Here is a 144,179-nt window from a genome sequence, read left to right on the forward strand (position 1 = left end):
GACTCATGCGCTGAGGATACTTCTCTTGAGCAAGATTACGTTGATGAACCTATGTCTAGTAGTGGCTCCATTACATCTTCCACTTCTTCCAACACTCATTCATCTCCCAACACTTCAAATCTTTCCAACATGCCTCCATCAAATAAAGAACCTAATGCTTTCCACATAGACTACGTGTATCCTCATGGGCTACCTCTAAAAGAAACTCAAGCTAACCTTCACTTGGCTGCAAACCTTTTCCATGCTACTAATCCTAAACATCCTCAACCTTCATGCACTACTATGCCTAATCCAAGCACTACTCCATTCACTCTTCATTCTTCCTTGTCCTTAGAAGTGGCTCCATGTCAAGAGGAATCTCAAAAAGAAAAAGCTATAAATGTCAAGAAAGATCAAGATCAAGAACCCTTTCATCTCCTTCAAAATGTCACTCCTCCATATCCTATGTCTTATCCACCTCCTAAGTATGATGAAGATACCACTTTCATTATCTCCCTTGAGCTTACTGAAAATTATGAGAAAAGTTCTCTTCATATTCTATCCAAAGCTACTTGTCAAGATCAAAGCATCCCCTCATGTTCTACTTCTCCACATCCAATTCAAAATTGTGCTCAAGCTTCAAGTGCTTCTATTGAAAATGTTGTTCCTATCAAAGGTACTCATGATTATATTAATGGCTTTGACCATGTTGCTCACTCTAAAGATGTTGATATCCCTTCCCACTATCCCTTTGCATCTTCTAAATCTATCCTTGGTCCTTATCCATCAAAGCTAAAGCCTTGAAACCTTCCATCCATATTGGGGCCTTATGTTCCTCCATCTCTTACATTCACTCCTAGCTCATTCCCTAGCTCTCCTATACTACCTCAATATCAACAAAGACACTCATCCTTGATGACTTTTCACCCATCTATACATCTAAACCAGTCATATCATCCTTATTCATCCACAAATCCCAAGCCCTTTGGAAGTGAGAATAAACATAAGAATCCATTGAAAAAGAAAGATCACTATGTCCCATCTAATCGATATGTGAATGTTAAGAAGGAGAAAGCACAAAAGAGAATTCAAAGGTCCACTATTAAAAAAGCTAAATCAAATAAAATATGCGTACCTAAACCCATTATTGAGGAAATGTGTTTTGAACTATCCAAAGGAAAATCTAAATCCATATGGATTTCCAAGTCTCTTTTGAAAGACTTGAATATTGAAAATACTTCAAAGTTGACATTCGAGCTTCCAAAGGCTTCCATTCCATCTTCTTCCAAAAATCTTACTAAAAGTATTCCAAAGCCTTCCACTCCACTTTTTCCCAAATCTTTTCTACCAGCTCATACATCTAAATCTCAAGCTATTTCATCCACAATTCCTCCATCATTCCAATACCCTTCAAGGTGTGTGTCAATGTTGATCTTGTCCAATATTTCAGCTGCCCTCATGAAATCCTGTAAAGCTTACACTTACTTTCTATACATGAACTATTATCCTCCATATACTCTTCCTACTACCATTTCTCTTTCATCACCCTATCAATATCTTTGAGCATACCTTTCTATGGTCTTGGCTTATCATGACTTATATTTTCTATAGGAGCATTATCTACATTCAAATAGCTTTAGCTCTTTCTAAAAATTCAAAAAAAAAAGAAAGAAGAAAAAATAGAAAAAATGAAAAAAACGAAAATGTGCCTTAGTGAAAACCACATTTTGTGGGACCTTGGTAGCAAAAGTAAAGAGAAATAAATTTATCCTATGGTGAAAACTACTTCTTGTGGCACCTTAGATAAGTACCATGATGAAAACCTGGCAAATAGGCATCATGCGTAATTCTTCCATCATCCATCTATCCCCTCTTCTCTCTTTGATCTTGACAATGTTGAGCTATCTTTGCATATTGGCTATCTTATCCACTAGATTTTCTATTGTGCTCTCACATTCACTCATAGCCTCTATCTTGAGCTTTATTCTTATTGCTCTATCCCATTGCTATACTATCTAGTTGACCCCTTGATCTTGATCATAATAAATGAAACATGGTTCTCATAGGTCTCTTGACATGTCTACTCTTTTGGACTACATGCTTCATGCTATCTCACTTGTTGGCTTCACTGCTTATCCTACATGCTATCTTGCTCATTTCTTCCATTGCTTATCCAAAACATGCTTCATATGACTATTTCACCTCTTTCCCTAGCTTGGGTACTCTTGAGGAGTCAGTCCTTGAGGATCACTTTTACTTGCTTCACATTCCTTTCTTATGCATCTTTGCTTATCTATCGGCTTGTTTCTCCATCGTGTCCTATACCTTGCTAGACATTGGGAGAAAATGATGTGATCTTGCTTGAGAACTAGCGATCTCTAAATTATTCTAAAAAATCCAAAAAATCATATATGATGCTAAAAAAATCCTAAAAACTAGAAAATGTCCTGAAAAGAAGATCTTCTTAGTGAAAACCTAGCTATAGGAACTTTGATGTATCACCAAAAAAATCAAAAAATCAAAAAATACAAAAAAAATGAAAAAAGTCCTGAAAAAATCTGTCAAGTGGTGAAAACTTGGAAACAAGCACTACTTGAAACCCTCGCACCTATGTCTATCTGTCTCAATCATCCACCTCGCTACACATTTCCTAGCTTGGAATTGTTTCTTGTCCCCATCTCAGAGGAATAACTACTTAGCCTTTTTGAGGTATTCTTGTGCATTTGGGTTTCTTTGACAACTCACAAAATAGTGTTTCTCAACACTACCCCCACCCACTTTGACATCAAGTGTTTCTCAACACTTTTTAGATAGTTTACCTACAGTCTCCGATGTCGTGATATTTCTCACTATCAAAATCAAGTCTTGAAGAAATGGCCAAGTGACTTACACACATGCAATTTAAACACTTAAACGACTGAGCTATGCTGATCTTTATCTACTTTGTGTGTTGTCTATATTGATTTCTTTGCTATGTGTTCCCTCCCTAATAGTCTTTCAAGGATGTCATTGACTAGAAGACTGGGGGCATGGGGCATGTTTTCTTGATTTTTACCTATGGGTATACTTTGTTTGTCTATAGTGTTGTAAGCATTTATGCTTGTCCTATTCAACATTTTAACTTACAAATGTATCATCCTTGACTATTTTGCAAGATTGCACTTAGGGTTTATCCTGGCGCTTATGCCTTGATACAGGTTTAATCTTCCTAAATTAAACATAGGGAATCTAATCATGTAGTTATCTTGACTTACATGTCTCTGATGCTTAGATTGGATTTCCACATACCTATCTGATATCGATCATATTCATATCCTCATAGTTATACTAGTGATGGTTGTATGATCTCAGGATGTCCCTAATAAATGCTCAATGATGAAATTAAGAGTCTAAATGTTATGCGCTTCTTTCTGGTAAACCACTTTGCATATTAGCTTGCATTTTAGGTTCATTTTCTAGCTTAGTCTTGCATTCTTGCATATGGGGAGAGCTCTCTCTTCATCTTTTCATAGACATATCGGCTAACTCCTTTCATATATTTCTTTACTTTCTTCTTGTTCATGTCCTTTACCTTCTTAATATTTCACTTCATCTCTTTTCTATCTTATCATCACATTATATAAAGTTTTGACCTCTTAAATAATTTCAACATCCTAGATTCATTTTCAAGATCGAAACTTAAATTCGAGTTCATCTTGATGGTCAAAATTATCTTTTAAAATCCTACTTTCTTCTGAGCAGTTAGCTTACCTTTTGAGGTCCAATCTCTGAATCATCACTGGGGCATCTTCATTTCTTCATGTCTTCATCATTTTCATACTTCATATCTACTTCAATTCACTGTTTCATGTCTAAAATCACCTTTCTACTCATTTTGACCTAATTTTTATGCTATATCCTTCAAGGTCAACTCTAGTCAAACTGGGGCATTTTATCAATTTTTTTATAGTCATTCGTGGGTTCTAATCATCTATCTATCATCTTGGAAATTGCCATATTCTAATTTTCTCATGTCTAGCCAATTTTTGCATCCCCTTACCTCATTTCAATTTCGATCACGGGTAAGTGCACCAAGTTGTGGTGCCAAAAGGGGGGTATAAGTGGACACCTTTTTCCTAAAATCACCAATTTCTGGAATTCAACAAGAATTTGAAGATACTTACGCTCAAAATTTTAAGATATGAAAAAAAAAAAAGTCATAGTCCTCTGATTCTAGTTTCTAAACTACTAATTTTTTTTCAAAATCATTTAGTTTTAGGTCCTCAAAAAAGGGGGCCAAAAAAAGTGGTGGTGTTTATTCCAGAAAAACATAACATAGTACAAAGGCTGGCCCCCCCTAAAATTTTAACTTTTTTTTTGAAAATCTTTAATCACTCTAGTCAAAAGTTACCTAACACTATGTAGTTTATCCCAGATTTTTTGGGTAATTTTATAATGTGTATTTTTTTTTTACTAATTTTTTAATCAGACACATCCCAAAAACATGAAATATATGTGTGCTCCCCCTAGAAATGATTGAAAACTAATCTAAAATCAAAACTTCTTTTTTTCAAAGTGTGTAGAATGGAGTCTAGTTTCTAAAAAACTATTTTTTTGCAAAATTCGATGAATGAGCGAAAATCTATAGCCCAATTAGTACATGTTGGTTTTTAACAAAAAATGGACATACATTCAAAAGAAATTATAGATGAAAGGCTTGAAATAGTTCAAATAAAAAACAAATTATATGGTTGTGTAGCTAACACAGAGACCTACAATGTCATGTAACCTGATTTTATCGATGTTCAACCATGAGGAATCTGGAAGGAGAGCACACAAGAAAAATCAATCACTTTTTGTATGTTTGCAGCAAAACATGTATCAGACTAGTTTATAGACTCCAAAGCTTTGGGTTGGATCCCCAAGGCAAAGCCAAACATTAGGCTTGGTAGAATGTAAAGCTTTAAATAGCGTGTGTGCCCTCTGGTGCGTGTGCACTATAGCGTGCATGCGCTATTTAAAGCCTTTTAAATTTACTTTTAAATAGCGCGTAAGCATGTTGTAAATTTTTTTTTTGGAAAAGTGTGCACGCGCTTTAATGCATACGCACTATAGCACATACGCACTATGGCTTGGCACACCCAAGTTGTAGTGCGTGCGCACTATAGTGCGTACGCACTATAGCACGTGCGTGCTTTGCAAAACTAGAATGAGAAAAAAAGGTGTCATCTTTTTGGCACCACAACTTGGTGCACTTACCCTCCCGAGGGGCAAGAAATACTCTATCACTGATTGCTACAACTATCTATTTCTTAGGAGCATTTGTTTGATCTTCTCACTTGTTCTCGATCTATCTACTTGGCTAAGTGTTAGCATTTTTCTTGAATTATGACATCATCTTTTCCTAGTGTTCAGTACTACCACTATTAGGCTGTACATTTAGGACTTTCTATCTTTTTCTACATTTCGTTCTTCAAAATCAAATATCTATATCTATCACTACCTACTTGGTTTTTTATTTTCTTTGACATAATGTGTTCCCAGATTGATCATGCATTAGTCAAAGAGGGGCAAATGTAATCACCTAAAAATGGTCATCTAGACTATTAGCCACCTTTTCAACAGTTTGGCTAAATTAATTTAATTATTTACCTAGACCAAATTGCTAATAATCAATTTATTTGATTATAACCTATAGTTTGACTATGCTATCCTAAGTTCATTATTTGATTAAAAGAACATGTCCCCTTTTAATTAAATAAAAGACCCCATTCTTCTAACCCACTTAAAGTGCACACATAAAGTCCTTTTTCTATTTTGCAATTAAAAGAAAAGGCTTTCTGACTTTTCTCTTATATGACAAGTCAACTTATATTCTATTGGTTGACTTGGGTGTGCACATGGATCACTCCTCTTTTCAAATTCCACCATTGATCATCCACTATCTTCATCTTGATCTCTACCGTCCATACAAATTTAAAAGGGAGAGAGCTTTCCCCCTCAAAGGATCAATCCATCGTTTGAATATTGTTATGTTGCAGGTTTTCTAATAGGTTTCTTTGGAGCTTTGTGGAGAACTTCTATTTCTTGTCTACATTCTCTCATACCATACCATTTTAGCTTAGATTCATGGTGCATGTTAGTTTAGCTTCTATTTTGCAATAATCTATCTCACATAGCTTAATAATGGTTTTGTAATACTCTCATTCATGCTTAGAATAGTTGCATTTTGCATTATCATCTTAGCTTGGTTTCCATACTTGCATTGCATTCTTGAGGGATTCCTTGAAGATATTTGCACTCTTGCTCTTGTCTCAAAGAACCTCCCGTTGCATGGTTTACTGGCAAGAAGAGTATTTCTAAGGATCATTTGAGAGCCTTCTTATTCTTGAAATATACTCTTTTGCACTCCATGGATAGGGAGCTCTAAGCTGGCATTCAAACATTACAAACTCATGGAATTGTTTAGATAGAATGGTTTAGAGTGTGACACTTTAGAGTGTATAGGTTCTACTATATGTTGAGATATAATTTACATGGTGACATTAGATGAGTCAACAGGTTTAGCAACTGAAGGTTTTGATGCTGCAGGAGAATCTGGTATTTCAGTTATAAGAGGTGGTTTAGGTGTTGATAAAGTTGTACAAGATCTCAAATGTATATCAACAATATTTAGGGTGTAAGTAGGATATTATTGACCATCAACACTATACATGGGTTGCTGTGGTTGTTCGCTATTTGGATTTGGCTGAGGTTGTGCTAGTAATTGTGTTTTCTTTTGAGGTCCAGGATTTGAAAGTGGTGGCATTAAGTAGGTTGTTGAACTGGAGGGGGTAATTGTGGAGTACTAGTATTTTGGTTAGGCCATTGTTGATGTCCCTTCCATTGGTTTGTAGACTGCCAATTCCCTTGGGGTGGTTGCTATTGGTTTTGTTTGTTTTGCCAGTAGTTCTGTTGGTGCTATGGCCATTGGTTACTCTATTAATTAGGCTAGGATGGTTGGGAATTTTGAGGCCATTGGGATTGTTGTGGGTTATTTTGCCCAGCATTGTTCCATTTAGTTTGATTTTGTGGAGGACCTTGGAAATTACAATTTTTCCATTGATTACCATATGAATTTGAACTATGCAAGGGGTCCTAAGGCATACCTTGATGTTGGGCCCATGGTCAACATTGAGTAACAAAGAATACTTTCTCATCATCTCCATCTATCTTGATGTACTTGGTTGGAAGATGTTGGTTCTCCATGCTTGTGACCAGTTTACATTGGCAATCCTTCTTTTGCTTTCGGCAATGAGGACAATACTTAGCTAATTGTAATTTAGCTTCTACTTGTTTCTTCTTTGTAGTCATTGTATCCAAATGTGTAGTAATATCGTTGAAGATATCTTGTTTGAAATCTGCCACTAGGTTAGATATCTCAAGCTTTCAAATTCCTTGAATGATTCCTTTAGTGACTGTGGAATGAGGTCCTCAGCCTTTCTTCATGGTTGACCTTGAATGGTTTTGACAAATCTTCTTGAGATCATCCTAGGAAGCTTGATATACATCACCACTAGCCATTAGGTCCAATTCTTCTAGACAGTTATCATTTACACCTCTTAGAAAGACTAGCTTTTGTCAATCTTCAGACAATGTATGCTGAGGGTTCTTTTGCAATGTGTATAAGAAACATGAAACATAGTCTTCCAATGTTTCTTCCTCTTTCTGTGATATCCTGAAGATATCATCCCTTCTTGAACCAGATGCTTTGCAATATTCTTTATATTTATCTAGAAATAGAGCTTGCATTTCATCCCAATTTCCTACTGCATTAGCTCCTAAGCCCATGAACCATCATAAAGATGATTATTTCAATGTTGCTAGAGACAACTTAAGCTTATGGGAATCATTGTTGTAGTAAATACTACGACAAAGGATATTGAACTCAAATAAGAAAGTATTAGGGTCTTTAGTTGCAAGGCCATAGAACTTTGGAAGAGTAGTGGGAGGTATGTTCTGAAGATTAGCATTGGTTACAAGACTTGGAAGAGGAAATGGAAAAGTAGGTTGTGCCATGACTAGAGGTATCAGATTATGAGGTTGCTGTTGAAAAGGGACATTGGGTACTGGATCATTAACAACTAGTGGATTTAGAGTAGTGTTATCAAGAAAACTAGCCAATACTTTAGTGAAGGGTTGAAGACTAGATATATCTATTGACTCAGTTCTTGATACTGTAGGAAAAATAGGGCTTGCATCTTCAAAAGGTAACTCAACTTCTTCTTCTTCAACTTCTTTGTTCAAATTAACAGATCCTCATGGAAGAAATCTGCCATATTCATCTCATTGTCTTCCTCTTCGATGCATGCAATTAAATTTTTCACACTCGTGAAAGGAAATTCAAACTTAGAGATTTCTAAAAAGACTTTATCTAGGAACTATGACTCAAAAATGATCCTAGCTTGACACTATCCTTGACAATGGTGCCAAAAATAACCCGCCTCACAATAGGTGTATCATAGTCATGCACTAGGCCTTGCTTAGGAATAATATATTCAAACTAAGGACTATTTCTCCCACTATGAGGTGCATTTAATCTTATCAACCTAGGGAAGTATACTTGAAATGGTTGACATAGTATGTGCACTAGGTCTCTTAATGAGTCACTAAGCTTATGCTGCAAGAAAGTAAAAATGCAAGGAAAAGAACTTATGCTATTGCTGTAGGAAACTAACACAATTACCTCGATGAATATTGGAACTACAATAAAAAGATAAAAAATATTCCAACTTGGCTCATCCACTAAAAATGTTCTCACATATGTTGTAGGAACATTCACAAAGTGTGATGCTATATGAAGGAACTCACAACTTCTAACTAAGATGCTACGAATGCTTGGAAATTAATCTGTTCTATCTTAATCTAATCCACCTTCCAAGTGGGCCCCCTTGGTCGGCTTCTCTAAACTACTAACACAATATGAAAGCCAAAAACTATTTCATTCAATTTAGAAATTCATTACATAACATAGAACTATTATTTATAACATAAAACATGTTTGCAAATAAACATTTATCAAATTAAACTCAAATATAAGAAAACACATTTTGATAACTATATGAAATACTGCATATATATAATATTAGCAAAAGATGGCATAGTTTCTACCCCATAGGTTTATCATAGGTCCACAAATGTTTTAATATAGTATCAAAAAAGTACTTTAAACATCATAAAATAAAGGCAAATTTTGGTCTCATCAAACTTGACAATTCATAATATTCTTGATGACTTTATTTAGCAGAGTAATATTAAGAAAATGGGTTTCTCTCACATTAAGACCTCCCTCTGGCTACTTATTGAAAGAAAAACTCTCATTCTTTCCCCCACCTTCACTACTTAGTCACTTACATATAGAAGTTTATGGTCAATTCCATTCTTCTTGAGAGATCTTTGGGGGAGAAGAGTATTTCCCAATTAATAAGAAATAGATCATTTTTATTTATCTATTGTCAAAAGATATTTCGTGTAATAATTATTTTATTGTAAGGCATATGATAACTATTAAAAATAAAGGTTTCTCTTGGTTGCATTCTTGCTCCCTTCATCCCTTGCTCCTCACCTTGACCTATCCTATCCCCTTAATGCTACCCCTAGTTGTGTGCTATGTCTCTCCTGCTGGGTCATGGGGTTTCCCTAATTCCCCTCTTATCTGTTTGGGACTGGTTGACTCATTTAAGGGTTCTACCAAGCCTTCAACCTTTGTCCCAGCTATGGCTAGAAGCACCCCTTAAACAAATCTTCCTGGATGAAGCTCTTTCATAGACAATGCTTTGTAGTAGGCCAATTCTTTCTTTGTAGATCAATCATTTATCAACTCAGAAAAATAGGCAGCAATTTCTTGGAAAAAAAAACACATTCTTAAGATTATCGCCCTCCTAATTGGATTATTTATCTTCTCCTTTGCAGTTCAGGAGGATTTTATTTTTGTTCTCATAAATGGGTCTTGGTATATAGGATATACAAAAGGAACATCTACAATCTTTGCAAGTAGAAACCTAAACTCGACCCAACTATTTGCTTTGGGAGTTTATGCCCTCATGTGGGCTAGGATCCCACAACTCCAGCTAGAGTTCTAGAATATTAAGGTTTTTAGAAGTATTGCTAAAACTTTTGGTTCATTATTGTCAGTTGATAAAGTCACAAAGAAAAAACATTTCTTTTTGTTTTCTAGAATCTGTGTCAGTGATTTTGTGAACAATATTCTTCCTACATCTATAACATTAGACTCAAAATTGGGCTCTTACGTTCAACCATTTTTTTTTGAAAAAGTATATTTGCTCTATCTAAATTCTAGATGTTTTGGCCACATTGACCTTTTTTTTCCTTTTTCTCCCTCTAGGTCTATGGGGAGACAAGAAGGAATATTTGACAATACAGATTGATCCTAAGAATCCCCCTTTTCCTTCGAACATTCTCACCCAGAGTGTAGCCCTAGTCACTCCTTTGGTGAAGGAAGTTTCTAATGTTATTTTGCCTCCTCTTTCAGTTAAGTAGCAACACCCCTTTTCAAAAAAAATTATGGATGACTTAGTGAGTTCTCTCCTCCCTTCCTCCTTGCCTTCTTCTAGGTTAGGGGACACCTTACCCCCCTTGGATAACAATTTGTGTATCTTTGTAGTGTTACTATGTCCTAAGTTTCTTTATTTTGAAGGATTTAAGACACTACATCTTATCCACTTGAGAGGTATTCTACCTAATTCAATTATGGATGCAATTTTTTATAGAGATGATGACATTATTAAGGATTTTCTATTAACAAAAGTTAACAAGAGGAACAAAAAGAAGTATCTAACAAATATTGGAAAGGGCCAAAAGGCATGTATGACAACAAGTAATGAAAGTGGCTCCTTGACCAAGGGATATCATGTGGGGAGCCATGAGATCCTCTTTTAATAAGGGATTTCAACAAGTGGTGATTAAATCTTAAGATGTTTGTGTTGTTTTCGTCTCTAATGGTTTGTTGAATTTAGAGCTTTTACTATTTACTTATTGTGGGTATAAAACTATCTTTGAATCTTTTGGCTTTGAACACCTTAGATGAAGAAACACATGTTGAAGTGCACTCTTTAGGATCTCAAGGTGGATATTTTTCTTATACAAGAAACTAAAATGAATAGAGAAAGTATGGACAAGTATGTGAAGTTTATCAAGCCTAGTGCTTCCTAGATTTCTTGGGATTCTCAAGGCACACTGGGTTCCCTAGCTATCATCTAGAATGTGAATAAGTTGTCAAGTACTCTTCTAAACTCCTCCTATAACACTAATATTACTACTTTCTGTGATCTATGCTCTGGGTGGTTGTGGAATATTTCCAATATATGCCTTGATTAATAGACATCAAAGGAAACTTCTTTGGGTCTCCCTTTCAAATCTTATAAATAGTGGTGGTTCTAAATGGATGGTTTTTGGTGACTAAAACTTCCCCCTCCATCCTTCTAAGAAGGTTGGGACTGTTGAAGACTTCTCTGAGAACATGGTGGAGCTAGGGGAGTTTTTCCTTGATTCTCATCTTATTCACCTTGATCTAAAGAGGGACTAGTTCACATAATCTAATAGGATAAAATCTTCTAGCCTTATCTAGGTTAGGCTTAAAAAGGATTCTCTCTCTTCTAACTATACTAATATGGATGGTTTTTTTTTGGAAGGTAAACCCCATACTAGATCAAACCATAACACTCTCCTCTTAGAGTGAAAAGTATGTAAAAAGGTTGAAAGCACCTTTATATTTGAAAATATGTGGTTCTCTAATAAAAATATTAGGGAACTGATTTATTCTTGGTGGGATAAGCCTTCTAAGTCCTCCCTGATGATTAACATTGAGATGAAGCTAAGGGAGGTGAGGGATAAAGCAAGAAAGTGGAACTAGGTTTCCTTTGGAAACATCTTTTATAAAACAATGGGTCATAGAGGAAAAGATGGCAGAGGTTTGTCTGTTACAAGAAAAAAACCATGTTGACAGAGCCATACACATACATAAACACTCCCTTATAGACAACCAATGGATCATTCTCTCTATTCAGGAGGAGACCTTTTCCAAACATACATATTGCATTCAATGGCTAAAGGAAGGAGTAAAAAATACTAGGTTCTTTTCAGAAAATTAATTTGAAGCATAGAAGCACAAATTGTATAAGTTCTCTTGTTTGTTCTAATGGGGGGGTGACCATGAAAGAGGAAGATACCAACATTGATACTAGCAATTTCTTCATTTAGATCGAAGCTCATGACTATGGAATGGAAGAACCTAACAACCTCCTTGAGTGTATCCCCTATCTCTAATGGATGAAGACAAAGAAAGCATGACTTCCTAGGTCAAAAGAGAAGAAGTTAAAGATTATAATTTATCCTTCTAAACATTCAAATCTTTGGGTACTGATGGGTTTCGTAATTCCTTTTGAAGATTACTAGGAGATTATAGGGGAATACATTTTTTTAAGGTTGTATGCTAGTTCTTTAGAGAATGCATTATGGTGGATATAACTAACTAGACTTACATAACCCTTATCTGTAAAATGAAAAACCATACCTTTACAAATGATTATAGACTCATGAGCCTATATATCACCATCTATAAAATAATTGGTAAAGTCATCATGAATAGAGGAAAACTTATCTTGACTAAACTAGTTTCCAAGAACTAGAAAAGTTTTGGTAGAGGGAGAAATATTATGGATTTTGTTATTACTAACCATGAACTTATTCACTCTATAAATGCTAATTATAATGCTACCATAGCACTTAAACTTGAAATATCCAAAGCTTATGATTGATTTAAATGGTCCATCCTTGATAAGGTTATCGTTAGATTTGGGGTTAATGGAAAATTTCATAAAATGAGTATAACCTATGTGACATCTATAGAATATTTTGTCCTTGTTAATGGTAAGCCCATTAGAGTTTTTTCTATTGGAAAGGGTCTAAGAATTTGAGATTCTTAATAGATGAACTTGTGTATGGGGAGTACACATGTAGGTTGTGAGCCATTTGATCAGGTGCCTCTTGTAATATACCCAAACATGGCAGTGTGATTACATTTGCAGCAATAAAGAGAAAATAACTATGAATATTTGTAAAGAACATCCACAATGAAATGGATTCACATCTATCAATTATTAGTTGACCATAAAATATGGTGTTATGAATTCCATTAGATTACCCACACCAAAGGAGATGATGATATGTAGAATAATAGCAACGATGGATCATTTCGAGAAATAGAACCTCAAATACATTCCTCAAGATATGAATTGCATAGAACAAAATTACTACTCATGAGAACTAAGTATCACTAAATAGATGCTATCACACCACAATCTTATTGTAATGAGTGAGAATTTTACATTGTGGGTAGGAATAGTAACCAATGTTTCATTCCCATTATTTGATAAATGTTTATATGTTGATAAATGTTTCTAATTGAGGCATGTGGACCTTAATTAGAATAACTTGTATCAAGAACATTAGAATGCAAATAAGTATTTATTATCTTTGAATATTATATTTACTTGCTTATTGCAAAATCTCTCTTATTTAAACATACTATAAGAGTTAATTTCCTTGATCTTTTCTTTTATGTCTGAGGATGTTCTTGCAGGAAAAGAACAATGGTACATTAGGAATATTGTGTAGACTAATTCTTATGAAGAAGCTCGAAAGAAATTGTGATCTAGAATTCATTAGTCTTATGATGATCAAGTTGAATAACACAACGTTTGAGCTCAGATTATTTAAAATTAGAGGAAGATGAGAATGGGTGTGACTTCGTGGTTTTGATGGGCCTACCTCCATGTACATAACGAGGAAGTATTGACTTATCACCTAAAGGTTGAAAAGATTAAGATATTCAAAGGAAGTTCAAAATTTTTTATGAGTAACAAAATGATTTTAATGGGCCACACATTTTGAACATCACAAGAAAATGAAAAGATCCTTAAATAACTTGCATAATCATACACTAGACCTACAGAGTATGTAAAATTGCTCGATGATATAAAAGTTGGAATTTCACATTGTGGGGGGTAAAATTAGTAAATAATGTTCAAATTCCTACTTGAAACCATCTTTAGAGAGGAGATTTAATAATTTGACATTTATGGATTGTCATAGAAAGATAAGTAATTCTTACTCTTGAGTATTGCAATTATCTACTTACTATAGTCTCTCTCTTTCTCGGTTATACACTTATATGTACTATAAGAGTTAAATTGCATTGATATTTTCCTTTATATCTACAGATGTTCTTGTAGAAAAGGAAAGTTGGTACGTTTTCTACCAGGATTATTGTGTAGGCTCTCGAAGTGAACATCCTTTATGATTAAGACTATGAAGAGGAAATCTAACATTGCTTTAGATTAAAAGGGAGCAACTAAGAACATGATTCGATCAAATTTTTATTCAGAGGGAGTAGATCATATCACTTCTCAAGTCAAACTATTCCAAAAAAAAGTATTATTTAACATTAATCTAGTATTTGAGAAAAAAAGAAGCTATAAATGATGTTTTAATGGTCACATTTAAAATTCCTTGTAAGTAAACACAAAATTTTAAACCATGCCATTTTATAATATCGCTACATTTTGACTCTATCTTTATATTTAAGTGTTATTAGTTCTTCAATTAGATATCATATGGCCATAAACAAAAGATAGATTCTTGTACTAATTATTCCTATACAAGGATTGCTGTAGAATTTTGACAATTAGATTAGCATAAGTTTTTGTCATCCTTGCATCTTCTAGCCACGTGATATCAATTAGAAACAAGGAATAAATAAAATTACTTTTGTTAAAATTTTAGGTCTTGCATTTTCTTCAAAATTCTCAAGAACAAAATAAGAAAATTATGATTCACATCACATTCTATATGATTTTAATATTGGAAACAAAACACAATTATGGATAGAAAAGATGAAAGAGAAAAAGAAAACCATAAACATTCTAAGTTTGATAGATAAAAACATATGTACAATTCATTTGATATATTTGGGTGATGATAAATTGATTGTGATTGGCTACATAATGTCACTATTTTTCTTTAAAAACTAGCAAACCCTCTTTACAGGAATGTAACTTTCCATAAGTTAAACATTTAATTTGTTTTATTAATCTAAAACTAACCTAAAACTAGCTAGATTTATTTAATATTCCAATATTCTCCCCTTAGTACATTATTCTGAACAAAAGTGGAAGTTGCAAGGGTTCCAGCCCAATCCTTTGGAGACATTAAGGAGTCTTCTTTTCCCTCTCAAGAAATATTGAATTAGTGGCATTAGTAGCTCTTTTGACCTCAAAACCTAAAGCTCTCCTCATAAAAATATTGATCCAACTTCCCATGCATAATGAGAAACATTCTATCTAAAATTATATAGATTCTTTGAGTGTGTCTATAGCCTCCTCTAGTGTTTCACATGAGACACCTTTGCTTTGAATGTCCACATCTCCTTTGAGTGTATCTAATGCCTCTTGAAGTACTATAGAAATAATAATGATTGATATGTCTTCACATGAGACATATTTCTTGTAAAATTTGACATCTCCTCTAAGTGTGTCTAATGCCTAGTGGTTTTGATCCAATTGGGTCTAAAAATTTGGGCCATGTGAAATTTTCTAATGAAAATTCATGCCTAGGGTTTCAATTTCTATTCTCTAAAGTCTCTAAATTTTTTCTAAGTTCATTCTTTGTAATAATTAAAGGACGAACCCTTTATGTGCTATATCCCAATGCTATATCCCAATGTTACCTTTTTTAATCAATGGGGCCATGAGCATTGATTTTTAGTAAATTGTGCCCCCTCCCACCTCCCTACAACAAATATTTTATTTACCTAAGTTAATTTTTCATTTTTTATGGCCATTTTTAAATCTTTTTAAGTCCATCGATTGGTTGGTGGGTTCCCATTCTATTGTACACACGTTAGATTTTTCATGTTTCCATGAAAACTCCAAGTGACATCACTTTTTCTTTTGAAAATGTGAAATGTTGCCACCTAGTGTTGGTTGGGCCCATTGTGTAAAGGCATCAAATATGCTTGGCCCTTACTATATAATGTTATTGTTTCCATGCTAGTTTATAGCTAAATGCAAGGTAAGAGATTGTATGTAAGCTTTAGGGCCCATTGGCTTGCTGGAATACAACTAGAATAGTCATTGAAAATTAGAATATTTGGTTGTATTCTTCCTTTGGTGTGTGGAATGGAAATGAGGAATAGGAATACATATTCCCATTTTAGCCCGAAAATGAGCATAAGACGATTCCCAAAAATACCTATTATTAGAATGGAGAATATGAATGAGGAGGGTTTCCACCTACAAATCACTCTCTTTTGTATTACTTCACCCAAAGTTATATAAAAAAATATTAACTGGGGAGCAATGAAATTATCATTGAGCTATCAGATTAGCCACTCTTGGATGCCCAGTGGGTCTTTGTGGCGATACTCTATTCAATTTTGCAAATTGATGAATTCCATGTGAGTCTTGGAGAGAAATTTGACGAGCTACTAGATGAAAATGCAGAGAGGGTAGCCTTGAATGACATGATGGAAAACATGTATTACATAGTCAACTTTGATGTAAACAAGTGTCATGCATCTACAAAGTTTGTGATACACTGAGCAACTTTGTAATTTCATTGAAGGGCAAATGAACAAGGGGAGTCCCATGCCACCAATGGTGGAGTCATGAGTTCCTGATCACATTATCTGCCTCACCTTTGCCTTGCTCAGATTCAAAATCAACATCCATTTCTTGTAATTACTAGCATGGAAGTCCGAGTCAGGGAATTCAATGTCCAATTTTTGTTGCAACTCTTTCAACTTTCTAAATTAAAATTTAGGTGAACCAAACATGACTTCTCATTTTTCATTCCCATTCCCCAATCCCATTTTCCATTCTAATTTTCTATTCCTATGCTTATCAAAAATATACCTTTATATCTAATGCAAATTAATATGTCACATCATTCTTATTGTGGGTGTGCATGGGAGAAGTTAATTCAAGAATGGTCTTATGAAGAAAATTTAAACCTTTTAAGATGACATGCATAACAAATAATTTTACTCTTCTCTAATAAATAATTTAGGAATGTCTTCAAAAAAGTATATGGCACAACATACTAATAGACCTATGAGTATTAAAAACATTTTGTAAGGATTAGCTAGAATTTTAATGTAGAATTATATTAATATTTTTATCAAGAAAAAAGATAGAAAACAAAATGATATGCATAATATTTATCTTTTCTTGAGGATATTAGAATTTGAACTACATGAAAAAAATATGATTTAAGGACCTCATCGATTGATGTAGTGGTGTCAACTAATGTGGCATTCACTAGAATGCTATTAACTTCTTCTCCACTATTTCTTCTTGGTATCACATATTAAGAATTTTGTCACTTTCTTCTCTTCTTTTACTAGATTTTAATATTGACAAGAAGACTAGTTATTGTCTTTAATGATAAAAATAAGCAATAAATTGAAGCCTTTAGAAAAAGGTTAGCTTTTCTTCAATGCACTATTTGATTTTTTAAACTAAGTTAAGCTTATCCTTTGTTTCAATGTGTTTTGTCAAATAACTTAGAACAATGGTTATGACTTCACATATCTTTGAAAATAATCTCTTTAATTATCTTTATTAAAAGTTAATGTTTTTAATACCAGTTGATACAAAAAATTGTCTACCTAATTTTGACATTGTAGTGACTCCGCTTTGTATTGTTATAATGTGGTGGTACTATTGTATTAGATACTCCAATTTTGTATCAGTAGTAAGGATGAAAGATACTCCAAGTTTGTATTAGATCAATGAATTCATTATAGAAATGGGTGAAAATTTTGATAGTATTATGGATAATTACTTTGAAGTTTTCAAGGAGAAGATGAGCAATAGGTTTAGGATTCCTCCCAAGCTAGTCGAAGATTATAAAGATGACGTATGTTTTATGGTTGATTGTGATAGAGTATATATCCAAGCAGGCAGGCCTAGAATTGCATGGTTAAAACCTCTTCCATATGAGGTTAACATTGATGAAACAAAAGATATTATTGAAGCCCTAGTGAATGAGCTAGTAGATCCAAAGCTACCTTTCTTTGGAACATATGATGAGGCAAAGGCTAGAATTGAGCTTGAAATCAAGCTACCCCAGGCTATAAGCAAAGGCAAGAGGAAGGTAGCCACGTTGAAAAATACAAGTTCCCCTCTCATGCTCACCAACGGTAAAGGTGAAGATATTGAGGAATTTGAAGAAGAAGAAGAGTAGGAATCTGAGAAGGAGGCAAAGCCTATTAAAAAGAAGGGCAAGGTAATTATTACCAAGCCACACAAAGACTCCACAACTATATTTACAAGGAGATCAAAGAAGAAAGATGGCAGTGAAGTTGTGTTTAGTAAGGCCCCACTCACCTTTCAAGAAATGTTAAAAAAAATGGAAGAAGGTGCAGGCATCACAAACTTCAAGGCATTAAAGTTTGAAACTAGAACAAATGCTGAGAAGATGCAAATTGAGGAGCTAGTACTCAATAAGATGGGAAAATGGAAATATTCCCCTGATTAGATTGCCCATCAAATTTCAAATGAATTATTGGCAAGATTGTAACCAAGGTGGGAATTAGCTATATAGACAAAAAAAGATGTTTATGAGAAATCGTTGAGAAAGTTACTATCTAATCTTACAGATGTAGAAGTTAAGGCAATAATGAAAAATAATGAAGGTAAAATGATGATTAGATTTCATACATGTTTGATTTTAATCAAAGACATTGAGCATTTGGTTAGAGATGCTTCAAACATATGGAAAAACATATATCATTTGCACAAGCCCGGTGAAGATCCAGTAGAAATCGAGGATGATGATGGTGACAATGACAATGATGAAGAAGATAACACTCCATGTGTCACTTTTGATGTTAAGGACTATCAGGCATTAAAGAATGATGATGAAGAGAAAGAGGAAGAAATTGATGATGAAGAGAATGTTTTAATGAGAATAGAAGCACAAGTTATAGCCCCCCTTCCTCATTCTCCAACAAAGACTGCTACATTATCTGGGTTGGAGATGGCTTTAGAAAATGTGACTGCAACTACAATAGACACATCATTTGTTCAGTCACTATTTGCTACCTCTTAGCTCCAAGTATCAATAATGGAAGTGTCTACCACTTCATCTATAGAGTTGCAACCCTCCTCTTCATCAACTCATGAGTCAACTACATTAGCAGTATGTGAAGCATTCAGTTCTACAGTTGTTTCAACTTCATCTGCAACATGTATCATAAGTTCATCATCATGTTCTATAGTTTTGACTACTTTAGGTTTGTTAGCACAAATTTTTGTTCTAGTAAGTTCTTCTATTGTAAGTACTCCAGTTTGTGCTCCACCTATTATTACTTCAATTTTGGATAGCACATCAGTTTTGGACTCTTTTAGCATACCTACAAGCATCTCTTCAATTGGTCCTATTCAAGTTTTCACTGCAAGCACAACTATCTCTACAATTGTCTCTATTTCTAAGTCCAAGGTAGTAATGTCAAAAGTAGAACTAAGAGCACCTCTAAAACTTTTTCTTACTAGTAAAGAAATTAATGATGATATTGATCTGGGCAAAGAAATTGTGATTCCCAAGTTGGATTTGCATTTTGCTACACTTGAAGAAATGAGACTGGTCAATCAACTTTTGGAATAGAAGGCAAAGCAAAAAAATTTAAGAGCAGAAAGAGATAGAGAGTTTCGAATAATTGAAAATGCAAAGAATAGAATAACAGAGGCTATAGGTGTTGATGTGGACTCATCTCAATACTTTTTGTTACAATTAGAAGAAGCAGTCAATAAGTTCAATGAGCATACATCTAATCAAGAGAAGTTAATATAAAATGTAGAGAAAAAGTTTGATAATAAAGTGCTTGAGCACATTGCCATAAACCAGGTTGAACTATCCTTAATTTTGAGTAATCTTGAACATTCTTTCACTAATGTAACATCTCTTTTTGGAAAACTTTGTGATGTTACCAAGTATACCAAGGAGATAAAGTAGAAATTGAATAAGATTGATATAGATATGAAGGCCAATGCTCAAAGGTTGTAGCTTGACTCCAGTTCAAGCTCAACACATCACATTAAGGTCAGATTTTTGTTAGATATGCATGCATAATTGCTAAGAGAGGAAGCTAGGATCAGGTCCACATTGATAGATATATAAAACTTGATCCTTCCAATCATGGACACAATGCAGAAATATATTGCATATTCAAAAACATTGGTCCAGGATAACAAATTTTTCTATTGCAGACCATATGATTGAACTTTTAGCAAAAGTTCAAGTGGCACTCTCCACCTGCAAAATTTTGCAAGACAACTAGGATAATAAATTAGCTCTTATTCTCAAGGTATATTCCAAGTTTCTCTCACATTTTGATGTCTCTATTTGAATATATTGTACAAGTCTTTGGCATTATTGTCAAAATGGGGGAGTAGGAGATATGTAGAGACAAAGAGGGAGAGAATATATTGATATATGTATAGAAAGGATGAAAGTCTATGTATATATTATGACTTATGTATGGGTAAGATATATATAAATGTATATATAATAGCTTTACAAAGATAAATTTTGAAAAATCAAAAATCAGTAAGTTAGTGTAGATAAGTCTTGGCTGATAAGTGCTTTTGTCACTAATGCCAAAGGGGGAGATTGTTGGCATAATGTTATATTTGTCATTAGTGACAACACTTATTCAACTCTATATGGTTACTAAGCCCATCACTCTATCTATAGTTTATATTGAGCATTCAATGGTTGCCAAGTAAGTTTATCAGTTAAGCAATTCATACTGAGCATTCCAGAAGCTACCAAGTGAATATAGATAGTGAGTAGTTCAACAGTTATCACTAAGTAGATAGTGGTCAGCAAGCTTCACAGTGTCTACCAACTCATTAGTTTGTGTGATGAGAAGTGAGTGTCTACCGAGTGATGGATGCGTAGTGTTTACCAAGTTAAAGCAAGGTAAACAAAGGATTTAGTATCTACTAAGTAATACTATATCTACTGAGTTCAAAGCTACGTTGTGTGATTAGTATGGATTGTGCCTCTACTTCTACTGAGTGCATGATGATGCCAAGTAATGCAGTGGACGTTGAGTATTAGAATTCCACCAAGTCAGCTTTTAGAACCCGAGTTTCTAATATTTGGTCGGCTCAATAATATTTTGTTTACTTGTGTTTTAGCCGACCTTGTATTTGTAAATATTGGAATGGTATATATATGTAATGTATTGTATCAATAGCAGAGCAGAGTATTTAGCAAGGTCTACAAGGCGCAGTAAAGTTATATCAATTAGAAGAGGTGATCTATACTTCAAGGATCTAATCAGAAATCAAGTTGTAAGCTAGATCTACTGTTTCATCCTAACATACTTAACAATCTTTCTCTAAATCTCTTAATAGAGTGCATACTTCATTGTATGTTTGTAAAACCTCTACCAAGGTGGATCCAGTAGTCCAAATTTCTCTTGATAGGGTAGATCATCAAAAGTGGTCAATGTAAGCCTTAACGGGCTAACTTTATACTATAGTAGTGAAGTTTTGTGGGTATCATCCCCACTCCACTTTTACTTTCTATTTGGAAGGTTTCTGGGTTACCAAAATTCTGTGTTCATGTGTCATGAATGTTTATCCTCCAGTTTCTCATGCATGCAATAGATTAGATGAATTAATGGTGAATGGATTATGCTGATTAAGTGTTGAATTAATTTAAAGCTTGTAAAGTTACTAATTTACCCCTCCCCTCTCAGTAACTTAGCTAGTCTTGATTACTTCCAACAGATATGAGGTTGTTGATCTAACATGTGAAGGTCAATATATGTAGTATGTGTGCATGTCTGCAATGTGTAAACCTAAAATTTAAATTTAAATATGACATTTTTAATAAACTTGAAATTTATCAAGTACAATGACATTTAAGAAACTAGAATTTTGTATACATGAAATTAAACTATATAATATGTGTAAACATGAAATGAACATAACATATACAATACACTACATATGTGTTCTATACATCCTAAATTGAATTATGAAATTTAATAAACTTGAAGTTTATTGTAGTTGATGACATCTAAGAAACTAGAATTTCATAAACACATGAAACTAAATAATGTGTTTAAACATGAAACAAACATAACATGTACATGTCTACATTGCACTGTGTGACAACTACATAAAATTGTATCAGTTAAGTCTAGATAGAGTCTAGATCACATAGGTGGACTACTTAACACATAACTAGGTTAAATATAGAAATAGATTCAATATATAATTTAATAGGTATATTGTCATGATCATGGCTAAGGTTACTAGGGAAATAAGTAGGATTGTGGTAAAGATTTAGAGTTAGTGTTAGGTTTAGAGTTAATTCTAGGGTTCTAGGCTTAAAGTTAAAACATTAAAGGGTTAGGTTGAGACTTATTATTAGGGTTATAGTTAGGTTTAGAGTTATAAAATTATTAGTAAATATTTTTCTTGTTGCACCTGTGTCATTGTGCATAAATTAATTTGATTAGTATTGGCATTCAAGTTTAATGTTATATCATGATTATAGTTTACATTATGGTTCTAGGGTTAATTTTAAGGCTGCCTAGTTTAACTTATTAAGATTGAGTTTAGCACCATTATTAGGGTTTAATCATGGTAAATTTTATTAAGTTAGGGTTAGTAAAATATTTAGGGCTAGGGTTAAAGGAGTGTGTGTTCAGAATAGTGTTCTATGTTGAGTAAGCAATTATAGTTAGAGTTAGGGTTAGTGTTATAATTGTGCTTACATCTAGTTAAATCATTAGTGTTTAATACCAATGTGACTTACATTAGTGTTATGAACTTAGAAATATGATTAGGTTTAGGATTTTGTAATAAATGTTGAGTAAGTTAATATAATTAGCCCAATAGGGTTTAGTATTACCTACAGTTAAGGTTTATGTTATGGTTATGGTTACATGGTTAGGCTTAGAGTTAGGATTGTGGTAAGGATTTAGAGCTATATTGTTAGAATCAGGATCAAAACATTAGGGACTAATATAATGTTTAGGGTTAGTGTAAATCTAGATTAAAGTATTTAGTTAAAATTTATATTAGGGTTTTTAAGGGTTAAGAAGTGAGGATAGTGTTGTAAAAGTTTGAAGTTAGTCTTCATTTCATGGTTAGGTTTACAGATAACTTTTGGGTTAAAATTCAATACAACTTTATGTTTAAAGGTTTATGTTTAGGGTTTAGATTTTATGGTTATGGTTAGAATCAAGGTCAATTCTAGGGTAAATAAATAATATTTAGAGTTAAGACAAGGATTAAATTTACATGAGGGTTAGCATTGTGTTACATGACATTTAGGGTTAGGATTGCATGATTTTTTTCATTTTTAGATTAAGTTTTAGTCAAGGTTTAATTAGACTAAAGATTAGGGTGAGGAGGTCAAGGTGAAGTTTATATTAGGGTTCATATCATGACCTAACCCATTGGAACTAATGTTAGGGTTAAAGTTAAATGAAATTAAATTATTAGGGGTAAAGTGAAGATTTAAACATGCAAACACACACACACACACACACACACACACACACACACACACACACACACACACGTATATTTGAACTTAAATTTTAATATATTACAAGTTCATGTGTGTACATTAAAAATTTAAATGTATGTGTATATATCCACAATATGTATGTGTATGTGTGTGTGTATATATATATATATGTACATGCATGCATGTATCTATATACATACATATACATATAAATGTATATATATGTATATATACATATGCATATATATGTATATATATACATACATATGCATATATATATGTACATAATATGTATATATATATATATATATGTATATTTATGTATATGTATATACATGTATATATGTGTGCATATACATATTCATATATGAATGTATACACATGATACATATATATGCATATATAGATGATATATACACATATACAAGATATATATGTATAAATACATACAAAAAACATATATAAAATGAAACTTAAAACATATAAAATGAAACTAAAAATGTATAAAATAAAACTAAAAGCATGTAAATAGGTTAGAAAGGGAAAATTGTTTGAAGGTTGCTAAATTCAAATGCCTCTTTGTTCTATGTTCTTCCAACTAAAACTTTCGGCCCACTATTGAAAATGACATCTAGGGTTCCACAATGATTGTTTGCATAGTTCCTTTGTTTCTTAGATTTGATTGAATAGATTATAAATAATTTCAATTGAAACTAGGAAGCCCAATGAGGTTAACAAACCTTGGTCGGGTTTCATAGTTTTAATCAAAACTGAAAAGTTTGATGGTGGCATTAACAAACCCCAGTCAAGTTTCATAGTCTTGATCAAAACAACATAGATAGTTTTGATCGAAAAAATCTATGTAGCTTTGATAGATACTTGCATTTTAATTAGTTTCAGTAGAAACTAATTTGTTTCTATTGAAACTAAGAAATGTAAAATTTTTACTTGTGTGATTTTGGAGGAATTTCTTCCTCCAAAAATGTGTAACACACTATTGTGGATTGACCCCCTCCTCTTCTTCCTTCATTTTCTTGGCTTCTCTTTTCCTCCTATCTTCTTCTACTTATTCTTCTCTTCCTCTTTCTTTCTTTCTTCCTCTATTTTCTTTTTCTCTTCTTTCTTTTTTGCTTCTTTTCTTTTCTATGCCTCATCTTTCTCTTCCTTTTCCCTTTCTACATTCTCTTCCTCATCAGAGCTAGAATATTTCGTGATATTGCCAACAATGTTTCTGACAAGATCCTTAAAAGGATTATCCTTATCAACCAATATTATCATTTTATTGTCAACTTAGATGGAATCATTATAAATCACTATTTGCGGAGGTGAGTTTGGAATTCTTGTGTCCTTAACCTCTATTACCACTGGTGAAGATGGTGTACTAGACTAAACTAACATTGGGATTGTTGGCCATGACCTTCTGTTATGCTTTGCATAACTTCATAACTACTTACATCAGAAAAATTCTTTATCAAATTTTCTCTAATTCTTTTATCTTCATCTGCACCACTTCTCCTTCTAATTACCACTCTATTATACAAGTCATGTGAGATACTCTTTTGTATATCCTCAAGTATCTTATTCCTCAAAATCATAATCCTTACTACAATCTTTTCTAATTGAAGTCTATCCATGTTACTTTAGATGCTATAATACTTATTTAACTAAATGAAATTGTCTTTGTCAGTGTTTTGCATATCCAAATTCTCTACCTTGGGTTTCCAAGCTTTCTTACCAGCTAATTTTCTTTCTTCTTCTACAACCTTCTCTATAGATTTTTCCAATGTATCATCTTCATCCTTTGACTATTTTGATTCTAATACAGCTTGCAGAGATTTTCATATCTTTCACAGTCCAATTTCTTGTTGCTTGACACTTTTCTTGCTGAGGGACTCTATGGGTTCATCTTTCACCATTCTTCTATACTTTCTTGTGCTTTGAGGAGTGAAAAATTTTACCTCAACTATCTATACTTCTTCATCCTTCTGCCTTTTCACTGGGATAGGTTGCATTTCAGCAACTATGACATAAGGAACAATATGTATTTGTGAAGATGACTTTGCTACCATTACTCCTTTAGATGGTCTTTCCATAGCTATAGGTGTAGCTACAAATACCTTTGATTGCCCAATGGCCTTCATTTGCAAGGTTATTCCCATGCCCTCCTTGAGGATGGTCTCAATTTTCTTCTACACATTCTTCTGAATTTCTTTAATGTGGAGTCCAAGGTGGATTTCCTTCATCTTCTCCTCATATCTCCCTCGTCTAGGACATTTAGTGTCTTTGTATAATTCAAGTAATATTTTTACATATCCTTCAATGAGTTCTTCACTCATCTCATAACCCATTGGGTCTACAAAATTTACTCTTGGCTCTACAACCTCTATACATGGAACACCTATTTCCACCATAAAGCATATGTCATTTTTATACTTCTCCACCGTTGATGGAAGGATTCAAAATCTTTATTTCATCCCTTCTCAAAATATCTTCATCTTCCTAGAGATATCTTCAATCATCCTTTCATCTAGTCTGACTCTATAATGTTGAGTAATCATCCTCATAGTGCATTGATTACTATCCCATTCTCCTTTAAGCATATTGGGAAACTATCTTGTGGCTTGGAAGAGAAATGGTATTAGCAGTGACTCAAATCTAAATATTGTATTTTTTTTACTTTTTTAGTTTCACTGTGGTATCTAGAAATTGGTGCTTGACCATTTCACACATGTTAACCTTCTTCCTTTCAACTATCATAAAATAAGTGCCATGTAGGAATCCTATTGGCAATGAATTTAGTCTAGAATTGTGGTTCAACTTATATCCAATTATCTTACTTCTAATTTTGACATCAATAGCTACAATAAGGTCAACTTTCATGTTTCTTCCATCTGATTTTGTCTTAAGGTTTGTCTCAACCTATTTCTTGACATTCTTTTCATTGACACGATTAGAGCCTTCATTGTTAAGATTAGTAGCCTTGTGAGTTAGGTCATTGTCTATCAGTACTGGAATGTCTCCAACCTAAAACATACCCACATGAACTTGACTTAAGGTAATTTGGCTCCACTCATGGTTGTCATATTCTATATGAAACATGTACTTAACTAGATTTAATCAATCCAAGTGTGCATACTCTTTCTTTAGGGATAAATCTCCATTGCATACAATGCTGAAGTCCTTACGAATGTCACTATCTCTTATGCTCTCAAATTTGCAATGAACATATTATCTTATGTCTTCAATATGTAACACATTCAGTAGAATTTGGGAAAATACTCCTAAGGGGTCATCAGGTAAGGATACAAATGGATGCTTCTTAAATTTATACCTTGGCCTCTCATTGACATCACATACTAAGGGATTCTCCATTATACTAACTTGAATGCTCAAAAATTTGACTTAGAATTCATAAAATACTCGGTTACCTATATTGAGTACTTTCTAAACTTTGCATTTTCAAATACCTTTAACTTGCCTTAACTAGCTGGAAATTTGCTCTTGAAAGCTTCTTAGCTCTTCACACAATAGAATGATACTCACAATCATGATTGCACAACCTATATCTTCCCATAATGATCACCACATTAATTGTGCAACTACTCAATCTATAAAATGATTACTCTAATAACTAGTAGAATCGCTCTTATTTGTACCACTTCATACAATTTATAAATGACTTGCACTCTTAAACAGAGCTTCCTTTCATACTACTCAACCTTGTATTAGCATCACAACATCTAGCTTCACCTCTAACTCCCGTTCCATCTTTTTGATGCTCTATGTTGGATATAAAAGTGTTTAATTCAAGTAAGATGAATTACACACTATGACTGATTTCAATCTCTCACCAAGTACATTAAAATATTCATCAAAAACTATATGTGAACTTTTTGAATCATTTTCCTTCACAAACACTTCCTTAGATTCCTCAACATGCTCTTTAAGTGCCTCCTTCTGACTATTGTTGCTACTATTATCATTTCATTTGTTATTTCTATTATTGTTCCTTCTTGAGATTGGATTCCTGATGAACTACCCTCTATCCATTTTAAAATATCTTGCTATGTGTCCAAAGTTATTGCATAACTAGCATGCTAATGTATTCTTTCTTTAATTAGATCCATTTTGATTGTCTGGTGCTCTGCAATTCCTTGCAAGGTAAAAGCACAAAGCTTTGTCACCCTTTTGTAATGGAAAAGACTAACAAAAGTATAACCGTTCACCTTCTTTGACATATAATTTATCTTATTATTTTGAATTTGGAAATGAAGTAAACTAATGAAAAGTGTAGAAATGGATGAATTATAGCATTTTAATTTTTAATAATTATTTTGAAGAAGAAGTGATATATTTTCCTAATTTTAATAGATAATTTTTAAGGTGTTGAAAAACATTGAAAATTAGAGGTCTAGTTTCCACCACAAAACTATATGTAAATAAACTTATTTCCCTTTGATCTCAGACTATGTTATAGATAGCATATATATCTAGAGCAATAAAAAATGAAAGTCAACTTTAGAACTATATTTTTTCTTTTATAAGGATTGAAATTTAAACTCACGTAAAATTGCTAGTTTTCATCTCCCACCACATTTTTAAAAACAAATTTATTCTAACTAGGAGAAAACCTACACATTGTAGAAGAGGACTCTCTCCTCTAGAATTTCATATAATTTTTAGATTTTTTTGATATGATTTTAAAAAAAAAAAATCTTTCTCAAAACCAACATCTTTTTGAGTGTTAAAATACATGGTTGTGGATTTTTTTAATTTCAATATACTATATCTAATTAAAACACCATAAACTCTACATGAGAATATTCTTGACTTTGAGCTCTATAAGATGGTGTTTATATGTTATTAAAACTATATAATAAAAAATAGTAAGAGTTGTTGAAATGACACTTTTTTGAAATAATATTTTTTTTTAATAATTGGATACAAACTAGTATAAAATATGCATTTAATAGACATTTCCAACTAGAAAAGAGTGAGAGCATATATAATTTAGCTTGAATAAATTTATCTAGATTATATGTTTAAAAAAAACTGAATTTTAGATAGAAATAATCAAATCCAATCATTCTAATAAGTCATCCTAAAAGGTAACATAGCTTTGTACTTCTACTATGCAACATGTCCAAATTTGTTACACTTATAACACACTATGTTTTTTTTTGTTCCATTAGTTCTTTCTCCATCATTGGATCTGGTTGAGGAACTCCTTCTCATTACCTATAGGGTTAGTTTCCCTAAACAGTCTACTATTTCCAGTATTACTATCAAACTTAGATTTTGTTACAATCAACTACTTTATGTCCAAAACCATGTTAATTATAATAATTGAAATTAGTAATAGGTTTCAAAGACTTACCTGTGCAATCTTTCTTCATATGACCAATTCTGTTGCATATAAAACATATACGTATGAATTTATGTATAACTTCCTTAGGTGGTTCAACTTGCTCTATTTGTTTTGGTTCATCACATTTCTCATGTTGATTTAATTTCTTAATTTCTTTAGACACTTCTATAGACTTGATTGGTTCAATCTTATTATGATCATTCTTCTTAGGTTTAGGGGTTTCAACAACTTGATCTGGTTCCTTCCTAACTTCAATTTTCTTTGCTGATTTTTCTCCACTAAGATATCCAAGACCTTTCTTATTATAAGAAGATCTCTAATATAATAGTTGTTCATCAATTTTCTCACTACTAGAATATAACTTTTCTAACTATTGCTTAGCCTAGGTCAACTCTCATTTCACAATGAATATATTATACCTTTTTTATTTTGCATGCTCTATTTTGATAGAATCTAATTCAGATGCTACTTGAGTTAGATGGGACCTTAGATCTACATTATCAGATTTTAGATCTAAATCAAACTTGCCATCATCTTTCTTTAGAATCAACTTCAGTTCAACAATCTTCAATTCATGTATCAGAACCTAATTTTCCTTCATAAGAGTTGCTACATCATTACTATCACTACTCTTCTCTCTAGGTTCTTTTATGGATTTAAGATAATCAAAATTATCTTTTAGTTTACCAATGTAATCTTTTGCATCTTCATACCTTTCTTTCAAGTTGTCTCTTTCTTCTGCAAGAAGATCAATTTTCTCAATAGATTCTTCAAGATTCCTCTTCAACTATTCCATATTCATAGGGCTCTTACTCAATTTGTTAAGCCTCTTTTAAGCAATTGAGTTGAGATACCAATTGTTAGAAATAGATAATACTGAGGGGGCAAGGAATCAACATTCTAAAGACTTTTGCCCACAATTGGATATTATTAATTACTTTATAATATGCATTTGAAAGTAAACCAATAATGTGGAACAATAAATAAATCCATACACAAAGAGAACTCATAAAATCATATTTTGTTAACTAGGGAAACCCTAGCCAAGGGAAAACCCTAGTGGGGATGGTACCCACAAAGTGATCCATTAAACAAAAGAATCCTATTAAAGATATTGACCTTGTTAAGAGTCTATGAATTGCATATAGTGTCTTAGTCCTTGTTAGAGAACTAGGCCTTATTAGAAGCCTCAACCTCGTTAGGAATTGGTAGTATAATTACAACTGTATGCAAGAAGAGCCCACTACCATAACATGAAATAATACAATGTAGTTCATTTACACAAAATAGAGATAGATATAAAAATTTCTTATTATTGTACTTCACATTCCTTCTGATCTTATGTTAGACTTCACATCATATAAGGCTCACATATTCATACATATAACCCTTTCATAAGCTCTCATATCACTTACATGTCATTACAATATCCACATAACTTCGCAAGTTATGATTCCTTACTTATACCATTGTTAAGAATATTAACCAAGATAACTTGTTGGTCTGATAGTACAGATCATACTGCCTCTTAATGGTAATATATATCTAATGTTGGCATTAAATAATATATATCTCTTCTATAGGTGTTGGCAATTTCTAATGATGCAACTATTTCATGCTTGACTAATCTAACACATAGTTAGTCATTATTAATTTGTGTCTTCCAGATACTCGACTTAGGAAGAGATTAGTTAGTGCCAATTTAGGAAGGATTATGTCCCTTGAGGGACATACCCTTTAGGAAAGATATACATGTAGGTTGTAAATACAAATTAAAGGACACATAGTTACAAAACTCTTCTCCTCTAAGTATTTATATCCTGCGATTTATATCTGAGATACTTCCTCACAAAAAAGGTTAAATATTAAGTATTAGATTTGTATCAAAATAAGCTCTAACTTCATCAATATTTGGAGATCTTAGAAGACCATTCTCAACATTTAGGATTGGATTAAAAGTCTGGTTTAGATACAAGAAATTGGCAGAAACTTTACATGGTATCAGAGCCAAGTTTTCAAACCTAAGGCTTTGCAAAATTCAGTTATCAGACTTCATATATATTTAATAGCTTTCTCCTATCTTGAATTGCATACACAATCAGACCCAAGGATAGGTTTTATGGGAAGGAACAATTTGAAGCCTAAAAATTTAGAATCGTGATGATTCTTGAAGAGAACAATGTAAAACAATTTGTTGATGGAGCATCCAAACAACCCCTAGTTGAACCTCAAAAATCTATATGGAGTAGAGGAAATAGAAAAGCAATTCAAATCATTTTGGATGGAGTTAAAAATGATATCATACATATCCTTTAAAAATATCAAACTGCCTTTGATATGATGAATGCATTACGGAATGCATATGAAGTAAACAATGCAACTAGGGTTCCTACACTAAAAAGGAAATTGAATTACATTTAGATAAAGAAAGGAGAATTGATAAATTTTTATTTCCTTAGAGTTTTTGTCATTAGAGATGAACGATCAAGCATAGGAACCATCATTAGTGACATATAATTAACACTTATGCCTATAGATGGATTGCCAAATTCATGGGAGACATTTGCACAAGGAATAAGTGCCAGAGATCAATTTCTAGACTTTAACAAACTCAATAATGATTGTCTTCAAGAGGAATCCAAAAAACTAAAGAAAGGAGGGTAACCAAAAGTAGAAGATGAAAAAATTCACATTCTTAATACAAACTCCTATAAGGGCAAGAAGAAGCATTTCAAAAAGAAAAAGGAAAATCAAAAGAATGGAGAGCCTAAGAAAGATCTGTCTAAAATAAAGTGATTCAAATGTGAAAAATTTGGACACTATAAATCTAATTGTCCTGAAAATTCCAACCATAGGAAAATTGTACAAATGTCATTATACTTATGATCTTGAGAACCATGTTTTGAATTCCTCTCTATCAAATGAAATTTTAAATCAAGCTTGGGTAATTGATAGTGGATCTTCTAGACATATAACATGATACAAAGAAACTTTATATTCTTTATCAAAGAAGGTTAATGGTGAAGTTATCATTGGTGATAACTCAACACAGTCAGTTAGAGGAATTGGAAATTGCACTTTGAAACTAAAATTAGAAAATACTTTTCTTCTTAAAGGTGTACTCTATGTACCAAGAACTAAAAGAAACCTAATCTCAATTACAACACTTGAAGATGATGAGCACAATGTTGCATTCATGGATGACAAAGTATTAACTTGGGCTAAGAACTCCTCTATCAGGAAAGAAAAATTAACTAGTCAAAGGAAGGGATATTTGTATGAATTAAATATAGAATATAGTAATTCTATTCAAGCCCTAGTTCATCAAGCTACAAATACAAATGAGATATGACACAAAATATTAGGATATCTAAATTTCAAAACTTTATCAACTATGGAGAAGATGGTTACTAGATTATCTAAACTAAATAAAGACCACCCAAGTATTTGCAAAGGATGTGCTCTAGGTAAAAACACCATAAGTCCTTTTCATGGCAGTACTAGGAAAAAAAATAATGTACTAGAATTAATTCATTCAAATTTATGTGTGCCTATGTATGTTCCTTCTCTTGGAGGATTCTTATATTATATCTTGTTTATAGATGACTTTTCTAGGAAAACATGGATTTACCTTTTAAAATGCAAGGAATTAGAAGAAATCCTACAAGATTTAAAGAATTCAAAGCATTAACTAAAATTTTTTCAGGACATAAAATTAAAACCCTTAGACTGATAGTGGAGGAGAATATACCTCAAACTTGTTTAAAAAGTTTTGTAAAGAATTAGGGATTAAGAGGGAGTACACTATTCCTTATAATCTAGAACAAAATATGGTAGTGAAAACAAAGAACGGGACAATTATAGGAGCTACTAGAGCTATGATTTTTGACCAAAATCTAGATTATTATCTTTGGGTTGAAGCCTCTTATATTGTTGTATATATTCAAAATAGAAGCCCTCACTCCCATCTTAAAGATAAAACCCCTGAAGAAGTATTTACTAAAGTAAAACCCAATATAAGTCATCTTAGAATTTTTGGATGTCATATATATATATATATGTATATATATATCCATGTTCCAAAAGAAAAGAGAACCATGTTAGAACCCTCTAGGAGGAAAGGTATTTTTGTAGGGTATAGTCAAACTTCTAAGGCATATAGGATTTTCATACCTTGACAAAAAATTATTGAAATTAGTAGAGATGTAATCATTGAAGAAGATATTTCATTCAAAAGAGCCATGAGTTTTGATGAACCTTCTCCTTTATCTAGTTTTGAAAGAAATAGTGAATCTGGATCCCAAAAGAGATCAAAGGTGAAATTCAAAATATGAACCTTGAAGAAAATTCAAAGAAACGACCACTTTGGGCCATAAAAAATAGTTGAAGTAGCTCAAGACTTTTCTGCACCTTCCAGAACAGTCAGAGAAAGCAAAAGACCTAAAAGATTCTTTGGTTATACAACAAACATGAGTGATTTATCCAAAATAGAGCCAACAATTCCTTCTGATGCTATTAAACATTTAGCCTAGAAAGAAGCTATGATAAAAGAATACCAATCTATTATGAAAAATGATGTTTGATAAATTGTTCCAAGATCTAAAGGAAAATCTATCATTTCTTCCAAATGGATATTTAAAATAAAGCATGTTGCTAACGGTAGTATTGAGAAGTATAAAGCCAGATTTGTAGCCAGAGGATTTTCTTGAAAGGAAGGGATTGATTATGAAGAAAGCTTTGCTCCTGTTGCTAGATATACCTCTATAAGAGTAGTCTTAGCAATTGCCACATCAAAGGGATGGAAGGTGCATTAGATGGATGTAAAAACAACATTCCTAAATAGAAATATTTTAGAAGAAGTATATCTAGAGAAACTGGAAGAATTTGAAACTCATGATCCTAACACATTTTTTTGCAAGCTCAATAAAGCTCTCTATGGGCTTAAATAGGCTCCCAAGGCCTCGTATGAAAGAATTGATAAGTATCTCGCCAGCTTAGGATTCTCCAAGAATGAAGCTGATCCAAATTTATATTATAAAAGAGATAACGATAATATGGTAATTTTGATATTGTATGTCAATGATTTACTAATAATAGGTGATGATCATCTCATAGACCAATGCAAGAAAGTTATAACTAGAGAATTTGAAAGGAAAGATTTGGGACTCCTTCATTATTTCCTAGGACTAGAAATACAACAAAATTCTGATAGTATCATACTTAATCAAGGAAAGTATACATCAGACATTTTGAAGAGATTTGGAATGTGGAATTGCAAATCTATATCTTCTCCAATAGAAATCTTTTTATATAAACTTAAAGAAGCAATAGCAAAATCACCTTCCATAGATTCTACTCTCTATAGATAGATGATTGGGTTTCTTATGTACTTAGTAAATACAAGGTCGAATATTTGCTATGTAGTTAATGCCTTAAGTCAATTTATGTGTGAGCCAAAGGAGATTCACCTAGTTGCAGTTAAACACATTATGAGATACCTACAAAGAACTCTTAATTTTGGACTCAAATATAAGAAAGTTGCTTTAGACTTGCATGGATTCACCGACTCAAATTGGGGTGGAAGTGTTAAAGACAAAAAAAAGAAAGTACTTCAAGATGTTGTTTCAGTTTAGGATCAACTTTGATATGTGGGATATGCAGAAAGTAGTCTTTAGTAGCTCAAAGCTCCACTAAAGCTGAATACATTGTAGTAGCAATGGCCTCTCGAGAAGCAGTTTGGCTGAGGAAGTTCCTTGTAGGATTATTTGGACAAGCCATGAATCCTATGATTATTCATTGTGATAATTAGAGTTCCATCAAGCTCTCAGTGAATCTATTTTTCTAGGATAGGTCCAAGCATATTGAAATTCCTTACCATTATGTAATAGATATGGTAGATAAGAATTCTATGAATTTGGAATAAATTTGCATTACAGATCAGATAGTAGAGATACTCACCAAACCACTATCTAGAGTGAAGATAGAACATTTCAGGAGACTTGGTATGGTTAAGTTGTAATTCATTTGTATTCTTTTGATTATTAATAAAATAATTTTATTTGTTTTCAAGCTATTGACAGTTATGGGCTCCACCATGTGTAATCATTATTTAAAGAGGTGATGATCTCTAAAATAATGAACACTTGTATAAAAGGCATTATGAGAGATGATGATCTCTTAGATAATGTACTAAACAATAGATTTTACCATAAGATCTAGATGAGTTTTAGATCATAATGTGATATTGACATTGCTATGTTGATGGGTCACACATTGGATAAAGGAAGAATCTTAGTATTCTCTGAGTTTATCCTATATTCTGGTAGATCTTAAAACTCAAGATCGTGTTGTGATATGGAAATACCAATTTCTACAAAATCATAACTTGGATAAATAAAGAGATTACTCTTTAAATTTATCCTATATAATATCACTAGTGGCAGGGTAAAAACACAAACTTGTGTCACCTTTTATATAGAAACGTGATATAAGAATGTGACAGTTCAACATTAATGACAAAAAATATGGTATTTGTGTTTAAAATATGAAGATGATGTAAACTAATGAAATGTGTAGAATTGGATGAATTTTATGCCTATAATTTTTATTATTTTTTTAAGTAAGAATTTATTCATTTTATTTTTATTTTAATCCCTTTTTTAAATATAAAAAATATATGGTGTAGTTCCCGTCAAACAAGTATATGAAAATCATCTTTTTTTGTTATGATTTGAAAATATCGTATAGATGACATGTATAGCTAGTGAACAAAAAAAGAAATAATTATTTTTGATGTATATTTTGTTTGTTATAAGTACTCAAGTTTGACCTTATCTGAATCCAATAGTTTTTTTCCTCCCGTCAAAACTTCCCTATCAAATCAATACCTTCTTGAAAAAAAATTACATATTTGTGAAGAGGATTCTCTCCTCTAGAGATAAATATAAGTTTTAAATTTTTTTGATATGATTTACTATTTTTTTCCTTTTTTGAGAGAGCATCTTCTGAATTGTTGAAATATTGACTTATAATATTTTGAGATTATATCATATTATAACTAATCAAAACACTCAAAAATTTATATAATGATGATATTGAATCTGAGATCTATAAAAGGGTATTTTTAATTTTTGAAAAAAATTGAGTTTTGATAGAGAAATAAGATTTGACCAAAACATGTTTTGGTATCATAAATGGTGACACAGATATGTGCTTTTACCCGGCAGTGATTTTTCATATCACAGGTTTAGTAATATGACTTTGTATCATGTGTTCTATGATACCACATACCAAGAAGAGACATACAGATATAGAGTATTAATTATTGATTATTCATCTGTATTGGTGTTGCTAGATATATAATCTCTCTGTGGGATTATCAGGTTAAGAGGGAGTGTTAAGAATATTAACCAAGATAACATACAGGTTTGACAGTACAGACTATACTTCCTCGTAATAGCAATATATCTCTAATGTTGGCATTAAATAATATATATCTCTTCTATAGGTGTTGGTGATTTCAAATGATGCAACTGTTCGATGCTTGAATAATCTAACACATAGTTAGTTAGTCATTATTAATTTGTGTCTTCCAGATCACCAACTTAGGAAGAGATTAGTTAGTGCCAATTTAGGAAGGGTTATGTCCCTTGAGGGACATACCCTTTAGGAAGAATACATAGGTAGGTTGTAAATGTAGATTAAAGGACACACAGTTACAAAAGTCTGCTCCTCTAAGTATTTATATCTTGTGATTTTTTTCTAATATACTCCCTCACAATAAAAGGTCAAATATTAAGTATTGGATCTACATCAAAATAAGCTCTAACTTCATCAATATTTAGAGATCTTAGAAGACCATTCTCAACATTTAAGACCAGATTAAAAGTTTGATTCATATATAAAGAATTAGCAAAAACTTTACAACCTTTACTTAAAAAATAATATTGTTTGGTTAGCATTGATGCTTCCATAGACTTGAAAAAATATGAAATTAACACTTTCCCTCTTAGGGTTAACATATAGGATGTCATCCCTAATTAGTTAAGTAATTATTTTGTAAATAAAATAATTCCTTAACCGTTTATTTCTCTATTTTTGTTGTGATGTGTTCACAACCCTTATTGGTGTTTTCCTATAACTTGAGCCCCACTATCCATACTAATTTGTGCACTTAGGTACATCATCAGGACACTTTGTTCTACGAATCCTTAACTTCGCACGTGCCAATTGTCACTATAGACTTTGCAATATCAAAATTATGATTTGGAAACACATAAGGTTTAGATTGGGTACTGGGCACATGATAGTAGTGGTTCAAATTATTATTTTTGTTATTAATAATAAGATAGAGGTTCTTTCTAGCCTTTTGGCTATAAAAGCATTTGTGAAGTTGCAATGAAAACACATTATTTGTAAGATGAATTATATATGTACCCAATTTCTCTTTTTAAAGGGATTTTTGTAATAATTATTCCTAGTATTTGAATTCTCTTCTAGCATTAATATTTTAAACATTCTTGAAAGATTTTCCATTTTTGTGTTCTATATTGAAAGAGTGTAGTTGTAAACTGTATTTCTATGAAAACTTCTTAGGCTAATCATTGATTGAACTCTCAAAATGTTATTTGTTGTTTCTTTCTTGATTCAAGACCCTATCTTAGCCATCTTAATTAAAAGCATTTAAACTATTTATTCTGTAAATTACTTATAAAAATTAAACTACAAAACTATCTAATAGAAAACATTTAAGATGTGCTAGAATAAAACCTTGTAAGTGGTACTGTAGCTAATATAGTAGTAGACTTTTCCATTCACTAATATTACCAATATCATATCTTTTTAAAAAAATCATAAAGAAAGTAGGTGCATAATAAAAAACTATAAAACATTGAAACTTTGAATGATTTGTCTTCAATTACAATGGATGTATGTTAATCCATTAGAGAAGAACAGAACGCTAGAGATGCCATTCCTTATTCATTTCAAGAATAAGTTAAAATGTCATGACTCGTCATATGACTACTTTGTTTACACCTGCATTGCGATTAGGTGGCAATCTTGTTATTTTGACTAGGTCAACTATTTTAAACTTGATAGAATAATTCTTGGATTAGATTAATCTTGTCATTTGATATGTTAACTAATTGGGGAATTAATGCTATTAAATTTTTTTAAAAGTTATGTTAAATGAACGGTTAAGTTGTTTTATGATTATGTTGATGATACTTTGTAGATGTGATTTTTATTCATATTTTAATGTATGTGTATGCATTATAATCATGATGTTCACATATGATGTTCATTATTAACTAACGAATATTGACTCCTTTATGTTTGCGAGTGTTTGAGTGTCTGCAGGTGTCGAAGACGAGGGTGTGGTTGAGGTAGAGAGAGTTAGCCTTTCAGAAGGGGATCTACGAATAATCCCTGCAGCATATCACACACCAGTTAGTCTAGCATGAATTAATGTTGTTGCATTTGATTGTATTTAATTTCCAAATATTTAAATGGTGATGAGGTATTGAAATGAAGTTCAATGACATGATTTAGGTTTCTAATTTTATAAAAAGAAAATAAATGTGCCATTTAGTTCTTTGTTTTAGGAGTTTTTAAATAAATAAATAAATTGGGAGTGATATTTTATTATTTTTATAGCAACCTTAACCTATTCCTCAAAAAGAGTCGTGCTTTTATTTAAAATATGCGATTGGTTCTAGCATTTGGGGGAAATGCATTATTTCATGGTAACTATTCAAAGGTAGTGGAAAGGCCTACTTTCCACCTAGTGCGGCAGTTTCTACTCCACCATTGGGAGGTAATGGAGAGAGGAAAGGATAAATGAAGGGAGGGGGAAACAATTTAAAACAACAACAATAGAGGTGGACTGTAGGTGAAAAAGCGGAAAAACATTTGCATTTAGAGAGTTGGAGGGAGCAGACCAGACCTTTTCAAAGGACACATGCAATAGGAGAAAGGAAGAAAGCTTGGTCATGAAAGGATACAGGTTCCATTATCTTCTCTACCTATTCCACACAGAGGTTAAGATCTTGTAGTATTTTAGGGTGCAAATTAAAATAAAATGGGTATGTTTTCAATGTTTTCTTTTACAACTCAACGGTGGAAAAACATAAGTTGTTTAACACCCATACCAGCTATAAATTTGGAGTATTTTCTTTGGGTAAACTCTTTCATCAACCATTGCTTGACATTTCAGTTAAAGCTGTGAGTGTCCCAAAGTGTAAACATTGAGATTTGAAAAAAAAAAAAAAAAAAAAACCAATGGCCAAAGCCCTCTTAAAAATGAATGCAACTGTGGAAGAATGCCCTAATTTTTTAAAAGAATAAAAATCTTAAATCTGCTGAATTTCTCTTTGCATGATTTGGATATATGTGGAAAGCCGGCTTCTCTTCATCTCATTTTGTTTTGAAAAGAAAAACAATAAAACACCACTTCAACCAACAACTTGCATTATATATTTTTTACTAGTTCCAACATTTTCAGCCTTGTAAGGGTTTGTCAAGATGTGTTGGTAGCTACTCTATTCAATGTGGAAGATACCTAAATTTATTTCATTTTACCAAATTCCCTTCCTTATACAGTTTCTTTTTGCACACCAAGTTTTAGATCCCTAAAATAGCACACAAATAATAACTTCAACTTGAATATTGAAGGCCAACATGTGATCAGCAGCAAGGTCTGTATTGTTAACTTTTAAATTTGAAACATAAGAATTCAACAATCAGTAGGTAGTTGCAAAAATAAATAAATAAATAAAAATAAATAAAATAAAACTAATCCTTTTTCTGAAGCATAAGTTGATAATTCTCTTTATCTTACCATCTTTGTTAGACTTTCACCCAGTCACAAAGAGTATTGGTCTTTATTACTCTAGCATATATGGTGTTAGTTATTGCTATAGATTGTTTTATAATGAGAAAATGGTTTGATACTCCAGCATATATGGCGTTAGTATTGCTGTAGATTGTTTTATAACATTTTTTTTTCCATGTCCAATATTTCTTTATTAAATATATTGTTGAAGGTTTCAGTCCTGCTTTAAATTGTAATATCAAGCTAGAGATCTTGTGTACATATTGTTCCTGGGAATTAATTAATGTTGTTGAGTACTTTCAGCTGTAATGTAAGCCACTAGTGTAGTCATTTTACACTAGTTAATGCTGATTGAGAATATTAAAAAGGTAAATGCTATATCCATTTCTATGAAACTAGTTAAGCTGTTTATGAGGGCCACTTGTCCTTAAATCTTGTTACGGATTAGGTTGATTTGGTGTACTATGTTATGACTAATTTTAAACTATACTTAGACTTTTAGTAAAACCTTTTGAAGTTCATCCCGTGAAAATTGTTATGTCCTTGACATTGTTTGATTTTTTTGAGGGTTATCTCTTTCATGGATGGGTATATATGGCATTGGGAGGGTGGGGATGGATGCATAATGTTTTTGCTTCTCTCAACTTGTCGAGTGTTGTGTGGTAGGATTCATTACATTTTGACTCTCAATGCAACATGTTGGCAAATTAGTGCTTGGCCAAGCCATCTTTTAACATTTCAGTTGAAATGTCGTTAATTCTGACATTGCGTATGGGCAGATATGTTGAATTGTACGTATGGGTAAATATGTTCTCTTTTTTTTCTGCATATGTGTTGATGGGTAGAATGTTATTTTATTTCCCTACCATATATCTGTGATTAGGCTACTTAGCACATGGATGTTGTAATAAGTTTCACAGCTGCACTGAATCCATCTGACCCGTCTTGTTCCGAGAAGCTAACTTTCTCGTGCCAGGGTCGGGGAGTTCTTCATGTCAGGAAGAACCCCGTGGGAGTATTACTCCATGGTTGGCGAGGTAAAAATGCTTGGGCCACACCCCCGTTTCAGATAGTAGATAGACGTCATTTGCCGACTAAGGATCAGAACACTCAGAAGTAGGGTAGCGAACACTTGGAAGTTGTAAATGCCTATTTGGTTGATCACTCATCCTGTCCATATGATGTATATGTATCTTTAAAATGTACCTATGTACCATATTCATTTATGTCGACATTTCATTGAATGGATGTGATGAAGTCTTATCTTATGTGCATAAATACATCCAAACAACATTGATATTGGAGTTGTATTGAATTATGGAATCTTTTTCCGTTGACTAAATAAAATGTCTTGACTTTTCAACTCCATTGCTGATGTGTATCTTTCTTTTTCCGTATTTCTCATTTTATGAATGTTTTGGCATAATGTTGTAAGAGTCGGTCATTACATAAAATCAATCATTTTGGTTATGCAAACAGGCCTCCTTGCACTCATAAACATATACAGTTTATCTTCAGAAAATTTGATGTCCTAAAACACTCTTCATCCAGACAAAATTTTTACATATGTCAATCCTTCCAATGTCCAACTCAACGGACAGACCAAAAGAGATGACTTCCTTCTTCCTCCACGCTTTCACCATACTCCATCCACATCTGCAACAACAATTGTTGTTCAGCCCGTTCAACTTCAATCCATTCGAAGAAGCCACTAGATGAATTGTATTCATAATCATTCACTGAAGGGCTACAATGAAAAATCGATTCATTGCAGTCGCACCAAACAAATAATCAAGCTCAACATTAAGACTGCAATCTTTATATTCTCCTATAGACTCCACTTCATCAGACCCATTATAACTATCGTTTCCTGTGTCATCATTACGGAATGGACTTGGAGATGTTTGATCTTCTTCTAATATCTTCATAATATGCCACACCATCTCTTCAACATCCCAACTCAGTTCCTCATTATCCATCTTACTCATGATTTGACACACATTTATATCCTTGCAAAGCCTCTTTGTTGCACTAGATTCTGCTTCTTCATATAACCTCCCACTTTCATCACTCTCCTCCACCCTCTCATGTTTTAATGCAGCATGCTTCTCCATTGAATTCAAAGAAAATTAATACAATGTAGCAAACCAGTGGAGTTTATGTATAAAATTAAGTTGAGAAATGACAAAATGATGAAAAAACTTTGTGGTGAAAATACAAAAAAGGGATTTAGGCTTCTTGGTCTAATGAGTCAAAACAGTTTCAAAGTATGACATGAGATACCAATGGACTTTGGCAAAGGAGATCAGATTGTGTGTCGGCATATGGTGGAAGATAGATGCGCCTAAACATCAGAGAATGTTGATGATAGATGTCTACAATGTAATTCCACTGTCTAACTTGCAAATGGGTTTTGATAAGTCAGTCGGCATGGGTGAACGCCAATTTTTGTGTGTCCTTCAGTGTAGACATTAATGTAACATCAAACACTAAGGGAAGAATTAAGTTTGGGAAAAAAAAGTCAACTTTGACTATTTAACACTTTTGGTTTAGGAATTAAGCTTAATATATAATGTTTAAACCGTTTCTAATGTGAGAAGGGCCGCAATAAATCAATCATTTTTTGGAGTGTTAGCTGGTAATGCTCTTTTTTAAACAATACGCTACACCAAATTTCATGTCCTTAGCGTGCAGCCCTAATTGCTCCACCAGATATATAATATGTGTTTGGTTTCCACCAACATCGTTGTCCGTTAGCCTAAATTTGAGTGCTTTTTCTGAGATTATTCGTAAATATCTGATGTTTCCAACGTTTTATCCATAGTGGAAACAAATTCTAGTAGCGCTCTTTTGGCTTCTTTTTGGTTTAAAATATTACATGGACATTTCGAAAACAAGTTGGCTGTATTTTTCACAGCATTAGATTACATAGTCTATGACGCTTTTTATTAATACATTTTCTTTTGTGTAACCTATTTCTCACTGTCCAAAGGAGACCGAAACTATAAGAATATCAACTAGCCTATAAAACAAACTAGAATAACTTCATTGGATTGTTTTCTATGGATAAAATAATAAAGGGAAGATTTTCTTATGCTTGGATAGACTCCACTTTTGTATATTGGTATTGTTTGAGAATGGATTTTCTATTAGTTTTACATATATATAAATTTTATTCAGTTGACTTTTTCCAGCAAAGATGATGTTAAATGATAATTAAAGAATTTAAATATATAATAAAAAATTGTTTAATTATATTTGATAATTACATAGATATTTCTTTTGTTTGTGTTATTTTGTATTTTTATGTTATTTTCTATTATTGTATTATTATTTTTATATAATATTTAGTTTAAATTTTTAAGAATTAGATTTATTCAACTTGACAACATACATGTTTCTTTTAACAAGACATCATCATTAGAAAAAATGAAAGATAAATAAAATATAAATGAATAATATTTACAATTCAACATGGTTCATACTTCTTAAAGCACTCGAGAATAGAGTCAAATTATGTATCACGTCACATATAATTTTAATACTAGACAAATAATACAATTACAGATAGAAAATATAATTGTTAATATAATGAATATACACAGGTCAATTCTCCTTGATATAGGTCCTATAATATTATGTACTTAGTTAATGGAAAAAAATCCTTGTTTTCTCATTATGAACACATAGATGTACATGATAGAACTAGATTTTCCATAAAAAGTCATATTTCTCAAGTTAAACTATTCAAACAAAAATTATTATTTAACATAATTCTAGTATTTGAAAAAAAAATCATAAATCATGTTTAGTAATCACTTTTAAAATCCCTTGCAAGTAAACTTTTACGTTTTCTCTTATTATAATATAACTAGGAACTCCAAAATTTTCAACCATGCCATTTTATAAAAAAACTAGGGCATTTTGACTCTATCTTTCTAATTAAGTGTTATTAATTCTACAATTATATATAAAATGGTCAGAAATAAAAGATCGATTCTTGAAATAATTATTCCCATACAAGGATTGCTATAGATTTTTGACAATTAGATTAGTATAATATTTTATCATTCTTGCATCTTCTAGCCATGTGATATCATTTCAAAAAAGGAATAAATAAAATTACTTTTGTTAGAATTTTATGTGTTTCATTTTCTTTAAAATTCTCAAGAACAAAATAAGAAAATTATGATTCACATCACATTCTACATGATTTAAATATTGGAAAAAAAGACACAATTATGGACATAAAAGATGAAAGAGAATAACCAAACCATAAATATTCTGAATTTGATAGATTAAAACATATCTACATTTCGTTGATATGTTTGGATGATAATACATTGAATGCTATTGGGTATATAATGTCACTATTTTCCTTCAAAAAATTAGCAAACCCTCTTTATGGGAATGTAACTTTCCATAACCTAAACATCTAACTGTTTTATTAATCTAAAACTAATCTAAAGATAGCTAGATTTATTTAATATTCTGTTGCTCTCCCCTTATTACATCATTCTAAAGAAGAATGGAAGTTGTAAGGGTTTTAGCTCAATCCTTTGGAGACTATAAAAAATCTTTTTTTTCCCTCTCAAGAAACATTGAATTAGTTTCATTAGTGGATCTCCTAAGCACAAAACCTAAAGTTTTCCTTATAAAATTAATGATACAAGCTCCCCTGCATATGAGAAGCATTCTCTCTAAAATTCTATATATCCTTTGAGTGTGTCTATAGCCTCCTCTAGTGTTGCACATGAGACACTTCTCCTTTGAATGTACATATCTCTTTTGAATGTATCTAATGCCCCTTCAAGTGTTGTGGAAATAATCATCATGGATATGTCTTCACATGAGACATCTTTCTTATATAAAAACTCTACATATCCTCTAAATGTGTCTAATGCCTAGTGGTTGTGATCCAAATCAGGTCTAAAAATTTGGCCCGTGTGAAATTTTCTAGCGAAAAATCATGCCTAGGGTTTCATTTTACATTCTCTTAAGTCCCTAAAATTTGTTTGAGTCCATTCTTTTTAATAAAAAAAGGAAGAACCGTTTGTGTGCTATATCCCAATGTTACATTTTTCATGACTTAAGTTGAGGGTTTATTTGTCATTGATGGAGCCTTGGTTAGAGCACATTCATTTTATTAAGTTGTGTTGTCCTGTGAAACATATTTTATTTTCCTAACATAATAAGTTGTTTGTTGTGGCTCATGTTTAATCTTCTTAAGTCTATTGTTTGGTTGGTGGGTCCTCACTCTATTGTACACACATTGGATTTTTTTTTGCTTTTGTGAAAACTCTAGGCGACATCACTTTTTTCTTTTGAAAATGTGAAATGTTTCCACCTAGTGTTGGTTGGGCCCATTGTATAAAGGCATCAAATATCCTTTGCTCTTACTATATAATGTTATGGTTTCCATTATAGTTTGTAGTTACATGGAAGGTAAGATGAAGTCTATAAACTTTAGGGCCCATTTGGTTGCTAGAATACAACTAGAATAGTCATTGAAAATTAGAACATTTGGTTGTATTCTTTGTTTGGTGTGTGGAATGAGAATGGGGAATTGGAATACATATTCCCATTTTAGCTCTGAAATGAGCATAAATCCATTCCTAAAATTACCTATTATTGGAATGAAGAATAGGAATAAGGAGGATTCCACTCACAAATCACTCTCTTTGGCATCATTTCACCCAAAATTTTATATAAAAAAGCTCAATTTGGGAGTAATGATATTATCTCCCAAATTCCAGATTAGCCACTCCTTGATCCCCAGAGGGCCTCTGTGGTGATACTCTATTCAAATCTACAGAATGAAAAATTTCATGTGAGTCTTAGAGAGATATTTCAAGATTTATTAGACAAAAATTTAGAGAGTTTAGCCTTAAATTCCTTCATGAAAAAAATGCATTAGATACTCGACTCTAATGTAAATATATCTCACACATTTGTAAAGTTGGTGATAGATTGAGAAACTTTGGCACTAGGCTAGAGGAAAAAATTATAGGGGGAGTCCCATTCCATTGGTTGCAGAGTCACGAGTTTCAAGCCAAATTATCTATTTCATCATTTTGTTTCTTTGATTTGAGCTCAACATCCATTTCTTGTGATCACTGGCATGGAATTCTATGTTAGGGAACTTGATGTCCTATTTGTTTTTTGACTCTTTTAGATTCCTCTCTTTAATGGTAGCTCATTTAATGCCCTGCCAAGTGACCCAAAAGAAATTAATATAAAGTTTTACTAAGTTTTCCAAACATTTTTTTTCAAAGATAATAACTTAAAAACAATAGATATAATATAAAAGAAGCATTAAAAATCATATAAACACATATTACAATTCTTAAAGGTCACATGATGTTGAATCATATTTAAGTTTTATTTAATATAAAATCCAATATATAACACATCCATATTAAAGAATAACTACAACTACAAATCCACACAAATAATATATAATTATAGGATGTCACTTGGCAATAATCAAAATGCGCAATCATCCACTATACAAGTCATAGGGTTTGAAAAATTTAAATAATATACATCATAAAATAGATTACATCATATCATAAGTTCTATGCTATTAAATATAATACACTTAGAGTATAACAATCCATCATAGAAATACAAGGTTAGATAAAAAGGAACATCTACACAAACATATCTAGCAATGAGATCCAACAGTCAGATCTCAATGGTATCAGAAAAAATGCTACCACCCAACCTCATGGAACCTAAATGGCCCACTCCCACAACACTAAAGAGATAGTCTCAAGTCCTAAATAGGATAAAAATACACATGTCAAACCAACATCTAGGTCAAGGAAACACTTGAAAGAAAACTATCTTAAAGGGTACCAAGGCACAAGTATCAACTAATCTTAGAGACAACAAAGACATGTAGGAAATCTACTATGTATACGGGTAAGTGTCATCGCATGAGCCAACTCTAATGTTACCCTAGTAATCTTTTAATACTCTAGACCCCCTAGTGTCTTTATGCAGCATCAATGTCCTTTCATACAGACAAGACATACTAACAAGTCATCTCTAAGGTTACCCTAGTAGTCTTTTAATACTACAGATCCTCTAGTGATTTTGTATGGTACCAATATTTTATTAATTCATTTTAAATCCATTTAATGAAATGTTATCACTTATTAAATAACCAACAATGGCTTACCCACTAGCCTCTTTATGGCCTCAACCTCCATTGCAAGCCACTTCACAACATGACATACATATAACTTACCCTAAGCTCGAAAAAAGAAAAAGAACTCAAATGACTATAAACAACACATCAGTTCTTAAACAAGAAATTGGAAAGATATAGAAAACATCACTGATCCAAATCATAGATTTCACCAATAGAATCATCCTAAAAGGACTGATCCAAAATTAGGTACACTTGAACCAAATCCATGTCATAACATGACATTACCAAGAACAAATCATATAATCACCTTAGTCCTATACAAGCAACTAGGAAGCAATCCAAAGAAAATTGATCAAAGACTCAAAGGTTATATCAGGAAGGACACATCATTCACCCTAGTTCTACACAAGAACTAGAAAGCACATCAAAAAATCTTATCAAAATGATCATAGCGAACACACGATACATCACCATGGTCAAGCATAAAAGATTGTAATAAAAACATCATCATAACATCATAGAACAAAACTTCCAAGCCTCTGGTAAACATCTTGATTTGGTTAAAGCTAAGTCAACCCCAAAACCCCAACACTAGTAAATCACACGTAACATAAAGCACATACAAAAGTGAATTTCATAATTCAATAGGTTTTGAAAACCCTATAATTGAATATTTACTAAAGGTTTTTAGATTCTCATTTTCATTTTCATTTATAGAGCTTTCAATTTCAATTAGGGTTCACATTTTCATTTTCTCAAAGTGTTATAATTACTATGATTTTTGAATAATAAAATTTCTCTAGTATTACAAATCATTTTCATATATCTAAACCATATAAACACATCCAAGCTTATAAAAGAAAACATTAACTTTCCCAATTAACTTTTTTTGATTTTTAGTTTACTTTAAAATTATATTTAAATAATAAAGTAATAAATCAAATTTAAATAATTAAATTTAAAATGTTAACAATACTTATTAAAATTATTAGCAATAATTATTATTAATTATTACCAAAATAATTTTATATTCATTAAACTAAAAAACACTTTCCCAAAATGAAAACTTTCTAAAATTGGAAACTTTCCTGAAATGAAAACCTACTAAAAATGGAAACTTTCCAAAAAATTGCTAAAATGGAAACTTTCCAAAAATGGAAACCTGTTGAGAATGAAAACTTTCTAAAAATGGAAACTTGCTAAAAATGGAAAAATACGGTTAACCATTTGAATATTGCATTTTTTAATTTCGATTTATTTTCCAAACCCTCATGCCGATTTCTACTCAATCAAACAAAGGTTTCAAAACTAAATTCATCCACAAATGATTCTGAAACAAAGAACAATAATTTCAAACTTAAGTGTCTTAGATTAAATCACCAAGAATTCAATAATGTAAATAGAATTATCTCAAACAAGGGTTTCAACCTCAGTGAATTTTGAAACAAATTTATTTAGACACAGAGAAGATAGATATTTTTTATGTAGGAATTACTATGCAAAACTCATGAGATCTCACCTAGATCTGATGCTAAATAATGAGCATGCGAAACATGCAAAATTTTCCTTCTCTTTCAAAAACCTTGTTCTCAAAAATCAACTCCTCCAAACTTGTGTATCTAGAAATGAGCTCTAATTTTCTTTATAAAGAGTTTTTTCCCTCAAATTAGGGCTTTGATTATACAATCATGCAAAAACTCTTTGTCTTTAATTATTATATTTTAATTTTGATGCACACACTTTATGCAATTTAATTAAAATAAACTCTATTAAATTAAAGCTCTCTCCCTTATTAAATCATGTGACATTTTAAATATAATATTTATTATTATTATTTTTGATCGGTCAACGGTTGAGGCCTTGATTGATTTTATTAATTCAAAATAAAAGTTACATCGCTTAACTCTGTTCAAACTGGCACTGGTAGGAAAGAATGGAGAAAAAAACCTTCAGTCTAGCCGAGGACAAAAGGTCCTATATAATTACATCTTAAAAGGGGCATACCCCAGTGAGAACATGACCTATTAGATACATTATCAAAATTACAACATAAAAAAGGGGCATACCCCTATCAAAATAGTATCCGTTATGGATACAAATTATCAATATGTTTATCAAAATCTGATTACCAAGAATTGGAAAATCATATACTCAAAATTAATGGCTAATATAATTAAAAATAGAATTTTCATATTTGAAGTTCATCCAAGACTATGCCTCTAAACAAAAAGGATTACATATATTATCAAGAAGTATTTAAAAATGAGTCTAGTCTAAACATTACCATAAACCCTAAAATCCTGTGGGAGGCTCCGTAAGCCTAAATTTAATGTTCAAATTAAACTTGGATTACCATCAACACCAATTTCATATTCATAATCAACAACCAACAAAAGCTAAATCACCATACTAAATCTACTTAGTTTTAAATAAATAATACACAATCCTAACAACCTCCTCTTTTCTAATCTCAAAGCTGATAACAGGGTAGCCCAACAGAGACTTTAATCTAAGCATTGATATGTAATGACAATCTGAAGCCATTACCAAACCCTAACCTAAAGGAGAAGAACCCTAAACTAAGTCTTTAGCCAGAGTATCATAGGTTATCCATCAAGCAGGGGAGGAAAGGGACTATAGATGAAGCTGTCTCACATCCTCTAGTTGAGTACAGAGCTTAGTAAATCTACTAGACACCATCTAGCACCACAAAATTGAATGTTCACAATATAATACAAATCTTAAGCTTTCTCATAAATTGCCCTAGATGCAGAGCATCACAAATTTGAGACAATATATTGAAATGTTCTAAAATCCTAACTCTAGTAGATGATTATTAAAGAAAGCATGCCAATAAAGCCTTAGACCAACTAAGAATTATGATTAGATTATGTAGCCCCGAGATCAAATTTTAGAACAAATTAGACATAAATGAGAATTATGCATTAGTGTTTGAAAAGTCTTAAAAAAAATCTAGACAACTTTAAATCTGATGGAATCCATGATAAAGTCTTAACAAGCAAACAATAGTATTAAACATTATCTTATATTCAGCAAAGTATCTATACATGATTATAGAAGTGGGTATTACTACAATCATTTATCATATAGAACTACATACAAAAACTCATAGCATACATTATAATTCATATGTATAAGCTAGTGCCACTCATATAATATCTGTGGATCAGACTATATACCACCTAGACTATACATAATTCATTATCTATCAACTTATAGACTAAACCCTAACATAACTCGAGAAAAATCCCAAAAGGATGACAAAGGCCACACCTTACTTCCAGACCACCATGATAACTTTAGGTATGTCGTTAGGGCTCTCAACATGATAGTTTAGAGGGAATTCGAAACTAGTCTTAGCCTTGTTGGACTTTTTCGAGTTTGGTGTGCAAAACTCTAGGGCATCAAGATTGTCAAAGTTCACACCCAGTTGAATGTAGGCCTTGGACATAGTAAGGTAGTTTAGTAACCATTCCCTACTATCATCAACTAAGATATCTCTCCAAAAAAGTAGAAAATGGATGCTTGCCTCCATTTTGGGCCATTAATGATAAAATGTCGAGCTCTCCTGAATTACCAGTGATGGATGTGAGAAGGTTGTTTCCAATTCAAGGGCTCCCAGAGGAAATTTCATATACTTCCTCTAGTAAAGGAATTCAGAATTTGTCGTTAATACTTTTTACAACTTTCTCGAATCCCTTCTCCAAGTTGGGACAAAAATATCCAAGAAAATTATGATAATGGCCTCTGCCTCCACCTTTTCCATCACCATGCATCCAATGAAGGAGCTAATGATATCGCTATTTGTCATCCATGTCAATTGATAATGGAAGACCCCTTCTCCGATGGCTCTGCTTATAGCGATCCGAGACATATCATCCACCGGGTTGAGAATTATGTTCCATCTCTCTAGTTTTACGTTTCCACAAAATGCCATTGTTCAATTTTTGGATGCATGATAGAGACAAATATGCATTTCCATGTTTTAAGAAAGGAGGTTGGTAGTTGACAGTGAAAGTAGGAGATACCCAAATAAAGACATAGGAAGCCTTTGGAAAGATTTTAGAAGTGATGTCATCTGATGATGTAACATGCTAAAACTTAGCATGAGCTGGCATTAGCATCTACATGATGGAAACATCACTGAACTGACTAAATCCAACGATGCACATAAAGGCTAATAAAGAGGCCATCCCATATCATGATGGGAGTTAACAAAATCTACATGAGGACCATTACAATGAATGAGATATCATGAAAAATATGAAACAACCAAGACACTCCAATTGGAAGTAAATCAAGAAAGTCAACATCAAGAAGAAAGAAGAAAAGTGGGAAGATGAGATTATATATATATATATATATATATATATATATATATATATATATATATATATATATATAAATGTGTGTGTGTGTGTGTGTGTACACATATATAGGCAAGAGCCTACAACACAACAATAGACTGTGAGCCTCTTATCGAAGAGGTCTTGGGTTTGAATCTACCCGTGTTTAATAAATTAATAATTAATAATTAATAATAATACATAATAATTATATATATATACATATATATATATATACATATATATATATATACATATGTATATATATACATATGTATATATATACATATGTATATCTATGTATATGTATATATATATATATGTATGTATATGTATATATATATGTATGTATATGTATATATATATGTATGTATATATATATATATATATATATATATATATATATATGTATGTATGTATATTTATGTATGAGAATATATATATATCCAATACTGAGAAAATACTTGTAGATATAAATAAAATGAGAGGATAGGGCATGAAAAAATAAGTTGATTGCCATTATTCTAATGGAGATGAATAATCCTTTATGATTAAGGAATTGACCCCATCAACCCCTAAATTTATAATATTTATTAATTTAACTAATAATATTATTTAGAGTTTAATAAAAATAAAAGTCCTTAATAAATTATTATTAAATTAAATAAATATAAATATGCCAAAATTAGAACTTTAATCAAATCTTTTAAATTTAATTCTTTCATTCTCATTTAAAGAACTTTTTAATTAAAATATTCTTTTATATTTTGTTTTCCTCCACTTTATTAATTAGTGCAAGCACTATTTAAAGCATAGTTTATTATTTAAATTAATAAGAATAATTAAAGCTCATTATTTAAATGCAACTCTAATTTAATAATTATTAATTAATTAATCATAATAAAAAATTAAATCTTTAATCTTTTAATAGTTTAATTCTATTTTTATCCAACTCCTTAAATTAGACTTCTAAAATAAATAATTTCAACTGAAGTACATATTTAATAATGTAATTAAATAAAATCATATTTTAATTTCTCTTTAACCAATTTTCTAAATTTAGACCTCTAAATTTAGACTTTTTATTTTAGACTTTTTATTTAAAGCATAAATTTAATTAGTTTTAAATTAATCAAATATTCACATATTTAAATATTGTCTTTATAAAATTTATATTAAATTAAATCAACAACTTATCTATTAATTTAATTTAATTAAAATAGAAAATCACAACAAACCCACAAAACCAAATACAAAAACCCTTCATAGTGTACATAATACCAAAACAAACTCTAAGGTCAAACTCATGGATTCATGTCACTTGAAAATTTTGGAAAGGTAAAAACTCAGATACTTGTCCTACTTTCTAGGACAATTGGCTTAGGTTAGGATTTGGACTCAAGAGTTATCTCCCCACTTATACCATTGAGATACTGTGATAGCAAATGCTCATCCTAGCAATTCAAGGAAATTAATACGTGGTACCTACAGTCTACATAAAATTCATGCATGTACATACACATATATTCTAAACTAAATAGGCAATGGTGGGGAGTGGTACATTGTGTAGATCATGACTAGCAGGTGACTAGTACTTCATCCTTCAGTCACATTAGGAACGTCAATCATAAAGTAAAACATATACATACACCATACAAATGAAAGTATGGGGTAAGTATCCATAAAACTACATATAAATCATTCATCTAACTAACTTCATGAAATAACTGAAAGTCACTAAATGAAAATTTATATCATCGTCGAAATAATCCTAAAATAACTAAATAACTCATCAAATAAATTAATTGTGTATGAAATACATTGAATCTAATCTAGTAACCAAGTACTGATAATCATAAACATAAACATAAAATAGGCCTAAAAGAATTTGACAAATAACAAGAAAAGTCAACTAGGGGTAGGCATTATAGCTCTTCAATCTTTCTTAATTAATTTTTAGCCGAATCAAACATGATTGGGATTTCCATTTTTCACTCCATTTTTCATTCCCCTTCCCATTTTCCATTCTAATTTTCTATTCCTCTACTTGTAACAAACATGCCCTTATATCCAAGGTGAATTAACATATGCATGATTCTTATTATGTGTGTGCATGAGAGAAGTTAATTCAAGAATGATCTTATGAAGTAAATGTAAACTTTGCATATCAAATAATTGTTCTTTTCTCCAATTAATAAGCTAGGAATGTTTACAACAAAGTATATAGAGAAACACACTAATACACTTATCAACTCACAAAAAAAATTTGCAACATTGGCTAGAATTTTAATGTACATATATAATTATATTTGTTATTAAGAAAAAAGACAAAGAAAAAAAACAGTATGCATAATATTTTTCTTTTCTTGAGGATATTAAGATGTGAATTACATGAAAAATTATGATTCAAGGACCTTATCAATTGATGTAGTGGCTTCAACTAAAGTGGAACTCACTAGAATGTTATTAACTTATTCTCCACCCTTCATTCTTTGTAGATCACATATTAAGAAATTTGTCACTGCCTTCTCTTCTTGAAATAGATTTTAATAATGAAAACAAGACAATATTTTTTTTGTCTTTAACGATAAAAATAAACAATAAATTGAAGCCTTTACAAAATGTTCACCTTTTCTTCAAGGAATTATTTAATTTCTAAAATTAAGTTAAGTTTGTCCTTTGTCTCAAGGTGTTTTGTCAAATAACATAGAACAATGGTTATAACATCACATATCTTTGAAAAAAGAATCTTTAATGATCTTTATTAAAAAAAATATTTTTAATATAAGTGGATACGAAAAATTTGTCCACTTAATTTTTATGCTTTAGTGACTTGATTGTTTTAATATGGTAGTAATATTCAATTTCTAACATATATCATTTAATTAAAAGAAAATATGAATCTGATGACTTTTTTGATTAAAAAATAATTAAAATAAAATATGATTGCTAACTTGTATCTTCTTAATCTTTCTATTTTACTGAGTAAGTGTATTATCCTAGAAAATATGATAGAAAATGAATTTTGAAGAACTTATAAAGATGTTCTCTTCATCATTCAATGAGTAATGCAACACATATCTTTTCTAGTGCATGTTTCAAAAGTATTTGGAAATTTTTGTAGCCTAGAGGGAACCCTCCCTTTATTCATACTAAATTTTGCTAGATTTTGTGACTACCATAAATATTTCTCACGTTTATTATTTTCTCTTAATTTTTCAAAGTATTTATGATATCTATATACTTTAATAATTTTTACTAATTTTAATTATTAGTATTCTATGGATGTTAGATTTTTATTAGACAAGTCTAGGAAAGGATTGCAGATGCTTAAAGTAATCTTTAATTCAGAAGTTCATTTTTGATTAATTTATTTTCTTAAACTATAATGAATTTTTGAATAGTAGATTTACATTACTTATTTGGATACATGTTCTTTGAATATTTAGTGAAATATTTTCATTAGGTTAATAGTACTAAAAAAAGGTCTTTCATTGCAACAAGTGTTTTAAAAATAAATGTGGATGCCTTTTCTAGGGTAATCATGTGAGGTAGATATTTGCAATATTGCAAGTATCATATTAGTAGTTTGAATTTTTTTTTTGTTATTAATACTAAGGTAGAGGTACTTTCTAGTCTTGTGCCTATAAAAGAATTCATGAAGTTGGGATGAAAATACATAATATGTAAGATTAGCTATATAAATTTGACAAAAATATATTATTTTAAAGATAATTAATATAAATTCAAATTTTATTTTTAAAATTAATCATTAAATTAGTATTTAAAATATTTTATGGAATTATTTTTTTACATGTTCTTGAAAGATTTTTGCTTTTTTGTGTTGTTTATAACAAGACGATAGTTTCAAACAATATTTCTAAGAGAGCTTGTTATGGTAATCATTGACTGAATATTTTGGATAGTATTTCCATTTTATTGATAAATTGTATAAGTTTCTTCAACTTCATAACACTGAGTTGAAATTATTATTATTATATTTTATATTAAAAATTGAGAGATCAAAAGAAATACAAAACAAAAAGAATTTGGAAGTAAATTGTGGAACTTTTTGTTCTTGATAATTATAGATATGTTAATTTCTATTGGAACAAGGTTCTCTTTTCCAATAAGTAGAATATGTGTAGTTGGTATGGAGCTTTGTGATGACATGGATGGCTTGGAGAGTAAATACAAAACTTTAAGTATAGTTTTAAACTATTTTGTAAAATAATAGTGGTTAGTGAATCTGATTCTAATAGTCTTAAGTTGTGCTCTCTAGTATAGATGTTATGTGCTATTTTCTTATGAATTTAGACCTCTCTCCCAACTATCTTAATTCAAAACATTTAAATTGTTCATTAAATAAATAAAATTTATAAATGTAAAACTCTAAAACTATTTAAAAGAAATCTTTAAGAATTTATTAAAAAAAAAAATTATAAGTAATGCCACACCTAATGTAATACTCAAATTTTCTATTAAATAATACAACTACTATCATATTCTAGATAAACAAACCCTTAATAAGTTAATAATAATAATAATTAGAAACAAACCCTTAATAATTAGAATAATAAATTACAATTGAAAGATAAATTTTATGATAAATTGTGAGATGTAACCCAAATATTATTCATAAAAAAATATGTTGCATAATCTATAACTATAAAATATTGAAACTCTAAATGGTCCATATCCAATAGAGAAGAACGAAACGCTAGAGGATGCATTCCTTATTCCATTTTAAGAGTAAGTTAAAATAAACAATTTGGTTAAGCTAACATGCCTTCTTCACCTCATAAAACATATACAAGTTTGTTTCCAGAAAATTTGAAGCGCTAAAACTTTCTTCATGGCAACAAACTAAAAAATCCAGCTCAATGCCATTATAAAAATGCTAGTTTTTGTACAGAACAGTTCTCTGCATTCAAACATACTTTTCGCAAACAATTCTTTTCAGTCATTGTTGTTTTTTTTTTCTAACTTTCATGGCAAGAAACAACGAAAGGAAGAGGCTTAATGAGCTCGAAGATGAGATAATTAGTGTATCCTTTAGAGTAATGTTTATGGTTTTTTGCTTTGTAGAAATGTTTGATCAGCAGCTCTTTCCAGATAGAGTCGATCACAAGCTCGGTGCTTTACTGCTTTGGTGTCTTGCTACAGTCGTCATCATTACGACTTGGCTTTGGATAGGAGCACCAGACAACGAGGAAGATGATTATGAGGAAGAAAAAGTAGTAAGAAAGAAAGAAAATGAGGTTCAAAAACTAGTGAGAAAAAATGGAAATGAGGGAAAAGAAGCGATAAATGAAGTTAAAAAGGTAGTGGGAAAAAATGGTAATGAGGGGAAAAATAAAATAAATTTGACTAAAAAAGTAGTGAGAAGAAATGAAAATGAGGGGAAAGAAGCAATGAGCATAGAAGAAGGTGTGGTAAAAGAACTAACAAAGAAATTAGATTCAAAAAATTTGAATCTTCCAGAAGGGGATACTCTACACACTTGGGAATCTACTGCTCATCGGAGGGTTACTTTTGCACTAGACCATTTTGTAGAAGAGATGAACTCCAAGAAAACGTCAAGCAGTAGGCATGATGTTCCTAAATCAATAAAGGACTCAGATCCACCATGTTTGCATCTTCAAGAGTCGGGTTCTCAACCTGTTTGGGAACCTACTTCTCAACCAAAGGTTACGCCCTAGCTAGAACATTCGGTAGGAGATGTGAACACCTCCAAGAAAATGCCCACCATTCCACATAGTGTCCATCAACCAACATCTTCTCCTAGATCTCGTACAATAGAGGTAAATAATTAATGTGCAGTGAATTTGATTTTTTAATAAACTTAAAATCTGGTTTCTATTGGATTTTTTAGTTATTAGTTTATATTTTAATGTTATACATATGAATTCAAATTTTAACAAAATTAAAATCTAGTTTCTATTGGATTTTTAATTATTAGTTTTTATTTATATATTTATTTTATGTTCAGTGCAAAGTAGAAGTGCCTCTAAGAAGATCTACAAGAATTCGTAGTAAAGTTATGTTAGGGGAGGTAAATTTATTTTCTTATTAGTTTTTTCTCATTTGAAATCTATATTTTATTGGGTTTTTCAGTCATGATTTTTATATTAATGGAATATTCTTTATTGTCTTTAGTGTAAAATAGAAGTAGCCCCCAAAAAACAAGGAAATAAAGCTAGGCCAAAAGAGGTAAATTTCTCTCTTTTAATACATTTAAATTTTTTCCCTCAATTTAAAAACTAATTCTATTTGAATTTTCAGTCACTAGTTTTCATATTTATTGGGTATATTCCTTGTTGTATTTAGTGTAAAGTAGAAGTAGCTAAGCGAAGATCAAGGAGAATTAGCAAAGACATGACCCAACCATGAACATGACACTACAAATAACATAAAGGGGATGCATGGAGAGGATGATTACACTACAATATTTCATTAATTTTTTACTTTTAACTTACTCTAAAATATTTGAGTGAATGATTCTATTTAATTAGAGTGGAAATGTTAGTATCTTTTTGTGAACTTTCATTTTGTTGTATTGAGGTAAATTTTTTTCCTAAATTAACTTCATTTTTTTTGGCATTCAGAGTCCTTTTTTAGTTGACCTTTTCAATCATTATTTTATATATTTAATAGGTTTGTCTTCATTCATTACTTTCTATATTTAATGGGTATTACATGTGTCTTACAAAATCATCCTCCAAAGATATAGCAAAATTCACTATAAAGTCATGTATAAAGGTTTGAAAAAATCTCATATTTATAATCTATTTTGTGTAGTTTACTCAATCATTATTTTCCATATTTAGTGCATTCTTTTTTGTTTCAAATTTTTAGTCATTTTATGTAGTTTTAATATATTTCATGAGAACTTGTTGTGTTTAGAAGATCTACCAAGGCTACCAAGATATGCAATTAATGTGAGGAAAAGTATAATGTTATGCTTTGTCACTTCTTAAGTTTAATTCAATTTCTTCCACTCAAAAATAATTTCAGTTTACATGAGTTTTTAAGTATTTTAGAAATATATCATAAAACATCATTCTTCTTACACTAATAGTATACAAAATGAATATTTCATATTAATAAGAAGAATTGAAAAAAAAGAAATTTTAATAAATTGAAAAAATATGTTTTATGTGTCTTAAGTTCTTTAAAATAAAATTTTTGAAAAATTAAATATGTTATCTTACCTTTCACATGTTTTTCAAGATATTTGATATATTAAAGGATATTTAGATCCATAGATTAAAATATTTATTCAAATTCTTCAATTTGAATAATCTATATTAATCATTGACATTAATAGTATTTTTTTTAAAACTTGATATTGTCTCTTATATAGATAAAACTAAAAACCTTAATAACTTGTTGAGTTTAGTGTAAATAGCATAGATCTACCAAGGCTACAAAGGTATGCAATTAATGTGAGAAATTTCTTGTACGTATGAATAATTTCATTTGGTATGAGTAACATGCTATTTTGATTAAATTATCTAGGATGTTTTAAAAAGTGATTTTTTTTCAAAAAGAAAACTGATAGAATGATTTGTTCCAATCGTTTCTAATGCTCTTGATTTTGTGTAGGTTCGACGATATTCTTGATTTTAAACTATATGGTAGTGTGTAGTATGTTTCTTTCTCTATTTTATTTTAGAAACTGCAACATATTTTTCTTCTAGGGCTTTTATTTTGCAAGTAATACTCTTTATGTGCATATAAATTGACTATTTTTAGAACAACCCCAAATCTTATTTGTTTTTACTTACTTTTTCTAATTTCACTAATTTCAAAATCTTTCCTTACCTTGGAATTCTGTAATTTTATAGAATTTGCATGTTTCTTTTCCTAACTTTTAACATTATTTATAATTCAAGATTGACAATTTCATCATAGGGTGAGTTGATTTTTTTCTTATATAATTATATCAAATCTTATTTATTTTTACTTACTTTTTCTAATTTCAATATTTTCACAATTTTCCTTACCTTGGAATTCTCTAGATTTATAGAATTACTTTTTTTCCCCCTAACTTTTAACATTATTTAGGATTTGAATGATAATTGATATCATCATTCTTCAATGTGAGTTGTCTCAAAATTTATTTTTATAAATCTCCACTTTTCTTGCAAGTTGATTTAATTTTTTATATAATTATATTTTAATATAAACTTTTTTTTTGCAAAAGGAGGGGTAAAAATCTATTAAGACAGAAAGGAATACAACAAGGAGAGCTCAACAAGGAGCTCGATCTTGAGCAACAAGATCATCAAATTCTTGCACCATCTCAAAAGACAATTGCCTCCTATCAATAATATTCCAACCCAGATCATGACTAGATGATCATTTGGCTAAACAATCAGCAGTTCTATTCCATTCACGAGGAATATACGTGAACCTAATGAACTAAAAAGAGGAAGAGAAGAAAAGAATCTACTTAACAACAGTGGCCAGCTGCCAACTAACATCCTCAAGCTCTTGCGAAGAAAGCATGTTCACCACCACCTGGGAATCAGACTCACAGATAATCTTACTCCATCTCCGCAAGCAATACTGTTCCACAGCATATAAAATAGCCTGAGCTTCCATGAGATTGTTAGTATAATCACCCTGATGAACTGAGAAGAAAAATTTAACATCCCCAGAACTACAATGAGCCACTCCGCCAATACCAACCGGACCAGGATTCCCACAGGAAGAACCATCAGTGTTAATTTTTAGAACTCCACTGGGAGGAGGAGTCCAGTGCCCATCTCGGATAACCCAACCCTTCCTCTGATGGTGAAGTTTCCTGGACATAAAGGGAAACCTATGAGTTCCAGCCCCATCCTGCAGATGAAAATTGAGGCGATTACAGATAGCAAGATCAACCAGATCCATACCCCCATCAAGCTCACACTTCACAAGAATAGTTTCCTGAAGAGAATGTGATATTTTCCACCAAAGATGCAAAACACCAAGTCGAACAACTTGGAATATGTGAGGATTCCTCTCCAACCAGATATGCCAAAGCATAAAAGATGGGCCATCAATCCAAGCAACATGGAGAAAAGAAGACTTGAAGGGAGCAGTACCCAAGCAGGCCCAGAACTCAGGCAAAGAGGAAGCATGCCGACAAGAGCAACCCCAAGTACTCCACCAAAGGTGCCATGTCTGAGTAGAATAGGAGCAATGGAAGAACAGATGGGAGACAGACTCCTCTCCATTACCACATAAAACACAATAAGAGGGGCCCTGAAATCCACGTTTACAAAGATTATCCCAAGTAAGACAATGGTTGTGAGCCACTAGCCACATGAAAAAATTGCACTTGGACCAAGAAACTTTATTCCAAACTTAGTTCCACCAAGGGACCTCAACATCCCCAAATAATTGTCTAGTTATCGCTTGATACCCAGCAGAGACATGATATTTACCAGACAAGGTACCACCCCAAGCCAAAACATCTGGACCAAGCAAAGAAGAACACTCTCTAAAGGCCAAAATTTGATAAAGCTCATGACGATCCATGTCTGTACCTCCAGGAGGCCAATCAAAAGAATGCTTCCATCTGTAACCAACAACAGGTCCCAATTGATAAGGAGTCTTGTAATGAGCCACTTTGTCCCATCCAGTGACAAGAAAAGAGTCACAAAGAGGCTGAAGATGAGGGTATATGGATAAAATGGAAGGGAATCCATCCCAAGCATTAGACCAAAACAAAGGCTGAGAACCTCCTTTACATATCCAAAATAGGCCCCTCTTTACCAACATCGCACCTGTCTTCAAAGTATGCCAAACCATTGAGCCACGACCTTCAAGAGGAAGTGTAGAAACATAGCAAGGATCAGCACCATGAAAATATTTATGAGTGATAATACAAGCCCAAAGTTGATGTTGTCCAGAGCACCATCGCTAATAAAGTTTAGCAACCAAAGCTTGACTACTCAATAGAGCAGATCGAAGACCAAGACCACCCTCCTTTTTAGGCCTACAAACAGTTGCCCAATTAACCAAGCTCCTTTTAGTACTACGCAAATTACCACTCCAAAGGAATTGCCAAGAAAGAGCATCAAACTCCTTGAGAAAGTAAATAGGTGCAGCATAAACCATGCTTCGATAGTAGGAAGAGCTTGGATAATAGCTTGAAGAAGAGTAACCCAGGCAACAGTAGAAAGCCATCTATGAGTCCAATGGTTTACCTTATCCTGAAGCTTGGTAATCAATTTTTTCCAGAAGAGACGTGGCTGCCTAGAAACAACAATAGGGATGCCAAGATAAGTCAAAGGAAGTGATCCTATCTGAAACCATAGGATACCAACAATCCTGTGCTGAATAGAATCAAGAGTGTTAAAAAAGTAAATGGAAGATTTGTGCTCATTAACTTTCTGGCCTGAAGTTTCCAAATAAACGTCCAAAGCATGTCGAAAGGCTTCAGCTTCCTTGATACTGGCAAGACCAACAAGAGCAGAATCATCAACAAATTGAAGATGGGAAAGAGAAGGTAAGCCATTACCCCACCGCCAGCCTTGTATAGAATTCTGGGACACTTGATGCTTAATGAATCTGCCCAAGCCTTCAGCCATGATGATGAATAGATATGGGGAGAGAGGGTCACCCTGGCGGAGGCCTCTAGAAGCACCAAATAGTTGAGAAGGTTGACCATTAATAAGAATAGAAAAAGAGGCAGAAGTAACACAACTCATAATCCAACTCACCCAGTCAGAGCTAAATAAAAAAGAAGGAAGAATACTCCTTAGGAAGCTCCATTTAACTCTATCATAAGCCTTAGCCATATCCAGCTTAACAAACATGGCTCTCTCCCTTGAAGTAGCCATAGAGTGAATAGCCTCAGTAGCAATAACCACCCCATCCAAAATTTGTCTGCCAGCAACAAAACCACCTTGTTCTTCTAAGATAATAATGGGAAGCCACCTTTTCAATCTCTCAGCAATCAACTTAGTAATAACTTTGTAAAACCACATTACATAAGGCAATTGGTCTAAAAAACTCCAATTGATTAGCACCCTCTCTCTTAGGAATAAGAGTCAAGAATGTAGAGTTCAAAGCTCGAAGCATCTGCTTGCTAGCATAGGATTCTTTAACCACCTCCAACAAATCATGATTAATGATGTCCCAAAATTCTTGAAAGAATTCAACTGGAAAGCCATCAGGACCAGGACCCTTCCCCTTAGGCATGCCAAAAACCACCTCCTCCAGCTCTTCCAAAGAAATAGGACGCATGAGATAATCATTCATTTCTTGAGTGATAAGGGAAGGAATAGAGGAAAAAATAAGATTTTCTTCATTATCAACAAGAGGAGAGTCCTTAGGGAAGAGGGTAGAGAAGTACCAAATAGCCTCTTGGAACAAAGCTGGCAAGGAATTCAGTTGGATACCTTGAGAATTAACCCAAGAAGAGATAGTGCTTTGATTCCGGCGAGATTGCATTGTTTTATGGAAAAAGGCAGTGTTACGATCACCTTCCTGGAGCCAATCAACTCTAGCCTTTTTCTTCCAAAAAATACTAGAGGCATGTTGGACCATAGACTCCACAGAGAGCTTAGTCTCTTGGATACAAAAAACATCAGGGCTATGATCAACCACCAAGTTATGAATAGCCTTTTGTCTAGGGATGCTATTCAACCCCCTTACATTCCATGAGAGAATAATCATCATTGGGTAGAATTGGGAAAATGAGAATCCAAAGGTTTCACTGAACCAGACTAAATCAATATATCTCTTGTGAGTTTAATCTTCTCTTGGTTTGTTTTGCACCCACTCCTTAAAGGAGGAGTAGAAGAAGCCCGCTTAAAGGGTCAAGAAATCAACCCCAAGGGGAGAGGAGAACCCTTGCCCTTACCTGATGGTAGCACATCCTTAACCAAGTCAGCTAAAACAGCATCATTATCCTCCAACACTGCAGGAGCCATGAGAGCCTCTATCACAGGAGCTACAATGACCTCACAGTTCTAATATACTACAACTTGGGATGTCCCACAAGCATCATTAGGAACAGATCTCTCATTTGGGCAAACTGGATCAGAAGAGAGGAGGAATACCCTCCTCTAGAACCATACTATCCAGCACCTCAAAGCGGTTAAAACCTGAATCAGATAATCTTTCTTTCAAAGGTCTCTTTTGACCATGGCCCTTAGCATGAGGACGAACAGGGGTAAATCCATCCTTATCCTGCATTTGAGCCTTACCCTTACCTGTAGCATCTTGCAGATTCATCCCCTTGGTAGTATTAGCCATTTGAGATTGTCCTTTCCCTATAGTATTTGCCAAACCACCAGTATTGCTAGCGATAGAACCATCCACTCCTTTGAAACATGAGTTACGGGGGCACTGATGCAGTAAATGACCATATTCATGAAAAATCTGGCAACGAAAAGGGAGAGATTCATAATCTAACTGCTACACCCAAGAAAAATCCCCCATAAAAATTTCCAAAGAATCTGGTAATGGGTTATTGAAATTAATTTCAACACAAATTCTAGCATAAGAAATAACCTTTTTATCGAGGGATTGATGTGTGATCGCAGCCGGCTTCCCCAACAAAGCAACAATTTGTCGAAGGATGTCTTCACCCCAAAATTCCAAGGGAAGATGAGGCAAGCAAACCCAAACTGGCACTGTTGAAGGGAGATCCTCAGCATAATTAAAACCTAAATGCCAAGGTTTGACAAATAACCCCACATGATTGTAGAAATAAGGGCCTCCTTCAAAAACACAATCCCGATCAGACATGCAAGAGAATACAACAAAAAAATAACTATTCCCCGCCAACATAATCTCCATATCGCCTTCCACCTGCCATGAGCGGCAGATCCATGCCTCAAGAGCGAATTCCAAGAAATTTGCATATCAAAGCATGCTTGGCCCAATAATCAATGTCCTCCATTAAAGCCGTTGGAGGAATAACCAGAACAGGGTGATCATCGCTACGTGGAAAACAACCATTAACTTTTTTCAGCTCGGAGCTCTCCCCTGAATAAAATGATTCAGATCGCATTGCATGCATAGTTGGAGAAGAACCATCTGTTCTCACCAACGGAGAAGAAATCCCGGGCCTTGCCATGCAAACAATAAAACCCCAATCCAAAATTGGCTACAGAAGATTTCCAAAAACACTGATGCAAATTATGTCCAGTAGCTAGCAATCCAAACAGAACAAAAAAATAGTAAAGATCAAACACCAAGAACAAGCTAGGGGAAAAACCCTAGCCCAGCCGGCAGCCAACGCTTCTCCACATTCTCCAGTACCTCACAAGGACTACCATGCCAATCCGTAATATAAACTTAGTTATGGTTTTTTTTCTCATTTGAAAGCTATATTTTATTAGATTTTTCAATAATATATTTTTATATTAATGAAATATATTCATTATTAGTTTTAGTGTAAAATAGAAGCAGCCCCTCAAAAAACAAGAAAATAAAACTAAGCCAAAAGAGGTAAATTTCTCTCTTTTAATACATTTATTTATTTTTTTCTCAATTTTAAAATTATTTTTATTAAAATTTTAAATCATTAGTTTTCATATTTATCAATTATATTATTTGTTTGTATTTAGTGTAAAGGAGAACTAGACAAGCTAAGATCAAGGAGAATTAGCAAAGACATGACCCAACCATGAACATGATACATAATGCACAGAGAGGATGCTTAGACTACTTTTAACTTACTCTCTAAAATATTTTAGTGAATGATTCCATTTAATTAATTAGAGTGGAAATGTGAGTTTTTTTTTTTGATCTTTCAAAATTATAAAAGATCCTCTAAAAAGATAAAGGTTTTGCAAACTGAAGAAATGCCTTCTAATTTTATTTTGTTCTATTAAGGTAAGTTTTTCTTTCCTAAATCAACTATATATTTTTGGGAATCAAGTCCCTTTTTAAGTTGATTGTTTCAATCATTGTTTTCTGTATTTATTAGGTTTGTCTTCATTCATCACTTTCTATTTTTAATGGATATTATAAATTGTTTCTTATGTATTACAGAATCATCCTCCAAAGATACAGCAAAATTCACTATAAAGTTGTGTATAAAGGTAAAAAATATATATATCATTTTTTTTTCACTCAATCATTATTTTCCATATTTAGTAAGTTCATTTTTGTTTCTAAATTTTAGTCATTTTATATAATTTTTAATGTATTTCATGAGGAAGATCTACCAAGGCTATTAAGGTATGTAATTTATGTGAAGACGAATATACTCTTATGCTTTGCTAGTTCTTAAGTTCAATTTCATTTCTTGTATTTATTAATAATTTCATTTCATATGTTTATTTTTAGCATTTAAGAAATATATTATAAAATGTCATTCCTCTTAGACTTGGATGAAATTCCTATCTCATCTTAAGTTAATGACATGTATTTAGAACATAATTTATAAAATTGAATCAAAAATTTGAATATGAAATTATTTAGGATGAAACTGATAGAATGATTTGTTCCAACCATTTCTAAAGCTCTTGATTTTGTGTAGGTTAGACAATATGTGAAAGCTTGAGTATATTGTCTATTTGATTTGTGTTCATCATTGTCAAATCTTCATGAGAATAATCTTATTTCTATTTTTTTTTATAGGAAAGGATAGTGGGTAGTATGTTTCTTCCTCTATTTTATTTTAGATACTTCTAGGGCTTTTATTTTGCAAGTCTACGAGCTTTATGTGCATATAAATTAACTATTTTCATAACAACCCCAAATCTTATTTATTTTTACTTGTTTTAGTTTCACAATTTTAAAATTTCATTGACAATTGACAATTGACAATTGATGTCATCATTCTACAAGGTGAGTTTTCTCCTCAACATTCAATTGTAGGTTTTATAGAAGTACATGTTTTTTTTTCTAACTTTTAACACTATTTAAGATGTCATTGGCAATTGATATCATCATTCTATAGGGTGAGTTGCCTCCTTAACATTGTGTGTCAAATATTGCTTCTAGAAATCTCCACTTTTCTTGCAAATTGGTTGATTTTTTCTTATATAATTTTAATGTATATTTAGTTATCTTATTTTATCTTATCACTTAAATTTTTTGCAATATTATAGAGTTGTATGTGAATTTGTTCCAACCTTTTTATGACTTGAATTGGCTACAATTTTCTTCTATAACAACTAAATCTTACCATTGTAGAAGCTAGTTAATTGGTTATTGTTTCAATCTTATTTGTCTTTTATTGTTATATTGGTTAACATTTAATTAGGAGACAATTTTTGTCCTATGATTTACTATATTTTCCACATATAAAATGTTTTTCTATATCGATTTTGGAATTAAACTTTGGTGAAATCATTTATTGGTAAATTTTTATTTTTACTTTACTAAGGTAAATTTTTTCTTTCATTAAATTTGTACTTTTGAAATTTTGAATTTGATTTCTTGTTAATTTTTCAAACCACTAATTTCTATTGAATATATATTCTTTGTTGTGTTCAATGTGGTATGCAAAACTATGTAAAAATATAAGAATCCAATTTAAGAGGTAATTTTTTTAAATTAAATTTTATTGCAAAATTTTTAATTAATTTAAAGTTTGAGTGTCCTTATATGGTTCAACAAAGTTCATAATTAAGTTATGTATCCACTATGAATAAAAGATTTTACTTTAAAGCAAACTAAATGTAAATATAAAGTTTTAAAAAGGAAAATCAAGTAGTTGAAATAATTTTTTTCAGTTAAAAGAAATAAAATTATTTCCTACATTAATTTTTTTTTAAATTAAATTTATTTTCCTTTTCAATCACTAATTTGCATATTTAGTTAATTTAAACTAAAAATGTCTTATGGCACATAACATAAATTTATCTAAAATTAGATAATAAAAAATTATTTCTTTAATTTTTTTTCTTAATATTAATCTTTTTTTATTGATTTGGTCAGTCACTATTTCCCGTACTTCTTGTGTATATCTTTTATGTTGAGTTTAAAGCAAAAGGGCCTCTAAAAGAATGGGATAAAACTCACATTAAAGCTATCTCTGAACTGTAGCAAGAACACTCAAAGTGACATCCACACAGAATTATATTCATATATTTTCCAACTTTTTTAAGTTTAATTTTAATTTCTGCTAATTTTTTGATGAATAATTCTGCTTTACCAAGAAATGTAATATCATTTTTTTAAAAATATTTGAAAATCATGTAATCACTTATCATTTCTCTTAGAATTACACCCAGTGGCACAGGTAACATTCTATTTTTATTTCTATTTGATTCTGAATATTTACTAAATTGGAAGGTTTATAAATGAATATCCATAGTAAAGCCCTAGGACTTTTGTAGATGGAAAATTTGTGCTAACGTGCTTTATAATTTAGTACCGAGGACCTTTGAAGTGGTGTAAAGCTTTTGGAGTACATTTCAGTACACAAGGTTTCCTTCAATGGTTGAGTATGTTGTCTTTTCGTTTTATTTTGTGGGTCGTTCATCATTTTTAAATCATCTTTGATTCAGATCAAGGAACAATTTTATTTCTATTTCGTTTTAGGTGTGTATGCACAAATTATGTGATGATTTACAATGGTGCACCTGGGAACATGAGAAATATAGTTGAGAAATATCAAGTTTATTTGGGAACATGATAAATGAAATGGACTTTATTTCCATTGTTATGAAACATGACTCATCAACACTTGAGCGTATTTATGTCATAATCGTGACATAAGAGATTTTGGTATCAATAATAAGGTAATAGTTATTGTGCACTCTATTTTTCTAACATTTTTCACACTATTAGCATTCATGATCTAGTTACGAATTGATGGGTCAATAGATATATTTACCAATTACATTTTAGTAAGGGTTTGAATTTTGATAATAGAAATAAAAAATTACAATTTAACCATTATTCTATATAATTGTTTACATTTAGAAACCAGGTTAACAAAGGGAGCTTCGATATGATTAATATTCTTCTAGGAGTTTGCTTCAAGATCTCTCAATTTTTGTGTAGATTCTATGGAGGAGATGACCTTGGTTAATCAAAAGATTGGGCTCACATATATGAGAAAAATAGCATCCCTCATGCCTATATTTTTTTAACAAGCTTTATCAAGTTACATGGTATACATTCAACAACCTTCACTTTTAAGAAGTTACTTTGTTTTGCTGAAATAGAAGTTAATCGTGTGCTTGCTGAATTTTTACATGTTATCAGGCATGGCCTTCAGGAAACAATAAAGAAGATCAAGATGTTCCCTCTTCCTTCAGCTCCCCTTCTCTGATTTGGTTCTAAAGTTTGGGGAGTCTCTTTTGTACGCAAATCACTCTCTCATTTCATACTTCTGATATTACCTATTTGTAATTGTACATGATAGCACAAAATGTGGGCAAGGGATTTAATTTCATAATAATCAGTGGGTGGAAGGGTGGTTCATTTTGTGACTGTCAATAGATAGTCTAAATTCTGTAATTCTTTATTTTTCAATAAAATTGAAGAATTTAAATTTTCCTATTAGATATGAGTTTTAGAAAACAGAAAGAAGCCAAATAGTCACCACAAATAACAACAAGGAGGCCAACCCTCACCTAGGAAGAGCCGTATCAGCTGTACATCAAGACAAAAAGAAGAGAAGATAGATCATCTAACTAAGAATATCATAGTGAATATCCATCCAAGCAGTCCATCCTAAGGGACCCTCCATCCAAATGATACTTTTACTTTTTTGAAACTGCGTCAACAAGAACAAATCCAATTTTCTGACATTCATGTTGTTTCTGATTTCTCTGTTCAGCCTAATACAAGCTTGCTCAAAAGCCTAAAAATCATCCAGGGTTCTTCACTACTAGTATCCATGCTTCAACTCATAGTAGAAAAAGGTAGCATGCCCCTCCTGAAGGAACCTTCTCAGCCTATCCCTCTCGATCAACATAGTAACCTGACCAATTTAAAGCTTAAAGTTTACCATTGTGTACAACCATTTATCAATTAAAGTGGATTGATAAAACTTAAAATTATGAATTCTATTCATTGAGGAGGGTAAAAATATGTTTATAAATGTTAATAAATTACAATGAAAAGTCTACACTTAGAATTTAGAATTGGACCATCAAATGAACTTACAAATACTTAGTCTCAAGCTGAAGAAACTTATTTAAAAATTTAAAAAATAATAGAGCTAAATATAATATATTAAAACTTAATTATCATTAAAATATTTAAATTCATATTATAGATGATCATATATAAGCAATGAAAACAAATAATCAATAAGAATGTGTTATTCTTATTCTTATTATTATGATTTCAAATATATACAATTAATAAAAAATAAAAACTAGAAACTACTTTAATATTTTGTAATCTAAAACATATACTTATGAATTTAATGAAAATATTATTAATCTTTTAATTTGTTGTTTGAAATTTGCTAATAACAAAACTACTCAAATAAATTATATAGTTATTGTATTGTAAAGAATTATTATAATTATCATTGCTAACTAACTACACGAAATTAAAATTTGTTTTAACATAGGTTTATGCTTCGTATTTTCCAATATCTCATTTATATCATTGACACATTATTTCAATTTGATACATCTTTTAGCATACTTTACATATATTAAGCTAAAGATAGGTATGTTAGGATAATGATTTACAATTATTAATAATAATAAATAGTAAAACTATGTTGCAAGGGAAACTATCACAAAAACAAATATTATACATCTGATCATCTAAAGATTAGCATGCTTTACATATATTTAGCTAAAGATAGGTATGATAGGCTAATTATTTACAATAATTTATAATAATAAATAGTAAAATTTTGTTGCAAGGGAAAATATCACAACAAAAAAAAATTATACATATGTTAATCTAAAGATAGGTGTACTAGTTTAGGCTGAAGCAAAGATTAATTATTATTTTTTATGATTAATTATTATGATTTAATTATTACTTATGCTTGAGTAGATTCAAACCCCCAAGTCCTCCCAAATAAGAGGTTCACTATTTACCATTGTGATGTATGTTCTTTCCTATTTATTGTGCATCCTCTTTATGTTGTATTTTTTCTTCCATTTTTCATATCTTAATTTTCAACATTTGGGGATGATCCACAATATTTGAGGCATTTAGGCTTCCCTTCCATGTTCACCCATTTTTTATTTTTCTTTGTCTTCATGTATTTTTCATTGGATTGAAGCTATGGGTGGCCACATGATGGTCTTTTCTCTCCTTAGAGTGTCTCACACTCTACTCTACGTAGCATGGTCCATTCTAAGGGTGTTTCTTATCTAATTATCTTTCTATCTAACTGTATATTGGGAAATGGTGATCAATGATATGTCACCACTTACCACATTCACATTAAAAAGGGGATCCTAAAATTTGACTCCCTTTCAACTAAATATTATTAGCACAAACCAAAATAAATGTGTTGCCAAATTTTGGTCTTCCTCTTTTAAGCCCGAAGTCTTTAGTATGAAAGTTAGTGTGTGTCCAAGATTGATGTCTAAGTATCTTTTAGGTCACTTAATTCTCAATTTTTCTGAGTGCTCTACTTTCTTTGTTTTCTAGTTCCCCCTTGCATTACCTTTACCCACCATCTAAGAAGGATTCCTATTTTTCTAGTGTGCACGGGGTCTAGGTGATCTAGGCATGGTTGGGATGTGTTCTGGCATCCTCTCAATGAGAAGTAAGTTACTTTGCATTTCATTTTTGCTACCTTTCCATAACATTCCATGTCCCATGGATCCTAAGATTTCAAGATGTTTTTCCCCTTGAGTGAACTATATTGAGTACATATCTGAAGAGTGAAGTTGTGACAATGATTAACAAGCTAAGAAGATGATTATATCATGCTAGAAAATGCCTACAAAGTTGTGGATCAAAGCTAGAATGACTCCCATCAAAATTTGTGGAGATAAGATAAAGTGAGCTATGAGGGAACATGAATATATGGGTTGTTTGATGCATACTCATGGAAGTGAAGTTGTTTTGTTTTGCTTTTGATGTTGTTTAAACTAGAGCCAAACCTTGGTCCCAAGGATCAAATGGTGTGAACATGATGATGAATGAACCATTTAAGGGCTCATACTCAATAAGACATGCTCAAGATCTAACTTTGACGCCATTAAATTAAGGTGAAAGAATGAAGTGTTGTTAGATGTGCTCTAGTCTGGGAAATGTGGCTAAGAAAGGGGCTTTTCATCCTAAGGCAATGAAAAAGGCCACTTCTTTGGAGGCTTTGAAAATAGAAATTTAAGTTACTCTAAAATGTGAATATCCTTCAGAGATGCTCAAAAGATACTTCTAGAAAATTTAGTGATGGAAATGTGACCCCAATATAAAAGAGATATAGTGTTAAAAACTTTATGCAGAAAGTGAAACAATGAAGTGTGCAAGCTAGTAGAAGGATTACTCCCCATTCTCCAATCTTGGATTGAAGAAAAATTTGTTTGTAGAAAAGCTAAGTTTCTTTCTCTCTCTCCTGCATACATTAACATTATCAAGCATGTCAACTGGATCTAGGTCAACTTCTCCTATGCCTTCAGGGGGTAGGGTCACCTCTTATGCCAACATGGCCGCATTTGAGGAAGGTCTTCATCGTGTTGTTCGAGCTGCTCATTTCGAGCCTTCTCATCCTCATGAAGTTTCCCCTATAATTGTATCAAACCCTATAAGGGTACTTTTAGACTTAGATACAATTGATGATATTTATAGTATGACAAAAGAGCTCTCTACCTTTGCTGCTATTTTTCACTTTCTGGGCTTTTTGCCCTCTCTTGCTAATCTTCATGCTTGGATCTCCAAGCATTGCAAACCAATTTTAGATTGTGATGTCCACATCTTTTTGATGGTTAAAGGATTTTTCATAGTAAAGTTTAAAATTATTAAAGATAGGAAGACTATTTTGTGTGATAATAGTTTTTCATGGCACAAAAGATTTCCACTTATGGCCAAGCCATGGCATATGGATTTCGATCCGCTTATAGAATCTTTTAACAAGGTTCCTATTTGGGTTCAAATTCTGAATCTTCTAACGCATCTTTTGTCTAGATTCTGTTTATGAAGCTATTGGGGATGTCATCGGTGATTTTTTATATGTGAACTCAAACACTTCGGATATTCTCCATTTGACATGTGCTCAAATTCTTGTAGAGATGGATATTTCAAAGGGCCTCCCTAAGAAGGTTTGTTTGGAATCCTCGAGAGGCTCTTGAGCCCAAATATTGGATTATGAAGGTATCCCATTTCATTGTAAAAAATGTCATATGATAGGTCACATTGCTACTCATTGTGATGCTATGAAGACTAAATCAAGGCGACCACCTTCCTAGTGGTCAAGGGCCTCTTCTGAACACTATACAATGGTTAAGTCCATGGATGCACCTCTGGATCTAGTGGATGATTCCTCTGGTAATGATTATTCAGTGCCAGAGATAGCAGAGGATGTTTGGACTCATGGTCAGGTCCCTGTTCCTTCTCCTACCCCTGCCCCTGTATTCGATGTTCCTTTTGGTCCTATTGGGGGCCAGGACCCAATACCCTCTCTTGCCCCTGCCCCTATATCGGATGTTCCTCCTAGTCCTATGGGGGGCCAACTAGCTATGAGCTCTTCTAGGGAGATTTTTGTTGCTTCTAATTCCCCTGGGCTCCATTGTTCAGTTTCTTCTAGGGATTGGATTACTGAGGCAGTTAAGGTGTAGGAGGGTTGGACTGTGGTAAAAAGAAAGAAATCTAAGCCATCTGCTCCTCCTTTAGAAATGAACCTCTGATTGTGCAAGGGAGGCTCTAAATCAAAGGGAAAATCATGAGCTCCATTGTAGTATTTGGCTCTCTATTTGGTTTTTTCCCTTCTAGCTAGATCTTTAGTTTTAGCTAGTGCTAGGCTTTTCTGTCACCTCGGTTAGCCTTTGTTTGGGGGGTGACCAGTTTCATTTTGTTTGTTGTATTTTTTGTTTCTATACTTATTGAAAATATTTAGACTTGTGCAGGGTTTTAGGCACCCTTCAAAACCTATTTTACTTAATCAAAAACATTGTCAAGTATGTCTACATTCTGAATTCTAAAGCAAAGTAAGACACTTCTGAAAAAGCTAAAGCATTTATGTTGTTAAGTGATTCTTAGTCATATCACTTTACCTTAAGTAAAGTAATAGAGATTTTAGTAATTTAATATTGTAAACACAAATGAACATAAAGTTTAAATAGTTGATACTCATGGCTGAACTTAATTTTGTTCATGTGGCACCAACATTCTAATTCCTATACCTATTTCATCAGAAAAAATTATTGGAATTCTTTAGGATAATTGAGAGGGGGGTGAACCAATTATCTAAGGTCGAAATTTACAATTAAAACTTTTCACAATTTAGTGAACCCACATCTATAAAACATTTTTATCATGCATGCATTCACTAGATTATGCAATCACTCAAACTTATGGGTTATTGTCAAATCAATATGCAAAAACATAAACATGAAACATAAAATATTCAATAACACATTTGACACAATGATTTAACATGGAAACTCAATTTGGGAAAAATCACCAGCAACATGCTACTAATTCTCACTCTTCTGAAGTAATGCCCTATGAAAGGTTAACCTTGTTAAAGGTTACAATACACATTGTTAAATGTGACCTGATTAAAGGATTTTAATCACCCTGTTAGGAGTGAACCTCATTAGAGAATTTTAGATCATTCACTTGGAATGTCACCTAATTAAAGGATTTACAAATGACTATTAGGTCAACATTAATCCAAAGGATTTACCCTAGACTAATACAATGATTAGAGAGTAATAGTAAGGCTTGATCTGATAACAACTTACAACTTCATTTGCAAATTACAAATCTTTATTTTAGTCCTCTATTTTTCTTGGCTTTCACGCTCTTCAGCTCTGATAGCTTGTTCACCCTTCAAGCATCCATACCCTTAAGCCTTCTTGTTTTGTTTGCCAATGCAATCTCTTCTCTTACATCATTGAATGATGTGAATACCCTAGACTCATTGAATTCCTTAGGTTCTCACACATCAACTCTTGCTTCTGACCAACCATCTCTATAAATAGAGAATTAAGATTTTTTTTTTTCATCCTCCATTGTCCATTATAGGGTTAGGTTAGGTTAGATTAGATAGGATTCAGTGAATCTAACCCTCATTTCATTTCATTCCCTTCTAAAAACTTCTCCTTCAATCCTCTTTCAATTCACCTCAAAATAGTTTATCTTGAATTTTGTGCCATTAGCACATCAATATTATCTTCCATGCAGTTCACACAATCCAAGAAATCAAACTTGTCAGCTCAAATTCATTGAATTCTTGATCTTTCTCATAATGCTAACACTCGGCATTAACTGGCTTCTGATGCTTGGCACATACTACATTGTTTGACATCCACTATCAAAACACTTAGCACAAACTAAAGTTTATTGGTGCTCGGCATCAACTAAACTTAACTTGGCTTACACTGTTTCGCTTGGCTTACATTGATTTTCTTGGCTCCACCTTATTTTTTTCTCAGCTTGCACTAACTTTTCTCGACACCTACTATCCACTCAGTCAAACTTGGTAGAAAAACTTAATTTAACTTGTTCTTCTAAACATACTTAGTATAACCAACCTTTGTTACCTTAAGTAGATTATCAATGCACTATAATATCATTTTCTTAACTAATGCTTGTACTCCTTTTCATATCATAACTCAACCTTTCCTCTAGGTGCTATTGTTACCTCATTTATTCAAATCCTCTTCATCAATCAAACAAATTATAGTACTTAAATCATATAAGAAATTGTCTTACCAACAAGCAATAGGTTTGACATTGGTGACAAAACAATGAATGAAATTTTTTTATCATACTTGTATCAATCTGTTTTCAACATTTCCTATAATTGGTTTCTTCAAGTATATTTAAATGAATATTTATGAAGAACTGTATCATGTGCAATCATGGAAAATGACAATCAGAGCTGCTAGTTACAATAATTTAATTAGCTTGGAGAGTGAGTTAAAAGAGCTTACAAGCACATCTTTCAAATTCTACGATTTGGGTGATCTTCATAAAAGACTCAATTCTCAACCTATTCACCCAATTACTCAAAATCTTAAAGAAAGAAGACTAGTTGAAGCAACTAGTTTTCCAATGGAAATTCTTGCACCTAAGCTAGTGAAGGAATACATAAAGAGATACAACACAAAAAAAAGTAGATTTTGTTTCCCAATCAATCTATTCTCATCTCAATCAACAATGCACTAATTTAAGTTTCATTTGGTATTCCTATGAAGGAGCAGTATTGTGATGTTGATTTTGGATCTTCCATGTCTATGTTCAATGAGAAAATGATCCTTAGACAGGAAGATACGTAGAGGACATGGTTCCTGACTAGGTGCTCAAAGAAGAGAAAAATGTCAAACACCCTATTTGGTACGAATCTAAAAAGAGAGATTGTGGATATCCTTGCACTCCTCCTTAGATTCAAAGAAAAGGAGAAGATTTTGAAGTTCATTGAGCACCACTTCTTCCTAGTACAAGCAATACATGTTGAGGATATGTAGATCGACTGGGCACAGATCATTTGTGATGAGTTAGCCTCATGGTTGAATTTAGCCAAAGGATTCAAGTAGTTCTAAGAATCCTCATATCTTATCTATCCATTAGAAACCCACAACTTATGGCCTCACCTCTCTATCATCCTGAACTATGATGAGTGCACCAAAATATATGAATTTTACCCACATTTGTAGCTATAGAGAAGTTATGATGAGTATGTGGAGTTTAATGATGCCTTCACAATGAGGCTATGCCAATAATTGCAAGGATACCCTCAAAGGAGATTTTCACCGAAGGAAATTTCATGCATAAGCCAATTTGGATGCTCATTTATCTAGTTTCCAAGCTTCTCCTATTTACAAATAGGAGCTTACGATGACTTTCCTAAGAGGTTGTCGAGGTATCCAGAAGACAAGGTGGTTTTAGTTGAACTGTGTCAATAGATCCTTGAAGTGAACATGTTTTGTTCTGATGTGAAGAAGATTGTTGGGAATCCCTTTCCTATTGTGGTCGCTCAATATTCATGTTCTTCTAGATCAGATGCACATAATTTGGTAAAGAGCTTTGAAAGAAACATTAAATTATTGTACTATGAAGTACTTAGGTCTCAATATGATCCAATTAACTTTGTAAGAGATAACTTGAAGTTGGGATATACCTACAGGCATGTTTTAGATATTGAAGACTTCTGGTCTAGGTGTCTTAACAAGTACCAAAATTGGGAGAGGTTTTGGTCATTGTTAACCATTAATGAGATTAAATTTTATAATGATTTTGTTGATATTTCTAACCTTGCAGATGATGGAGCCTACTTGTACCCCACATATTACAAGAAGATCAAATGCACCCCAATTTTGTCTACCTAACCTATAAATCTAGTTATCGACACTATGGAGGTTCTTATATAGGGGATAATCAAGAGAAAAGATAAATGGATGGAATAGACCCAAGTGAGGAAGAAGAGGATTGGAAGCACTAGTTCTACAAGTAGAGTATCAAATGAAGCTTCCCAGTCAATCATAGCAACAAAAGCATAAGTACTACATTGACATTTGCAAGGCCACTATAGTCCATTGACCAAGGTGGAGACCATCCTCTAGAAAAGAATGTGCCACTCACTCCTACCCATGAAGCTAGCTCTCTTCTAAACATCAAGAAGGCTAAGGAGCTCCCCTATCCAAGTCATCAATTTGAATAGCAACACTAACCCCATGGATGGCCAGGAACAAGATGCATCTTAGTAAGGGGATACCTTATCCCTTTTGGTAATTGAGGTTGATGCCTTCCCTGTTGCTTCTCAAAGAAAGCCAACTCCATTAATCCTAAGGAAGCTATTTGATCCTACTACATTGTAATCTACTACCAATGTCCTTTCTATAGAGTCATAGCTCAAAGAGACCATTGATAGGAAGAAGAGGAGATATGAGGAAGTGGCTTCATCGATGTATTTGATCACATAAGTCACCTCCTCTCAGTCATCCAAGAAGATGAAGAAGTAGAAGACAATTGCTACATTGGCTATGGCTTCAACAACTGGCCATATGCTAGTTGATATTTTTGAGTCATAGAAAGAAGGAAAATTTAATGAGCTCTCAAAATATTATTTCCATATTAGAATGGTAGATCTTGACATCCTAGTTCACAACTCTATGTTGAACATGTGGAAGTCTAACAATGAGAAAATTGAAGATAAGTTGGAAGAGCTTAGAGTAGAGAAGGAAATTATGAAATTCTCAAATAGAAAATTTGTGGAAAGCATAAGGTTTGCACTAGGGAGCACTTTTTCAACTCAATTTGACATGAATGCAAAGGAGAATAAAAAGATACTCCTAAAGTTGCAACAAGAAAGGCAATTTAGGTAGGTTGGTTGAGCATGGGTAGATCAGATCAAGGCTTAAGGTCCCTTAATAGTAGAAAACCTGAGAAGCCTAGTGTTGGGTGCTCACAAGCTTAGGAAAGTAGCTTCAAATCATCAAGAAACCATATAGAAGGTAGCAGACAAGCTGACAAAGAAATTAACCCTTCTACAAGAAGTAATAGACATGAAGACAAATGTGGTCATTGCTCATGGGATCCTTAAGATAGGCACGGAGTCACTGTGTCACTAGAAATAGTGATATTGAGGCCTAAAATAACCTATCTCATTTTTGAGAGATTACATTCTGTTTGGATTCAGCACAACGATCTCGCTCGATGCCAAAACTTGCAGTGCGCCTCAGTGCATACGTGCACCACAACATAACTTTGTAACCGCTAATTTTGGCATCAAATCGTCAGTGCCATTAGCTCCAGATGGGTGGATGAACCCTAGTCACACCCTTATTCTATCCATGGAGACCATCCATCATTTGCGACCACCCCGTACCGAGGAGTCTCCAAGGTGCTCTAAGTGCATTTTGAGGTTGATCTTTCGATGGTCATAACTCAAAGCTCGCGAGGGCTATCGATGAACTGTCAAATGCTATAGGATAGTGATACTAAGGCCTAAAATAACCTATCTCATTTTTGAGAGATCACATTCCATTTAGATATGGCATAGCGATCTCGCTCGATGCCAAAACTTGCAGTGTGCCTCAGTTCATAGGTGTACCACAACGTAACTTTGAAACCACTGATCTTGGCATCAAATTATTAGTGCCATTAGCTTCGGATGGGTGGGTAAACCCTAGCCACGCCCTTGTTTCGGCCATGGAGACCATCCATCATTTGCAGCCACCTTGTACCGAGGATTCTCCAAAGTGTTCTAAGTGCATTTCGAGGTCAATCTTTTGATAGTCATAACTTAGACCTTGTGAGGGCTATCGATGAACTGTCAAATGCTACAGGATGGTGATGCTGAGAATTAAAATAATCTATCTCATTTTTGAGAGATCACATTCCGTTTGGATTTAGCACAATGATTTTGCTCGATGCCAAAACTCGCAGTGTGCCTTAGTTCATATGTGCACCACAGGGTAACTTCGAAACTGCTGATCTTGGCATCGAATTGTCAGTGCCATTAGCTCCAAGTGGGTGGGTGAACCTTACTAACACCCTTTTTCTGGCCACAGAGACCACCCGTTATCCGTGGCCACTCCATACTGAGGAGTCTCCAAGGTGCTCTAAGTGCATTTTGAGGTCGATATTTTGAGGGTGATAACTCAGAGCTCATGAGGGCTATCAATGAACCATTGAATGCTATAGGACGATGATGCTAAGGCCTAAAATAACTTAGAGCTCATGAGGGCTATCGATGAAGTATCCAATCAAGTCTCTTAAGTTGAGATATTTTGAAGTTATGTTGAAATTGAAAAGTTGTAGTATGAGGATAGTAACAAAGTGAAGTGTTAGTTATCAAAGAATATGAATCTATGAATGACTTGGTGGTTGGGGATAGAATCCATAGTTGAGGAGTGGAGTCCTTAACTGTTTTGAGATTAGATTTGAAGCCAAAAGTTAGTTTCAAGGTTGAAGGTGGAGTTTAAAATCAGATTTGGGGTTATCTGAACCTTGTGTAGGAGATTAACAAGTGTGTTTATGTCATGATAGCACTTCAAATTATGCATTGCATCCAAATTTGATAATAAAGGTTGTTAAAATGTTATTCAAAAATTATTTCATTTGAATCAAATATAACAAACATAATCAAAATTAATGATATTTCATAAACATGAACAATACACATGATCCACGATAAATTGAACAATACTAGATACTAAATTAATATGTATATCATTGTGCACATAAATGAAAAAAATATATATCAAAATACATGTATCCATAAACAAAATTTTACACATATATATCAAAGGTCATGTATCCATAGACAAAGTACTCAAATATATATCAGAATACATAGATCCATATACAAAATGTGGCTGATCCTGCCATTAGAATGTGTATAATATCAATGTTTTTGTATACAATGTGGCATATGCCATCTCAAAATGTCTCATGATGCATCCTATGACAACTATACTATCCTAAGGTGTTGGTGGATGATAAAAATGCAACCTCTTCACTACACTAGGTGGATCAGATGCCTCCTACATAAACAAAAAGGAAAACCCAAAGTTAGACTACTAAATTTATATGATTCTACGTATCTATCATTGAATTACTCAAATGCATAATGATCTTTTTTGTAATGAAGATTAATACTATCAAAATTTCATAATAAATACCTCTCTCGTCGACTTCCTGTGCCGGTCAGGAGTCCTCTCATATACCCTCAGCAATGTTGGTACCTTTTTGATTGTGGGTTGTATATGTTCAAATACCTTTGTCAGATGACTCTACAATTTAAACTGTAACATTATAATTCATAGCATGCTAAATTTATAACATATTTAATCATGAATTCAAACTACAACTTACTATTGTAGGCTCCTCCTCAAGAGTGAGTGGCCGCGTGATCAAATCTACATAACTCTCCGTCGGACCTCATGTGCACTAGGCATCTCCTATGAGATACAAAATAGTAGTTGTTAATATCACAGAAATCAGTTTTGAATTTATTTATGAAGATAAAGATAATAAAAAATAAATGATACTTATACATACAATGGGGCTCTCAATGCAAATGGAAATCCCTAATGGTCTACGACGTGGAATCTGTACAGGCTCATCACTAGTAGCGACACCCTATATACAATAAAGAATCTAATTAAATGGGATTACCACAAATATTTTACAAGAATGCATCGATATTTAATCAAATAGAAAGCGCCTAATTACCTTTCCTTTGTCAATGTGTGCTGGCTCACCCTTTGCACTTTGTCCTCTCTCGCATCAGGGTCTGTAGCCTCTGCATGTGTGTCCAGTGTATCCTCGTCTAATACAAAATGATACTCAGGAAGATCACCTATGAGACCCATGCAAATATTCTTGCATGTAATGCAAGTGTGAGGCACAAAAATGTGTGATGAGCTAGCCGATGATGAACTGGCACCAGCATCATCAAAACAAGGAGGCAGGATTGACCTAGGCTAAGATATCATTAGGCTACTCAGCCTATGAATGGCTCTGATAGTCTGAGAGCTAGCCTCTATCATAATATCTAGATGCTACACTTAAGGAGGAGGGGAGATATTAGTGGGGGGGAAAAAGTGCCAGCTTTCTTCCACTAGGAAGAGGGTCTATCCTGAGGAGCTCCTAGTCGTAAGCCCATGTTGGGCTTCATGCTTAAATAGTTCACTTTAAGTTTCAACAGAAATTCAGCATATAATTTTCTAAGGAAATAAAATGGTATGTCTAAATTGCCATGTGGAGAGATATCAAAGACCATCCACCAATGATCCCAAAAGCTTGCATGTATGGCGTCATTTGTGCACCATTTAATCAATAGTTTGGATTCTTTTGGGTCAACTGGTAAACCCATTTTTGAGTTCGCAAAAAGGTTGGCCAAATTGTCTTTTCTTATGTTGAGGACCGCAACCTCATCATAATCCAAACCATCATCAAACATCTCATGCATTTGATCATGCCAATGAAGAGCAACATTTTGTTGGTTTGTAAGGGTTTCAATGTTATCCACTATGGTGTTTAACGTGTATAACATAGGAGCCAATGCAGGTACATTATTATATGTTCTATGCAAACCTCTCAACTTGGTGAGATTTTCATTTATCAAATTCTTGATTCGAGGAGGGTTTTGAGGGGGTAGAGGATCATTTGGTGGATGATTTTGTGGGGTACTGGATCATTTGGTGGGGGGTTACAAGGAATATTATTCCCTTCCTCAGTGTCATCATTCTGATCAGCCATTCCTATTGAATTGCAAAACGTAATATATATATTTTTAAAAAGTTTAATTTTAACCTTTTTTTTCAAAAAAACCTTAGATTCAACTAAAACAAACAAAATCATGCTAAAATCTATCGAATTTAAATCAAAATTTAGTTTAATTTTTTTTAAAAAAAACCTTAATATCCAATATCTAATCTTATATCTGATATTCGGTCATGTGCTAATACTGGCCACCAAAATGTGAGCAATAAGAGCCTGCGGTTCTGGTCTGGTCTTTTTTTAATATGTAATGTTATAGATATTGGATATCCGATATTATATCGGATATCTGATATTGAACCGGATATCCGATCGCCTGCATATCTTATATTTTATATATAAGATATAACATATATAACATATAACATATAGCTTTGAAATATTATATTATATTATATTTTATATATATTATATTATGTTAATATATATTATAATATAAACTATTATATTATATTATTATATTATTATAATATAATAATATTATTATATTATATTATTATAATGTATTATATTATACTATATTATTATAGTTTATAACATATTATACTTTTTTATTATCATATTATATTATATATATTATATCACATTACTATATATTATAAATATTATATTATATTATTATAATATAAGAAATTATAATATAATAGGGTATGTGCAGGATCATGGTGTGCCAAAAAGTGGCGATCTGAAAAATATGTAGTTCTAAAATGCCTCAAAGAATTTCAAAATCTATTCCCACTTTTTTCCCACCCATCCTGATACTAAATGAAAATAATTTATACCTTTATAATTCTTACTATATCTTTCGATACCAACCTTATATGGTCATCTTTAAAACATCTCGAAAATGTATTTTTGGCATGTTCTTATGTGTTTTTTAGTTCAAGCATGTAGCTGACGACTTTTCTTAAACCAAAATTTGATGTAATGAAAAGGGTTTCTTAAGAATTTTCTTAGCTTTACATAAATATAAGTTTTGTCAAATTATGAGTTCAGTAAGTAATTATTACTTATTTTCTAATGGAGTTAGCTACAAAGTGCTGATTAACATACTGGTTGAAAAATAGCTATAACTTTCAAACCGTATAAGATTTGTGAAATCCAAAAGATGTGTCACATTCTATGCTTCGACTAGTATAAGAAAAAAAAAAAAAAAACTTAATTTTGATTTTTTTTGAACTAGTTAAGGTGGTCAGACACGAGAATTTTTTAATTCTGAAAATAGTATAGTAGAAAATTCATAATTAATTATTTATTTGGAATAAAAATTGCCAAAAATATGTGTCACATTCAAGCATGAGTCTAATTTTTATATCTAAAATTATATTTAAAAATATTATCATTTGATTATGATTAAGGTGGTCAGACATACACCTACTTTTTATTTTCGCCCTGAAAATTTTGTAGTACTGCATCAAAATCGAAACTTTTGACCAATCAAATAATTTTTTCTCCAAATAAGGCCTTTTATTTTAGAAACTATATTCAATTTCTTACATATTATTTTCTTACAAATTTTTGATATAAAGTCCAGAACCACTTTAAAATTATGTGTCAAGTTGACATAACCCTGATTTGCTAATTTTTCATTGCCACTTAAGGCCATAGTTTGGTACACCATGATCCTGCACATACCCAATCTTATTATTATAGTATAATATTATATGATTATAATATAATAATAATGATATTATTATATTATAGTATAATTATTATAATAATAATAATACTATATTATATAATATTAAATAATATATTAAAATATAATGTTTTTATATTATTATAATATTATAATAATAATGTCATATGATTATCAGATATATGATAATATTGGATATTCGATATTAAATCAGAGATCCAATATTAGATTGGATATCCGATAAGGCTCGACCTTTCTTTCTAGGCTTGGTACCTGGATAGGTGGAAAAAAGTTAGAGTGGATTTTGAAGCGCTTTTAGACGTGTTCAAACTCTATTTTTTTTCACATTGCCACTTTTTGGCACACCATGATCCTGCACATATCCTCATGCCAATGTTTTCTTTGTTTTTGTATTAGTTTAGTATGTTCCAAAGCAACTTTATGCATCTCATCCAAAGAGTTAAGATGCAAAAGACATTCTCTTTGTGCTACAGGAAGTTCAATATCTAATGCTAAGGCTGTCCTTAAAGTTTTATGTTCAAATTCAATTGGAAGCATGGACACCTTTCCACACAGGAGCTCAAATGGTGTGAATCCCATAGTAGTCTTCTAGGTTGTTCTGTAAGCCCAAATAGCTTCTTATAATCTGCTGGTCCAATCTCGACAGTGCAAATGGACTATTTTTGTTAGTATATTTTCTAGCTCCTGGTTTGTAACCTCTACTTTTCCATTAGCTTGTGGATGAGAAGGACTAGATTTCTGGTGCCTGATGTTATACTATTTCATCAATTCTAATATCAGATTAGAGGTAAATTGTGCACTTTGATCAGTGACTAGCTCTTTGGGTATACCATAGCGAGTAAAAATATCTTCATATAGGAATTAAACAACTTTTTCATCATGGGCATGCTTCATAGCCTTAACTTCAACCCATTTTTTCATGTAGTCAGTGCACACCAGAATATAGGACTTCCCGTTAGATGGAGGATCAATTGAACCAATGAAGTCCATTCCCCATTTGTCAAATGGTGCTAATTCTATCTAAGGATTAAGAGGCATTTCATCTATTCCGGTTGGTTGGCCCATCCTTTGAAATTGGTCACACTTCCTTGTATAGTTGACTACATCCTTATGAAGTGTAGGCCAATAATAACCAGTTGTCAGGATTTTGAAAGATATTCTTTTTTATGCAAAGTATCCTCCACATGGTTCATTATGACATGCATGTAGGATGTCATATGTCTCATCTTCTCATAATTTGATCAAGTCCAATGTAAAACAAGAGATTATCTATCCAGGAGAAACAAAAACTTTTCAATCCAAGCAACTTCCTTTCCTTGTAAGAAAAATGTGTTGTTATTTTATTGTCTACAATGTAGTTAGCAATGTCTGCATACCATGGAGTTTGAAAAACAATATGAAACAAATTCTCATCTAGAGATGCATCGACCAAAGTAGTGTTAGTATCATCATGATGGATTCTCGATAAATAATCAGCTACGACATTGGCTTTTCTAGGTTTATCAACAATAGTTATGTCAAATTCTTGCAACAATAGTAACTGTCTTGCTAACCTACCTGTTATAGCAAGTTTATTCATAAGATATTTAATTGTTACATGATTAGTATGAACAAATATGGAATAGTCAGTTATGTAATGCTAAAATTTGTTGAGAGCATAAACTACTACTAGCAATTCTTTTTCAGCCACAATGTAATTCAGCTTTGGACCATGAAGGCTCTTACTGATATAATAGATGGCACTTTCAAGATTTTGGGATTGCTATGCTAAGACTACACCTGTGGCATAATCAGAGGCATCTATAGATATGTGAAAAGGTAAATTCCAATCAAGGCCTTGTAAGACTGGGCCTATGGTCAGAAGTTTCTTAAGCTGCAGGAAGGCTTCATCACATTCAGATGTCCAATTAAATTCAGCTTCTTTTGTGAGTAACTTATACAAAGGACTAGCTATTTTGCTGAAATCTTTTATGAAATGTCTGTAATATCCAGCATGACCTAGAAAGGGTCTTACATCTTTTGATTTTTTAGGTATGGGTAATGTTTGAATTACCTCTATCTTAGTTGGATCCACTTGTATTCCTACAACATATATGAAATGACCAAGTACTATGCCCTCCTGCATGAGCATGAAACACTTTTCACCATTAAGTGCCAAATTATGTTCTTGAAATCTTACTAAAACCTTTTCAAGATTCACCATTGCTTCTTCAAAAGTGACTCCGAATGTTGTGAAGTCATCCATATAGATTTCTATACAATCATGTGATATATCAGCAAAAATACTAATAACTGCACTTTGAAATGTTGCAGCAACATTGCATAGACCAAATGGTAAAACATAGTATGCAAAAGTACCCCATGGACATGTAAATGTGGTTTTATCTTGAACTTTAGGAGCAATATTGATTTGGTTATAACCACTATACCCATCTAAAAAAGAGAAATACTTCTTTCCAGCTAGTGTGTCTAAAACTTGGTCTATGAATGGTAAAGGAAAGTGATCCTTTTTAGAAGCCTTTTTCAATTCTCTACAATCTACACAAATTCTCCATTTTCCTCCCTTTTGAGGTACTATAGCTAGGTGTGAAACCCATCTACTATCAGATATAGGATAAATAAAACTAGCATCAAGCAGTTTTTGCAATTCAGTTTTAACTATTTCTCTAAGGCTTGGATTTATCCTTCTCTGGGGTTGATGGAGTGGTAGAAAGCCTTCATTGATGTATGCCCTATGAGTGCATAATGTAGAACTCAACCCCTTCATATCACTATAATCCCATGCAAAGGCCTTTACATACCTTTAAAGAAACTCTTTTAGTTGTTCCATCTATGTGGGTGTTAACCTAGGATTAACTTGGAGATTATGACCTTTAGTCAATTCAATAGTAGTAGCGGAGTCTATCATAGTGGCTTGAGAAATTGGACTTGCCTCTAATTCACAATGTAAAAGTGGATAAATTATTTTAGGTTCTTTGAATAAAGTACAATTCTTATCACATTCCTCATATGTGATCAATTCTAACATAGAACTTTCAGATACACCTTTTTCTACCACACAGGTATTAGTAAGGATACTCTGAAGTATTGAATCTTCCTCTTGCAATTTTAGAAAAGACTGTCTATGCAACATCATGAGTTGTACTATAGAATTTAACTCTTCTTCTTCATCTCCTAAATCTGGCCAAACAGATGTACTCAAATATGGTAATGGTTGGGCATGAGAATATAAATCAAATTGCTTTTTTACTTGGCCGTTTGATATAGTCATATTCCCTAATCTACAACTTATATTTGCATTGGCTATGGCTAACCATGGTCTACCTAAGATGATAGGATAACTAGATAGATTAACTTTAGGGAAAAAAATCATGAAGTCTGTAGGATACTCCAGAGAATCTAAGGTTACAACTATGTTTTCTATCATCCCATTAGGGGTGACAGTAGAACTATCTGCGAGCTGTAGAACTGTTGGTGTAGCCCTTAGTCTTTCTATTTTCAACTTCTTCGTGGTATCTTTGGTCATAACATTTATAGTAGCTTTGAGGTCTATTAAATCATTTTTAACAAACTGACCATTTATACTGACATTCACTACTAGACTTCCTAGATCAGAATATTCTGGTGTAATCACTTTTCCTAGCATAATGTTAGCCAATTGTCCCACAACATGGATTGCGGTGGGGTCCTTCTTCTTCCTTCTAAGTTTCTTCAAGTAGGCTTCCCTAATAGCTTTTCCATAGACTAGAATGTCCTTAATAGCTTGAAACAATGGTATTTGGACATGTATATTTTTCAACTGATCAATAATGTCAAAAGGTTGTTCCTTAGTTTGTTCAGGTTTCTTTTGTATCAATTTTTTTGGAAAAGATGGTTCTGTAATCACCTAAAAATGGTCATCTAGACTATTAGCCCTCTTTTCAACATTTTGGCTAAATTAATTTAATCATTTACCTAGACCAAATTGCTAATAATCAATTTATTTGATTATAATCTATAGTCTGACTATGCTATCCTAAGTTCATTATTTTATTAAAAGAACATTTCCCCTTTTAATTAAATAAAAGACCCCATTCTTCTAACCCACTTAAAGTGCACACATAAAGTCCTTTTTCTATTTTGCAATTAAAAGAAAAGGATTTATGACTTTTGTCTTATATGACAAGTCAACTTATATTCTATTGGTTGACTTGGGTATGCACATGGATCACTCCTCTTTTCAAATTCCACCATTGATCATCCACTATCTTCATCTTGATCTCTACCATCCATACAACTTTAAAAGGGAGAGAGCTTTCCCCCTCAAAAGATCAATCCATCTTTTGAATATTGTTATATTGCAGGTTTTCTAACAGGTTTCTTTGGAGCTTTGTGGAGAACTTCTATTTCTTGTCTACATTCTCTCATACCATATCATTTTAGCTTAGATTCATGTTGCATGTTAGTTTAGCTTCTATTTTGCAGTAATCTATCTCACATAGCTTAATAATGGTTTTGTAATACTCTCATTCATGCTTAGAATAGCTGCATTTTGCATTATCACCTTAGCTTAGTTTCCATACGTGAATTGCATTCTTGAGGGATTCCTTGAAGATATTTGCACTCTTTCTCTTGTCTCAAAGAAGATAAATCTGATTTGATAAATCTGGCCTGTTTTGACAAAATCGATCTCTAGGGAGCAATGAAGAGATTTTTTTGAATTTCTTACATTTTTGGAAAGCTCTCTGATTTTTAGTTGGGGTCTCTTCTTTTCATTTCTATTTTTTGGATCCGAAATCATAGCAAACAAGTCCAGTCTTGTTGACTAGGTCAAAATCAAAGAGTAAAAATGAGAGCATTTGTGATTAACTTGCACTTTCTTTGCATGCACTTGGTTGGAAGATAAATTGGATTTTTGAGGAAACTAACCACTTTTTATTGCAGATTTGTATGTTATTTCACACTAACTTTTGGTGCTAACAAGTTGTGATTGCAGTTTGCCATCCTTGTGAAAAAAATTGAAACATTGCATAAAAATAACGCATGTGAAAGATTCAAATGCACAAGGGCTTCTAATGATTTTTTCCAGGGCTGCCTAACGCATAAAAACTCAATTTTTCTTGTTCTTTACTTTTACATGTGCAACATATACTAGTTGTTTATTTTTAGGCACCTTAAAACTTACAATTGAGATCTTTTGGTGACAGGAGAGTATGCTCTTCACCCTTGTGGTGAATCAAAAATCTTGACTTACCATTTGGTTTCAAAAGTAAGAGGCAACTAAATCTTCTTGGCGTGTTTGGGAGAAAATGATTGGAATAGGAGAGTATGCTCTTCACCCTTGTGGTGAATCAGAAATCTTGACTTCTAAAAGTTGATCCACTCTTTGTGTAGTTTAGAATTTTTTAGAGGGCCTGCTCTCGGACAACCTGAGAGGAACGACCCAAGTGGGGACAAGCCGATCACCTGGCTCTTCCAATCCACTATAAACTCAAGGCTACCAAGGACACAAAACTTTGGTAGATGTAATGTTTGTCTTTGCCTAGTGTGATTGCTTACAGGATTTCGACCATAGGGAGATCACTAGGCAAGAATGCTTAAGGTACTCTTGTGATCGCAAGATCAGTTACACATCACAAGGTGAGGTGTCTCGTAATTGGGAGCAAGAGGAACACTATGAATGGAAGCCCAATCTAAAAACCCTAAGTTAGTAACTACCTTTTTTAGCCGCTCAACTTCTTGGTGCAAAGATCGATCCTAGTGGACTACCCGGATCACCCCAAGATTTTACACTCACCATCTGTGTTCCCTTGGTTATGCTTATGGCATTTCCATGAAAAAGCCAATATCTCTTATGGGCAACCACTTGGTGTGAGGCGAAGGAGCATCAAGTGTGGGCCAAGTTGTTGAGTAATGAACCATGTCCTTTAGGTAGATATTGCTTGATGTGTTCTCGAATGTGCTATACCAGTGAAAATCTTTTGAACATACACATGATGATAATTCTAGGGAATTCTTTTGAGACGTCACATATGCTTTTATCATACAAGGTTTCTTTGTCTCTTGCTTGATTGTTTGAAGAATACTCGATGTGTCACTATCTTGCTTGGAAAGAAGTTGTTTTTGAACATCAAACTTGCTATGCTATCAACTATTGTCAAACTTTGTCAACCAAGTCAAAACATCCAATGCAAACATTTTCTTGTGTTTCTTGCTAAGGGGAGTCTCATCATTTGATTTTTATTTTCTATGTCTCTAGTTCTTGAACATGCTTAAAGTGACTCTTTGGTCTTGGTGCTCTTCGTCTTTCTATCTTCATGGTCTATGCATGCTTGCTAGTTATCCTTTTGCTAAAATAGTTACCTTGATTTCTTGACTACACTCTTGGGTTGGGAAAGTTGTTCACTTGTCACCCTGCTTGCTCTATCTATTTGGCTATTTGGGCATCTTTCCTAGCTATTGACTTGAGTCATTCATGTCGTAAGTTTCTTTAATCTCTCTCTACTATCTTGGCAAGTGAACACTCTACCTCCTATAGTTTCAACATCAAGTTATCTTCTAAACTATTTTATGCTTGGCTTTGCATCTAAAACTATTAGATCTAAACCTTGTGCTACCAAACTTCAACCAAATCTAGATGATCATGATATCCTCCATGTCACTAAAGAGTTTCAAGATCTATATGCACAATACAAAGAACTAGAAGAGACAAATGATCTTTCTTACCTTCATCTCTCTAAGCGAATGACAGAAATGAAGTTTAGACTTGAGAAAAGGTTAGAGGATAAGATTACATTCTTAAATAATTCTCCCTTAAGACCTTTACATACACACGGTTCATCTTCTTCAAAATCTACATATTCTACTCAAAGACATCAAATTTCTTCATCTTCTAGATCTAAAGACCTCTTTAGAGAACAAGCAAGTGATACCTCCTTTGAGCCTATGCTAAAATTTCATGATGGACCTATCTTTGACCAAGCTAATGAAAAAGACATGGATGTATACCATTCACTTGAGAAACAACAAAAGGACTCTAGACATACTTCTAATAGAACTTTTTCTCCCTTGGAAGATTCTTATGATGACACATTGCAAAAACTTCTTGGCAATAAGATCATCATGTTACCTAAGTCTAGCTCATATGGAAACCCATTCTTGGATATCTATTGTGCTTATCATCAACATAATGAGCATAGTACTTCAGATTGCATTGAGCTAAAACATAAAATCCAAGATCTTATTGATAATGAAATTATTGGAACCTCTAGTGACTCATGTGCTGAGGATACTTCTCTTGAGCAAGATTACGTTGATGAACCTATGTCTAGTAGTGGCTCCATTACATCTTCCACTTCTTCCAACACTCATGCATCTCCCAACACTTCAAATCTTTCTAACATGCCTCCATCAAATAAAGAACCTAATGCTTTCCACATAGACTATGTGTATCCTCAACGGCTACCTCTAAAAGAAACTCAAGCTAACCTTCACTTGGCTGCAAACCTTTTCCATGCTACTAATCCTAAACATCCTCAACCTTCATGCACTACTATGCCTAATCCAAGCACTACTCCATTCACTCTTCATTCTCCCTTGTCCTTAGAAGTGGCTCCATGTCAAGAGGAATTTTAAAAAGAAAAAGCTATAAATGTCAAGAAAGATCAAGATCAAGCACCCTTTAATCTCCTTCAAAATGTCACTCCTCCATATCCTATGTCTTATCCACCTCCTAAGTATGAAGAAGATACCACTTTCATTATCTCCCTTGAGCTTACTAAAAATTATGAGAAAAGTTCTCTTCATATTCTATCGAAAGCTACTTGTCAAGATCAAAGCAACCCCTCATGTTCTACTTCTCCACATCCACTTCAAAATTGGGCTCAAGCTTCAAGTGCTTCTATTGTAAATGTTGTTCCTATCAAAGGTACTCATGATTATATTGATGGCTTTGACCATGTTGCTCACTCTAAAGATGTTGATATCCATTCCCACTATCCCTTTGCATCTTCTAAATCTATCCTTGGTCCTTATCCATCAAAGCTAAAGCCTTCAAACTTTCCATCCATATTGGGGCCTTATGTTCCTCCATCTCCTACATTCACTCCTAGCTCATTCCCTAGCTCTCCTATACTACCTCAATATCAACAAAGACACTCATCATTGATGACTTTTAACCCATCTATACATCTAAACCAATCATATCATCCTTATTCATCCACAAATCCCAAGTCCTTTGGAAGTGAGAATAAACATAAGAATCCATTGAAAAAGAAATATTACTATCTCCCATCTAATCTATATGTGAATGCTAAGAAGGAGAAAGCACAAAAGAGACTGCAAAGGTCCACTATTAAAAAAGCTAAATCAATGAAAATAGGGGTACCTAAACCCATTATTGAAGAAATGTGTTTTGAACTATCCAAAGGAAAATCTAAAGCCATATTGATTTCCAAGTCTCTTTTGAAAGACTTGAATATTGAAAATACTTCAAAGTTGACATTTGAGCTTCCAAAGGATTCCATTCCATCTTCTTCCAAAAATCTTACTAAAAATATTCCAAAGCCTTCCACTCCACTTTTTCCCAAATCTTTTCTACTAGCTCATACATCTAAATCTCAAGCTATTCCATCCACGATTCCTCCATCATTCCAATACCCTTCAAGGTGTGTGTCAATGTTGATCTTGTCCAATATTTCAGCTACCCTCATGAAATCCTCTAAAGCTTACACTTACTTTCTATACATGAACTATTATCTTCCATATACTCTTCCTACTACCATTTCTCTTTCATCACCCTATCAATATCTTTGAGCATACCTTTCTATGGTCTTGGCTTATCATGACTTATCTTTTCTATAGGAGCATTATCTACATTCAAACAGTTTTAGCTCTTTCTAAAAATTCAAAAAGAAAAAAAAGAAGAAAAAATAGAAAAAATGAAAAAAATGAAAATGTGCCTTAGTGAAAACCACATTTTGTGGGACCTTGGTAGCAAAAGTAAAGAGAAATAAATTTAGCCTATGGTGAAAACTACTTCTTGTGGCACCTTAGATAAGTACCATGATGAAAACCTTGCAAATAGGCATCATGCATAATTCTTCCATCATCCATCCATCCCCTCTTCTCTCTTTGATCTTGACAATGTTGAGCTATCTTTGCATATTGGCTATCTTATCCACTAGATTTTCTATTGTGCTCTCCCATTCACTCGTAGCCTCTATCTTGAGCTTTATTCTTATTGCTCTATCCCATTGCTATACTATCTAGTTGACCCCTTGATCTTGATCATAATAAATGAAACATGGTTCTCATAGGTCTCTTGACATGTCTACTCTTTTGGACTACATGCTTCATGCTATCTCTCTTGTTGGCTTCACTGCTTATCCTACATGCTATCTTGCTCATTTCTTCCATTGCTTATCCAAAACATGTTTCATATGACTATTTCACCTCTTTTTCTAGCTTGGGTACTCTTGAGGAATCAGTCCTTGAGGATCACTTTCACTTGCTTTACATTCCTTTGTTATGCATCTTTGCTTATCTATCGACTTGTTTCTCCATCGTGTCCTATACCTTGCTAGACATTGTTAGAAAATGATGTGATCTTGCTTGAGAACTAGTGATCTCTAAATTATTCTAAAAAATCAAAAAAATCATATATGATGATGAAAAAATCCTAAAAACTAGAAAATGTCCTAAAAAGAAGATCTTCTTAGTGAAAAAATAGCAATAGCCACTTTGATGTATAACCAAAAAAATCAAAAAATACAAAAAAACAAAAAAAATGAAAAATGTCCTGAAAAAATCTGTCAAGTGGTGAAAACTTGGAAACATGCACTACTTGAAACCCTCACACCTATGTGTATCTGTCTCAATCATCCACTTCGCTACACATTTCCTAGCTTGGAATTGTTTCTTGTCCTCATCTCGGAGGCATAACTACTTATCCTTTTTGAGGTATTCTTGTGCATTCGGGTTTCTTTGAAAACTCACAAAATAGTGTTTCTCAACACTACCCCCACCCACTTTGACATCAAGTGTTTCTCAACACTTTTCAGATAGTTTACCTACAGTCTTCGATGTCGCAATATTTCTCACTATTAGAATCAAGTCTTGAAGAAATGGCCAAGTGAATTACACACATGCACTTTAAACACTTAAACGACTAAGCTATGCTGATCTTTATCTACTTTGTGTGTTGTCTATGATAATTTCTTTGCTATGTGTTCCCTCCCTAATAGTCTTTCAAGGATGTCATTGACTAGAAGACTGGGGGCATGGGGCATGCTTTCTTGATTTTTACCTGTGGGTATACATTGTTTGGCTATAGTGTTGTAAGCATTTATGCTTGTCCTATTCAACATTTTGACTTACAAATGTATCATCCTTGACTGTTTTGTAAGATCGCACTCAGGGTTTATCCTGGCACTTATGCCTTGATATAGGTGTAATAATGCTAAATTAAACTTAGGGAATCTAATCATGTAGTTATATTGACTTACATGTCTCTGATGCTTAGATTGGATTTCCACATACCTATCTGATATCGATCATATTCATATTCTCATAGTTATACTAGTGATGGTTGTATGATCTCATGATGTCCCTAATAAATGCTCAATGATGAAATTAAGAGTATAAATGTTATGCGCTTCTTGCTGGTAAACCACTTTGCATATTAGCTTGCATTTTAGGTTCATTTTCTATCTTAGTCTTGCATTCTTGCATATGGGGAGAGCTCTCTCTTCATCTTTTCATAGACATATCGGCTAACTCCTTTCATATATTTCTTTACTTTCTTCTTGTTCATGTCCTTTACCTTCTTAATCTTTCACTTCATCTCTTTTCTATCTTATCATCACATTATATAAAGTTTTGACCTCTTAAATAATTTCAACGTCCTAGATTCATTTTCGCAATCGAAACCTAAATTCGAGTTCATCTTGATGGTCAAAATTGTCTTTTAAAATCCTACTTTCTTCTGAGCAGTTAGCTGACCTTTTGAGGTCTAATCTCTGAATCATCACTGGGGCATCTTCATTTCTTCATGTCTTCATCATTTTCATACTTCATATCTACTTCAATTCACTGTTTCATGTCTAAAATCACCTTTCCACTCATTTTGACCTAATTTTTATGCTATATCCTTCAAGGTCAACTCTAGTCAAACTGGGGCATTTTATCATTTTTTTTATAGTCATTCGTGGTTTATAATCATCTATCTATCATCTTGGACATTGCTATATTCTAATTTTCTCATGTCTAGCCAATTTTTGCATCCCCTTACCTCATTTCAATTTCGATCCGAGGGGGCAGAAATACTCTATCATTGATTGCTACAACTATCTATTTCTTAGGAGCATTTGTTTGATCTTCTCACTTGTTCTCGATCTATCTACTTTGCCAAGTGTTAGCATTCTTCTTGAATTCTGACATCATCTTTTTCTAGTGTTCAGTACTACCACTATTAGGCTGTACATTTAGGACTTGCTATCTTTTTCTACATTTCGTTCTTCAAAATCAGATATCTATATCTATCACTACCTACTTGGCTTTCTATTTTCTTTGACATAATGTGTTCCCAGATCGATCACACATTAGTGAAAGAGGGGCAAATGTAATCACCTAAAAATGGTCATCTAGACTATTAGCCCCCTTTTCAACATTTTGGCTAAATTAATTTAATCATTTACCTAGACCAAATTCCTAATAATCAATCTATTTAATTATAACCTATAGTTTGACTATGCTATCCTAAGTTCATTATTTGATTAAAAGAACATGTCCCCTTTTAATTACATAAAAGACCCCATTGTTCTAACCCACTTAAAGTACACACATAAAGTCCTTTTTCTATTTTGCAATTAAAAGAAAAGGCTTTGTGACTTTTGTCTTATATGACAAGTCAACTTATATTCTATTGGTTGACTTGGGTGTGCACATGGATCACTCCTCTTTTCAAATTCCACCGTTGATCATCCACTATCTTCGTCTTGATCTCTACCGTCCATACAACTTTAAAAGGGAGAGAGCTTTCCCCCTCAAAGGATCAATCCATCTTTTGAATATTGTTATGTTGTAGGTTTTCTAACAGGTTTCTTTGGAGGTTTGTGGAGAACTTCTATTTTTTGTCTACATTCTCTCATACCATAGCATTTTAGCTTAGATTCATGTTGCATGTTAGTTTAGCTTCTATTTTGCAATAATCTATCTCACATAGCTTAATAATGGTTTTGTAATACTCTCATTCAAGTTTAGAATAGCTGCATTTTGCATTATCATCTTAGCTTAGTTTCCATACTTGCATTGCATTCTTGAGGGATTCCTTGAAGATATTTGCACTCTTGCTCTTGTCTCAAAGAACCTCCCGTTGCATGGTTTACTAGCAAGAAGAGTATCTCTAAGGCTCATCTGAGAGCCTTCTTATTCTTGAAATATACTCTTTTGCACTCCATGGATAGGGAGCTCTAAGCTAGCATTCAAACATTCCAAACTCATGGAATCGTTTAGATAGAATGGTTTAGAGTGTGACACTTTTGAGTGTATAGGTTCTACTATTGGTTGAGATATAATTAACATGGTGACATTAGATGAGTCAACAAGTTTAGCAACTAAAGGTTTTGATGCTGCAGGAGAATCTGGTATTTTAGTTATAAGAGGTGGTTTAGGTGCTGATAAAGTTGTACAAGATCTCAAATGTATATCAACAATATTCAGGGCATAAGTAGGATACTATTGACCATCAACACTATACATGGGTTGCTGTGGTTGTTCGCTATTTGGATTTGGCTGAGGTTGTGCTAGTAATTGTGTTTTCTTGTGAGGTCCAAGATTTGCAAGTGGTGGCATTAAAGTAGGTTGTTGAACTGGAGGGGGTAATTGTGGAGTACTAGTATTTTGGTTAGGCCATTGTTGATGTCCCTTCCATTGGTTCGTAGACTGTCAATTCCCTTGGGGTGGTTGCCATTGGTTTTGTTGGTTTTGCCACTAGTTCTGTTGGTTCTATGGCCATTGGTTACTCTATTGATTAGGCTAGGATGGTTGGGAATTCTGAGGCCATTGCGATTGTTGTGGGTTATTTTGCCCAGCATTGTTCCAATTGGTTTGATTTTGTGGAGGACCTTGGAAATTACAATTTTTCCATTGATTACCATATGAATTTGAACTATGCAAGGGGTCCTAAGGCATACCTTGATGTTGGGCCCATGGTCAACATTGAGTAACAAAGAATACTTTCACATTATCTCCATCTATCTTGATGTTCTTGGTTGGAAGATGTTGGTTCTCCATGCTTGTGACCAGTTTACATTGGCAATCCTTCTTTTGCTTTCGGCAATGAGGACAATACTTAGCTAGTTGTAATTAAGCTTCTTCTTGTTTCTTCTTTGTAGTCATTGTATCCAGATGTGTAGTAATATCATTGAAGATATCTTGTTTGAAATCTGACACTAGGTTAGATATCTCAAGCTTTGAAATTCCTTAAATGATTCCTTTAGTGACTGTGGAATGAGGTCCTCAGCCTTTCTTCATGGTTGACCTTGAATAGTTTTGACAAATCTTCTTGAGATCATCCTAGGAAGCTTGATATACATCACCGCCAGCCATCAGGTCCAATTCTTCTAGACAGTTGTCATTTACACATCTCAGAAAGACTATCTTTTGTGAATCTTCAGACAAGGTATGCTGAGGGTTCTTTTGCAATGTGTATAAGAAACATGAAACATAGTCTTCCAATGTTTCTTCCTCTTTTTGTGATATCCTGAAGATCTCATCCCTTCTTGAACTAGATGATTTACAATATTCTTTATATTTATCTAGAAATAGAGCTTGCATTTCATCCCAACTTCCTACTGCATTAGCTCCTAAGCCCATGAACCATCATAAAGATGATTCTTTCAATGTTACTGGAGACAACTTAAGCTTATGGGAATCAGTGTTGTATTCAAAACTACGAAAAAGGATATCGAATTCAAATAAGAAAGTATTCGGGTCTTTAGTTGCAAGGCCATAGAACTTTGGAAGAGCAGTGGGAGGTAGTTCTGAAGATTAGCATTGGCTACAAGACTTGGAAGAGGAAATGGAAAAGTAGGTTGTGCCATGACTAGAGGTATCAGATTATGAGGTTGCTGTTGAAAAGGGACATTGGGTACTGGATCATTAACAACTAGTAGATTTAGAGTAGTGTTATCAAGAAAACTAGCCAATACTTTAGTGAAGGGTTGAAGACTAGATATATCTATTGACTCAGTTCTTGATACTATAGGAAAAATAGGGCTTGCATCTTCAAAAGGTAAGTCAACTTCTTCTTCTTCAACTTCTTTGTTCAAATTAACAGATCCTCATGGAAGAAATCTGCCATATTCATCTCATTGTCTTCCTCTTTGATGCATGCAATTAAATTTTTCACACTGGTGAAAGGAACTTCAAACTTAAAGATTTCTAAAACGACTTTATCTAGGAACTATGACTCAAAAATGCTCCTAGCTTGACACTATCCTTGACAATGGTGCCAAAAATAACCCGCCACACAATAGGTGTATCATAGTCATGCACTAGGGCTTGCTTAGGAATAATATATTCAAACTAAGGACTATTTCTCCCACTATGAGGTTCATTTAATCTTATCAACCCAGGGAAGTATACTTGAAATGGTTGACATAGTATGTGCACTAGGTCTCTTAATGAGTCACTAAGCTTATGCTGCAAGAAAGTAAAAATGCAAGGAAAAGAACTTATGCTATTGCTGTAGAAAACTAACACAATTACCTCGATGAATATTGGAACTACAATAAAAAGATAACAAATATTCCAACTTGGCTCATCCACTAAAAATGTTCTCACATATGTTGTAGGAACATTCACAAAGTGTGATGCTATATGAAGGAACTTACAACTTCTAACTAAGATGCTATGAATGCTTGGAAATTAATCTGTTCTATCTTAATCTAATCCACCTTCCAAGTGGGCCCCCTTGGTTGGCTTCTCTAAACTACTAACACAAAATGAAAGCCAAAAACTATTTCATTCAATTTAGAAATTCATTACATAACACAGAACTATAAAAGTTAATAGTCCGTTCTCAAAAAATATTTCTTCTAACTAGTTCTAAAATGTTAACACACTTGGGTCGATCCCTATGGGTCGATCCACTCACCATAGAGTAAATGAAAAGAAGGTAATAAGTCTTCATAGTTTCTCCTTACTTGCTCTCGTCTCTTCTAGAATCGTTACAACTTCCTCCATCATGGTTACTCTTCTGCGTTCTCTTCTCCTTGAATTTTGTTGACGCTTAGCTTTTGAATTCCTCCAATCATCTTTCAGTCTTCATAAACAAGTTATTTATAACATAAAACATGTTTGCAAATAAACATTTATCAAATTAAACTCAAATATAAGAAAACACATTTTGATAACTATATGAAATACTACACATATATAATATTAGCAAAAGATGCCATAGTTTCTACCCCATAGGTTTATCGTAGGTCCACAAATGTTTTAATACAGTATCAAAAAAGTACTTTAAACATCATAAAATAAAAGAAAATTTTGGTCTCATCAAACTTTACAATTCATAATATTCTTGATGACTTTATTTAGCAGAGTAATATTAAGAAAATGGGTTTCTCTCACATTAAGACCTCCCTCTAGCTACTTATTGAAAGAAAAACTCTCATTCTTTTCCCCGCCTTCACTAATTAGTCACTTACATATAGAAGTTTATGGTCAATTCCATTCTTCTTGAGAGATCTTTGGGGGAGAAGAGTATTTCCCAATTAATAAGAAATAGATCATTTTTATTTATCTATTGTCAAAAGATATTTGGTGTAATAATTATTTTATTTTAAGGCATATGATAACTATTCAAAAATAAAGGTTTCTCTTGGTTGCATTCTTGCTCCCTTCATTCCTTGCCCCTCACCTTGACCTATCCTATCCCCTTAATTCTCTCCCTATTGTGTGCTATGTCTCTCCTACCGGGTCATGGGGTTTCCCTAATTCCCCTCTTATCTGTTTGGGACTGGTTGCCTCATTTAAGGGTTCTACCAAGCCTTCAACCTTTGTCCCAGCTATGGCTAGAAGCACCCCTTAAACAAATCTTCCTAGATGAAGCTCTTTCATATACAACGCTTCGTAGTAGGCAAATTCTTTCTTTATAGATCAATCATTTATCAACTCAAAAAAATAGGCAGCAATTTCTTGGACAATAAAACACATTCTTAAGATTATCACCCTCCTAATTGGATTATTTTTCTTCTCCTTTGCAGTTCAGGAGGATTTTATTTTTGTTCTCATAAATGGGTCTTGGTATATAGGATATAACAAAAGGAACATCTGCAATGTTTGCAAGTAGAAACCTAAAGTCAACCCAACTATTTGATTTGGGAGTTTATGCACTCATGTGGGCTAGGATCCCACAACTCCAGCTAGAGTTCTAGAATATTAAGGTTTTTAGAAATATTGCTAAAACTTTTGGTTCATTATTGTCAGTTGATAAAGTCACAAAGAAAAAAACATTTCTTTTTGTTTTCTAGAACCTGTGTCAGTGATTTTGTGAACAATATTCTTCCTACATCTATAACATTAGACTCAAAATTGGGCTCTTACGTTCAACCATTTTTTTTTGAAAAAGTATATTTGTTCTATCTAAATTCTAGATGTTTTGGCCACATTGACTTTTTTTCCTTTTTCTCCCTCTAGGTCTATGGGGAGACCAGAAGGAATATTTGACAATATAGATTGATCCTAAGAATCCCCCTTTTCCTTCGAACATTCTCACCCAGAGTGTCCCCCTAGTCCTTCCTTTGGTTAAGGAAGTTTCTAATGTTATTTTTCCTCCTCTTTCAGTTAAGTAGCAACACCACTTTTCAAAAAAATATTATGGATGACTTAGTGAGTTCTCTCCTCCCTTCCTCTTTGCCTTCTTCTAGGTTAGGGGACACCTTACCCCCCTTGGATAACAATTTGTGTATCTTTGTAGTGTTACTATGTCCTAAGTTTCTTCATTTTGAAGGATTTAAGACACTACATCTTATCCACTTGAGAGGTATTCTACCTAATTCCATTATGGATCCAATTTTTTTTAGAGATGATGACATTATTAAGGAGTTTCTACGAACAAAAGTTAACAAGACAAACAAAAAGAAGTATATAACAAATATTGGAAAGGGCAACAAGGCAGGTATCACAACAAGTAACGAAAGTGGCTGCTTGCCCAAGAGACATCATGTGGGGAGCCATGAGATCCTTTTTTAATAAGGGATTACAACAAGTGGTGATTAAATCTTAAGATATTTGTGTTGTTTTTGTGTCTAATGGTTTGTTGAATTTAGAGCTTTTACTATTTACTTATTGTGGTTATAAAACTATCTTGGAATCTTTTGGCGTTGAACACCTTAGATGAAGAAACACATGCTGAAGTGCACTCTTTAGGATCTCAAGGTGGATATTTTTCTTATACAAGAAACTAAAATGAATAGAGAAAGTATGGACAAGTTTGTAAATTTTATCAAGCCTAGTGCTTCCTAGATTTCTTGGGATTCTCAAGGCACATTGGGTGCCCTAGCTATCATCTAGAATGTGAATAAGTTGTCAAGTACTCTTCTAAACTCCTCCTATAACTCTAATATTACTACTTTCTATGATCTATGCTCTGGGTGGTTGTGGAATATTTCCAATATATGCCTTGATTAATAGACATCAAAGGAAACTTCTTTTGGTCTCCCTTTCAAATCTTATAAATAGTGGTAGTTTTAAATGGATGGTTTTTGGTGACTAAAACTTTCCCCTCCATCCTTCTAAGAAGGTTGGGAGTGTTGAAGACTTCTTTGAGAACATGGTGGAGCTAGGGGAGTTTTTCCTTGATTCTCATCTTATTCACCTTGATCTAAAGAGGGACTTTTTCACATAATCTAATAGGATACAATCTTCTAGCCCTATCTAGGTTAGGCTTAAAAAGGATTCTCTCACTTCTAACTATACTAATATGGATGGTTTTTTTTTGGAAGGTAAACCCCATACTAGATCAAACCATAAAACTCTCCTCTTAGAGTGAAAAGTATGTAAGAAGGTTGAAAGCACCTTTGTATTTGAAAATATGTGGTTCTCTAATCAAAATCTTAGGGACCTGATTTATTCTTGGTGGGATAAGCCTTCTAAGTCCTCCCTGATGATTAACATTGAGATGAAGCTAAGGGAGGTGAGGGATAAAGCAAGAAAGTGGAACTAGGTTTCCTTTGGAAACATCTTTTATAAAACAATGGGTCATAGAGGAAAAGTTGGCAGAGGTTTGTCTATTACAAGAAAACAACCATGTTGACAGAGCCATACACATACATAAACAGTCCCTTATAGACAACCAATGGATCATTCTCTCTGTTCAGGAGGAGACCTTTTCCAAACATACATCTTGCATTCAATGGCTAAAGGAAGGAGTAAAAAATACTAGGTTCTTTTCAGCAAATTAATTTGAAGCATAGAAGCACAAATTGTATAAGTTCTCTTGTTTGTTCTAATGGGGTGGTGACCATGGAAGAGGAAGATACCAAGACTGATACTAGCAATTTCTTCATTTAGATCGAAGCTCATGACTATGGAATGGAAGAACCTAACAACCTCCTTGAGTGTATCCCCTATCTCTAATGGATGAAGAAAAAGAAAGCATGACTTCCTAGGTCAAAAGAGAGGAAGTTAAAGATTAAAATTTCTCCTTCTAAACATTCAAATCTTTGGGTCCTGATGGGTTTCATAATGCCTTTTGAAGATTACTAGGAGATTATAGGGGAATGCATTTTTTTAAGGTTGTCTGCTAGTTCTTTAGAAAATGCATTATGGTGGATATAACTAACTAGACTTACATAACCCTTATCTGAAAAATGAAAAACCATACTTTTACAAATGATTATAGACTCATGAGCCTAAATATCACAATCTATAAAATAATTGCTAAAGTCATCACGAATAGAGTAAAACTTATCTTGACTAAACTAGTTTCCAAGAACTAGAAAAGTTTTGGTAGAGGGAGAAATATTATGGATTTTATTATTACTAACCATGAACTTATTCACTCTATAAATGCTAATTATAATGCTACCATAGTACTTAAACTTGAAATATCCCAAGCTTATGATTGATTTAAATGGTCCTTCCTTGATAAGGTTATCGTTAGATTTGGGGTTAATGGAAAATTTCATAAAATGAGTATAACCTATGTGACATCTATAGAATATTTTGTCCTTGTTAATGGTAAGCCCATTAGAGTTTTTTCTATTGGAAAGAGTCTATGAATTTGAGATTCTTAATAGATGGACTTGTGTATGGGGAGTACACATGTAGGTTGTGAGCCATTTGATCAGGTGCCTCTTGTAATATACCAAAACATGGTAGTGTGATTACATTTGCAACAATAAAGAGAAAATAACTATGAATATTTGTAAAGAACATCCACAATGAAATGGATTCACATCTATCAATTATTAGTTGACCATAAAATATGGTGTTATGAATTCCATTAGATTACCCACACCAAAGGAGATGATGATATGTAGAATAATAGCAACGATGGATCATTTAGAGAAATAGAACCTCAAATACATTCCTCAAGATATGAATTGCATAGAACAAAATTACTACTCATGAGAACTAAGTATCACTAAATAGATGTTATCACACCACAATCTTATTGGAATGAGTGAGAATTTTGCATTGTGGGAAGGAATAGTAACCAATGTTTCATTCCCATTATTTGATAAATGTTTATATTTTGATAAATGTTTCTAATTGATGCATGTGGACCTTAATTAGAATAACTTGTATCAAGAACATTAGAATGCAGATAAGTATTTATTATCTTTGAGTATTATATTTACTTGCTTATTGCAAAATATCTCTTCTTTAAACATACTATAAGAGTTAATTTCCTTGATCTTTTCTTTTATGTCTGAGGATGTTCTTGCAGGAAAAGAAGAATGGTACATTAGGCATATTGTGTAGACTAATTCTTATGAAGTAGCTCCAAAGAAATTGTGATCTAGAATTCATTAGTCTAATGATGATCAAGTTGAATAACACAACATTTTAGCTTAGATTATTTAAAATTAGAGGAAGACGAGAATGGGTGTGACTTTGTGGTTTTGATGGGCCTACCTCCATGTACATAATGAGGAAGTATTGACTTATCACCTAAAGGTTGAAAAGATTAAGATATTCAAAGGAAGTTCAAAAGTTTTTATGAGTAACAAAATGATTTTAATGGGCCACACTTTTTGAACATCACAAGAAAATGAAAAGATCCTTAAATAACTTGCATAATCATACACTAGACCTACAGAGTATGTAAAATTGCTAGATGATATAAAAGTTGGAATTTCACATTGTGGGGGGTAAGCTTAGTAAATAATGTTCAAATTCCTACTTGAAACCATCTTTAGAGAGGAGATTTAATAATTTGACATTTATGGATTGTCATAGAAAGATAAGTAATTCTTACTCTTGAGTATTACAATTATCTACTTACTATAGTCTCTCTCTTTCTCGGTTATACACTTATACGCACTATAAGAGTTAAATTGCATTGATATTTTCCTTTATATCTACAGATATTCTTGCAGAAAAGGAAAGTCGGTACATTTGGTACCAGGATTATTGTGTAGGCTCTGGAAGTGAACATCCTTTATGATTGAGATTATGAAGAGGAAATCTAACATTGCTTTAGATTAAAAGGGAGCAACTAAGAACGTGATCCTGTCAAATTTTTATTCAGAGGGAGTAGATCATATCACTTTAGAGGTAAACTTGACATGATTAATGATTATTTTTTCTTATGCACTTATTGGCTCACATCATATGGTTGATGATTATATGCATACAGTGATAAATCTACTCTTGTAGAAAATGCTCCATGACTTAATGTCATGTGACCTTGTGATACTGGTGCATTTATCAGAAGGATGAGTTATATTAGTACATATGAGAAAAGTGCTAATATTTTTACCAAGCCTCTTGCAAAGTTGAAATTTTGTACTTCAAAGGTTGATATGATTTTGTTGTAAATGCATTTATTAAACTATATATTCATGAATATAAAATTATTTTTTTTGGCAAGCTTGTATTGTGAAAAGTGATGAGTTTTCTTGTGAAAGATGACGACCTTTCATGTGTTCTAATCCTATTATAAAGTGATGACTTTATTTTACTTGATCTATCTTCAAACAATGGTTGAATTTAGTGTTGTCTTTGTTCTTTGGGCTGGATTTCTCTAGACACATTGATAAGCTTCATGGGTCTTTGGGCGATTGTCGGACACCATGAAAACCCACTATTTTGAAGCTAGGGTTATCCTTGTTCTTTGGGCCAGATTATGCCGGACACATTGATAACCTTCATGGGTCTTTGGGCGATTATCGGACACCATAAAATTCCATTATGTTTTTTGTTTTTCTTCTTTCTTTCTCTCTCTTAGTTTAAAACATAATGATGATTACACCTTATTGTGTAAGTTAAACTTATTTCAATTTCCCTTTGCTTAAGAGAGATTATTGAGGATTCTAGCCTCTTAGTGTATTGAAGTAAATTCCATATGTTAATTTACATACGTGTGTTGATGAATTCATATTAATATGCCATTTTAGGGATATCATAGTGAGATGATATCTCCTTACACTCAAGAACATAGTATGTTATATATCAATCTTCCCCAATAAAGAGGGAATGTTGAGATAGCTTCAATTGTATCTAAGTCATAACTATGGTAGAAAACAATTGATATACATATCATTGTTAGAATTAGATATTGTTGGCATGTTTGTTTTGACACATTTCGTGAAGCGATGTCTAATATAAAAAGATCTCACCTATGATATAGACTTCTTGTTGAGACTTATATTATCAAAGGATAATGTATCTAGTGTGATAAATATATATTGAGGTCTTTAATATGATATTCTAAGATTATCGTGATAATATATTCTCTAAGAATCCTCCTGAACTAAGAGGGAGTGTTAAATTGTAGCTTCTGTCGGATTGAACTGTCCTAGAGTTAATCCTTCTATAATTATTGGCAATCATTAAAACTACAATCTTTATATTCTCCTGTAGACTCCACTTCATCAGATCCATTATAACTACCGTTTCCTGTGTCATCAGTCCGGAATGGACTTGGAGATATTTGATCTTCGTCTAATATCTTCATAATATCCCACACCATCTCTTCGTCTATCTCTTCAACATCCCAACTCAACACCTCATTATCCATCTTACTCGTGATTTGACACACATTTATATCCTTGGAAAGCCTCTTTGTTGCGCTGGATTCTGCTTCTTCATAGAACCTCCCGCTTTCATCGCTCTCTTCCACCCTCTCACGTTTTAATGCAGCGTGCTTTTCCATTGAAATCAAAGAAAACGAATACAATGTATTCTGCTCTGGGCTGTAATGAAACGGAGTAGCAGACCGGTGGAGTTTATGATTAAAATCAGGTGGAGAAATGACAAAACGATGGAAAAACTTCGTGGGCAAAATACAAAAAATGTGTTTGGGCTTCTTGGTCTAATGAGTCAAAAGAGTTGTAAAGAATGACCTGAGATAACAATGGACTTTGGCAAAGGAGATCCGATTGCGTGTCGGCATATGGTGGAAGATAGATGCGCCTAAACATCAGAGAATGTTGACGATAGATGTCTACAATGCAATTCCATTGTCATCATTGCAAATGGGTTTTGATAAGTCCGTAGACATTAATGTGAGAAGGTCCGCAATAAATCAATCATTTTTCGGGGTGTTAGCTGGTAATGCTCTTTTTCAAACAATACGCTACATCAAATTTCATGTCCTTAGCGCGTAGGCTTAATTGCTCCACCAGATATATCATTGTCCGTTAGCCTAAATGTGAGTGCTTTTTCTGAGATTATTCGTAAATATCTGATGTTTTCAACGTTTTATCCATAGCGGAAACAAATTCCAGGAGCGCTCTTTTGGCTTCTTTTTGGTTTAAAATATTGCACGGACATTTCGAAAACAAGTTGGCTGTATTTTTCGCAGCATTAGATTACATAGTCTATGACGCTTTTTATTAATAGATTTTCTTTTGTGCAACCTGTTTCTCACTGTCCAAATGAGACTGAAACTATAAGAATATCGACTAGCCTATAAAATAACTAGAATAACTTCATTGGATTGTTTTCTATGGATAAAATAATAAAGGGAAGATTTTCTTATGCTTGGATAGACTCCACTTTGTCTGTTGTTATTGTTATTGTTTGATAATGGATTTCCTATCAGTTTTACATATATATAAATTTTATTAAGTTGACTTTTTCCAGCAAAGATGTTTTTAAATGATAATTAAAGAATTTAAATATATCATAAAAATTTGTTTAATGATATATTGTTCTTTTATTTGTGTTATTTTGTATTATTGTATTATTATTTTATATATCATTTAGTTTAAATTTTTAAGAATTAGATTTATTAAAGTTGACAACATACATGATTCTTTTAGTAAAAAATCATCATTAGAAAAAATGTAAGATAAAGAAAATATAGATGAACAATATTTACAATTCAATGTGGTTCATATTCCTTTATTAATAGAGCCAAATTATGTATCATATCACATATAATTTTAATATTGGTGAAATAATACAATTATCGATAGAATATATAATTGTTAATAGAATGAATCTACAAAGGTCAATTCTCCTTGATACGAGTCTTATACTATTATGTACTTAGTTAATGGGGAAAAAATCCTTGTTTTCTCCTTACGAACACATAGATGTAGATAGTAGAACTAGATTTTCCAAAAAAAAGCATATTTCTCAAGTCAAACTATTCAAAAAAAAAGTATTATTTAACATAAATCTAGAATTTGAAAAAAAAGAAGCTATAAATGATGTTTTAATGGTCACATTTAAAATTCCTTGTAAGTAAACTTTTGCATTTACTCTTATTATAATTTAAGTAGGAAACAAAAAATTTTAAACCATGCCATTTTATAATATCACTACATTTTGACTCTATCTTCATATTTAAGTGTTATTAATTCTTCAATTACATATCATATGGCCATAAACAAAAGATAAATTCTTGTACTAATTATTCCTATACAAGGATTGCTGTAGAATTTTTACAATTAGATTAGCATAAGTTTTTGTCATCCTTGCGTCTTCTAGCCACGTGATATCATTAGAAACAAGGAATAAATAAAATTACTTTTGTTAAAATTTTAGGTCTTGCATTTTCTTCAAAATTCTCAAGAACAAAATAAGAAAATTATGATTCACATCACATTCTATATGATTTTAATATTGGAAACAAAATACAATTATGGATAGAAAAGATGAAAGAGAAAAAGAAAACCATAAACATTCTAAGTTTGATAGATAAAAACATATGTACAATTCATTTGATATATTTGGGTGATGATAAATTGATTGTGATTGGCTACATAATGTCACTATTTTTCTTTAAAAACTAGACAACCCTCTTTACAGGAATGTAATTTTGCATAAGTTAAACATCTAATTCGTTTTATTAATCTAAAACTAACCTAGAAATAGCTAGATTTATTTAATATTCCAATATTCTCCCCTTAGTACATTATTCTGGACAAAAGTGGAAGTTGCAAGGGTTTTAGCCCAATCCTTTGGAGACATTAAGGAGTCTCCTTTTCCCTCTCAAGAAATATTGAATTAGTGGCATTAGTGGCTCTTTTGACCTCAAAACCTAAAGCTCTCTTCATAAAAAGATTGATCCAGCTTCCCATGCATAATGATAAACATTCTCTCTAAAATTATATAGATTCTTTGAGTGTGTCTATTGCCTCCTCTAGTGTTTCACATGAGACACCTTTGCTTTGAATGTCCACATCTCCTTTGAGTGTATCTAATGCCTCTTGAAGTACTATAGAAATAATAATGATTGATATGTCTTCACATGAGACATATTTCTTGTAAAATTTGACATCTCCTCTAAGTGTGTCTAATGCCTAGTGGTTTTGATCCAAATTGGGTCTAAAAATTTGGGCCATGTGAAATTTTGTAATGAAAATTCATGCTTAGGGATTCAATTTCTATTCTCTAAAGTCTCTAAAATTTTTCTAAGTTCATTCTTTGTAATAAATAAAGGACGAACCCTTTATGTGCTATATCCCAATGCTATATCCCAATGTTACCTTTTTCATCAATGGGGCCATGAGCATTGATTTTTAGTAAATTGTGCCCCCTCCCACCTCCCTACAACAAATATTTTATTTACCTAAGTTAATTTGTCAATTTTTATGGTCATTTTAAAATCTTTTTAAGTCCATTGATTGGTTGGTGGGTCCCCACTCTATTGTACACACGTTAGATTTTTCATGTTTCCATGAAAACTCCAAGTGACATCACTTTTTCTTTTGAAAATTTGAAATGTTGCCACCTAGTGTTGGTTGGGCCCATTGTGTAAAGGCATCAAATATGCTTGGCCCTTACTATATAATGCTATTGTTTCCATGCTAGTTTATAGCTAAATGCAAGGTAAGAGATTGTATGTAAGCTTTAGGGCCCATTGGCTTACTGGAATACAACTAGAATAGTCATTGGAAATTAGAATATTTGGTTGTATTCTTCCTTTGGTGTGTGGAATGGAAATGAGGAATAGGAATACATATTCCCATTTTAGCCCCAAAATGAGCATAAGACCATTCCCAAAAATACCTATTATTAGAATGGAGAATATGAATGAGGAGAGTTTCCACCTACAAATCACTCTCTTTTGTATTACTTCACCCAAAGTTATATAAAAAAATATTAACTTGGGAGCAATGAAATTATCATTGAGCTATCGGATCAGCCACTCCTGGATGCCCAGTGGGTCTTTTTGGCAATACTCTATTCAATTTTGCAAATTGATGAATTCCATGTGAGTCTGGAGAGAAATTTGACGAGCTACTAGATGAAAATGCAGAGAGGGTAGCCTTGAATGATAGGATGGAAAACATGTATTACATAGTTGACTTTGATGTAAACAAGTGTCATGCATCTACAAATTTTTTGATACACTGAGAAACTTTGTCATTGCACTGAAGGGAAAATGAACAAGGGGAGTCCCATGCCACCAATGGTAGAGTCATGAGTTCCTGATCACATTATCTACCTCACCTTTGCCTTGCTCAGATTCAAACTCAATAACCATTTCTTGTAATTACTAGCATGGAAGTCTGAGTCAAGGAATTCAATGTCAAATTTTTGTTGCAACTCTTTCAACTTTCTAAATTAAAATTTAGGTGAACCAAACATGACTTCTCATTTTTCATTCCCATTCCCCAATCCCATTTTCCATTCTAATTCTCTATTCCTATGCTTATCAAAAATATGCCTTTATATCCAATGCAAATTAATATGTCACATCATTCTTATTGTGGGTGTGCATGGGAGAAGTGAATTCAAGAATGGTCTTATGAAGAAAATGTAAACCTTTTAAGATGACATGCATAAAAAACAATTTTACTCTTCTCTAATAAATAATCTAGGAATGTCTTCAACAAAGTATATGGCACAACACACTAATAGACCTATGAGTATTAAAAACATTTTGTAAGGATTAGCTAGAATTTTAATGTAGAATTATAGTAATATTTTTATCAAGAAAAAAGATAGAAAACAAAATGATATGCATAATATTTATCTTTTCTTGAGGATATTAAAATGTGAATTACATGAAAAAAATATGATTTAAGGACCTCATCAATTGATGTAGTGGTGTCAACTAATGTGGCATTCACTAGAATGCTATTAACTTCTTCTCCACTATTTCTTCTTGGTATCACATATTAAGAATTTTGTCACTTTCTTCTCTTCTTTTACTAGATTTTAATATTGACAAGAAGACTAGTTATTGTCTTTAATGATAAAAATAAGCAATAAATTGAAGCCTTTAGAAAAACGTTAGCTTTTCTTCAATGCACTATTTGATTTTTTAAACTAAGTTAAGCTTATCCTTTGTTTCAATGTGTTTTGTCAAATAACTTAGAACAATGGTTATGAATTCACATATCTTTGAAAAGAATCTCTTTAATTATCTTTATTAAAAGTTAATTTTTTTAATACCAGCCGATACAAAAAATTGTCTACCTAATTTTGACATTGTAGTGACTCCACTTTGTATTGTTATAATGTGGTGGTACTATTGTATTAGATGCTCCAATTTTGTATCAGTAGTATGGATGAAAGATACTCCAAGTTTGTATTAGATCCATGAATTCATTACAGAAATGGGTGAAAATTTTGATAGTATTATGGATAATTACTTTGAAGTTTTCAAGGAGAAGATGAGCAATAGGTTTAGGATTCCTCCCAAGCTAGTTGAAGACTATAAAGATGATGTATGTTTTATGGTTGATTGTGATAGAGTATATATCCAGGCAGGCAAGCCTAGAATTGCATGGTTAAAACCTCTTCCATATGAGGTTAACATTGATGAAACAAAAGATATTATTGAAGCCCTGTTGAATGAGCTAGTAGATCCAAAGCTACCGTTCTTTGGAACATATGATGAGGCAAAGGCTAGAATTGAGCTTGAAATCAAGCTACCCCTGGCTATAAGCAAAGGCAAGAGGAAGGTAGCCATGTTGAAAACTACAAGTTCCCCTCTCGTGCTTATCAAGGGTAAAGGTGAAGATATTGAGGAATTTGAAGAAGAAGAAGAGTAGGAATCTGAGAAGGAGGCAAAGCCTATTAAAAAGAAGGGCAAGGTAATTATTACCAAGCCACACAAAGCCTCCACAACTGTATTTACAAGGAGATCAAAGGAGAAAGATGGTAGTGAAGTTGTGTTTAGTAAGCCCCCACTCACCTTTCAAGAAATGTTAAAAAAAATGAAAGAAGGTGCAGGCATCACAAACTTCAAGGCATTAAAGTTTGCAACTAGAACAAATGATGAGAAGATGCAAATTGAGGAGCTAGTACTAAATAAGATGGGAAAATGGAAATATTCCCCTGATTAGATTGCCCATCAAATTTCAAATGAATTATTGGCAAGATTGTAACCAAGGTGGGAATTAGCTGTATAGACAGCAAAAGATGTTTATGAGCAATCTTTGAAAAAGTTACTATCTAATCTTACTAAAGTTACTATGATGATTAGATTTCATTCATGTTTGATTTTAATCAAAGACATTGAGCATGTGGTTAGAGATGCTTCAAAAATATGGAAAAACATATATCATTTGCACAAGCCCGGTGAAGAAGATAACACTCCATGTGTCACTTTTGATGTTAAGGACTATCAGGCATTAAAGAATGATGATGAAGAGAAAGAGGAAGAAATTGATGAGGAAGACAAGTAAGGAGATGAAGAGAATGATCCAATGAGAATAGAAGCACAAGTTATAGCCCCCCTTCCTCATTCTCCAACAAAGACTGCTACATCATCTGGGTTGGAGATGGCTTTAGAAAATCTGACTACAACTACAATAGACACATCATTTGTTCAATCACTATTTGCTACCTCTTAGCTCCAGGTATCAATAATGGAAGTGTCTACCACTTCATCTATAGAGTTCCAACCCTCCTCTTTACAGCTCATGAATCAACTTCATTAGCAGTATGTGAAGCATTCAGTTCTACAATTGTTTCAACTTCATCTACAACATGTATAGTAAGTTCATTGTCATGTTCTATAGTTTTGAGTACTTCAGGTTTGTTAGCACAAAATTTTGTTCCAGTAAGTTCTTCTATTGTAAGTACTCCAGTTTGTGCTCCACCTATTATTACTTCAATTTTGGATAGCACATCAGTTTTGGATTCTTTTAGCATACCTACAAGCATCTCTTCAATTGGTCCTATTCAAGTTTTCACTGCAAGCCCAACTATCTCTACAATTGTCTCTATTTCTAAGTCCAAGGTAGTAATGTCAAAAGTAGAACTAAGAGCACCTCTAAAACTTTTTCTTACTAGTAAAGAAATTAATGATGATATTGATCTAGACAAAGAAATTGTGATTCCCAAGTTGGATTTAGATTTTGCTACACTTGAAGAAATCAGACTGGTCAATCAACTTTTGGAATAGAAGGCAAAGCAAAAACAGTTAAGAGCAGAAAGAGATAGAGAGTTTAGAATAATTGAAAATGCAAAGAATAGAATAACAGAGGCTATAGGTGTTGATGTGGACTCATCTCAACACTTTTTGTTACAATTAGAAGAAGCAATCAATAAGTTCAATGAGCATACATCTAATCAAGAGAAGTTAATATAAAAGGTAGAGAAAAAGTTTGATAATAAAGTGCTTGAGCACATTGCCATAAACTAGGTTGAACTATCCTTAATTTTGAGTAATCTTGAACATTCTTTCACTAATGTAACATCTCTTTTAGGAAAAATTTGTGATGTTACCAAGTATATCAAGGAGATAAAGTAGAAATTGAATAAGATTGATATAGATATGAAGGTCAATGCTCAAAGGTTGTAGCTTGACTCTAGTTCAAGCTCAACACATCACATTAAGGTCAAATTTTTGTCAGATATGCAGGCATAATTGCTAAGAGAAGAAGCCAGGATCAGGTCCACATTGATAGAAATATAAAACTTGATCCTTCCAATCATGGACACAATGCAGAAATATATTGCATATTCAAAAACATTGGTCCAGGATAACAATTTTTCTATTGCAGACCATATGATTGAACTTTTAGCAAAATTTCAAGTGGCACTCTCCACCTGCAAACTTTTGCAAGACAACTAGGATAAGAAATTAGCTCTTGTTCTCAAGGTACATTCCAAGTTTCTCTCACATTTTGATGTCTCTATTTGAATATACTGTACAATTCTTTGGTATTATTGTCAAAATGGGGGAGTAGGAGATATGTAGAGACAAAGAGGGAGAGAATATATTGATATATGTATAGAAAGGATGAAAGTCTATGTATATATTATGACTTATGTATAGGTAAGATTTATATAAATGTATATACAATAGCTTTACAAAGATAAATTTTGAAAAATAAAAAATCAGTAAATTAGTGTAGATAAGTCTTGGCTTATAAGTGCTTTTGTCACTAATACCAAAGGGGGAGATTGTTGGCATTATGTTATATTTGTGATTAGTGACAACACTTATTCAACTCTATATGGTTACTAAGCCCATCACTCTATCTATAGTTTATACTGAGCATTCAATGGTTGCCAAGTAAGTTTATCAGTTAAGCAATTCATACCGAGCATTCCAGAAGCTACCAAGTGAATATAGATAGTGAGTAGTTCAACAGTTATCACTGAGTAGATAGTGGTCACCAAGCTTTACAGTGTCTACCGAGTCATTAGTTTGTCTGATGAGAAGTGAGTGTCTACCGAGTGATGGATGTGTAGTGTTTACCAAGTGAAAGCAAGGTAAACAAAGGATTTAGTATCTACTAAGTTCAAAGCTACATTGTGTGATTAGTATGGATTGTGCCTCTACTTCTACTAAGTGCATGATGATGCCAAGTAATGCAATGGACGTTGAGTATTAGAATTTCACCAAGTCAGCTTTTAGAACCCAAGTTTCTAATATTTGGTCGGCTCAATAATATTTTGTTTACTTGTGTTTTAGCTGACCTTGTATTTGTAAATATTGGAATGGTATATATATGTAATGTATTGTATCATTTGCAACATATGTATGAATGAATGAATATATGGATGGATGGATATGTAATATTTTGAGAAGAGTGAATGTGAATCAATAGCAGAGTAGAGTATTTAGCAAGGTCTACAAGGAGCAGTAAAGTTATATCAATTAGAAGAGGTGATCTGTACTTCAAGGATCTAATCAGAAATCAAGTTGTAATCTGGATCTACTATTTCATCCTAACATACTTAACAATCTTTCTCTAAATCTCTTAATAGAGTGCATACTTCATTGTATGTTTGTAAAACCTCTAACAAGGTGGATCTAGTAGTCCAAATTTCTCTTGACAGGGTAGATCATCAAAAGTGGTCAATGTAAGCCTTAACGGGCTAAGTTTATACTATAGTAGTGAAGTTTTGTGGGTATCATCCCCACCCCAGTTTTACTTTCTATTTGGAAGGTTTCTGGGTTACCAAAATTCTGTGTTCATGTGTCATGAATGTTTATCCTCCAGTTTCTCATGCATGCAATAGATTAGACGAATTAATGGTGAATGGATTATGCTGATTAAGTGCTGAATTAATTTAAAGCTTGTAAAGTTACTAATTTACCCCTCCCCTCTCAGTAACTTAGCTAGTCTTGATTATTTCCAACAGAGATGAGGTTGTTGATCTAACATGTGAAGGTCAATGCATGTAGTACGTGTGTGTGTATGCAATGTGTAAACCTAAAATTTAAATGAAAATATGACATTTTTAATAAACTTGAAATTTATCGAGTACAATGACATTTAAGAAACTAGAATTTTGTATACATGAAATTAAACTATATAATATGTGTAAACATGAAATGAGCATAACATATACAATACACTACATATGTGTTCTATACATCCTAAATTGAATTATGAAATTTAATAAACTTGAAGTTTATTGTAGTTGATGACATCTGAGAAACTAGAATTTCATAAACACATGAAACTAAATAATGTGTTTAAACATGAAACAAACATATGTTATGTACATGTACATAGAATTTCATAAACATGAAACAAACATAACATGTACATGTCTACATTGCATTGTGTGACAACTACATAAAATTGTATCAGTTAAGTCTAGATAGAGTCTAGATCACATGGGTGGACTACTTGACAAATAACTAGGCTAAATACAGAAATATATTCAATATATAATTTAATAGGTATATTTTCATGATCATGGCTAAGGTTACTAGGGAAATAAGTAGGATTGTGGTAAAGATTTAGAGTTAGTGTTAGCTTTAGAGTTAATTTTAGGGTTCTAGGCTTAAAGTTAAAACATTAAAGGGTTAGGTTGAGACTTATTATTAGGGTTATAGTTAAGTTTACAGTTATAAAATTATTAGTAAATATTTTTCCTGTTTCACCCGTGTCATTGTGAATAAATTAATTTGATTAGGATTGGCATTCAAGTTTAATGTTATATCATGATTATAGTTTACATTATGGTTCTAGGGTTACTTTTAGGGCTGCCTAGTTTAACTTTGTTAGATTGTGGTGACTTTGTTTTATGTGTGGTGATACAAAATTTGGTTCTTGCGGTGGTATTGAGCTGTAAGGGATTACGAATTGTAATTAGGTTGTAATCACTGGATTGTAATAAGATCGGACTTGCTGTTTGGTGGATGTAGCCCAGGGATTGGGTGAACCACGTTAAATCTTGGTGCCTTGTGTTCATTTCTGTGTGTTCTATTATTTTTGTTATTGGTTATATTTGCATGTAGTTTTTATTTCTGTCCATGGTTTATCCTAACAAGTGGTATCAGAGCCTAGTTGTTTCTCAATTATCCTCTGCAGGAAAGTCTCACGGTTAAGTGGGAGTCTCACGGTTGAGTGGGAGCAACGGCAGATGATGGTAAGCTGAGGGTTGATAGGTTTAATGGGCAGAACTTCCAGTTATGGAAGATGAAAATGGAAGACTATTTATATCAGAAGGATTTATGGAAGCCGTTGGAAGGAAAAGCCAAGAATCAAGGAACTATGTTAGAGGCGGAATGGGATCTTTTGGACAGAAAGGCACTCGGAAGCATTCGGTTATTCTTGGCACCATCGGTGGCATTTAATATTACAAAAGCAAAGACGACAGAAGATTTGATGAAAACCCTAGCGACACTGTATGAAAAGCCCTCCGCTTCAAATAAGGTATTTCTCATGAAGCATTTATTTAATATGAAAATGGCAGAAGGTGGATCTATTGCAGATCATTTAAATGAGTTTAATAATATTACTAGTCAATTATCTTCTGTGGGTATCAATTTTGATGAAGAAATTAGGGCTCTCTTGATTTTGTGTTCTTTGCCTGAAAGCTAGAATGGCTTGGTAATGGCGGTGAGTAATTCTGTTCCTGGATCAAGTACCCTAAAATATGATGATGTGATCGGTGTTATTTTAAGTGAGGAAACTCGTAGAAAATCCTCAGGTGGATCTACATCAGGAAGTTCTTTAAATGCACAAAGCAGGGGCAGAATGACTGAAAGAGGAAGTAACTCTGGAAATCGTGGGAAATCAAGAGGAAAGTCAAAGGGGAGGAGGTCTCAATCGAGAGGACCAAATGAGTGCTGGTACTGTGGGAAACCAGGGCACAAAAAGAAAGATTGCTGGACTCGAAAGAAAAATGAAGGAGATAAATCAGATGGAGACAAAGAGGCAAATGTGGTAAGTAATAAATCCGAAGAGGATGCTTTGCTTCTGTCTTTAGAGAGTGTTGATGATTCATGGGTTTTAGATTCTGGTGCTTCTTTTCATGCTACACCTCATAGAGGTTATTTCATGGATTATGTCCAAGGGGATTTTGGGCTTGTTTATTTGGGGGATAATGAACCCTGTCAGATTGTTGGAAAGGGAAAAATTAAGATTAAGTTGCAGAATGGAAATCATTGGCTACAACATGAGGTAAGACATGTTCCAAAGCTGAGTAGGAATTTAATTTCAGCAGGGCAACTCGGTGATGAGGGTTGTGTAATTACTTTTAATGATAAAAATTGGAAGGTTTCAAAAGGTTCCCTTGTACTAGCAAAAGGTGTGAAAGTAGGCACCTTATATCTTTGTACAGGTCATATTGTTCCTTCTACTTTGATTGTTTCAGAGAAAAATGAATATTCAGGAACAATTACTGCAGTTGAGCAGGGAGAACAAATAGCTGCTGTAGATTCTGATACAGCGCTGTGGCACAATAGGCTTGGGCACATGAGTGAGAAAGGTATGAAAGTACTTCATTCAAGGAAAGTTTTACCAGGTCTAAAATGTGTGAATATGGGTTTCTGTGAAAGTTGTGTGTATGGAAAACAAAAGAGAGTGAGTTTTGTAAAGACAGGGAAGGAAAATAAAAAGGAGAAATTAGAGCTTGTGCATACAGATGTATGGGGACCGGCTCAGGTATCTTCCCTTGGTGGCTCTCATTATTATGTTACATTTATTGATGACGCAACTAGAAAAGTATGGGTTTATTTCCTTAGACAAAAATCTGATGTATTTCAAACTTTTAAGAAATGGAAATGCTTGGTTGAAAATGAGACTGGTAAGAAATTAAAATGCCTCAGATCTGATAATGGTGGTGAGTATTGCAGTCATGAATTTGAATATTATTGCTCCACTAATGGTATTCGTAGACAAAAAATTGTTCCAAGGACTCCACAGGAAAATGGAGTGGCTGAACGCATGAACAGGACTATAATGGAGCGCGCAAGGAGCATGAGGTTGCATGCTGGGTTGCCCTTACACATGTGGGCGGAGGCTGTCAATACTGCAGTATATTTGATTAATAGAGGTCCCTCTACTCCTTTGGGCTGTGGTATTCCAGAGGAAGCATGGACTGGTAAGAAGGTGAGTTATTCTTTTCTCAAGACCTTCGGTTGTGAAGTTTTTTCTCATATAGACTCTGAAAATAGAACCAAGCTAGAAGCTAAATCAAAGAAATGTGTCTTTGTTGGATATGGCATTAATGAATTTGGCTATAGGCTTTGGGATTTTGAAAATCATAAAATTATAAGAAGCCGGGATGTCATATTCAATGAAAAAGTGTTGTACAAAGATCTGTTGCAGCAACATGAGAAGAAAGAAGATGATTATGTAGTGCTGGATGATACTCCAAAAGCTGATGTTCCAGCCATTCCTCATGATGTGCAACAACTGCAACAACAAATACCACACACACCAGTGAATGTTAGACGGTCAACAAGGCCAATTAGACCTCCACAAAGGTTTTCTCCCTCTTTGTATTCTATTTTACTTACTGATGCTGGTGAACCTAAAAGTTATGATGAAGCTGTGCAGGTGGATACTAAGATTCAGTGGGAGTCTGCAATGAAAGATGAAATGGACTCTTTGCTGAAAAATAAGACATTGGATTTGTGCAAGTTGCCTACAGGTAAAAAGGCTTTACAGAATAAATGGGTTTACAGGTTGAAAGAAGAGGAAGGAGGTAAGAAAAGATTTAAGGCCAGGTTAGTTGTAAAAGGATTTGCACAGAAAAAGGGAATTGATTTTGATGAGATATTTTCTCCTGTTGTTAAAATGACTTCTATTCGTACTGTTTTAAGTCTTGTGGCTACTGAAGATTTGCATTTAGAGTAGATGGATGTTAAAACAGCCTTTCTTCATGGTGATTTGAATGAAGAAATATATATGGCTCAGCCACAGGGTTTTGAGGTCAAAGGTAAGGAGAACTTAGTGTGCAAATTGAAGAAAAGTTTATATGGCCTGAAGCAAGCACCTCGGCAATGGTATCTGAAATTTGACAGTTTTATGCATGAGCATGGATATAACAGGTGTCATTCAGATTACTATGTTTATTTTAAGAGGTTGGATGATGATAGCTATATTATTTTATGTCTATATGTTGTTGATATGCTTATAGCTGGGTCTAACATGCATCATATTAAGGGGCTAAAATGCCAGTTAGCACATGCATTTGCTATGAAGGATTTGGGGGAAGCAACACAAATCCTTGGTATGAAGATTTGCAGAGATAGGAAGAACAAAACATTGACGCTATCTCAAGCTGATTATGTTGAGAAGGTGTTGCAACGTTTCTCTATGGAGAATGCTAAATCTGTCAGCACACCTTTACCTAGTCATTTGAAATTGACTAAGGAGATGTGTCCCAAGACATAGGAAGAGGAGGATAAGATGTCCAAGGTACCCTATGCTTCAGCTGTAGGAAGTTTGATGTATGCTATGGTATGCACTAGGCCAAATATTGCACATGCAGTGGGAGTCGTTAGCAGGTATATGAGTCATCCAGGTTTTGAGCATTGGAATGCTGTCAAGTGGATTCTCAAATATTTGAGAGGAACATCCAATAAGTGTTTACACTTTGGGGGCTCTACTACTGATTTACAGGGCTATGTTGACTCAGATTTGGCTGGGGATATTGATACTAGGCGGAGTACTACAGGTTATGTCTTTACTGTTGGTGGGGCAGCCGTGAGCTGGGTTTCTAGGCTACAGAAGATTAATGCTCTCTCCACTACAGAGGCAGAGTATGTTGCTGCTACAGAGGCAGCCAAAGAGATGATATGGCTTCAGTTCTTCTTGGAAGAATTAGGACATCCTCAGAAGGATAATTATTTGTTCACAGATAGTCAGAGTGCCATTCATCTTGCTAAGAATTCAGCTCTGCATTCTAAGACCAAACACATACAGTTGCGGTACCATTTCATTCGGTCAGTTTTGGAGGATGGACAGTTAAAGCTAGAGAAGATACATACCAATGAAAATCCAACAGATATGTTGACAAAGGTTGTCACAAGGGAGAAGCCGAACTCCTCTTCAGCTTCAGTTGGTCTTTTAGACTAAATGTGAATAAAAGAACAACAGAGTCCAGGGTGGTTTGATCCAGTGGGAGCCCGATGCAGTAGTTGTATTGCTACAGGATCAGTCTCCAAGTGGGAGATTGTTGTTTAGTGTGGAGCCTGATCAGTCCCCAAGTGGGAGATTGTTAGATTGTGGTGACTGATCAAGAAAGTACATGGTAGCCGACATATTTTGGCCGACATATGGCCGACATGTTATAACCCTAAAGCGGTTTAATACTTGTATAAAAAGGGCTTAGGTTTGGGTATTTTTTATGTGTGGTGATACGAAATTTGGTTCTTGCGGTGGTATTGGCCTGTAAGGGATTACAGATTGTAATCAGGTTGTAATCACTGGATTGTAATAAGATCAGACTTGCTGTTTGGTGGACGTAGCCCAGGGATTGGGTGAACCACGTTAAATCTTGGTGCCTTGTGTTCATTTCTGTGTGTTCTATTATTTTTGTTATTGGTTATATTTGCATGTAGTTTTTATTTCTGTCCGTGGTTTATCCTAACAAACTTATTAAGATTGAGTTTAGCACCATTATTAGGGTTTAATCATGGTAAATTTTATTAAGTTATTGTTAGTAAAATATTTAGGGCTAGGGTTAAAGGAGTGTGTGTTCAGAATAGTGTTCTATGTTGAGTAAGCAATTATAGTTAGAGTTAGGGTTAGTGTTATAATTGTGCTTACATCTAGTTAAATCATTAGTGTTTAATACCAATGTGACTTACGTTAGTGTTGTGAACTTAGAAATATGATTAGGTTTAGGATTTTGTAATAAATGTTGAGTAAGTTAATATAATTAGCCCATTAGGGTTTAGTATTACCTACAGTTAAGGTTTATGTTATGGTTATAGTTACATGGTTAGGCTTAGAGTTAGGATTGTGGTAAGGATTTAGAGCTATATTGTTAGAATCAGGATCAAAACATTAGGGACTAATATAATGTTTAGGGATCTTTTGGATTAAATGTTTAGGGTTAGTGTAAATCTAGATTAAAGTATTTAGTTATGATTTATATTAGGGTTTTTTAGGGTTAAGAAGTGAGGATAGTGTTGTAAAAGTTTGAAGTTAGTCTTCATATCATGGTTAGGTTTACAGATAACTTTTGGGTTAAAATTCAATACAACTTTATGTTTAAAGAATTATGTTTAGGGTTTAGATTTTATGGTTATGGTTAGAATCAAGGTCAATTCTAGGGTAAATAAATAATATTTAGAGTTAATATAAGGATTAAATTTACATGAGGGTTAGCATTGTGTTACATGACATTTAGGGTTAGGATTGCATGATTTTTTTAATTTTTAGATTAGGTTTTAGTCAAGGTTTAATTAGACTAAAGATTAGGGTGAGGGGGTCAAGGTGAAGTTTATATTAGGGTTCATATCATGACCTAACCCATTGGAACTAATGTTAGGGTTAAAGTTAAATGAAATTAAATTATTAGGGGTAAAGTGAAGATTTAAACATGCAAACACACACACACACACACACACACACACACACACACACACAAACACACATATATTTGAACTTAAATTTTAATATATTACAAGTTCATGTGTGTACATTAAAAATTTAAATGTATGTGTATATATGTATGTATACATACACATGTATGTGTGTGTGTGTGTGTGTGTGTGTGTGTGTGTGTCTATATGTACATGCATGCATGTATCTATATACATACATATACATATAAATGTATATATATGTATATATAGATATGCATATATATGTATATATATATATATATATGTATATATGTACATAATATGTATATATATATATGTATATATGTACATAATATGTATATATATATATATGTATATATGTACATAATATGTATATATATATGTATATTTATGTATATGTATATACATGTATATACGTGTGCATATAAATATACATATATGAATGTATACACACGGTACATATATATGCATATATACATGATATATACAAATATACAAGATATATATGTATAAATACATACAAAAAATATATATAAAATGAAACTTAAAACATATAAAATGAAACTAAAAATGTATAAAATAAAACTAAAAACATATAAAATAGGTTAGAAAGGGAAAATTGTTTGAAGGTTGCAAAATTCAAATGCCTCTTTGTTCTATGTTCTTCCAACTAAAACTTTTGGCCCACTATTGAAAATGACATCTAGGGTTGCACAATGACTGTTTGTATAGTTCCTTTGTTTCTTAGTTTTGATTGAATAGATTATAAATAATTTCAATTGAAACTAGGAAGCCCAATGAGGTTAACAAACCTCGGTCGAGTTTCATAGTTTTAATCAAAACTGAAAAGTTTGATGGTGGCATTAACACACCCCAGTCAAGTTTCATAGTCTTCATCGAAACAACATAGATAGTTTTGATCGAAAAAATCTATGCAGTTTTGATAGATACTTGCATTTTAATTAGTTTCAATAGAAACTAATTTGTTTCTATTGAAACTAAGAAATGTAAAATTTTTACTTGTGTGATTTTGGAGGAATTTCTTCCTCCAAAAATGTGTAACACACTATTGTGGGTTGACCCCCTCCTCTTCTTCCTTCATTTTCTTTACTTCTTCTCTTTTGCTCCTATCTTCTTCTACTTATTCTTCTCTTCCTCTATCTTTGTTTCTTCCTCTATTTTCTTTTTCTCTTCTTTCTTTTTTGCTTCTTTTCTTTTCTATGCCTCATCTTTCTCTACCCTTTCCCTTCCTACATTCTCTTCCTCATCAGAGCTAGAATATTCTGTGATATTGCAAACAATGTTTTTAACAAGATCCTTAAAAGGATTATCCTTATCAACCAATATTATCTTTTTATTTTCAACTTAGATGGACTCATTATCAATCACTATTTGCGGAGGTGAGTTTGGAATTCTTGTGTCCTTAACCTCTATTACCACTGGTGCAGATGGTGTACTAGACTAAACTAACATAGGGATTGTTGCCCATGACTTTGCACTTGGTTTGGGAATGCTAGACATAGAAGTTGTGTATTTAATTAGGGCTTCTTGTGTCTCCTTCTTTACCTCTTCATAGTTTCCTTCCATTAGAAAAATGATTCTTCTTTTATTTCTCAACAAGGGCTCAATACCTTCTGTTATGCTCTGCATAACTTCATAACTACTTACATCAGAAAAATTCTTTATCAAATTTTCTCTAATTCTTTTATCTTCATCTGCAACACTTCTCCTTCTAATTACCACTCCATTATACAAGTCATGTGAGATAATCTTTTGTATATCCTCAAGTATCTTATTCCTCAAAATCATAATCCTTACTACAATCTTTTCTAATTGAAGTCTATCCATGTTACTTTAGATGCTATAATACTTATTTAACTAAATGAAATTGTCTTTGTCAATTATTTGCATATCCAAATTCTCTACCTTGGGTTTCCAAGCTTTCTTACCAGCTAATTTTCTTGCTTCTTCTACAACCTTCTCTATAGATTTGTCCAATGTATCATCTTCATCCTTTGACTATTCTGATTCTGATACAGCTTGCAGAGATTTTCATATCTTTCCCAGTCTAGTTTCTTGTTGCTTGACACTTTTCTTGCTGAGGGACTCTATGGGTTCATCTTTCACCTTTCTTCTATACTTTCTTGTGCTTTGAGGAGTGACAAATTTTACCTCAACTATCTATACTTCTTCATCCTTTTGCCTTTTCACTGGGATAGGTTGCATTTCAGCAACTATGACATAAGGAACAACATGTATTTGTGAATATGACTTTGCAACCATTACTCCTTTAGATGGTCTTTCCATAGCTATAGGTGTAGCTACAAATACCTCTGATTGCCCAATGGGCTTCATTTGCAAGGTTATTCCCATGCCTTCCTTGAGGATGGTCTCAATTTTCTTCTACACATTCTTCTTAATTTATTTAATGTGGAGTCCAAGGTGGATTTCCTTCATCTTCTCCTCATATCTCCCTCGTCTAGGACATTTAGTGTCTTTGTATAATTCAAGTAATATTTTTATATATCCTTCAATGAGCTCTTCACTCATCTCATAACCCATTGGGTCTACAAAATTTACTCTTGGCTCTACAACCTCCATAAATGGAACACCTATTTCCACCATAAAGCATATGTCATTTTTATACTTCTCCACCATTGATGGAAGGATTCAAAATCTTTATTTCATCCCTTCTCAAAATATCTTCATCTTTCTGGAGATATCTTCAATCATCCTTTCATCTAGTCTGACTCTATAATGTTGAGTAATCATCCTCATAGTGGATTGATTACTATCCCATTCTCCTTTAAGCATATTGGAAAACTGTCTTGTGGCTTGGAAAGAAATGGTATTAGCAGTGACTCAAATCTAAATATTGTATTTTTTTTACTTTTTTAGTTTCACTATGTTATCTAGAAATTGGTGCTTGACCATTTCACACATGTTAACCTTCTTCCTTTCAACTATCATAAAATAAGTGCCATGTAGGAATCCTGTTGGCAATGAATTTTGTCTAGAATTGTGGTTCAACTTATATCCAATTATCTTACTTATAATTTTGACATCAATAGCTACAATAAGGTCAACTTTCATGCTTCTTCCATCTTATTTTGTCTTAAGGTTTGTCTCAACCTATTTCAAGTGACATTCTTTTCATTGACACGATTAGAGCCTTCATTGTTAAGATTAGTAGCCTTGTGAGTTAGGTCATTGTCTATCATTACTGGAATGTCTCCAACCTAAAACATACCCACATGAACTTGACATAAGGTAATTTGGCTCCACTCATGGTTGTCATATTCTGTATGAAACATGTACTTAACTAGATTTAGTTAATCCAAGTGTGCATACTGTTTCTTTAGGGATAAATCTCCATTGCATACAATGCTCAAGTCCTTGTGAATGTCACTATCTCTTATGCTCTCAAATTTGCAATGAACATATTATCTTATGTCTTCAACATGTAGCACGTTCAGTAGAATTTGGGAAAATACCCCTAAGGGGTCATCAGGTAAGGATACAAATGGATGCTTCTTAAATTTATACCTTGGCCTCTCATTGACATCACATACTATGGTATTCTCCATTATACTAACTTGAATGCTCAAAAATTTGACTTAGAATTCATAAAATACTCGGTTACCTATATTGAGTACTTTCTAAACTTCGCACTTTCAAATACCTTTAACTTGCCTTAACTAGTTGGAAATTTTCTCTTGAAAGCTTCTTAGCTCTTCACACAATAGAATGATACCCACAATCATGATTGCATAACCTATATCTTCCCATAATGATCACCGTATTAATTGTGCAACTACTCAATCTATAAAATTATTACTCTAATAACTGCTAGAATCGCTCTTATTTGTACCAGTTCATACAATTTATAAATGACTTGCACTCTTAAACATAGCTTCCTTTTATACTACTCAACCTTGTATTAGCATCACAACATCTAGCTTCACCTCTAACTCTCGTTCCATCTTTTTGATGCTCTATGTTGGATATAAAAGTGTTTAACTCAAGTAAGATGAATTACACACTATGGCTGATTTCAATCTCTCACCAGGTACATGTGAACTTTTTGAATCATTTTCCTTCACAAACACTTACTTAGATTCCTCAACATGCTCTTTAAGTGCCTCCTTCTAACTATTGTTGCTACTATTATCATTCCATTTGTCATTTCTATTATTGTTCCTTCTTGAGATTGGATTCCTGATGAAATACCCTCTATCCATTTTAAAATATCTTGCTACGTGTCCAAAGTTATTGCATAACTAGCATGCTAATGTAATCTTTCTTTAATTAGGTCCATTTTGATTGTCTGGTCCTCTGCAATTCCTTGCAAGGTAAAAGCACAAAGCTTTGTCACCCTTTTGTAATGGAAAAGACTAACAAAAGCATAACTGTTCAACTTCTTTGACATATAATTTATCTTATTATTTTGAATTTGGAAATGAAGTAAACTAATGAAAAGTGTAGAAATGGATGAATTTTAGCATTTTAATTTTTAATAATTATTTTGAATAAGAAGTGATATATTTTCCTAATTTTTATAAATAATTTTTAAGGTGTTAAAAAAAATTGAAAATTAGGGGTCTAGTTTCCACCACAAAACTATATGTAAATAAACTTATTTCCCTTTGATCTCAGACTATGTTATAGATAGCATATATATCTAGAGCAATAAAAAATGAAAGTCAACTTTAGAACTATATTTTCTCTTTTATAAGGATTGAAATTTAAACTCACATAAAATTGCTAGTTTTCATCTCCCACCACATTTTTGAAAAAAAATCTATTCTAACAAGGAGAAAACCTATACATTGTAGAAGATGACTCTCTCCTCTAGAATGTCATATAATTTTTATATTTTTTTGATTTGATTCTTTTTTTAAAAATCTTTCTCAAAACCGACATCTTTTTGAGTGATAAAATACATTGTTGTGGAATTTTTTAATTTCAATAAACTATATCTAATTAAAACACCATAAACTCTACATGAGAATATTCTTGACTTTGAGCTCTATAAGATGGTGTTTATATGTTATTAAAAATATATAATAGAAAATAGTAAGAGTTGTTCAAATGACACTTTTTTGAAATAAATTTTTTTTTTTAATAATTGGATACAAACTAGTATAAAATATGCATTTAATAGACATTTCCAACTAGAAAAGAGTGAGAGCATATATAACTTAGCTTGAATAAATTTATCTAGGTTATATGTTGAAAAAAAAATTAATTTTAGATAGAAATAATCAAATTCAATCATTCTAATAAATCATCCTAAAAGGTAACACAACTTTGTACTTCTACCATGCAACATGTCCAAATTTGTTACACTTATAACACACTGTGTTTTTTTTTGTTCCATTAGTTCTTTCTCCATCATTGGATCTGGTTGAGGAACTCCTTCTCATTACCTATAGGGTTAGTATCCCTAAACAGTCTACTATTTCCAGTATTACTATCAAACTTAGATTTTGTTACAATCAACTACTTTATGTCCAAAACCATGTTAATTATAATAATTGAAATTAGTAATAGGTTTCAAAGACTTACCTGTGCAATCTTTCTTCATATGACCAAATCTGATCCATATAAAACATATACCTATGAATTTATGTATAACTTCCTTAGGTGGTTCAACTTGCTCTATTTGTTTTGGTTCATCACATTTCTCATGTTGATTTAATTTCTTAATTTCTTTAGACACTTCTATAGACTTGCTTGGTTCAATCCTATTATGATCATTCTTCTTAGGTTTAGGGGTTTCAACAACTTGATCTGGTTCCTTCCTAACTTCACTTTTCTTTGCTGATTTTTCTCCACTAAGATATCCAAGACCTGTCTTATTATAAGAAGATCTCTAATATAATAGTTGTTCATCAATTTTCTCACTACTAGAATATAACTTTTCTAACTATTTCTTAGCCTAGGTCAACTCTTATTTCACAATGAATATATTATACCTTTTTGATTTTGCATCCTCTATTTTGATAGAATCTAATTCAGATGCTACTTGAGTCAGATGTGACCTTAGATCTACATTCTCAGATTTTAGATCTAAATCAAACTTGCCATCATCTTTCTTTAGAATCAACTTCAGTTCAACAATCTTCAATTCATGTATCAAAACCTAATTTTCCTTCATAAGAGTTGCTACCTCATTACTATCACTAGTCTTCTCTCTAGGTTCTTTTATGGATTTAAGATAATCAAAATTATCTTTTAGTTTACCAATGTAATCTTTTGCATCTTCATACCTTTCTTTCAAGTTGTCTCTTTCTTCTGCAAGAAGATCAATTTTCTCAATAGATTCTTCAAGATTCCTCTTCAACTATTCCATATTCATAGGGCTCCTACTCAATTTGTTAAGCCTCTTTTAAGCAATTGAGTTGAGATAACAATTGTTAGAAATAGATAATACTGAGGGGGCAAGGAATCAACATTCTAAAGACTTTTTCCCACAATTGGATATTATTAATTACTTTATAATATGCATTTGAAAGTAAACCAATAATGTGGAACAATAAATATATCCATACACGAAGAGAACTCATAAAATCATATTTTGTTAACTAGAGAAACCCCAGCCAAGGGAAAACCCTAGTGGGGATGGTACCCACAAAGTGATCCAGTAAACAAAAGAATCCTGTTAAGGATATTGACCTTATTAAGAGTCTATGAATTGCATATAGTGTCTCAGTCCTTGTTAGAGAACTAGGCCTTATTAGAAGCCTCAACCTCATTAGGAATTGGTAGTATAATTACAACTGTATGCAAGAAGAGCCCACCACCATAACATGAAATAATACAATGTAGCTCATTTACAAAAAATAGAGATAGATATAAAAATCTCTTACTGTTGTACTTCACATTCCTTCTGATCTTATGTTAGACTTCACTTCATATAAGGCTCACATATTCATACATATAAGCCTTTCATAAGCTATCATATCACTTACATGTCATTACAATATCCACATAACTTCGCAAGTTATGATTCCTTACTTATACCTTTGTTAAGAATATTAACCAAGATAACTTGTTGGTCTGATAGTACAGATCGTTTTGCCTCTTAATGGTAATATATCTCTAATGTTGGCATTAAATAATATATATCTCTTCTATAGGTGTTCGAAATTTCTAATGATGCAACTATTTGATGCTTGACTAATCTAACACATAGTTAGTCATTATTAATTTGTGTCTTCCAGATAGTCGACTTAGGAAGAGATTAGTTAGTGCCATTTTAGGAAGGGTTATGTCCCGTGAGGGACATACCCTTTAGGAAAGATATACAAGTAGGTTGTAAATGCAAATTAAAGGACGCATAGTTACAAAAGTCTTCTCCTCTAAGTATTTATATCCTGCGATTTATATCTGAGATACTTCCTCACAAAAAAGGTTAAATATTAAGTATTGGATCTGTATCAAAATAAGCTCTAACTTCATCAATATTTGGAGATCTTAGAAGACCATTCTCAACATTTAGGATTGGATTAAAAGTCTGATTTAGATACAAGGAATTGGCAGAAACTTTACATCGTATCTGAGCCAAGTTTTCAAACCTAGGGCTTTGCAAAATTCAGTTATCAGACTTCATATATATTTAATAGCTTTCTCCTATCTTGAATTGCATACACAATCAGACCCAAGGATAGGTTTTATGGGAAAGAACACTTTGAAGCCTGGAAATTTAGAATCGTGATGATTCCTAAAGAGAACGATGTAAAACAATTTGTTGATGGAGCATCCAAAAAACCCCTAGTTGAACCTCAGAAATCTATATGGAGTAGAGGAAATAGAAAAGCTATTCAAATCATTTTGGATGGAGTTAAAAATGATATTGTACATATCCTTTCAAAATATCAAACTACCTTTGATATGATGAATGCATTACGGAATGCATATGAAGTAAACAATGCAACTAGGGTTCCTACAATAAAAAGGAAATTGAATTACATTTAGATAAAGAAAGGAGAATTGATAAATTCTTATTTCCTAAGAGTTGTTGTCATTAGAGATGAACTATCAAGCATAGGAACCATCATTAGTGACATATCATTAACACTGATGGCTATAGATGGATTGGAAAATTCATGGGAGACATTTGCACAAGGAATAAGTGCCACAGATCAATTTCTAGACTTTAACAAACTCAATAATGACTGTCTTCAAGAGGAATCCAAAAAACTAAGGAAAGGAGGGAAACCAAAAGTAGAAGATGAAAAAATTCACATTCTTAATACAATCTCCTATAAGGGCAAGAAGAAGCATTTCAAAAAGAAAAAGGAAAATCAAAAGAATGGAGAGCCTAAGAAAGATCTATCTAAAATAAAGTGACTCAAATGTGAAAAATTTGGACACTATAAATCTAATTGTCCTGAAAATTTCAACCATAGGAAAATTGTACAAATGTCATTATACTTATGATCTTGAGAACCATGTTTTGTATTTCTCTCTATCAAATGAAATTTCAAATCAAGCTTGGGTAATTGATAGTGGATATTCTAGACATATAACATGATACAAAGAAAATTTAGATTCTTTATCAAAGAAGGTTAATGGTGAAGTTATCATTGGTGAAAACTCAACACATTCAGTTGAAGGAATTGGAAATTTCACTTTGAAACTAAAATTAGAAAATACTTTTCTTCTTAAAGGTGTACTCTATGTACCAAGAACTAAAAGAAACCTAATCTCAATTACAACACTTGAAGATGATGAGCACAATGTTGCATTCATGGATGAAAAAGTATTAACTAGGGCTAAGAACTCCTCTATCAAGAAAGAAAAATTAACTAGTCAAAGGAAGGGATATTTGTATGAATTAAATATAGAATCTAGTCATTCTATTCAAGCTCTAGTTCATCAAGCTAAAAATACAAATGAGTTATGACACAAAAGATTAGGATATCTAAATTTCAAAACTTTATCAACTATGGAGAAGATGGTTACTAGATTATCTAAACTAAATAAAGACCACCCAAGTATTTGCAAAGGGTGTGCTCTAGGTAAAAACACCATAAGTCCTTTTCATGACAGTACTAGGAAAACAAATAATGTAGTAGAATTAATTCATTTAAATTTATGTGGACCTATGTATGTTCCTTCTCTTGGAGGATTCTGATATTATATCTTGTTTATAGATGACTTTTCTAGGAAAACATGGATTTACCTTTTAAAATGCAAGGAATTAGAAGAAATCCTACAAGATTTAAAGAATTCAAAGCATTAACTAAAATTTTTTCAGGACATAAAATTAAAACCCTTAGACTGATAGTGGAGGAGAATATACCTCAAACTTTTTTAAAAAGTTTTGTAAAGATTTAGGGATTAAGAGGGAGTACACTATTCCTTATAATCTAGAACAAAATAGGGTAGTGAAAACAAAGAACAAGACAATTATAGGAGATGCTAGAGCTATGATTTTTGACCAAAATCTAGATTATTATCTTTGGGTTGAAGCCTCTTATATTGTTGTATATATTCAAAATAGAAGCCCTCACTCCCATCTTAAAGATAAATCCCCTGAAGAAGTATTTACTAAAGTAAAACCCAATATAAGTCATCTTAGAATTTTTGGATGTCATATATATATATATATATATATATATATATATCCATGTTCCAAAAGAAAAGAGAACCATGTTAGAACCCTCTATGAGGAAAGGTATTTTTGTAGGGTATAGTCAAACTTCTAAGGCATATAGGATTTTCATACCTTGACAAAAAACTATTGAAATTAGTAGAGATGTAATCTTTGAAGAAGATCTTTCATTCAAAAGAGCCATAAGTTTTGATGAACCTTCTCCTTTATCTGGTTTTGAAAGAAATAGTGTATCTGGATCCCAAAGGGAGAACTTAGAAGAGATCAAAGGTGAAATTCAAATTATGAACCTTGAAGAAAATTCAAAGAAAAGACCACTTTGGGCCATAAAAAATAGTTGAAGTAGCTCAAGACTTTTCTGCACCTTCCAGAACAGTAAGAGAAAGCAAAAGACCTAAAAGATTCTTTGGTTATACAACAAACTTGAGTGATTTATCCAAAATAGAGCCAACAATTCCTTCTGATGCTATTAAACATTTAGCCTAGAAAGAAGATATGAAAAAAGAATACCAATCTATTATGAAAAATGATGTTTGAGAAATTGTTCCAAGATCTAAAGGAAAATCTATCATTTCTTCCAAATGGATATTTAAAATAAAGCATGTTGCTAATGGTAGTATTGAGAAGTATACAGCCAGATTTGTAGCCAGAGGATTTTTTCGAAAGGAAGGGATTGATTATGAAGAAAGCTTTGCTCCTGTTGCTAGATATACCTCTGTAAGAGTAGTCTTAGCAATTGCCACATCAAAAGGATGGAAGGTGCATTAGATGGATGTAAAAACAACATTCCTAAATAGAAATATTTTAGAAGAAGTATATCTAGAGCAACCGGAAGGATTTGAAACTCATGATCCTAACACATTTTTTTGCAAGCTCAATAAAGCTCTCTATGGGCTTAAATAGGCTCCCAAGGCCTCGTATGAAAGAATTGATAAGTATCGCACCAGCTTAGGATTCTCCAAGAATGAAGCTGATCCAAATTTATATTATAAAAGAGATAAATATAATATGGTAATTTTGATATTGTATGTCAATGATTTACTAATAATAGGTGACGATCATCTCATAGATCAATGCAAGAAAGTTATAACTAGAGAATTTGAAAGGAAAGATTTGGGACTCCTTCATTATTTCCTAGGACTAGAAATACAACAAAATTCTGATAGTATCATACTTAATCAAGGAAAGTATACATCAAACATTTTGAAGAGATTTGGAATGTGGAATTGCAAATCTATATCTTCTCCAATAGAAATTTTTTTATATAAACTTAAAGAAGCAATAGTAGAATCACCTTCCATAGATTCTACTCTCTATAGATAGATGATTGGGTCTCTTATGTACTTAGTAAATACAAGGTCGGATATTTTCTATGTAGTTAATGCCTTAAGTCAGTTTATGTGTGAGCCAAAGGAGATTCACCTATTTGTAGTTAAACACATTATGAGATACCTACAAGGCACTCTTAATTTTGGACTCAAATATAAGAAAGTTGCTTTAGACTTGCATGGATTCACCGACTCGAATTGGGGTGGAAGTGTTAAAGAAAAAAAAAATAGTACTTCAGGATGTTGTTTCAGTTTAGGATCAACTCTGATATGTGGGATTTGCAGAAAGTAGTCTTTAGTAGCTCAAAGCTCCACTAAAGTTGAATACATTGTAGCAACAATGGCCTCTCGAGAAGCAGTTTGGCTGAGGAAGTTCCTTGTAGGATTATTTGGACAAGCCATGAATCCTTTGATTATTCATTGTGATAATTAGAGTTCTATCAAGCTCTCAGTGAATCTATTTTTCTAGGATAGGTCCAAGCATATTGAAATTCCTTACCATTATGTAATAGATATGGTAGATAAGAATTCTATAAATTTGGAATAAATTTGCATTACAGATCAGATAGTAGACATACTCACCAAACCACTATCTAGAGTGAAGATAGAACATTTCAGGAGACTTGGTATGGTTAAGTTGTAATTCATTTGTATTCTTTTGATTATTAATAAAATAATTTTATTTTTTGTCAAGCTATTGACTGTTATGGGCTCCACCATGTGTAATCATTATTTAAAGAGGTGATGATCTCTAAAATAATGAACACTTGTATAAAAGGCATTATGAGTGATGATGATCTCTTAGATAATGTACTAAAAAATAGATTTTACAGTAAGATCTAGATGAGTTTTAGATCATAATGTGATATTGACATTGCTATGTTGATGGGTCACACATTGGATAAAGGAAGAATCTTAGTATTCTCCGAGTTTATCCTATATTCTGGTAGATCTTAAAACTCAAGATCGTGTTGTGATATGGAAATACCAATTTCTACAAAATCATAACTTGGATAAATAAAGAGATTACTCTTTAGATTTATCCTGTATAATACCACTAGTGGCAGGGTAAAAACACAAACTTGTGTCACCTTTTATAAAGAAACGTGATATAAGAATGTGACAGTTCAACATTAATGAAAAAAAATATGGTATTTGTGTTTAAAATATGGAGATGATGTAAACTAATGAAATGTGTAGAATTGGATGAATTTTATGCCTATAATTTTTATTTTTTTTTAAGTAAGAATTTATTCATTTTATTTTATTTTTAATCCCTTTTTTAACTGTAAAAAATATACGGTGTAGTTCCCATCAAGCAAGTATATGAAAATCATCTTTTTTTGTTATGATTTGAAAATATCCTATAGATGACATGTATAGCTAGTGAAAAAAAAAAGAAATAATTATTTTTGATGTATATTTTGTTTGTTATAAGTACTGAAGTTTGACCTTATTAGAATCCAATAGTTTTTTCCCTCCCGTCAAAACTTCCCTATCAAATCGATACCTTCTTGAAAAAAAATTACATATTTGTGAAGAGGATTCTCTCCTCTAGAGATAAATATAATTTTTTAATTTTTTTGATATGATTTACTATTTTTTTCCTTTTTTGAGAGAGCATCTTCTGAATTGTTGAAATATTGACTTATAATATTTTGAGATTATAACATATTATAACTAATCAAAACACTCAAAAATTTATATAATGATGATATTGAATCTGAGATCTATAAAAGGGTATTTTTAGTTTTTGAAAAAAATTGAGTTTTGATAGAGAAATGATATTTGTCCAAAATAGGTTTTGGTATCATAAATGGTGACACAGATATGTGCTTTTACCCGGCAGTGATTTTTCATATCACAGGTTTAGTAATATGACTTTGTATCATGTGTTCTATGATACCACATACCAAGAAGAGACAGACATATATAGAGTATTAATTCTTGATTATTCATCTGTATTGGTGTTGCTAGATATAATATCTCTCTGTAGGATTATCAGGTTAAGAGGAAGTGTTAAGAATATTAACCAAGATAACCTATAGGTTTGACAGTACAGACTATACTTCCTCTTAATAGTAATATATCTCTAATGTTGGAATTAAATAATATATATCTCTTCTATAGGTGTTGGAGATTTCTAATGATGCAACTATTTGATGCTTCAATAATCTAACACATAGTTAGTTAGTCATTATTAATTTGTGTCTTCCAGATCACCAACTTAGGAAGAGATTAGTTAGTGTCAATTTAGGAAGGGTTATGTCCCTTGAGGGACATACCCTTTAGGAAGAATACATAGGTAGGTTGTAAATGTAGATTAAAGGACACATAGTTACAAAAGATCTTAGAAGACCATTCTCAACATTTAAGACCGGATTAAAAGTTTGATTCATATATAAAGAATTAGCAAAAACTTTACAACCTTTACTTTAAAAATAATATTTTTTGGTTAGCATTGATGCTTCCATAGACTTGAAAAAATATGAAATTAACACTTTCCCTCTTAGGGTTAACATATAGGATGTCATCCCTAATTAGTTAAGTAATTATTTTGTAAATAAAATAATTCCTTAACCATTTATTTCTCTATTTTTGTTGTGATGTGTTCACAACCCTTATTGGTGTTTTCCTATAACTTGAGCCCCACTATCCATACTGATTTGTGCACTTAGGTACATCATCAGGAAACTTTGTTCTACCAATCCTTAACTTTGCATGTGCCAATTGTCACTATAGACTTTGCAATATCAAAATTATGATTTGGAAACACATAAGGTTTAGATTGGTTACTGGTCACATGATAGTAGTGGTTCAAATTATTATTTTTGTTATTAATAATAAGATAGAGGTTCTTTCTACCCTTTTGGCTATAAAAGCATTTGTGAAGTTGCGATGAAAACACATTATTTGTAAGATGAATTATATATGTACCCGATTTCTCTTTTTAAAGGGATTTTTGTAATAATTATTCCTAGTATTTGAATTCTCTTCTAGCATTAATATTTTAAACATTCTTGAAAGATTTTCCATTTTTGTGTTCTATATTGAAAGAGCATAGCTGTAAACTGTATTTCTATGAAAACTTCTTAGGCTAATCATTGATTGAACTCTCTAAATGTTATGTGTTGTTTCTTTCTTGATTCAAGACCCTATCTTAGCCATCTTAATTAAAAGCATTTAAACTATTTATTCTGTATATTACTTCTAAAAATTAAACTACAAAACTATCTAATAGACAACATTTAAGATGTGCTAGAATAAAACCTTGTAAGTAGTACTGCAGCTAATATAGTAGTAGACTTTTCCATTCAATAATATTACCAATATCATATCTTTAAAAAAAATCATAAAGAAAGTAGGTGCATAATAAAAAACTATAAAACATTGAAACTTTGAATGATTTGTCTTCAATTATAATGGTTGTATGTTAATCCATTAGAGAAGAACAGAACGCTAGAGACGCCATTCATTATTCATTTCAAGAATAAGTTAAAATGTCACGACTCGTCATATGACTACTTTGTTTACACCTGCGTGGCGATTAGGTGGCAATCTTGTTATTTTGACCAGGCCAACTATTTTAAACTTGCTAGAATAATTCTTGGATTAGATTAATCTTGTCATTTGATATGTTAACTAATTGGGGAATTAATGCTATTAAATTTTTTTAAAAGTTATGTTAAATGAATGGTTAAGTTGTTTTATGATTATGTTGATGATACTTTGTAGATGTGATTTTTATTCATATTTTAATGTATGTGTATGCATTATAATCATGATGTTCACATATGAGTTCATTATTAACTAATGAATACTGACTCCTTTATGTTTGCGAGTGTTTGAGTGTCTGCAGGTGTCGAAGACGAGGGTGTGGTTGAGGTAGAGAGAGTTAGCCTTTCAGAAGGGGATCTACGAATAATCCCTGTAACATATCACACACCACTTAGTCTAGCGTGAATTAATGTTGTTGCATTTGATTGTATTTAATTTCAAAATATTTAAATGGTGATGAGGTATTGAAATGAAGTTCAATGGCATGATTTAGGTTTCTAATTTTATAAAAAGAAAATAAATGTGCCATTTAGTTCTTTGTTTTAGGAGTTTTTAAATAAATAAATAAATTGGTAGTGATATTTTATTATTTTTATAGCAACCTTAACCTATTCCTCAAAAAGAGTCGTGCTTTTATTGTAAATTATGGGATTGGTTCTAGCATTTGGGGGAAATGCATTATTTTATGGTAACTATTCAAAGGTAGTTGAAAGGCCTACTTTCCACCTAGTGCAGCAGTTTCTACTCCACCAATTGGAGGTAATGGAGAGAGGAAAGGATAAATGAAGGGAGGGGGAAACAATTTAAAACAACAACAATAGAGGTGGACTGCAGGTAAAAAAGGGGAAAAACATTTGCATTTAGAGAGTTGGAGGGAGCAGACCAGACCTTTTCCAAGGACACATGCAATAGGAGAAAGGAAGAAAGCTTGGTCATGAAAGGATACATGTTCCATTATCTTCTTTACCTATTCCACACAGAGGTTAAGATCTTGTAGTATTTTAGGGTGGAAATTAAAATAAAATGGGTATGTTTTCAATGTTTTCTTTTACAACTCAACGGTGGAAAAACATAAGTTGTTTAACACCCATACCAGCTATATATTTGGAGTATTTTCTTTGGGTAAACTCTTTCATCAACCATTGCTTGACATTTCAGTTAAAGCTGTGAGTGTCCCAAAGTGTAAACATTGAGATTTGAGAAAAAAAAAAAAAAAAAAACCAATGGCCAAAGGCCTCTTAAAAATGAATGCAACTGTGGAAGAATGCCCTATTTTTTTAAAAGAATAAAAATCTTAAATCTGCTGAATTTCTCTTTGCATGATTTGGATATATGTGGAAAGCCAGCTTCTCTTCATCTCATTTTGTTTTGAAAAGAAAAACAATAAAACACCACTTCAACCAACAACTTGCATTATATATATTTTACTAGTTCCAACATTTTCAGCCTTGTAAGGGTTTGTCAAGATGTGTTGGTAGCTACTCTATTCAATGTGGAAGATACCTAAGTTTATTTCATTTTACCAAATTCCCTTCCTTATACTCATAGGACCATTACTACATTTAGTAATTTAGGTCAGCCGTAAACCTCATGCTTATGTATTGAAACAATTAGAAATAGAGCTATGGTGTAAATAAATATTTAAAAAAAAAAAAAAAAATTTTAAAAAATTTTAAAAATATATATATATAATGGCTGGAGGTTTATACAGTGAGTTTTCCAAGGTGATATCTTGAGTGGAAATGAATTGGATTGGAAGCCATTACAGTTTCTTTTTGCACACCAAGTTTTAGATCCCTAAAATAGCACACAAATAATAACTTAAACTTGAATATTGAAGGCCAACATGTGATCAGCAGCAAGGTCTATACTGTTAACTTTTAAATTTGAAACATAAGAATTCAACAATTAGTAGGTAGTTGCAAAAATAAATAAATTAATTAATTAAAAAAAAAAAAAAAACTAATCCTTTTTCTGAAGCATAAGTTGATAATTCTCTTTATCTTACCATCTTTGTTAGACTTTCACCCAGTCACAAAGAGTATTGGTCTTTATTACTCTAGCATATATGGTGTTAGTTATTGCTATAGATTGTTTTATAATGAGAAAATGGTTTGATACTCCAGCATATATGGTGTTAGTACTACTGTAGATTGTTTTATAACATTTTTTTTTTCCATATCCAACATTTCTTTATTAAATATATTGTTGAAGGTTTCAGTCCTGCTTTAAATTGTAATATCAAGCTAGAGATCTTGTGTACATATTATTCTTGGGAATTAATTAATGTTGTTGAGTACTTTCAGCTGTAATGTAAGCCACTAGTGCAGTCATTTTACACTAGTTAATGCCGATTGAGAATATTAAAAAGGTAAATGCTATATCCATTTCTGTGAAACTAGTTAAGCTATTTATGAGGGCCACTTGTGGTTAAATCTTGTTACAGATTAGGTTGATTTGGTGTACTATGTTATGAATAATTTTAAACTATACTTAGACTTTTACTAAAACCTTTTGAAGTTCATCCCGTGAAAACTGTTATCTCCTTGACGTTGTTTGATTTTTTCGAGGGTTATCTCTTTCATGGATGGGTGTATATGACATTGGGAGGGTGGGGATGGATGCATAATGTTTTTTCTTCTCTCAACTTGTCGAGTTTTGCGTGGTAGGATTCATTACGTTTTGACTCTCAATGCATCATGTTTGCAAATTAGTGCTTGGCCAAGCCATCTTTTAATATTTCAGTTGAAATGTCGTTAATTCTGACATTGCGTATGGGCAGATATGCTGAATTGTACATATGGGTAAATATGTTCTCTTTTTTTTCTGCATATGTGTTGATGGGTAGAATGTTATTTTATTTCCCTACCATATATCTGTGATTAGGCTACTTAGCACATGGATGTTGTAGTAAGTTTCATAGCTGCACTAGATCCATCTGATCCGTCTTGTTCTGAGAAGCTAACCTTCTCGTGCCAGGGTTGAGGAGTTCTTCATGTCAAGAAGAACCCCGGGGGAGTATTACTCCATGGTTGGTGAGGTAAAAACGCTTGGGTCACACCCTCGTTTTAGATAGTAGATAGACGTCATTTGCCGGCTAAGGATCAGAACACTCAGAAGTAGGGCAGCGAACACTTGGAAGCTATAAATGCCTATTTGGCTTATCACTCATCCTATCCATATGATGTATATGTGTCTTTAAAATGTACCTATGTACCATATTCATTTATGTCGACATTTCATTGAATGGATGTGATGAAGTCTTATCTTTTCTGCATAAATACATCCAAACAACATTGATATTGGAGTTGTATTGAATTATGGAATCTTTTTCAGTTGACTAAATAAAATGTCTTGACTTTTCAACTCCATTGCTGATGTGTATCTTTCTTTTTTCGTATTTCTCATTTTATGAATGTTTTGGCATAATGTTGTAAGAGTCGGTCATTACATAAAATCAATCATTTTGGTTATGCAAACAGGCCTCCTTGCGCTTATAAACATATACAATTTATCTTCAAAAAATTTGATGTCCTAAAACACTCTTCATCTAGACAAAAGTTTTACATATGTCAATCCTTCCAATGTTCAACTCAAGGGATAGACCAAAAGAGATGACTTCCTTCCTCCTCCACGCTTTCACCATACTCCATCCACATCTGCAACAACAATTGTTGTTCAGTCCGTTCAACTTCAATCCATTCGAAGAAGCCACTGGATGAATTGTATTCATAATCATTCACTGAAGGGCTACAATGAATAACTGGTTCATTGTCCGTCGCACCAAACAAATAATCAAGCTCAGCATTAAAACTGCAATCTTTATATTCTCCTATAGACTCCACTTCATTAGACCCATTATAACTATTGTTTCCTGTGTTATCATTACGGAATGGAGTTGGAGATGTTTGATCTTCTTCTAATATCTTCATAATATGCCACACCATCTCTTCAACATCCCAACTCAGTTCCTCATTATCCATCTTACTTGTGATTTGACACACATTTATATCCTTGCAAAGCCTCTTTGTTGCGCTAGATTCTGCTTCTTCATATAACCTCCCACTTTCATCGCTCTCCTCCACCCTCTCACGTTTTAATGCAGCATGCTTCTCCATTGAATTCAAAGAAAATTAATACAATGTAGAAAACCGGTGGAGTTTATGTATAATATTAGGTTGAGAAATGACAAAATGATGGAAAACCTTTGTGGTGAAAATACAAAAAAGGGATTTGGGCTTCTTGGTCTAATGAGTCAAAACAGTTTCAAAGTATGACATGAGATACCAATGGACTTTGGCAAAGGAGATCAGATTGTGTGTTGGCATATGGTGGAAGATAGATGTGCCTAAACATTAGAGAATGTTGATGATAGATGTCTACAATGTAATTCCACTGTCTAACTTGCAAATGGGTTTTGATAAGTCCGTTGGCATGGGTGAACGCCAATTTTTGTGTGTCCTTCAATGTAGACATTAATGTAACATCACACACTAAGGGAAGAATTAATTTTGGAAAAAAAAAAGTCAACTTTGACTAGTTAACACTTTTGGTTTAGGAATTAAGCTTAATCTATAATGTTTAAATTGTTTCTAATGTGAGAAGGGCCACAATAAATCAATCATCTTTCGGAGTGTTAGCTGGTAATGCTCTTTTTTAAACAATACGCTACATCAAATTTCATGTCCTTAGCGTGTAGCCCTAATTTCTCCACCAGATAATATGTGTTTGGTTTCCACCAATATCGTTGTCCGTTAGCCTAAATTTGAGTGCTTTTTCTGAGATTATTTGTAAATATCTGACGTTTCCAACGTTTTATCCATAGTGGAAACAAATTCTAGTAGCGCTCTTTTGGCTTCTTTTTGGTTTAAAATATTACATGGACATTTCAAAAACAAGTTGGCTGTATTTTTCGCAGCATTAGATTACATAGTCTATGACGCTTTTTATTAATACATTTTCTTTTGTGTAACCTATTTCTCACTGTCCGAAGGAGACCGAAACTATAAGAATATCAACTAGCCTATAAAACAAACTAGAATAACTTCATTGGATTGTTTTCTATGGATAAAATAATAAAGGGAAGATTTTCTTATGCTTGGATAGACTCCACTTTTATCTATTGGTATTGTTTGAGAATGGATTTTCTATTAGTTTTACATATATATATATTTTACTCAGTTGACTTTTTCCAGCAAAAATGATGTTAAATGATAATTAAAGAATTTAAATATATAATAAAAAATTATTTAATTATATTTGATAATTACATAGATATTTCATGTGTTTGTGTTATTTTGTATTTTTATGTTATTTTCTATTATTGTATTATTATTTTTATATAATATTTAGTTTAAATTTTTAAGAATTAGATTTATTCAACTTGACAACATACATGTTTCTTTTAACAAGACATCATCATTAGAAAAAATGAAAGATAAATAAAATATAGATGAACAATATTTACAATTAAACATGGTTCGTACTCCTTAAAGCACTCGAGAATAGAGTCAAATTATGTATCACGTCACATATAATTTTAATACTGGACAAATAATACAATTACAGATAGAAAATATAATTGTTAATAGAATGAATATACACAGGTCAATTCTCCTTGATATAGGTCCTATAATATTATGTACTTAGTTAGTGGAAAAAAATTCTGGTTTTCTCATTATGAACACATAGATGTACATGATAGAACTAGATTTTCCATAAAAAGTCATATTTCTCAAGTTAAACTATTCAAACAAAAATTATTATTTAACATAATTCTAGTATTTGAAAAAAAAATCATAAATCATGTTTAGTAATCACTTTTAAAATCCCTTGCAAGTAAACTTTTATGTTTTCTCTTATTATAATATAAGCAGGAACTCAAAAAATTTCAACCATGCCATTTTATAAAAAACTAGGGCATTTTGACTCTCTCTTTCTAATTAAGTGTTATTAATTCTTCAATTATATATAAAATGGTGAGAAATAAAAGATTGATTCTTGTAATAATTATTCCCATACAAGGATTGCTATAGATTTTTGACAATTAGATTAGTATAAGTTTTTATCATTCTTGCATCTTCTAGCCATGTGATATCATTTCAAAAAAGGAATAAATAAAATTACTTTTGTTAAAATTTTATGTGTTTCATTTTCTTTAAAATTCTCGAGAACAAAATAAGAAAATTATGATTCACATCACATTGTACATGATTTAAATATTGGAAAAAAAGACACAATTATGGACACAAAAGATGAAAGAGAATAACCAAACCATAAATATTCTGAATTCGATAGATTAAAACATATCTGCATTTCATTGATATGTTTGGATGATAATACATTGAATGCTATTGGGTATATAATGTCACTATTTTCCTTCAAAAAATTAGCAAACCCTCTTTACGGGAATGTAATTTTCCATAAGTTAAACATCTAACTATTTTATTAATCTAAAACTAATCTAAAGATAGCTAGATTTATTTAATATTCTGTTGCTCTCCCCTTATTACATCATTCTAAAGAAGAATGGAAGTTGTAAGGGTTTTAGCTCAATCCTTTGGAGACTATAACAAATCGTTTTTTTTTTCCTCTCAAGAAACATTGAATTAGTTTCATTAGTGGATCTCCTAAGCACAAAACCTAAAGTTTTCCTTATAAAATTAATGATACAAGCTCCCCTGCATGATGAGAAGCATTCTCTCTGAAATTCTATATATCCTTTGAGTGTGTCTATAGCCTCATCTAGTGTTGCACATGAGACACTTCTCCTTTGAATGTACAAATCTTTTTTGAATGTATCTAATGCCCCTTCAAGTGTTGTGGAAATAATCATCATGGATATGTCTTCACATGAGACATCTTTCTTATATAAAACTCTAAATATCCTCTAAATGTGTCTAACGCCTAGTGGTTGTGATCCAAATTAGGTCTAAAAATTTGGCCCATGTGAAATTTTCTTGTGAAAAATCATGCCTAGGGTTTCATTTTACATTCTCTTAAGTCCCTAAAATTTGTTTGAGTCCATTCTTTTTAATAAAAAAGGGAAGAACCATTTGTGTGCTATATCCCAATGTTACATTTTTCATGACTTAAATTGAGGGTTTATTTGTCATTGATGGAGCCTTGGTTAGAGCACGTTCATTTTATTAAGTTGTGTCGTCCTGTGAAACATATTTTATTTTCCTAACATAATAAGTTGTTTGTTGTGGCTCATGTTTAATCTTCTTAAGTCTATTGTTTGGTTGGTGGGTCCTCACTCTATTGTACACACATTGGATTTTTTTTTGCTTTTGTGAAAACTCTAGGCGACATCACTTTTTTCTTTTGAAAATGTGAAATGTTTCCACCTAGTGTTGGTTGGGCCCATTGTATAAAGGCATCAAATATCCTTTGCTCTTACTGTATAATGTTATGGTTTCCATTCTAGTTTGTAGTTACATGGAAGGTAAGATGAACTCTATAAACTTTAGGGCCCATTTGGTTGCTAGAACACAACTAGAATAGTCATTGAAAATTAGAACATTTGGTTGTATTCTTTGTTTGGTGTGTGGAATGAGAATGGGGAATTGGAATACATATTCCCATTTTAGCTCTGAAATGAGCATAAATCCATTCCTAAAATTACCTATTATTGGAATGAAGAATAGGAATAAGGAGGATTCCACACACAAATCACTCTCTTTGGCATCATTTCACCCAAAATTTTATATAAAAAAGCTCAATTTGGGAGTAATGATATTATCTCCCAAATTCCAGATTAGCCACTCCTTGATCCCCAGAGGGTCTCTGTGGTGATACTCTATTCAAATCTATAGAATGAAAAATTTCATGTGAGTCTTAGAGAGATATTTCAAGATTTATTAGACAAAAATTTAGAGAGTGTAGCCTTAAATTCCTTCATGAAAAAAATGCATTGGATACTCGACTCTAATGTAAATATATCTCACACATTTGTAAAGTTGGTGATAGATTGAGAAACTTTGGCACTGGGCTAGAGGAAAAAATTATAGGGGGAGTCCCATTCCATTGGTTGCAGAGTCACGAGTTTCAAGCCAAATTATCTATTTCATCATTTTGTTTCTTTGATTTGAGCTCAACATCCATTTTTTGTGATCACTAGCATGGAATTCTAAGTTAGGGAACTTGATGTCCTATTTTTTTTTTACTCTTTTAGCTTCCTCTCTTTAATGGTAGCTCATTTAATGCCCTGTCAGGTGACCCAAAAGAAATTAATATAAAGTTTCACTAAGTTTTCCAAACATTTTTTTTCAAAGATAATAACTTAAAAATAATAGATATAATATAAAAGAAGCATCAAAAATCATATAAACACATATCATAAAACATATTACAATTCTTAAGGGTCACATGACATTGAATCATATTTAAGTTTTATTTAATATAAAATCCAATATATAACACATCCATATTAAAGAATAACTACAAGTACAAATCCACACAAATAATATATAATTATCGGATGTCACTTGGAAATAATCAAAATGTGCAATCATCCACTATACAAGTCATAGGGTTT

Source organism: Cupressus sempervirens, chromosome 5, assembly GCF_028749045.1.
Source record: "Cupressus sempervirens isolate cs-2001-9-10 chromosome 5, ASM2874904v1, whole genome shotgun sequence".
Lineage (NCBI taxonomy): Eukaryota > Viridiplantae > Streptophyta > Pinopsida > Cupressales > Cupressaceae > Cupressus > Cupressus sempervirens.